The 126890-nt window shown below is 42.7% G+C and overlaps 1 protein-coding gene across 5 annotated transcripts; it reads left to right on the forward strand.

The window, feature by feature from the left end:
• Positions 1-12500: 12500 nt before the first annotated feature.
• On the forward strand, positions 12501-121214 carry LEF1 (lymphoid enhancer binding factor 1). Of its 5 annotated transcripts, XM_016214500.2 has the most exons (11): positions 12501-13833; positions 16283-16349; positions 17801-17934; positions 88205-88337; positions 94181-94271; positions 95983-96066; positions 98082-98204; positions 99186-99348; positions 104339-104446; positions 109094-109142; positions 120016-121214. In XM_016214500.2, the coding sequence occupies exons 1-11, from the start codon at positions 13624-13626 to the stop codon at positions 120093-120095; spliced, it is 1242 nt and encodes a 413-aa protein (XP_016069986.1). In that variant the 5' UTR covers positions 12501-13623; the 3' UTR covers positions 120096-121214. The 5 variants fall into 5 exon arrangements, with proteins under 5 accessions (XP_016069986.1, XP_016069991.1, XP_016069984.1 ...); XM_016214505.2 differs by lacking the exon at positions 95983-96066; XM_016214498.2 differs by lacking the exon at positions 120016-121214 and having other exon boundaries at positions 109094-110862.
• The last annotated feature ends 5676 nt before the right edge of the window (positions 121215-126890 follow it).

The raw sequence follows: 126890 nt of genomic DNA on the forward strand, positions 1-126890 counted from the left end.
CCTTGGTTTCCAAGCAAAGGGGACAGACAAAAGAAAACATTTAGTTATTAAGTAAACTTCCTCCCTTGCTTGTTTTTCACAGATTGTAACTTAACTTTTATTATCACTCTTTGTTTAACTGTCTTTCTCATCAAAATGGATCTTTTTTATTATCTTAATTTTCAGCTCATTTGTTACTTTTTACCTAAAGAGCTGCTGCACAAAGGTGTTTCTTACCTGGGTGCCTCAGGCGACCAATTCACCACCTTGGGCACCAAGTCATCCTTCCTATCAGTTCTTAATTCTCTTCATTTTCAGAGGTCAAACTATGAAATTCTCATAACACACCAGTGGAAACAGTTTATCAAGTGATTTCACACCCCGCATGCTGCAGGGTCCATGAAGAAAGGGAGACAGATGAAAGGCATCGAGGAGCAAGAGAGCGGCTCTGGAGCATTTTGCAGTCCGTCCTTGGAGTAAATCCTGAATGTTGTTCTCACACTATTGTTTTTATTTCCCTCACAACATGTCATGTCTTTTTGGACTACCAGGATGGTAGATCCAAGAGGTTCTGACGCTTAGCTAAGAAATCATCGGACCTGAACCACACTGCAATCCATTCCACAGCCAGTTGGACAATTCTGACTGTTTACTGGTCGGATTGCTCTGGCACGAGCATTTGAACCCATAGTTAAATTCATTAAATTTCCCCCTTCCTGCAAGCCCAGGTTTATTTTCCTGTAGGAGAGAGAGAGAAACTAAGAGAGAAACACTGAGAGACACAGAGAGAGAAGACAAGAATGCCAACTATTTCACAATAAGGGGAAAAAGCATCAGACGACATCCTGTCTGTATTTTTTAACACTTCCCATAAGAGAAATCCAGGAAATTCACCACCACCACCCTTTTTTTTACAATGAGTACAGTTTCGTGCCACAGCCAAGAGACCCTCCTGTGAGCTGTGCTCAACTGCATGTACGCAGTGGACTGGATCAGACAGAGGCGAGCTAAGGCCAGAGGAGTGCTAAGCTCCGGAGGCATGCGCTGGAGGCATGCATAAGCCCCCGGTTTGGTCTCCTGTGTTGCGATACACCCACCAAAGATCCTCACACTCCCAGGCCTCTGGGATGCAGCTGCTTCTGGAAATCACACCATCGCTTCCTTCTCAACTTACCCCCTCACCCCCAATCTCCTCCCCCAAGCATCCATGTCTGGAGCACCCAAGACCTTGTCTTACTGTTGGGACCACAGACATCAAACGATTTGTAATACAACTATTTCACTGAGTTTACTTGGTCGGTGTTTCACTTCAGCATTTCAACAGTCAGCTCTATACTGTGAGTTCCATTTCTGCTCTTTCTATAAAATACTTTATTAGCACATTTTCTGGAAAGGCCTATTTTCATCTGACAAGTTTTTCAGATGGAGAAAATAAATCACAGAGAGTTTGAGGGATATTTCCAAAGCAGAGAGCAAGAAAAGAACAATCTAACAACACACGGCAGTTTACCAAATATGTAGCTTTAAAAAGTTGCTTCAAGATAAGTTCATCCCATGGGAGAATTTCTGGGGTGATTGAAATGTTCTGTATCTTGATTGGAGAGGTGGTTTCATGGGTGTATATATCTATGAAAACGTTGAATTGTAAATTTAAAACCTGTACATTTCACTGTGTTTAAATTTTACCGTAAAAATAAAAAGCCCATCTTTCCCATGGCTACAAAAGGTCAGAGCCCCTTTGCATTAACTTCCGCACGCGCACCAGCTGGCCCTGAAATGGTGTCTGCTGCAGTGCCGTGGCCCCAATACTGCCACTGCTGCCTCATTTATTTTTAAAATTTTTTTATCATATTACATTTTAAAATCTTCTTCCTTTAATAACGTTGGTTCATTGCATAGACGTGTTTTTCAAAGCACAAAGAAGAGAATAAAAACCACCCATGCCCCACTTTTCAGAGAAAATGACCATCAGTATTTGTTGCTCTTCTAGATACATCCGGGAGATATTGACTGAGTACCCACTTTGTGGCAGGAACTGTTCTAGACACCAGGTATACTGTGATCCACAGGCAGTGCCCTTGCTACTGCAGGCTTACATGCTAAAAATAACACGCAGAAAGAGATTTTAGACACTTGTTCTTTTCTAATCTCCTACCACTTGACATATATATATCACTAATATTTTTTCAAGTGAATAAAAATAATTGTATGACATCATTTTCACAGCTTCGTAATGCTCCACTGTGTGGCTAAATTAGAATTTATGTAATAAACCCCCTACTTCAAAAAACTAGACCTTTCAAAGTAATAAACCACACTTCTATGAACATCTCATTCTGAGTCTTTTGCATATATTTTTAGTGATCTTCTTGCTGGTAAAATAATCTCAGGAATCATTGTTAACGTAACTGTTTTCTTTTAAACACCTTTCACTTCAGTGGTTGCATAAGCTTACTCCTTCACTCCCTGTACTGTTGATAAAAGAATCTATAGGTCATTTTCGAAGTCATGGTAAAGGATGCAATGTTCATGCGCTTATGTCCGCATAACGCCCATATCAAGGCCCTGAAAGTAGACGCCTGACCAGGAGATTCTTCACCCATTTCTTCTAAGAAATTACCCGATTTTTTTTTATTGTAACAGGGTTTTAATCTCTGAAATGGGCAGAATAATTTTTGTGACTATATAGCATTTGCCTAAGTACCTTAATAAGGTACCTTGTTTGAAAACTCCAGGCACAGCACAGAAGAAATACGCTATCTGGCCCATGTGTGGCCAAGAAGCAGTCGAGAGCTGATAGCTGAGAATGAAGTCCAGGGTGGGAGTGGGAGTTTTCCGTGCTCTGTATTTCCTGAGAAACCTCTGATCCTAGATGACTTGCAGAGAACTTAGCAGTTTTGCAGGGGAGGAGAAAGTCATTTTAGAAAATATGACACAGGAAATCTTCACCTTATATTTCCTAAAGTTCAGTCGTAAATCTATTATTAAGAATGCATCAAAATACTCAAAAAAACAACTCAGCAACACACTTGAACCACAGCTATCCAGTGAGCCCCTGTTATGAGCAAAGCACGATTATAATGCATTTAAGATGATTATTACAGTCTCAAGCAAGTTCACAAACTTATTTCACCCTCCAATAAAGTTGAAAGTTTATATTTGCCATAAAATATAGTCTATAACAACATAATATTCTTTGATTCATTTTTTAAAAATATATTTTTATTTATTTCAGAGAGGGGAAGAGAGAAAGAGAGAGAGAAACATCAGTGATGAGAGAGAGTCATTGACCGGCTGCCTCCTGCACGCCCCCTACTGGGGATCCAGCCTGCAACCCAGGCATGTGCCCTGACCAGGAATTGAGCCACGATCTCCTGGATCATAGGTCGATGCTCAACTGCTGAGCCACGCCCGCCGGGCTGTTTGATTCATTTTTGATTATCTACTGTTTTAAGAGAATTGTTCAAGGTACTATTGTCGCAAGGGGCCTGCAAAAATGAATCAGACAAAAACCTGTCATTGAAGAGTGGACCCACTACACCTGCACTAACATGGTAGCTTCTAGCCACATGTGCTGCTGAGGGGTGGAAACTTGGCTAGTGTGAACTCAGAGCCCTATAAGTAAATGACACACTAAATCCAAAAACTTAATAAGAAAGAAAAATGTAAAATCTTCTATTAATAAGTTTTTATAATGATTCCATGTTGAAATGGTAATATTTTGGATATTGGGGGTAATTGAAATATACTATTAAAATTAATTTAACCTGTTTCTTTCTAGTTTTTAAATTTAAAATTACATATGTGACTTGCATCCTATTTCTATGGCAATGTTGATCTAGACAATTATAGTTACTACCTAGTCAGTGTTTATACTATGTACCAGGTAATTTTATATCAAATATATGTAATCTTCCACAAGAGATGAATTACAGATAAGGAAACTGAGGGGGCAAAGGCGATATTAATTCATTATTCAACACATATGTCATAAATTTTCTGTGCAGCAAGGGCTTTTGTAGGCAGTAGAGATAAAACAAAAATCCCTACTCTCATGGAACTTATGATCCAGTGGGACAGAAAGGTAATAACTAATAAACAAGTACAAAAATATGTCAGGCAGTGACAGTGAAGAAAGATAAAGCCTATAAACAAATGCAGAATGTCCAGAATTGGAGTGAGGTGGGGGTGAGCTATCTCTTAGATAACAAGGTCTGAGAAGGAATTGTCATCTGAGCAGAAACATGAAGGAGTCCTGCAAATATCTACCTGGCCAGGAGCTTCTGGGCAGTGGCAACAAATAAAGGACTAAGGGTGTGTGTGTGTGTGTGTGTGTGTGTGTGTGTGTGTGTACGTGCACACGCTTTACACACTGGAGGAAAAGCAGGAGAGCCAGTGGTGCTAGAGAGCAGTGAACAAGGAGTAGAAGGAGAGGAAGCCAGAAGCCTGTTCCCCATAGCAACTTGGAAGCGGCCATGACTAGGAAATGTTCAAGGATGACTTTGGCTGCTCTATGAAGCATGGACTGTTGTGGGCATGCATGGAACCCAGCAAGAGTGGAAGCTGGAGACCAGTTAGGAGGCTACTGCAGTAATGCAAGAGAGATTTTACAAGGTTTGTATGACTCAGCCGCTGGAGATTTGCTGTTCCTGCAATACAAAGTAAAATAGTCTAAAAATTATCCAGACAATTGGAACAGCCAGGGTCAAATATCTGGATAATTTAAGCTTCAAAATATATTTGGAAGCCTGTAAAGTTATCTGAACTGGCAGTAAAAAAAAAAAAAAAAAATCACTGTCTAACTTCATAGGATAGTAATTTGTCTCTGTCCCTTGCTTTCTGCCAATTTAACCTAAGGAAAGTGGACTTGAGATCTGTAATTGGCAGAGTGGGATTGCAGGACCTTTAAGTCAAATTCAGATCAGGCAAATTAGCTTCATTTTTGCCAAAAAAAAGTTATTTAGTTGAACCAGATGACAATTTTGTAGCCTAAACTATTTGCATTGGCTGTCTACCTTCTGAATGACCCATAATTGCTAATTCTGTGATTGAGCTTAGTTGTACACCCAAGACACAGTTAAAGAAAGAACTAGAAGCTGTATCTTGCATAAATGTATATGTTAGTAGATAACTCCACTCAATAAGTCTGTTTTGGGGACAGTAAAAAAGAGCATCCTCAAAGTCAAATGTTATGTAGGCCAAGTCCCTCCTCTGAGAGATAAATTAAGGTTTAAAGTAGGTTTCAAATGAAAACAAATACAAAGCAATCACAGTGGCCCCCAAAAGTCTTATCACGATAAAAAGCAGGCTCAATCTTGACCCTTCAGGTAGTTTATTTACTTTGATGGAATTCACTGTAAAACTATTCAACTCCACGTTTCACTGTGCCTGGGCCTTGGATGTAGTTCCTGTCATTCAGGCAGTTTCCCCCAGCACTAAAATGTACAGATTACACACATCAAAGGCCGGCTGCAACTACTGCAGCTGAAATTTACACACAAATCTGTGTGGTGAGTAACTGGATAAACAATGAGACTAATGACCTTGTTCTGCATTAATCTCCATATGGCTCCGTTGGTACAGCTCTTGCCTTCAGGCCAGAAGGTTGTCTTCTTCTAGCCTCAAACCAGGGATTAGGAGCTGACATGGTAGATAGAGCCAAACCAAGGGCCCTGCTCTTATAGCCTAGGAAGCCTGAGAAGACTACAGAGGGCATCCACCTCAAGAGGTGCATTTGCCACCACTCAAGAAACACCTCCATGATCACAGCCAAGACAAAACAGATTTATAAAAATAAGAAAATCCTTTAGCCATGCCTCCCCCTTCAGAGAGCTTATTTTCTTCGACAGAAGGCCCTTGAGTATTTTCAGGGCCTCCACACAGCTCCGCCCCTATCCCTCCAAATAAGACAGAACTCTCAATACCTCCATCCATGTTCCTCTTTCTCCACCAAAAATAAATTTCAAAATGACTGCACCTGTAAGGAGTGTAAGGGGGAATGGAGTGGACCAGGGCACTTGATCAGCATTTACTGCTAATCTGGGATATCTGGGGAAAGAGATGTTTAAAAAAGAAGGTGCCTCTTAAGTGCCCTCCCCCCAAATTGCTACAGAGTCCCCTCAACACTATTTGGAAAGTCTGAGTGTTGCTGCCAAAAGAGATGGAGTACCTCGGGAGGATTCTGCACCTGGGCGGCCTTGGGCCTCGGTAGAAGGAGAACTGAACACTGGAAACCAACCCCTACTCCTGCTTCATCACTTGATACACAGGTCACACAGAAAAGTTTATACAGGGAGGTGAAGCCAAGGCAATGACTCTGTCGGTGGGGTTACCTTAGGTTAGAAAGGATCACACACGAAACACACCGAGCTAAGTGCCCTAAGTGCTACACATGTGATACTCCCGTTACTTCACATCCAGCCCTGGCCATAATCTTTACTGCCTTGTAAACTTGAGATGCCTCAGCCTGAGATGTGTAATCACATTCTATTCTGAAACATAAATTCTGGTGGGATTTATAGTCCCAAGAAATACCTTTTCTACACCTTTCTGCTCACTCCCCTGGTATTCAAATGGTTTCTGTTGTTTCAAATGCTTTTTCCAGGTATACATTACCCCTTTCATAGTCCATCACACTACTATGGCTGTTCTCAGAGTTAGTGTGAGCTTCATCAAATGCCTCACGAAAAAGTATTCTATTTTCAGCATCATTTTTATTCATCCATTTATCAATTCATTCCTTTATGGATTCATCATAAACATGAGGCATAGGTAAGGCACATTCCCTCTCTTCCTGGAATGTTCCTTCTCTATTATCACACTTGCTCTGTGTAACAAATGCTAAGGTGACTTTGTAATACCACTGTTACAGATGTGGAGATGGTCACAGCAGTTGATGTGTGAGCTTGACACCATCCCTACCTGATCCTGTGGCAAAGGTTCCTAGTGTCTCAGAAGTTTTCTGTATTGTAACTTAGAGGGCTCCTCGAGAATCATCTTTGCTTCATGGACTAATAATACCTAACATTTGTACATACTTTCACATGCATTATTTCACTGAATTCTTAGAACAATCTTATCAAGTAGGCAAGTATTATACCCATTCTGCAGAAAGGAAACTGAGTCTAGGAGAGGTTTAAAGCCGTGCCTAAGGTCGCCACAGCATGAGATGGAGTGGCAGAGCCCGCCTCCAACCCAGGACTCCTGATGCTTTGCATTACACTATTTCAAAACTGTCTTTTCCTATTGGTTACTTCTAAAGCAAAAGAGTACTGCTCACGAAGCATTTCAAGAGGAGCCTTACACTTGGACCATCAAGACAGAAACTTTCTAGTTAGTCACTGCCTGGCTGTAGGAAAAGATTTCTGAGCTCTGCCAATAAAAGGATTTCAAATCATAGAGACCGCTGAGATAGGGAGTGCTTTGCTGAAAATAATACTGACATTGGTTCTCCAGGATCTGATTTGTGTAGAAGAAAACTATGCGGTGCACTGTACTGTGTGCAGAAAGAGCAGCATTATGCACAATGAACACGCGCACGCGCGTTGTGTCAACGTTCTCTCCCCAAATGTGGCTGCAGAAGAAAGTGTGAAGCATACTGAAATGAGGCAATATTTATGGCTGAAGAAATTCGGCTTCACATAACGGTAATTATGAACAAGATATTTTCCTTAATAAAATTACTGCAAAACAAAATCTGGAGCGACTAAGTGTTTCCCTATGTCCTATTTCATTCCATGTGCTCAAGAAGGGTTGCGGGAAAGAAAGGGAGAGAGTAAAGGGAGCGGAGGGAGAAAGAGAGGCAGAGCCAGACGGCCTCTGCGGAGGGTTGGTTTTGCTTTAGAAACTGGAATGTGTCCAGGCTTGATTTTTATTTTCAATTCACATTTCAGATCCAGCTCCCCAAACTCTTTGATCTCTCTCCCTGTCTCCTTACCCGGAAGAGAACCCTTGGCCTTCTCAGCTGGGAGCTGGGAGCACACGTGGAAAGACTGGCTCGGATCCATATTCCTGCCAAATTTAGTCACACAAAGGGGCCTGCAAGGGAAAAAAGAAAGGATGAAAGCCGCAGCCGCCGCGACTTCAAAGGGCGCGCCGCCGCGCCGGGCCCTGCGCAGGCGCCGCCCTCCGCCGATATAAGGCGCGACTGGCGCGCGGGCGACCTCTCCGCGCCGCTGCCCACGCGCGTCCCCGGCCGAGGGTGGGTGGAGGGGTGGAGGGGCCCGGCGGCCGAGGGGCGGGATGCCGCGCCCGCGCCGCCCGCCGGCTGCCCGAGGCCGGTCCTCAGCCAAGTTAAGGCGCCTGAGAGAAGTTTTCAGGAAGGAGGGGAAAGAATGTCAAGTCCAGCGCGCTGGGCGAGCCGCGCCGCGGCCCGCCAATTTACTCCGGCTCCCTTAACACTCCATTCTGGGGGGTTCCAGGCGGGGCCCCCACTCCCCTGTGCGGGAGCCCGGGCCCAGCGGGGGCTTCCCGTCGAGGAGCCGCGCAGTGAGGGCGCGTGGCGGGACTCTGCCTGGCCCAGACGGCTCCCCTGAGCCCGAGCCGCGGCGCACCCCCGCATTCCTGTCCGCGACCTCCCAGCTTGACTCCTCTCCCCCTGGGCGGCCCGGGTCCCTGAGCCCTTGCCCCCCCGCCCCCCCGGTTAGCAGGGGGTCTGCTGGCCGAGCCCACAGCTGGTGGGGTGGGACGTGGCCCTCCGGCATCGGCCGTGGGAGGACCCGGCCCCTAGACGGGCGCTCCCGGGGCCCCGACCCCAAGACGAGCACGCAGAGCTCGGTCCGCACCCGCAGCCGCGCGTGGGTAGATGCCACCCGAGGGCTGAAGCGGCGGGCGGGGGACGTGAGCTCCGTGGGCGGACCCCCCCTCCCCCAGGCAGCGCTGGCCCCGCGGAAGCCGGGAGTCCGCAGGCGGCCGGATTTGGGAAGGACATTTTTACGGTCCCACGAGTTCTCTGTTACCCCGGCGGGTGGGGCGTTGAGTTTGTTTGTCTTAGGAGGAGGCAAAGGGAGGCGGAAGAACCCCTGGGACACAAACTGCCATTTCCCCCGCCCTCCCCTCCCTTTCCCCTTAGTCCGTTAAACTGAAGATGCACACAGCTTTTCGTCGCCAGTGAGGCTGGGGTGGAAAATCGAAGGTGCCGCAGTTCCGTCTCTGTAATCACCTTCTTTTTTCTAGTCTTTCACCCTCGCTTCTCTCTTTTCGAGCGTCCTGTTCCGTAGGCCCCCCGCCACCCTCTTCCTCTGGGATCCCACCAAAGTTGTAGCTGGGAGCGAGTCCAGGCCACACAAAGGGGAAGACCCGGAGCTTGGGGGGGGAGGTGAGGACCGAGGGGGCGGAGAGGGCTCAGAAGGGCACCGCGCTTTTTCTCTCCTCCCTGTAATTAAGGACTACTTGAGTGTCTGTAGCTGACTCCACTTGGCAGCAAAATTGCCGGGGGGGGGGGGGGGGCTCCGGTGTGGGTAGGGGTCATTCTCCCAGTTCCCCCGCAGGCACCCGCGGGGGGGCTGTGCCCGGTTTGCTCTGTAGGCTGCGGGGCGCGTCTCCGCTTCCCACTCCTCTGTTCCGGCGCGGGGTGGGCGCCTCGCCCCCCCACGAGCAGCCGCGCCGGCGGCGCCCGACTCAGAAGGAAGTGTTGATATAAAACAAGTCACTGTTCAATCCCAAACTGAACCCCAACCAACCGAAGCCACCAAGAGGGGAAAAACCAACAGCAATCCAGCCAGCCCCTAGCAATTGTTTCACGGTCGGAATTAAATCACATCAAAACGCCCCCTGAAACCCACATCCTGAAGGAGTGAACCTGCAACAGCCAACCTCCAGTCGCTCGCTCGAGTTCACACGAACCACCCGCCTCTACATCCGAGGGAAGGGGGCGGCGGGCGGCGGAGTTTCTCCCGCACCGCACCCAACCACAACCCCGACCGTGCATCCCAAGAGGCGGCTGCTTATGTTAATAGAAGCCCCCACACGAATTAAGAGACCTCCTGGCGACAGAAATGCCTTTGCCTGGATCTTCACCGAACCTGTAGGGAGGAAGGATCATCTCAGAGTTACTTCGCCCCTCTTGCGTCGCCCACTTAACCGTAGAGACAGATTTCACGTGGAAATGTCAACCTCCTTCCCAGACAAAGCTTTAAAAAACCTGGGTGAATGTTTTCTTATAAAGCTCCTTTAAAGAACATTTGCAACAATGCTAAGGACAGTCAACCCAACACTCCGCACGCCACGGGGAGGGAAAACAGTCACGCAAACAGAACCTGGTGTTGGGTGATTTCGTTGGAAACAGTGTTTCCAAAGGAGAGGGTTATGGCCAAGCACTAAAGGCAGACGCCTACCCTTGGCCCTTCTAGTAAATAGTTGCCACTAGTTATTGTTCCAAAAATTCCCATCTTCTCTAGCGCCTAACGTCCAGGACACCTGGAGTTGAGCTCCAAATGACTCAGGGGGTCCAGATAATTAACATGAAGGAGAAAATGGAATTCGAATGAGTTGCAACACTTAAATGGGAGATGTAGGAGTCCTTATTTAATCTTTCTTTGGCTTCCAGAAACTACCTTCTGGCATGCTGTGTGCCCCCTCCCCCTCCTCGAGTTTGATGAAAGGAACTTTTACTCTAGCTGCTTTGGTGAAACTGCATTTTCCAGTTCTTTTTCTGTCGGCAATTTGGCACATTTGTGGGAGGACTTTAGACTTTGTTTCCCTATATTTCTTTTAGAACAGAGGGTATAAATGCAAACATAGCTACATGTTCACATTTCTAGGACATTACACTCCCACTGGTGCATAACCCAAGGGAAGTTGCATATGACCAACAATCAAATAAAATTGGTTTCTTTCCAACCTTTTCAGTATTGCCATATAGCCTGCTGCAGCAGAATATTCTTTATATTTTTCTTCCCTAAGGTATAGCATTGTCAGCTATGTAAATTGGATTTAATGTTTTACTCTTCCTAGCGGTCACCAGCCCCAATCCCCCCAGAAAGAATTTACCTGTGACTACTGGCCATGCTCTGTGTGACCTACTGAACCCTTCAAATGATAGTTTTAAAAATTGCTTCCTAGAAAATTTCCATCTCTAGGAAGTAGTTATCAGTATGTGAGGTTTTAGGTGCTCATTTAGAGCATTATTAAGGTCTTTACTTATCAGTGTCCAGCAGCATGCAATTCCCCCTTAGGAAAAGAGGGATCTTTGCCTCATTGTTCCAGTATCATAGAGCTAAAGTCTGATTCTGTAGTGTTTTCCTTATTTTCAATTTAAGGGAGATGGAGACACATTTCTTCCTGCCCCTTGTTTACTGTTCTGAGGTTTTACAGATGGCTACTGTATTGGGTATAATAATTTTGCCTGGATTTTTTAACTGAAAGGGCTTGAGAGCCAAGGAACTACATGTAATGTGTTTTCAAACTTCAGCTTTGCTTATACTGTAACTTTCACAAAACACCTCCTTAAGTCCTGTCCTTGTATAAAATGCATCAAAGAGATGGTGGAGGCTGGGGAATTTTTGAGGTTGGATTTGGATTTGCATCTTCAAGGGTCCCTTTGAGCCCGCAGTCAGAGGTGCCAAAGACTGCCAGATCCTTTCTCCCTCTCCTGGCCCCGATCTCTTGGGTCCTTTCGCCTTCTCTTCCCCCTCCTTGGGTTTTTGTTTTGTGTTTTTTGTTTTTTGCTTTTGTTTTATTTTGTTTTTTTGCATCCTCTATGAGGTTGCCACACATTGTGGCATGTATCTCCCCAAATCCAGGAAGACCTGGCATACCTGTCTATGTGCATTGCATGGTGAGGCTGTAATAGATCTTGTTTAAAAAGCGATAACTCAGGTCCTCTTCTTATTCTTGGTAAGCCTGGAAATTTTATTTTTGCTAGCATGTGCTCCCTTGTCCCTCCACATATTTAGGAAAGCCACAAGTCTCTTCCTTGCCCTTTCCATTCTCTCTGATTAGTTGAGCAACGCCTGTTATGTTTTCCTCCTCTCGGTCCCCGATTCCCGCCTCGTCCGCCGGGTCAGAGCATCTATCAATGTGGTGTCGATCGCAGCTGCCGCGGCTTCTCTTTCATCTTCCTCCCCTTACCGAAGCTGGGGGTGGGGGTGGAAAGGGAGGCGGAAAGGAGGAGGGGGTGAGGCTGGCAGAGGAAGGTGGGGAGTCGACAAGAGAAGAGATACTTAGATGATGAAGTTAAACCGTTTGGGCAGTTTCTTGTCAATTTCACGCAGGCAAAGCGTGCCTCTCAGTGGGTTACAAGAAGCGCCCGGTCCCTCCTTCCCTCGCCCAATTGCCTGATCCTTCCCTCCAGGAGCGCGCGCGCACACACACCCCAAAACTAGGACTCGTCCTACAGGCTCTGGGAAAAGAAAAAAAAAAAAAGTCTTCAATCACCACCTCCAACTCGCGGTCCCCCTCCTCCCCCCCCCCAGCGGGCAGCCAAGGAGAGCTGGAGGCGGGGGAAGGGAGGGGGAGGAGAAGCGACGCAAATGGGTAGCTTTTCAGCGCCGGCTGGGCGCGGGAGGAGGAGAAGCGGTGGGGAAGCGCGGCGGCTCACCTGCGGGGCAGGGCTCGGAGGAGGGACCCAGGCTGTGGGCGCTCGGGCAGAAGAGCCGGGACGCGTCCGAAGCCCTGCAAACAGCCAAGCTCTGGGCGTCCCCCTCCCCTCGGCCGGGAGAACTCGAGGGCTGAAGCTCTTCGCTTTGACAGAGCGGCCCGGAGGAGGCGTGGAGAGCAGCGAGCGAGACAGCCAGCGAGCCAGGCTGAGAAATTCGAGCCGGGAACAAAGAGGGGTCGGGCTCTGCGACTGTGTGTCGGCTCTAGCTCCGGGCAGAAGCTTTTGGGTTCGAGGCCCCTGCTGTGATTCTCCAAGACCCCGCTGTGCCCTCCACTGCCGACTCCCAGTGCTCCTCGGCACAAACTTTATTCTTGGCAAACTTCTCTTTCTCTTCCCCTCATCCTCCGCCCCCACCTTCTCCTCCTCCTCCTCTGGCAGATTTAACACGCCTGGAGAAGGAAAACCGAAGCGAAAGGAAAGGAAAGAAGCAGCTCGAAAGCGGACATCTCCAACCCGGGTGGCTCTTTATTTTTATTTTTTTTAACCCTCCAGGAAGTGGACCTTTCGTTATCTTCTGAATCTACTTGCACCTTCTCCGCTGGGGCAAACGGAGACTTTTTGCCCAACTCTCCTCTTTTCTCGGAAAACCAACTCCCAACTCGGCATCCGGGGAAGCTAGGGTGGCGAGGCGTGCGTAGAGACGCACCCGACGGACCGTGCTCTGCACTTTGGAGAGTCGCGCCTGCTGCAGAACCGGCGTCCTCAGCGCGCGACTGCTGGGGGCGTGGGGTGGCCGCCCGGGCAGCGGAGCCTCCAGCGCACCGCGCCGCCGCCCCCACAGGCGCCGGCTGCGGCGGCCCTCGCAGCCCGGTGCCCATCGGCCTCCGGCGGGCACCGGCGTCGGTCTTGGCGGGGCTTGGGCGCCGCCGAGGCTGCTCCTACTGCGGGCCACCGGCCCCGCGCTCGCTGGCCCCGCTTCCGCCCGCTGTCTTTACTTCAAGCATCCTTCCAGTTTTCCTTTCCTCCCCCCCTTTTGTTGACCCCCTCTCTTCCTGTTGTCGCTTCGGGTGCTCCCCCAGCCGAGCGGAGATTAAGGAGTGGTCGGGATGCCCCAACTCTCAGGGGCAGGCGGTGGCGGGGGGGACCCGGAACTCTGCGCCACGGACGAGATGATCCCCTTCAAGGACGAGGGCGATCCCCAGAAGGAGAAGATCTTCGCCGAGATCAGTCACCCCGAAGAGGAAGGCGACTTAGCCGACATCAAGTCCTCCTTGGTAAACGAGTCTGAAATAATCCCGGCCAGCAACGGGCACGAGGTGAGTGGGCCGCTGCCCGAGCGCCGAGAGGCGTGGCGGGTCCCGGGATAGAGTGGAGAGCGAGGGAGGCAGGGAAGGCGCCAGGCAGTCCCGGCGACGGTCCCTCAGAGGTCCCTCGTTTGCGGGGGGGGGGGGTGCGCGAGCCCCTGGTCAGTGTTCTTCCTTTGTGTGTGTGTGCGCGCGCGTGTCGGGTGGAAGGTGGAGGGCTGTGCAGGGAAACTTACTCCAAGTGGATCCGTTTGGAGTTCGGTGGCGAAACCGTTGGTTTGCGGGAGAAGCCGGCCTTTACCACGACGTTTGGCCTTCGGACTTTTCATTGGCACGGAGAGGGTGCGATGCTTTAAAGCGAGGATGTCTGAACTGAGAAGTTCTTCTGTGGGACGGAAAACAAAGTGCACCCGCTATCTCGGTAGATATCTCTGCAAGAGTGCGTTAAACCACCAAAGGCTTAGGTAGAGAGGAGCCGAGCCACAGGCGGAGAGGAAGGGGAGGCGGGCGTGGGCCGGGGACAGGAGGGGCCGGCCCAACCGCCGCTGAGCTGGGCTCGCGCGGAGCCGGCGGGCTGAGCGGGCGCAAGCCCGAGCGGCGGGGGCGGTGCGGGGCTGGCCCCTGCGGCAGCCGGGGTCCCGGCGCTGGGCGTGCTGCTCCCAGCCTTAGGCACGCGGAACCCAGCCATCCCTTGCAGTACCTCCCGCAACACCAGTTCTCTCCAACCCCCATCACTGAAAAAGCGCTTATATTTGGGGTTAGCTTGGGCCCGGATCAGGCCTGAAATCTACACAGAAGACGAGCGAGTCGGAGTGGAGATGCGGCGGAAGCCAGGGCACCCACTGGGGAGGGTGGAAAGCGCTTTATCAGATCTCCTACCCCGTAGCGGGCGATAGCTGGTAACTCGAGTAGAGTAAATAGAGACACGTGGGTGCCGGCGGGAGAAAGCCGCGAGCAGAGACCCCCGCGGAAGGGCTATTTCAGGCCGCGCGAGAGCTTCCGAAGGGGGTGGGGGTGGCGGATGGACCCTGATACCCGACACTGCACTGGCCACCCTGGTTCAACAGCTGGGAACCGCTTTGGAGGAAATCCGGTAGAAAAGTTCTGACATTCAGATGATTTCACCAACGATTTTTTCCCTCCAAAGAAACTTGGAGGGTATACCCTTTTTCCTTAAATGGCATCCTTCTGCCCCCAAAAAGAAAGCGTGTGGTTTTGGGGGCGGGGGCATTTTGGGTTTTAAACAACGCGTTTAAGAACACTTCAGAGTTACCTTCTTTATCCCAATGGCAGGGGTGAGTACTCATTTTGGAAGGCTGGGGACCTGGGTTCTAAGGAGGACATTTAAGGTTGTTTTTTATCCTCTGAATCTTTCATGCCATTATGCCAATTTGAGGGGGACATGGTGGTGGGAGGTAGGGTGCACCCAACCCCATTTAAATGGTTTGTGACTGTGTGTGTATTGAGGGTGAGGAGGTGAGGAAGTCATTGCGGGGATGCATGTCCAAAGAACCACCAAAAAACACTCAGGCTAAACTCTCATATTGTAGAGGAGCCTCTGTTTCTTCCTACCCATTTTTGGCTCTCCTTTATTCCATGAGTAAATTTGCCACCATTTCACATTTTCTGCATGTTTCTGCTCTGGGGAGAAGGGTGCTGCATTTGAAGCCCAGAATCCAGGTATTAGGGCTCTGTCAGTGTTTGTGTTGGTGGTAAATGGGCATGGGGCAGCCCCAAGGAAGATGGTGAAGGGGGTAATACCACTGATTTGCACGTGGTTGAGCCTGGGTGGATGGTGGTTACCAGAACTGATATTAGCTGGGCTACCTTTTAGATGTCTATAACCCGACTCTCAAATTTTCCTTTCTTTAACCACAGAGTAGTTCACTTTTCTCTTGTAAGCTTGCGCTCAGCCAGCCAACTTATGGTACGTTATAAGGAGTGGAGCTCTCTTGCTGGGTCTGGCTTGGGACAATGGCATTAAGCCCCCATCTGTGAGTGGTTGCCTTATTTTTTATTTAAAATGTCATTTTCAGTTGCAAAGTGATATTTCAGCACGGTTTTAATCAGCTCTGATTGAAGTGAACAGTGGTTGAAGAAGCTATGGAAACAATCAACCCCATTAACTCAAACTCCAATCATACTAGGCATCCACGCAGCCTTAATGCATTTTAGCAAACAGCAGTCAGAACAGCAAATTTACTATATTGTTAATTGTTTTTCCTCTTATTATTTATACTTTTCTCCTCTTGGGCAGATAATAATGATTCAGAAATACATGTTGAAAAGAAAAAGATTTCCCAGTACTCAACCCCTAGCCTCCACCTCTTAGGTTAATAAAACAGGTGATTGAGATGCACCTAAACTACCTCTTTTGAGTTACCAGTGGACACACAATCAGTATTGTCACAAACTCTAAGGTGATTTTCTTTCTTTTGGGGGTGGGGATTCATGCTGGTAGGTGGCCAGACAAGCACAAACCTCGCAGGAGTCCTACCATGACAAGGCCAGAGAACACCCTGATGACGGTAAGACTTAATTCTACTTCTCCTAACTTTATCATTTAACAAGTGCAATTTGTGAATGTAGGTACATTTTGCTATTTTGAGTTCAAAAAAGCCTAGGATCAGATGTGACAAGATTGTGCCCATTATTTTAACAAAATGGTAAAGAAAACCCAGGAAACTTAATGCTTACCTCTAATGTATATTTATGTAATTTTAAAACTTGTCTTTGAATGAGTTAGGGAGCTTTGGATTTCATTTGGCTTCCAGATTCTTTGTGGAAGAGGAAATAATGAGTTTCCCTCTTTTCTTCATTTTACCTAAAGTTCTAATCGGTTTAGATCTTTAGCATTTTTCCTACATTGTTATAAAGAGTGACACAGTCTAAACCAATTTATTTTCCAACAGGAATAGTTTCAGATGGATTTTCGTTTGTTAAATTAATGTTTCCCTTTACAGTGAGAAGGCAGGCAGAGAATGCTCATACTAAATATGGCTCAATAAAGCAGAATCTAACTTGTAAAAATATAAAACTTTATTTGTAAAATTAGGAACTATGCATATGAAACATGATAGATTTCCTCCCCACTTCTGATTGTTGCTCAAAACTGTAAAAATTGTATATATATTTTTAGATTTAAGGAGAATTCTGTGTGACTTTAAAAGAATCAAGGAATCTGTAGGGTTTCCTTGTTGGACAGTCAGCTTTTCTGTTCTCCTTTAATTATTTACAATTGGCTTGACCAGAACGAAGTGTTTGTACGTACAATATGTCAGCCTAGAGAAGAAGGGAAGAAAACTATAATATCAGGCTTCGTTCTGAGCTACAAGGTAGTTACACAGATTAAAGAGAAGAAATGTATATACTGAACGCAGGCAAATTACTTTGGCAAAACGATGTAAGTGTAGCACATAAAATTAAGTCTCCTGGAGTTAATCCTTCATAAATTTGGGTTGTTGCCCATATACTAGTTACAGCTCTCTCCCTCAGTAAAACCTTGACATTTTCTAAAAATCTGGAAGCACAGGTAGAATTTTTGAGTTTGCCTGTAAGGTGGAGTGTAACTTTTAGTGTATAAATATATATGTGTGTGAATGGCTAGATGGCCTAATATATTTAAATTGCAGCTTTAGGTTTGTGTGTGTTCTTTCACGTGTCTCTATTTCTTAGTCCAGTTTGTTAGTGTTAGAACAAATTAAGTTAGATGGATAACACTTATTTTTGTGAAAACACCAGTCAGTAGTGGAAGTAAATTGAACCACATGTTTTTAAAGCATGGTTCACTGCTAATTTAATTTAAGAGAATAAATACTGTCAATCTAAAATAGAGCATAATAATTCAGTTACGATATTTTGTAAACAACTCTTTTTATGTAAAGTCTGATTTGTCATAGAACTAGTTGATTTTCAGATAAAACCCGGTTATATAAAAAGGAAGCCAATGCATCATCAGTTGTTCTTTGGATTCTCTCAGGCAAGCATCCAGACGGAGGCCTCTACAACAAGGGACCCTCCTACTCGAGTTATTCCGGGTACATAATGATGCCAAATATGAATAATGACCCATACATGTCAAATGGATCTCTCTCTCCACCCATTCCGAGAACAGTGAGTAACATGCCGATGTTGCAAATTATTTTCAGAAGAGCAAATTAATTTGTATTTTGGCAAAATATTTTTTTTTACATTGGAAACACTTTAATTATATATGACCTGTCATTGCTACATAAGTCCTGTTGTGAGGAATGGCTGCCTTAAAAGAGTGCTAACTTTGATGTCTTGCATTTGGAATTTTAGCTTTTGGCTTATTGGTTAAGATTAATAAATAACAGATCACCAATTGTCATGAAATCAAGTGAAGATAAGTCTACGAACTTACAATCTGATGAGTATTGTGTTTTTTGTGCTGATGAGAGGAAAAAATTGATTTACTCTTTCAGTTAGCTAAGTACTGTATAGCTTTCACTACCCTTAAAGCTATGTAGACTCAGTGCTACTTTGGCTCATTTGGAGCTCAACGTTGGGAATGTTACTTCAGCTTTTAAAACAGTGTCCTCCTCTTATTGTATTAGCTAATGTTTCTTTAAAAGCAGTTGGGATGAGCTATTTTTACTTTATTATCAATTGCTGAGAAAATTTCACTTGAAAATAACCCTGTGAAAATTGCTCTTTTTATCTCGTGGTTCCGTTAACTTGCAGTGTTCTAAAAATGCAGTGACATTATAACTGCATGATGTAAAGGTATGGCACTATGAAGAATTGACAGTATTTCGGTTTTGCTGGGAAGTGGAAACCTCATTTATATTGAGAGAGCATCTGAAGGGTAACTGTGTGGTAACTTGTGTAGTGTGTGAGCATGCGGAGTGCTGGTGATGGGGTGCTCCCTGAGAACTGGCCCTGTGGCGGTGGGATTAATATTTACTGCTCCGTCAATATATTTACCTTCCTTCGGTCTCACTCTCCCTCTACCACCCAAAAGTCAATGGGAAGCATATATGTCTGGGTCTTGGGGATTTAGAGTTTCAGTCTACCTGGCCCTCCTCAGAGTCAGATTCCGATCATAAAAAGCAACCTATGATTTTTGCCTTACTAGCCCAGTCCTTCCACTAAGTGAAAAAAAATCAATCACAGAATCTGGGGAAAGTACTGTCATTAATCCCTCAGTGGAGAGAATCTGGGATTGAGAAGATTCACCAAAATAGCAGAGAGGAATGGCTCTTACTTGCAAGAGTATTTGCGTTTATCTTGATTATCCACAGTACTCAAGTGTTGAAATGATAGGTACGTGAAATAGAACTATTTTATGTGGGCACTGTGATTTAGAAGTTATTGTAATTTTTTCCCCACAGATTTCAAAAAGATACTTGACCTTTCAAGTAGGGAATAAGAGTTTTCTAATTTTTATCTCGCTGCTAAAATGGCGACCTGGGAGATCTTATGATGGTTGTTATAGGAAATAGCAATTTGGCATTTTAAAGGGCTTTTAAAATGTTTAATGATGGAGATGCCTGTGTAGTAAATATGAATCTCCTACCTAAAAAGTGAATGAATGAACAAAAACAAATATAGTTTAATATTTAGCGACCATCCCCAAATAAATGCTTCTCTGAGTTTTAAAATTTGTAGGAGACTTCATATTTGTTGAGCTGAACATAAAAACATATCAGATATTTCTTTTATAGTTGGGATATTTTGTTTGTTGGGTTTTTATGAAGAGGGGTGGAGAATATGTTTAGATAAGGAATAATTGAAGATTTCTGTTGAAAGGCTCTTTAGAACAACAGATAATCTTTCTGATAAATCCAGAGTATAGTTTCTGGCTTGTTAAACAATAGAAAATAGCCACTAAAATAATCTTATACTTTTCAGCCGTGCACACAGTTAATGCTTAATATGTATTTGTGGGATTTATTCCATAGTTCAGCTACTTCTCCTTTCAAAACAAATTTTAAAGTCACTATAGTAAAAATCTAGTGGTATTTATAAAGGATCCATACTAATATTGAAAATTAAGCTTCTCTTCCTCTTTCAACCAGTATTTTCTGCCTTCAGCATTTCTCTCCAGCTTTTGCCCCCCCCATATTAATCATTTTGAAATTTTGATAGAGAATGGAAGGTATTTATTGTTAGTGTATGTATTAAAATTTTGAGGTCAGTGAATTGAACAGCCATTCATTGCTTAGGAAAGATTTGTGGCCAGATAAATGTTAGTGGGTGAAGAGTGGAGGAGAGGGGTGTGGTCAGGAAACAGTTACTTTACCCTGTTATCTGCTGCTTTGCTTTATGCTGTTACATTTTTGGACATATTTATTTTAGGTACATTTTCTTGCAGATATTCTGCAGTTTGCACAATTCCAGAAGCTTATCCGTTTTAACCACAAGGCTATATCCAATTTTTTTGTTTAAGGTTCCACTGAAGTGAGTTGCAGGCTTTGGTTTTTAATACCTAACAGCTGTTTTTAACGTGTGTGAGACCCAAAACACTTTAACCGGAAGGCAGCCTCTCTCTTTCACCCCTAACCACACTTCTGCCTTCTTGCTCTCTAACTTGGTCTGCTACCGAGGCTTTGTATAACTGACATCCAGATAGTTTTTTATCGAGGGTGTCAGGGAGTAGGGTGACTATTTGTGTTTGGGTTTAAGGTGAGAGAAGCCCTGAGGCATCCCAGTTCCTGGAATTTGCATTACAAACAACTACTTGTTTACGGCATCTGCTGCCTGCAGGTGTTAGAACTAGAAAAACATCTGGGGGTGGGGGAAGGCCCTGACTGCCCCTTCTCCACACAGAATCTTCCATTTGTAGTAACTGCAGGTAATCCTGAGAACACCAGCTAGGGCACAGATAAGTTTCTGCTAGTAGCTCATTCTAGCAATTCTATAAACTTTTCCTCTTTTTTAGACAAAATGACATACATGTGATCGCACAGCTTTTACTTATGACCTGAGTACAGCATTACCTACTCAGTAGAACCACCTTCTCCAATCCAGCTTTTTTCCCTTCAGAAGGGAAAGTTTAATGAGCTGATTACATTCTTCCAGCACTGGAATTCTTAGAGGTGTGTCTATACCACAAATTTTACAAATGGGCATCTCACAGAATTTTAAGTAAGGATTCTTACCTCAGGCAAAATGGGCCTAATGAGAAAGTACCTATAATAGTAGCACATTTGGTGTCAGTGTGAGTTCTTGAAACAGTAAACCTTGGCTTGTCTCCCATAGAGAGCGAGAAGATGCAGAAGCCTGTTAAATATGTCAGAGCAGAGACCCTGCCTTTCTTTCTCTGAGTCTTATTTATGAAAATCCCTGTAGGCCAATGGTAGAGGTTAACATTAAAAGCAAAAAATAGTTGCCTCCTCTGTGGGGTCCGGGCACTTGTGTGCCTGAATACCGTGTGAGCCATGAGCTTGGGGGGCTTTAACACAGTGGAAGTTCCCTTTGGCCTGGCGCACTGCGGTTATTTATCTTAGGTGTCAGGCTTCCATTTGTCCCTCACACAGCCCAAATGTTTAACACCTTTGAAGAGAAACATCTCATTTCTCTTCAGCCGCTCAGGGGAGGGAAAAGCAGCCAGCTTCGTGCAGGAAACGACAAGCGTTGCAGCTGGGTCCTACCAACCACAGCAGCACCTGGCTAGCGTAGCTGCCGACTGCATGTTTGTTTCCTTGTGAACTTTCTGAGGATGGACTTTTAGGCGGGACAGGAAGATGTTTGTTTGCAATTTTTTTTCTTATTTTTATTAGACGTATGGTTTTTACCTGAAGGGAATCAACATTTGGATTTCTGATGAACAGAATTATACCTATATCTTGGTCTTAACATCCCCCCATGTTTGTATTTGCTTACAAACAGCTAAAATTTGATTTTTCCATTGCTCACTTCTGGAATTAAGGAACTAAGGTAGATATGTCTAGTCAGTGAGCTTACACACTTAAGTCACTGTACATCACATTGCTGTGTAGCTCTGAGAATAATCACGGAAGTAATAATTAATTGAAGGGCAGAGGAGACTCTGGCTTGTATTTTGAGCAAGATGTTTAAGGCAGTGTGTCTTTTTACTGCAAGGAGCTACTTAATTTGACTTAATGGTAAATTATTTTTAATTTTCTAATCTAAATTGTACGCTTTTTGAAGCTAAGTGTATTAAGTTTTCTTCTTTACCTCAAGTGCAGAAGTTAAGTTTTAGAAAGTATGTTCTCTCTCAGATTTGAATGCGGATGTCAGAAGAAAGCATGGGGAGATTCCTTAGAGCCCTAGACTCTTCTGTTGGGTTCATTCTTAATTGTACTGCTACAAAGTTGGGAAAGGATCACAACAAGAATAATCGGGTGCTGTTGCCATCCCCCCTTCAGATAGCGTAGATAGCTTATGGCCAATAGTTTGCTTATTCCAGTGTCCCAGGGAGCCACACTGAAGGGCCCCACAGGAGATGGTGTCCCATCTGCATGACTGGTACCACGAGAGTATGATCCTCATTCAGATATGTCTTTTTGATATGACCCTAGAAATGTCTTGTTTATTCATAAAAACATGAGAAAACCCCAATTTCACTAAAGCAAGGCAATTGAGCCAACCTGCAGAAAATCTTGCTCTTTGAAGGAACCCTCTCCCTGCACCCCCTTAATACAGGTCCTGGACTTGTTCTCATCAAACCCATTATTTTGATCTAGTCTCTCTTGTGGTCAAAGACTCATGTGTGATTTAACAGGATTTAGGCCTCCCAAATGCATCTATCTGGACTTGAATTTGTAGCCTCACAAGTGTTCTTCCATAATATCAACTGAGAAAATTTTGCAGCTTTTTTTTTTTTAAACTAATCCTGTTAGTTCTTTAGACAGAACCATTTTTGGTTTATGTGACTTTTTTTTTTTTTAAAGCAGTTGGATCATTTCATTCCTCTCTGATTCCTTTTGTTTCTCATTTAGATATTATAGACATGATTAGAATTTTATAAATCTCGTATCCCTTTGATTTCAAGATAAACTTGGAATTTAAAGACAAAATATGCCAGGATTGTCTGTGGGCCAGCAGAAAAGCACATCTGTTTTATTTCTGGGCCGAGTAGATATCAGTGTTATATAGGTGCTGCTGTCATGGGACTAAGGTTTTTGAAAAGAGGATACTCATTTAACCCTTGCGTCTTTAAAGTTACTACTTAAGTGGTTATGCCAAACTGAGCCAGTGTGTGGAAAGCTAATACTGTAGCAATGAAGAGACTTAGTTCCGCTTTGTACTGTCCTGATAGGTCCTTACTCATTTGGAAAAGGCAACCATTGGATCTTATTTAAATAATTTGAAAAATCTGTTTTAGATTCATGATCACTTTTTAAGTATTAATAGTGACCTTATGAAGTCACAGTCCAGGAACTGTAGACTCTGCTATAAGCTCTTAAGTCATTTTAGGCAAATAAATGATTCAGTCTCTAAGATTCAGAGGCATAAAGCCGGAAAATGACCTAAAGACCAACAACAAAGACTGGGGGGTGGGGTTTGAAATGCACCAAAGGGGAGAGTTGAGAGTTGAATATAGACAGTGAACAGTGAATGCTAACTCCAGAGATTTTGATAATGTAGTCAATCTAGCCAGAGCTATTTATAGGCTAATAACAGAGGCTGTTCAGAGGATTATAGTCTCTGTAAAGTAGTATATTTGTACACAATACCCAACATATCTAAATTTAAAAACCTTCTCAAGTTATCTGCTTGCTATATGTAGACCACTTGCTGAGCTCACTGAAGAATGGTTCCCACCTGCCTTCAGTTTGTAGTGGGAAATTTGCAAGGGCATTACAGAGCCAGCAAGAGTTTTGGTTCCCTGTCTCCTTTCTCCCACCTGACTGAGAAAGATAACTGGCAGAGATGTTGCATCACAGAAGGTCTAGAAACATATTTTATTTTTTGCAGCTAATGAGGGACAAGTAAACTCTAAAAAACATCTGATTATCGACCATCGACCATCGTTTCTAACTATGTCCACAAGTAATCTGTCATAGTAATGTATTGTTGATGTTATGTTCACTTTAAAAAAGAGACCTATTGCTACTTTACTCAACATAGAGAAAGGCTGAATGAGGGCTGGGTGGAAGGGAGGCTCTATAATAAAAAAAGAGGAGTGGCTCCAGTGTAGCTTTAATGTTCTTTAATTATTGTCAGCTTCTGAATGAAACAGTTACCAAAACAAAAATGTAAAAGCTGAGGTACTAAGGTATTTTTACAAGTCCTTGTATTTTTATTTTGCAATGAGACCTGTCAGTCAACTACTGATGATAGTTGACTATCAGATCAGTTGATCTGAGGCTACTGATGAATTATGAGAGTTACATTCAGCCTAGTACAGAATAGGCATTTCAGTAGATTTGCTGAATAAAGAATAATGTACTAGGAAATTTTCATGTAGGCTTTTTGGATATCTCCAAAAGATTTTTCTTTAACCAAATGCTATGTGAAAAGCAAAATCTGAATGTGTCTGCTACATAATTCTTAGCATTTTATTATTTTACTTTTTCTCTGATTTGTTGCGTCAATGAAAAGAGCATTAAACCAGTGTCTTCTGTGAGGAAGTCAAAGTCTCTCCTTACAGAATGTTAAGTTTCCAAGTAAGAGCTGAAAGCAGTCAGCCTATGAGTAAGAAGAATGGGGGTGGACCCTCCTACCAGAACTGGTCGTAAGCAGTACTTATCTCTTACTTAGGTCCAGAAACCTCACTGAAGAAGGGGACATGAAAAATGCTTTTTTCAGAGGGGTGCTTGAGATAGAAATAGAATAAAAGCAAACCATCTTCAATTGTGTTTTAGTAGCACATGGTTAATGCTCTTCACTTCATTTTTATTCTTCCCCAGAGAGAAAGGACTTTTCTCTTTTTCAGTCACACTTGAATACTCTGATATTAAAAAATTCTTTGTGTTCTTTCTAAATGCATGTTGGCAGCATCAGTGCTCACTCCTAGGTCAGCGTGTGTGGTAAATTGATTCTATCCTTCTGCAGTGGGGAAAGCAACAGTTTTGAGTCTTTATTAGGTGAAGGCTGAACCTGGTCCAAAGCCTATTACTCTTCCCCGAGAGCCTTGAGAAGTTATTTAACCTTTACCAGCCTTTATTTCCTCATTTACAAATGACATATTAATATCTGACTTGCCCACCTAATATGGTTGGTGTGAAATTCAGATAAAGCCTGCGAAAGCAGTTCGTTTTGTACTAAGGGAACCAAGCTCCAGTCCCAGATGGTGTAAGCCAGTGACCCGCTGGGAATTCTGCAGCCAAAGAGGTCTCGGCTGTACCCAGAAAGCAACTGAGAAAGGGAAGAAACTTTTGGTCCTTACTATACCACATGCTGACCTGGAATTTGAATACTGAGTGAAGGCCCTACATTAACCTTTAAAAATATTTGCATAAATAAAAGTTTTGGGACTTGTCATTATGTCCCTTTCAAAGGTGGCTCTCCTCTCTTGGGCTTCTTTTTCTCCCCTAATTGTTAAGAGAGCACCTGCTTTTCCTCTTCAGCCCCATAGTTTTCTAGTAAGGGAATGAGGTGCGTGAGGGATCAGATTTCTAAATTTTATATTTGTTAATAACCGCATGTCCTTCTAATATTTGATATGGAATTGCCAGTTAACTCTTAACTCCTTGGATGGGAGTAAGAATATATTTTTGGTTAGGCTACTTTTTCTCCCTTTAATCCTTTAGGAGCTGGGTTTCTTCTCCCCCACAGCAAAAATTATAGAGAGAGGAGATCTCTGTAATTGTAAATGTAGAGGACAACGGACAAGTTATTTTTCCCCTCTTTGAATTTTCTTTTAACTGAAATCTTTCTAGCTTTCCTGGCACCTAAAGGATCAGGTCCAAGGGGATATGTTGGCTCGGCAGCAAAGAGAAATCAATACTTTTCTAGTCTCATAGAAAATTCCAGCCTCTATCCTTTCAAGGCTTTTCTTTTTCTCTCAGTAAAACCCAATGAATGTTAAATATATTTTGATGTGGAGCCAGCTTTCTTGGTACATAATTCTCCCATCTTAAACACTATATATTATGCCTTATAATAATTGTGGTCACACATATCATCTTGGTGTGCTAGTGTGGATGACAGGTAAAGGGAAAAGGTACTATTATCTTCTCTCCGGTGTGTTAGGCTTTGTCTTGACTCCTAACACTTACATATTTTTAAAGTCTGAAATAAACCCAAAAGTATGGAAGTAAAAATATGTTTACTGTTTACTATGGTTGAGTTAACCAGTTAGCTAGCCATCAAGGTTAGGAAAAGAATTAATTAAGTCTCCCAAATATTGCTTGAACTGTTTTTTGTTCATATTTTTTTGTACACATTAAAAGATTTAAGTTAAAACTGAAGTTTGTGGGGGTTTTTTTGAGAGAGAAATCAATTACCTTTTTTATCTTTTTAAACTTCTGCTTTGTGGCAAGATACTGTGCTAGGCAGTTTACATGGTTATCTTATTTAATTTCATCTGAAAACTGTGGGTGGATGTTATAATCTCCACATTAAGATAAGGGCCCATCCTCAGAGACAGCAGTAACGTGCCTCAATTTAAGTTGTAGAGTCAGTGCCCTTCCTTAAGGTCTAAAAACTTGTTTATATATTTTCATTAAAAATAACCATATTTGCCTTTCAGAACATAAAACACTTATTAACATACCATAATTAAAATGTAAAACAGGAAAGCAATGATTATTTTGATGATTTTGTTGGAAATTTCAGTAATGCTTAACTATTTTTTAATGAAAATAAAAAGAAATAATTCATTAAAAATCAATTCATGTTCACTAGAAAAATTAGAAAGCTCAAATGAGCAATAGAAATAGTGATTATTAAATTCCCAGGTTCCCGCTGTCAGAGCTGATCACTCTTAAAAACTTGCTGTGGCCTTTAGAGCTGTTCTTGTGCACATGTAGAAATATACATTAACATACATAATATATGTTAGACGTTCATGGCAGTGGGAGCATAATACACCATTTTGTAACTTGTTTTTCCCCCACCAGTATAATATAGTGGATATCTTTTTTACTCTTTTGTGATGTGATTTGTAATGATTGCCTAATCAGTCTTTGGGCTGATATTCAGATGGTATTACCTTTCTCCTCTATCTTAGGCAACACTGAAGTGAAATACATATTTTCTAACTGAATCTTTGCACAAATTTTATTTCTTTGTAATCAATTGCTAGAAATAGAGGTGTAGAATCAAAGGCAATGCACCTTTTTAAGTCATGTGAACCCAGCATTGCAAGTTAGCCTTAGACCCGTTTGCTGGAGGTCAGTATTTAAAAGTGTGTAGCTGATGATGTTCAGGTTTGGTTAGGGCTGGGTTTTGAGGCTTTATGCCTTCCTCCAGTATCAACTTACAAATTAATAAGGCTGGATTGGAGAATATGGCTTGAACCATGACATGGATTTGGACTTCCTTTGACTTCCCTAAATTGAACACGCCCTGCCTCAGCAGTTCACCTGCCACAGAATTGAAAATGAGAACAAACCTGTGCTTGGGCAAGTTAGCCCCAAAAGAGAAGACCGTGAGTCAGTCTGTCCACTGCCCAGAGAGCAGAAATTCCTCCTTTATTGGCCAGGCTACAGAGATGGGGGAGGAGAGGGTGGTTATCTCCTTAGTCCTAATCATTGATCAGATTGAGCAGACTAGGCCAAGGGCAGTGATGGAAACACACCTACCCACATATATTAGGAACTGCAGCGAGCACTGCAGTTGGAGACAGATCTAGATCCCAGTGCTCTGTTTCTGACTAGCTGTGTGTTCTTCAGCCAGTTACTCTCTCTCTGAACCTTGGTTTCTTCACCTGTAACATAGATTGCCACCTTTTCTACTTGTAAAAGTACACAGTACTGTGTGGGACCAACTGCAACGAAATTACTGGTGCTCTCGTTTAAAAGGCAGAAACCTGGGCCCCTGTGAAAATGTCCTGAACCAGAAACTGCGGGCAGGTCACGTGTATACACTTTTAACAAGTTACTTTATTGATTCTTACCTAAAGTAACTGAAGAAACACTGGCCCAGTAGATGCTCAAAATTTCACGGAGGTTCAGAAAACCTAAGTAACTTACACGAGGTCTCACACTAAGAAAGCAGTGAAACTTGGACTCAAAGTCAGGTGCTTCAGCCTCACCCTGAGCTCACTTTCTTTCAACTCAGCTCTGTCAAGCCCTGTCCCTCATCGAGACTACTGGCCCTCTGTTCACTTCCAGTCAGACCTCAGGAGGCTTCCTCCCCGAGGGTTCTCCGCCACTGACCACAGAATAAAACTCATTCCCCCCCCCCATTGTTTTTCAGAGAGAGTGGAAGGGAGAGAGAGAGAAACATCAGTGTGAGAGAGACACATCAATTGGTTGCCTCCTGCACATGCCCCAACTGAGGCCCAGGCCAAGCCCTCAACCAAGGTACAGGCCCTTGGTCAGAACCGAACCCAGGACTCTTCAGTCCAGGGGCGGTGCTCTAACCACTGAACAAAACTGGCTAGGGCAAAAACCCACGTTCTTTAGCATTTTCAAAGCTTTCCGCAGTCTGGACCATGTATGTTTCAAAACCTACCGCCTCACTGCCCTACCCTGCAGCTTACGATTCAGCTGCATTGCCAGATCTGCACCTTAGCCCTTCCCCAAGCCTCTGGCCCCCTCAGACGCCTTGCCAGCACCTCATTCATCCTTGAAGGTCTGGGCTGAGTGGTACGTCCTCTTGGAAGCTCCTCACGGTTCCTCCGCCAGTTAAGCCTAAGTGTTCTCTCCTGGGGGTTCCCACAGGACCTTCGCAACTCTGTTCCCATGTTTTATATAATAGGTGGCTGTCTCTGTGTCTGTATTTCTCACCAGCTGTTAGTTCCTTTAGGACGGAGAACATGCCCAGAACCCATTATATTACCCTGCATAGAGCAGGTTACTCTCCAGATGTTTATGGAATAAATATAGCAGAAATTTTAAAACTTCACTAATGCAGGACAAGAACACCAGATACTAATCCATGTTTAAATAAAGACTTAATAGTTTGTAAACCCATACAAGATCACAAAGCTGACATTGAGCTTAGAAATTATCTGAGCATTAAATATAGAGTCCATTAGACATTAGCTATGAGTTCTGAGTACTTGGTTCATGCCAAGACCTGCTCTAAACACTTTATATGTATTAGCTCATTTAATCCCCACAGTAACCTGATCATATCCCCAATACCCCTGTTGTACAAACGAGGGGACTGAGGCGTAAAGGGTTGAGAAACTGAGGCATAGGGGCATAAAATGAGAACAGACTAAGAAATGGAAGGTGAGTCTGGCTGGGTGGCTGGGTGTGGCTCAGCGGTTGAGTGTCGACCCAGGATCCAGGCGATTGGGGCTCAATTCCTGGCCAGGGCACATGCCCGGGTTGCGGGCTGCAGCCGATCAATGACTCTCTCATCATTGATGTTTCTAGCTCTCTCTCTCCCTCTCCTTTCCTCTCTCTGAAATCAATAAAGATATATTTAAAAAAAGAAAAAAAAAGAAATGGAAGGTGAGATGAAGTAGGTAATTTGCTCAGATCACACCCCTTGTAGGCCAGGCCTTGGCTCCTACTGCAGGGTGCCTTCTGCAGCCTCAGTTTCTATGGCCATCACTGCCGCTGGCACATGAAGGCGCTAGATGATTGTCGAATCAAGGAATTTCTCATCAGTAAGATGTAATTGATTCTTAACATACAGGTGTTATGCGAGTATAAAATGAGATAATACATGCAATTATAAATTACACTAACATAACTTTTGGTAGTAATATCTGTTGTGCTGGTGGAGAACAGGGGGGCCAAAGGCACCAATGAGATGCAGGGGAAGGGAAATTTATAAAAGACAGTGAAAGTCCTGGCCTGATGATGAGGGGGCAGCGTTATTGGAAATAATGACTCTAGAAAGGGGGTCGCATTTTAGGACAGCCATTTGTGAGTTTGGCTTAAGGATTATCCTGTGTTTTCTTTTTTGTGGTAAGAAAACAAAAAATTAACCAATATCTGGAACCAAACATTTTATATTATGAACATCTTTTTGGTCCATGATTTATTTAAGTGCCTCACAAAGTTACCTAACTTACCTCTGAAGTCTTGACCAGAGCCTCTGTATGATTGTGGGAACTAGAACTGCATATTGCCCAGAGGTGAGGAGACTAATAGTATTAATAATATAGTAGAATATAATATTTAATGAATGCACTTTAATGCATTTTTCTTATTAAATACTTATATAACAATATGAAGTCTTTCCAGTACTCACTGTAACACTACTCATGTTTCTGTGCTTCCAGTAAGGAAACTGAGGCACAAAAGATTATTTGATTGCTATAGACCTGGAGTTTAACAAGTGGTAGAATTTGGATTCAAAGCCAGGTATCCCTGTTTCATGAGCTAGCTTCTCCTTGAAAGGGTGTTGAGAAGAATCCGTTAATCAATGTCGATAACCTACTGTAAGGATTATAAAAGCATCTGTTATGTTTCTGTCTTATTAAATGATGTAAACATTCAACTTTAGTGGTGGCTTACTAACAGGTTCTAAGAATACTTGAAGATTGTCTTCTGGTTAATTCAACACACAGCCATGTAATTGTTCAATGCGTTCATGAAAATTCCTAGAAAATATTTATTCCTTAAGTGTATGTTGATAAATGTCTCATTTTTATGGGAATTTCATTGCTTATTTTTATAGGCCCAGTATCCCCACGTCTAACCAAATAGAGTATAGCCAAATAGCTGTGTGGTCAAAGGTTTTGTGATTCTTGAATTCTCTTTGGTAAATAATATAGCCTCCTTATTTCATGAGAACTGAGCATTAACAGGCAAAAATCTACTATCTGTGAGTGTTCTTTGCACAATAAGCAATTAAAATGTGGTGTAGGCTTCATTTTTTAGAGCTGTTAGCAGTGATTTTTGTGGTATCATGATGTTACATTAAGCATAAAAGAAATTAGTTTAGAATTAACTGGAATTGTCATTTCTGAGAAGTGACAACAGTAGGTTTCTTTCAAAAAGTGAAGAAACTTCTTGTTAAGGAGATCTGATTAGGAACAATGTTTTCTTCTTTCTCAAAAGGAAATGTCTATTTTTTTTGGTTGGTTCATTTTAAAAAAATAATAAAGAACAGAAAAAGAAAAGTACCTGTATTTTTATTATTCAGATATAATGGTTTCATTTATACATACACACACACACACTTTCAGATGTTCTTTCTATATCTATACTTCCAATACAACCATTTTTATAAATGGGTTCATTAGATTAATGGCTTATTGTAATATTTTCATTAAAATATATTGTGTGTTCATCTTTTCTTTATGAGTAACTATAGGTCTGTATCATCAGTTGTAATGGCTGGCTATTATCCAGTTATAAGAATATTTCAGTTTATTGATTTTATCCTCAATTATGGATATTAAAGTTCTTTGTTGTTTTTGTTTTAAGCAATGCTAACATGAAACCCTGTTAAAATACATATTTATGTATAGTCTTTTTTATAGGCTATATAGATTTTTATAGAAATCATCTAATTTCTAATAGATTTCAATAAATTATAAATATGTATTTTTACATATTTATGTTTGTGTTTTACATATTTATGTTTATGTGAAGTGCTTGTTCATCTCTTTCTTGATTTATGAGAACTCTGTATATGTAAAGCATATTAACCATTTTGATCAACTACTCTTGAAATAATAATGGTTTAAAACTATTCACTTACATTATGATCATTTTTCTCTTTTTTTTTACAACACAGTTGAGATCTACCTGCTGGTTATTGTGTAAACAGCTAGCTACTTGTTACAAGAACATGCTTTTCAGCATTATCTTGGCTCATTCCTTATATTTTATTTCAGGAGAGAAGATGCTAGTACAGCCTTTGGACCATTGTAGGATGGTGCAGGAACCAGAAAGGACATTTTATTCCATTTCAGCAATCAGAAGTTTTCCGTTATAACCATCTCTGAGCTAACCCTAAAGTTTAGGGTTAAACAGGTTTCTTGGTAGAATGAAGACTAACACCAGAGAATGTTTATTTCAGGAATGATTTCATCACTAAGCCCACAAATATTCATTGAACGTATTTTGTTTTGAAAGTCATTGTGCTGAGCGCCACTGTGGATGTATGACAGTGAAGACAGGGTCACCACTCTCAGGGAGCTCACAGTTTAGGAAGGGAGAGACCCTGTGCAGACCCCCGCAGCTCAACACGAGTGAGCGGGAGCCACACCACTAGCACAGACCGGGTCCAGGTGGGCAGAGGCCAGCCAGGTCTTCCTGGAGGGGTGCAGCCTGTTACTGTACTTCCACGGGCTGTCTTTACAATGTGCCATTCTTTCTTTACCTGCTTTCCGTTCAATGTGGCCCATTGGAAGTACGGCAGAGAGTATTTGGTTTACTTGTTTCAAAATGGATGTGGAGATAGCTCTGTTTGGTTAGGCCAAGAAAATTGCTAAATAAACACTTTTTAAATTAAAAGGTCATGCATATTAAACAACCTAAAACTACTGAAGAAAAGAACTCAGAACTACTTATAGAGCATGTTATTTTACTTATTTATTTTAAAAATAAAGTTTGTTAACATCCATCATAAAACATTTTAAATGAATAAATATACAAATATCGGTGCCAAGTGAACTGGCAATTTGTTGGTAAGAATGAAGGCTGGGAGTTGGACCCTCCTGTTTTATGCTGTTGGTCCTGCGTCACTGTTTTGTTAACACAACCACCAGAAACCTTGACTTGTAAGAGACATTTGCTCTCTGTGTACTCTGCAGCCACACTTTAAATAGCTGTCAGACTTGACTACCGTTAGAATTAGGAAAACAGAATCTCATGAAGGTAAATAAGTTTCCATTTATGTATGTGGTACAGTGGCTGAGAACGCATGCCCTGGGTCTTGACTGCCTGAGCCCAAATCCAGGATCAGCCACTTGCTAGGTGTCTAATGGAAAAATTACTTATACGTTTCTGTTTTTTTACTCACAAACAGTTTGAAAATTTTCATGATAGTTGGAAACACAGCAGGAAATGACTGCTTCGAAAATCACATGGCTTAGTTACCATGTATAGGAAATATTTGGTCAATATCCATGGCAGGGGATCACTGCCTTCGAGGAATAAGGTGCCAAGATACAGATCAGTGAGTTGCAGGAACAAGGTGCCAAGATACAGATCTGTGAGTTGCAGGAATAAGGTGCCAAGGTACAGATCTGTGAGTTGCAGGAACAAGGTGCCAAGATATAGATCTGTGAGTTGCAGGAATAAGGAGCCAGGATATAGATCAATGAGTTGCAGGAATAAGGTGCCAGGATGGATCAGTGAGTTGCAGGAATAAGGTGCCAAGATACAGATCAGTGAGTTGTAGGAATAAGGTGCCAACATAGATCTGTGAATTGCAGGCCCGAGGATGTTTGCTTTTGCGTCTTACATGCCATTTATCAAATAATTCTCAGCTAAAAGCAAAGTTAAATGGAGCAAGATCATATTAACTCAATTTTATGAGGATTTCTTATGTAGCTAATTGGGGACATTAGTCAGAGATTAAATTTTTCAAAAAGAAATGTTTCGTCCCAAGATGGCTGGTTATCAGGAAAGAACAGAAGTCTCTGTGTAGTTGCAAGAGAAATGTGACATTTAATCTACAAATGAGAATTATGAGCAAATAGTTCATAACCTACAAATGAGAAAACAGTTCATAATTCAGGGTCATCGCAGATGTTTATTTTTTTTTAATCATTTTAATAGTTTTTGTGTGAATTCAATAATGTGTGTATGCTATGTGAAGTTTGAAGATACTTGGCCATCTGAAGAAAAACACATATAAAAGGGTTTCTTATTTTTATATTTTAAGTTCTGTTGTTGCTAATTTAATGGTGGTGGGGGAAATACTGGCATGGAATTAGGCAAGTCATTCACTAGCCATGTGTCTTTGAACAAGTCCCTAACTTCTTCAGCCTCAGTTTTCTCATCTAGAATCTGGTAATAACAAATGGCTGTTGTGTGAATGAACTAACGGGGGAACTGTCACAGTAGCGTGCTTATTTAAAAGCCCCTGGGCTTCTTGGAGCCAGGACTCTGAGCTGGACCAGAGAGGGAAACATTCGCACTTCTCCCAGTGCTGCAAGCATCCCAGTTGACCTTAGTGCTTTGGCAAAGGAGGCTTTTCTACCCTAGGACTAAACAAGGTAGAAAACGGACCCTCTACTCCTCTTGCCTGTTCTGGGAGGGCATCTTGTGCACTAGTAACCTTCTGGAGGCACCAGAAGTACAGACTTACACCAAGAAAGGTTTGGCCAGCTGGCTGGAATAGCTCCCCTTGCCATGAAGGCCTGCCCATCCCTGTTTCCTCTTCTCTCTTCTCGCACCCCAGTCTAGTCCTAGAATTCCTTGTCCAGCATACTCATCCAGGTGCTGCCTTTTCATGAGTAAACTGAAGTTAGAAGGTAGCTCCCCGCACAAGGATTAGTACACATAGTAGTATACTCAGGGACATCACCTCTAGGACAGTTCCCTCTGACTTTTTTTTTTTTTTTTTTTACTTGGTTGAGGAGGAATTCATTCATATATTCACTCAGCAGACATTCATTGATTACTTATTTTTTAAATAACTTAATTGAGATATAATTCACATACCATACAGTTCACCCATTTAAAATATACAGTTTAATGGTTTTTAGTATTTTCACAGATGTGCGCAACCATCATCAGTCAATTTTAGAACATTGTCATCCCCTTGGAAAGTAACCTCCCAAGTTCTAGATATCATCTCCTTTATGCCTCCCAGTTCCTTCATCCCCATCCCAGGTCTAAGAAACAACTAATCTAATTTTTGTCTCAATAGCTCTCTCTTTGGGACATTTTATAAGAATGGAATTAAGATATGTGGTAATTTGTGACAGCCCCTCTCCCTTAGCATGTTTTCAAGTTTCACTCTTGTATCAGTACTTCATTCTTCCCCTCCGGTTTTCCATAGCTGTTTCTGGCCTCCCAAAGGTTACATAATTTTCCTGATGCAGATGTGAGCATTAGTACAGTGAGAAAAGGAGTTGGTTTAGTCTGTTTTGGGAGGAAGGAAAGTCAAAATCAGTTGATGACTTCAGATACATAAATCAGTAGTGAGGATTTTTTTTTTATTTCAGGTCCCTATCAGTTCAAAATTTTGACCATTGTATAATTATTTATGAATTATATGCCTGAATTACATAATTATCTAGTAACTCAGATCACAGTATACGCTTGGCAATGTTTACGGTCATTGATGGAAGCTGCAAGTTCTTATTTCAACTAAAATTGATAATTTCTAATTATTTTGGTCAGCTCCTTGTCAGATCTCATTATAGATTTTAGTTCTGATGCAAGAGTTGGTATTAGAAGGAGAATTTAGCTTTGCCATTTTCCTGATGTTTGCCTATGCTTGCATTATTAGCATTTTCTCCAACCCACGTGGTCTTCTTGCCCCTCTGACGTAAAGAGCAAGCTGGGGCGAAAGTGATGATGTATAGTAAGTATTCTTGTGTTTTCTTGCTGCACCCCAGTGGATGACTCTGGATACTTTTTGTGTAGTACGTTATAACCCACTGCTGCAGATTGATGGGGAAAGGAAAGGGGCCTATATTCCTGTCTGTTCAGTGAAATGCTTCTGACAGTCTGGCTGCTACATGTTTCATGCGAAGGGTTTTTACGAGACCAGCAGATTGCGCAGCACTCGTGAAAATACTTCTCTTTGACTGGTTGTGCCTGCTCTTTGCTATGTGGGTTACTTGCAGATTGCTGGGAATCACCTGGGTTTGCTGCACACCAGGCTGTGGGCTGAATGTGTGTGTGACCCTGGAGTGGCCCAGCTAAATTACATCATTTGAGGTTGTGCTTCGCACTGACCTTGTGGTTTCTCTCGCTCACCCTTCTGTGGCCCTGCCCTGCAGCAGCTGTGCGGGAATCTTGCTGCCTCCCCTCCCCGAGATTAGAGTGTCTGTATGAGGGTGTTGGCTATTTTAAACCCAAAAGGTCGTCCTGGGTGTGCAAGTGACGAAATCGCCTGGAAAGAAAGCCCTGTGCTATCTGAGACAGTTCCCGTCTCTCCTGAGCATGTTGAAAATTGGGCACTGTCCAAATCTTGACAGCTTCTTGTGGCTCTTGGTGGCAGAACTCTCTGCTAGCCTTCAGTGGGACCTGCCTGATGAGAAACTGGTCATTTGACTTGGAGGCCAGTTTGAAGTCACCTCTAAGTGTAAGACTGGTTCTTTCACGCGAGTTTGTGACCAGCTTTGGTCTTCACTGAAGACAGGTCCAAAGGAAATGAGCTTCAATTCTTGAAAGAATTTAGGTTGGAAGAATTATTTCCAAGGGGGGGATTAATAAGCACTGGAATGGTTTATCAGAGGAAAGCATGGAATCTGGTTATTTAAAGGTTTTGAGAATAAATGTATTTGTATGAAGCGATTTAAATGCCTCACCTGGAGGGATCCCAGACCTTGGGCTGCGCCTGTTTGTTAGTCCAGTGCCTCTCCCGCTCTCCACCTCTGAGGCAGTTTGATTTTCTTTCCAGTAAGCAGCACACAGACCCTCCAGGTCCTCCAAGAGATTTTATTCCTTCCTGAAGGGGAAAATAAATAGGCCAGCATACAGATTATGCTACATAACGAGTCTCCTGTGTATTATCACAGTGTTGTCACCTCAGTTCTCAACGATGGTAGTTTTTGCTGAGGGGCATTCTTAGGAGTGTGTGGAGCGCAAGGCTGGGGAGGCTGCTGGGAATCCGTGAGCTTCAGCATGTCCCTGCTCAGCCATGTCTCTGCTCAGCCGCTGGTGTCTCTCTCAGGATTGGTGGCTGAGCACACCTCATGTGCTGTTCAGGTGACTAAAATTCCAGATTCCAGTTTCTCTGAGGAGAGCCTTGAGGAACGCTGGACTTGCTGGAAAGAGTCTAGGAAAAGTCTGACGCGCGTTTGTGAGCAGGGGGCCTGGGTTCAGTTAGCCTGTGTCGACTTCTCGGGTATGAATGAGAAGCCTGGGATGCTTCTAGGAGCTATTTTGCTTGTTACCTTGCTGGAGAAGGCCAGTGATAGAATCATAAAAGAAATGGTTTTTGCCTGATAATCTGAATAAATTGGGGGCTTGGGATATAGAAAATGTGATAAGCTTACTAGGAATGGAACCTAGAGAAAAATAATTTGATAACTAACTTATTTCTGGCATTTTCTGAAAAATGGTAAAATTAGGGAAAGAGCATTTTTTCAAAAGGAAAAGGTCTTAACTTTGAAATCTTATAATTCATATTTTCTTGCAGACATTTGCTATTGCAATTCTGAATTCATGAAGTTTGCACACTTTCCTCCAAAACAAACAAAAAACGAACTCCAAATATCACTAACATCAAAACTAAAACCCAGTAAACTGAGGTAGACAGACTGTAAAAAGAAAGAGTTTTCTGGTTCAGCAGTTTCAGACAAATTTTTCAAAGAAAATTTATAGTTGGGTCCCTTACAACCAGGCCTGTTGATTCAAAATCCTATCAAACAAAGGCAACTTTTGTTCACCAATTACTTGGTGTTTCAGAACTAAGAGATTTTGTTCAGAATGAAAAGAGGCAAGTTATTTTATAGTCATTTCTTTAATGTCAATAAGTTTCAGAACTTCGTAGACTTGGAAAAGTAAAAAACTAATGGTTCATTGACTAATACCTACATAAAAATATTAAATCTTTGCAAAAAAAGGGCTTTACTAAATGAGATGCATTCAATTTTGTAAATTCTTTAAAAATTTTTCTGCTTTCCTACTCTCTCCTAAAGGCTTACCATTTATTACATTTGGAGATTCTGTATAAAGCTATATATTAATTGGTGTAGACCTTTTCAAAAATAGCAGTTTAAATATTGGAATATCAGAGGGTTTTCTGATAGCTAGGGAGTGGAGATTACTGGACATATATAGAACTATATGTAACCCTAAAGATGTAGTGTAATAATTTATGGTTGACCTGCTTGTTTTCTATGTTGATTTTAAATGCAGTAATGGATTATTTGCACAATGTGCTTAATAACAGTGACCAAGATGCGTTAATTTTTTAAAAAATCTGAAATACCTTCACTCTTATTTGCTATTTTAAAAAATAGTAGAACATTAGCATTGATTTGATTATTGTATCCATTAAATTTTTCTGCCTTGTTTGGTGGCTTCAGGTTTTGAGTCAGGTGTCAAATTATAGTAAGCACAGCACATGGATTTGTGCCTGTGCATCTGGAGCCAGAATGGAAAACCTCCTTTGACTTTTCTGTTCTTTTTCTCTGGTTAATAAGGAATTGTGCATTTATAGTTTCCCAAATAACCTGTGATTTGTTACAAATGCAAATTTTAGCTTGGGTGAAAAGGGAGCAGGTGAGGGGGTAGGGCTGTTCTTGAGCAGCTGTGCTGGTTCACCTTGCGTCAGGTGTCGGCAGAGTCTTCAGATCGGATGAAGGCATGGTAGAGCCCCTTTCCCAATTGGAATCAGTTACCCCATCATTTTCATTTTACCCTGTAGGCTTGAAAAAGTGTGTATTTAGCCATCAGTTCATTTTGTGTGGTCTGAGTTATAAAGATGCCCCTGCCGGTTTTTCCATAAGAAAAACATGTTTTTCATTTGTGGAAACTTATATAATTTTTTTTTTTTTTTTGCTGGTTTTCTTTTGTGCTGCTTTAAATTAAAAGCAAATGTACTTCCCTCCCCTTCATTCTTGCTTCCCCACCCCCATCTTTGCATGTTCCAATTACAGAGTTGTGAAAATAAGTCATCTTTCGGCTTTTGTTACTTTAAAACAGCTATCGGTGATGTCAGAGTCAATACTAAAAGCATTAAGAATGCTGGCAGAATGTAATGCAGCTGCAATCCAACATGATGCTGGAAATGGGGTTGAGAGCATAAAGGCTTTCCATATTCCCAGGGCGCACAACTGCTTGCGGCCTTGGCTTTGATCTCTTCAAAGGCTGCTGCCTCCTCCTAGATGGAGAGACTTGGCTGCCACTCGCTTGCATTGAAAAAAGGCAGAGGTCTCTATTCAGGCAGAAATCAATCACTGTGCAGAAACAATTATGTGTAATTCAACCATCATGAAAACAGGACAAGATTACGGGTTTGTTACCTGAGTGACTGTGTGGAGATGGGGAGCAGAGAACACTGGAGTCCTGCTGACATGCCACATCTCGATGACAATTATAGACATATGAATGATGTGGCGGGCGGGGGAGTCACGATGACAAATGCTGGTCATGCTGTCCAGCAGAGCAGAAAATGAGGTTACAATTGGGAGATAATGTTTGAATATGTAACCATATTTCAGCAAGCTGAATAACTTCAGGGAACAGACCCTCAAAAACTCTTATAGGTATTTGTGTGTATGTGCACTAGCATATGATTGTGATATTAGCTGAATTAAGGCACAAATAGACCTAATAATTTTATAATTATCCTGGAAGAGGGAAAGACTTTGAAGTTCGGGTTATTACATTTGCTAATTTGTCGTGTGTACTCCTGACATCAAACTCTGAAAACACAACTAAGTTTCTAACCAATATATGTGAGTCTGTCTTCAAACAACTTCTGCTTCAAGAGTAACATTTTTGTTTTGAATTTGTTAGTCACTCTCAAGAAAGCATTATGTTTTTTCATCTTTATTTGGGCCCTTTGGGGAAATGGTTTTGTTGTCACTGGTACCATCTTCCCTTGTTTTCAAATGTTATTTTTCTAAAGCAACCTGAAATGCATTGAAGTTTCCTTTCATTGTGACTAAAAGCAGGACCTTTTTTCTAGGTAGGAAATAACTCTGCTTTAAGTAGAAATATATTTAATCTCAGATCCTTGGCATGCAAAGCTGTCGAGGCATTTATTTTTATTTTAACTTGCTCTTGTCACCTAACAAAGGCGTAGGAGTAACCTCACACTTTGCCAGCTAGCCCCGTAAGGGCTGGGGGTGGGGGAAGGCAAAATAAGATGAAAACCTCGATGGCTGATTATAAAATGGTATTGCTGCCGCTCAGCTTGCTACCCAGGCCCGGGTTTACCTTTTATGCCGCTCCAGCTTAGACATCAGAGGCGTGAGAGCTGCTTTGAGTTACAGATCTTCAAACAATAAGTCAAAACAAAAAATCAATCCCCTCTGGTCCCTGGGTGCAGTTATCGAAAGATAAAAGAGAAAAATAAAGTTATGCTAAAGCAGATAGAGGAAAGGAGCCGATATGCCAAGGAAACTCGGAGGACAAGTGCAGAGTTGAAGTGGGCCTCGTGTGAGCCAACATCAATGAATTTTTATCTTATCAAAAAGTTTTAGGGTTGCCAGTTCTTTTCAAACTGGATCCAGTCTGCTCTAGGGCTGCCTGGAGCATTGGCTTCAATAAAGTCGTCCCCATCCCCCCTCCTTTAAACATAACCACATAGGAATTAGATTGCATTTCACTCAAGGTATAAAACTTGCCACAGACTTCAACACAAATTAGGGGTTTCAATAATCCCTTGATATTTTGAATATAAATTGAGGGGAGTTTTTTATGTTTATTGAAAGCTGTAGATTTACATGAAAAGTAAGGCAAATCTCTATAGTGTGTGTGCTTTCTTCAAGCCAAATTGCTAAGGAGAGCTGGAAAGCCCCATGAATTCTTTTTGAGGTAAGAAATCTGTGTTTTTCCTCTGTTTCGTGTGGGTAATGTCAGATATTTTTGGAGATTAACTCTAAGTATCTATCTGAAGCATTTTGGCCAGCATTTTGATATATGAGCCAGTATGTATTTTTGTGAATCCAAGTTACAGTAAAAAAAAAAAAAAGCTTATATTTTTAGATGTTCTTACAGAATAGTGAACCTGTTGCTCACTAATTTTATAGCCGTAAACATTTCTGAGATTATCCTAGATAGAGCTCCTTCCCTAGCTTTCCTAACGGTCTTTCGTCAAATGGCAACACACATTCCACTCCCTCCCTCCCTTTGGTCTCTCTTCAGTTTCCTCACTTGATATGATAGAGTTATTGTACCTCAACCTCGGTTTGGAGCCAGCTCTGCGTCCGTCTCCCCGGCCACTGGGGAGCCCAGTCTGCCCCTTGCTGGTAATCAGCTTCCAGATTTTAAAGGAGAAAGGGATGGTTTGCTTAGACAGTTAGAACTGGATGCCCTTCTATTTAAAGAAACATGTTCTATATATAAACTATAGTTAGTCATTTGAGTAAAACCATCATAGCTTTCATTTGCATAGTTCAGATGACTCACTGTTTTGAAAATTAAATAAACTCAAATGGAAAACAACCACACACTGCGGGTTGCAACTTTTATTTCCTAGTCTAGAGTTAATGAGCAGAAAAATGGCCGAGCCCTTTCCAAACACCTAAGGCATAAATGCTTTTTCTGAGCTATTAATGAATACACTTTATTATAAACATTGAAGCTTAGAGTATGTGCTGTAGGCCCCGGAGAAGAAGTGGAATGCAGATTCTTTCTAGTTTCTTATCATTAAGCTTCGGTAGAGAATCACAGTCTGTATTTTTAGGCCTTTGTCCTCTGACTCTCCTTCAGGCTGGGTTCAGCTAACATTCTCACTCCAGCCTCTCTCTACCATTTCCTATCCTTAATCCCATCTTGTCATCCTTCCAGGCTACTTAGAGGATGTTGTTGTGAGTGGTTTCAAGTTCGCATGCAAGGAAGGAAAAGAGGCCGAGGAGGAAAACGGGGCAAGGTGGTGTATGCCGCCCATAGGAACATGCCCCAGCCAGCTCTGCTCCGGCCCAGGTGGAAGAACCTGTGAATTCCTGACATCCCAGCCCTAAATCCTGAGCTCTTTCACTCTCAGTGCAGGCATTGGCAGCTCCAAGGGGTTAGTTGGGAAGGGGGTGGGGTGGGTGGGCACTAGCTTCCATAATCCCTGGCAATATCCTTCAGCCCCAAATAAACTTCTGTGCTAAGTAAAAACATTCTTCAACATAGAACCTCTGATCCCTTCTTCCAACCAGATTGCTGTTCCTAAGTGCCTGCTATATAGAAATGTCTATGCTGGGTAAATCACCCGTGTGTGTGTGCATGTGTGTACGTGTGTGTACATGTAATGCAGTGTTTAAAGCTCACGAATGAGATTGCTTGTACATGAATCTGAGCTCCACCACTTAATGGCTGTTCAACCTTAAGCAAGTTACTTAAGTATTTTAATCCTCTATTTCCTTATCTGTATAATGGGAGTGATTGTAGTAGCCATTCATGGGCTTTGTGTAAAGGCAGCCTAAATGCAAAGTATGCTTGACATTTAGGTGCTAATAAATATTAGCTATAAACGTTAGCTATAAACATTACTTGGATTTTCTTACTAACTTTTTGAGATGTATTATCTTCTCTATTTATGCATTTTTGTTATTTGAGTTTCTTCATGACCTGTTCACAGAGTAGAGCCCAGACTGTGGAGGGAAGTGTTGAGTCCAGCCTGTCTTAGCTAAGCCTAAATTTCTGTCGAAGGTGCAAAAAATAGGAGGCTTTGTTGTGGTCCTAAAGATAGTATAATCATGGGAGAAAATATATGGTTAACAATTTCTTAAACTCTTAGGGTTCAGTAATTTGGAATTTAGGGAAAAACCACATTTCACCTTTTTTTCTAGCTTTTTTAATATTCTACAGGAAATAGCTTATCTCTTTCACAGGAAAAATAAACTTTGATTACATGAATGTTATATTTAGGCATTTTATATGCAATTGGATATATTCCATAGGGCAATATTAAGTGCTTATTACAGAGTACATGCATATGTAATTCACTAGTATTTGGAATGGTTAAAAGGAAAGCCATATTTCTAGTATTTTGAGTCAAAGAAAATATGAGTTATGAATCTAAAATTTATAATTAGGGATATGGTGGATAAGACAAGCAAGATTCAGGTTACAGGATTATTATAGTCCTTCAGGATAAAGGCAGACTCTGGGGCAGCACAGTCACTGGTGTCTGTCCCCCCTGCGCCCCTTCAGACCTCCCCCTGGGCCCTCAGCACTCCCTGCCTCCGATCCTTCTCTCCTTGGGGCCTCGAGGGCAGTGTTCTCTTATACAAATTCCAAATTGAAATCTAAGTTGCAGTGTGAAGATAATTTTGTGATGCTTAAAATATTACCTGGACTTTCTGTTTTAAAAGGAAATCTCTACCTTTGATGATTCTGTTTTTGTAAAAAAAAAAATTTGAAAATAACTTATTTAACAGTTTTGTTCCTTTTAGCTTCAAAATTCTGTAATTTGAAGAATATTTATTCATGGAGGGGCTCTAAAATATATTTTAATTAATGTTAATTAACCTCAGTTTTAAAGTAGTTAAAATAAAAACACTGACTTTATGACAAGCCAAAAGAAACGTATTCTGAGTTAAATAGCTTTATCCTTAGCAGAAATGACCAGACAACCTCTTAAATTTCCCCCCAGCCATATTGAGGTATAATTGACAAATAAAAATTGTATGTATTTAAGGTGTACAATGTGATGTTTTGGTCAACACTTAAAGCTCTTATTTGTAACTGTAATTTCCACTGACTACATACCTATATGATATTTTCATAAAAAATTTTGGACAGTATCTCCCATTCAACTCTTGGCTATTTGGAATTAGAACATTATTTCAAAATCTTACAAGTGTAGCAGGATAAATAATCACAAACATTTATGCTTTTGAAAGAAATTACAAATCTTATTGGAGGGCACATGACCCTAACTGATTTAGTTTGACTCTTCAAGTACTCTAAGAATTTACTGTCATGCCAAATAGGACGTGTCAGTCATGCCTAGCTCTGCAGCTGTAAGAGTCCTAACAGGCAACTTTTGGGCATTTGGTCCTAAGTATTGCTGAGCTTTCCGGATTTGAGTAGGGTTCCCAAACCTGGAATGTTAGTATGTGGCATAACTATCTAAAGTTAAAAAAAAAAAAAAGGAAATTTAAGATGTGCATTATCTCATTAGAAGTACAATGGCACCTCGGTTTTTGAGTGTACTCCATTCTGGGAGCCTGTTCGGTTCTGAAACATTTGAAAACCGAGGGATCATCAACCAACAGCTGGGCCTCAGGATCTTGCCCTCAGCAGAAGCTGTGTGGCGTGTTCGACTTCCGAGGCGTGTTTGAAAACCGAAGCATTGACTTCCCGGTTTACAGCGTTCGTAAACTGAAATGTTCGCCAGCAGAGACGTTAGAAAACCAAGATGCCACTGTATTTGAACTGGCAGTTTAGCATACACGTGTTTCTATAAATGTTAACCCTTTGATTTTTGAATGTTTGGTTGAATAGCCAGTACAAGTATTGAAGATTTGGGGGAATATTTATAGTAGAAAGACAAAGTAGAAATGGTAGAAAGATGTTAATTTTATAAAATTCTAAACCAACACCACATGGACATTTGAAAGGTGATAAGAGTTCTTTGTAGAACTTGTAGTGTACTTGTGCATCTTAGGAAAGATGAACTGTGTTTTATAATTTTCAAGGTTTTAACATGATAATCTTCTGGAAGTTATTTCGCATTTAAGTTCAGAGGGTTTTTTTCCTTGTCTCTCATGTTTTGTTTTGTTTTTCTACCTGAATTTTAACTCCACATCATCACCTTCCTATGAGAGGCTACACTGCTTCCAGGTAAAATGAGACCAGTTTTTGTTCAGTTGGCCTGTTTGTCCAATAATTTTGTGACCTTTTTCTTTATGGATGGGCAAGGAAGAAGTCAACCTAAGGAATTTTAAAAGGATGTATTTAATCACACAAACTGTTCGATGTACATTTGGTCACAGTGGGGGGAGGGGTAGATATGTGATGAAGCCAAAAAAAGATTCCTTGGAGCCTCGGCCAATGGAGTGAGTGGGAGGAGGGGAGAAGGAATTGCAGGCTCCAGTGGGTTAGCCTCTGAAGGATTCAGAGTGGATAATTACCTACCCTGTAGGGCTTGAGGAGGGCTGCATGTCTCCGCTTGCCTAAAACTCTCTCCCCTGCTGGCAGTCCATTGAAATATCACTCAGCCAGCCTACTTGCTCCCAATTCCCACTGTTAGAGGTTCTCTAGGGACAAAGCTATTGTTGCCTACAGGCCCCTGTTCAATGCCTGGGGGAAAAAACCTATGAAAGGGGAGGGACCTTAGAGGTGGGCTGGCCAAACATCTGGCTGGTAGACACAGCACTGGTCTCCCCAGGTGAGTCCCAACCCTCTGCAGGAGTAACTCCCTCACCTCTCACTCTCCCACCATCCCCGAGGAGGGACACCCGCATTTCAGGGCTGTCAGTCACAAGAAATGGAATCACTCGTCCATATGTATATGAGACTGCTGTCATTTGCTTTCCTCCCATCCCTTTTCACTCTTCCAGACCAGAGAGACATTCTTAGTTCTCCCAAGCCTCTGGTTTTGGAACTTTTGCTGTTCTGTACCCTTCCTCATTACCTGCTTTGTTTTAGTTCAGTGAAGGTTTGGATTACTTAGTACTTCAGATTGTGTGTGACCACTGCCGCTTTGGGCTGGTCTGAGGCATCCCTCATTCTGGGCATCAGAGGTTTATTAGTGTAGCCAGAGGATTTAGTTTTAACCACCTCCTGATACCTGGGCTCAAACTTAATTTTATGCAACTGAAATTTCTGTCTTCCTCCAACATGTTGGTGTATGGACCCACCAACTTGTAAAATTTTACACAAATCCAGATTAAATTTCCCCTTCTCAGTGTCACTTGGTCATTTTTAGCCACTTTGGTTCATTTGGATCCAGTGATACAGTATTTTTTATTCTTCCCATTTTCTTGTCCTGTTGGATTTTGAAAGGCAGGCATATTCTTCCTCTTTAAAGTCATTGATTAAAATGTGTGTAGAAGTGGGGCTAAGAACAGACCCACTCAGCCACTCATCAGTAGCCTCTGGGGTATATTGGAAGGATCCTGCATAGACTGGGACCAGATAAGAATCCTGGTTTTGCCTTTGGCTCACTGCGTGACTTTAAGCAGTTAACTTCTCAAGGTGTTACTTTTCTCATATAAGAAATGATGACACCCTCCTGCTTCACAGAGCAGTTACAAGAATTGGAGATCACGTGGGTAAATCATCAAACACAGTGCCTGGCACATAGTAGTGGTCAACAAGGATTAGTTCTCTTTTTTCTGTGTTTTAGAGTCAAAGAGAAAGTTTCATTCTTCACCCAAGTCTTGGATTAATTAAATCATGAGTCTCTTCTAAGATTCCTAGTGCCACTTCTTTTGAATGGCTCCTCCTGTGCTCTTACATTACTAAACATTTGAACTTTAAATAATGAAATAAGGCTGCTTTGGATGAGTAGCTTACCTTTTTCCTAGTCTTCTTTCATTATACCGGGTTACTTTACCAGTTGGTAATTTAGAGAATGGTGACTAGTAGGAAGAGGCATAGCAGGTGAGGGGAGGCGTGTGATAGCTGTCTTCAGGTAGTTGAAGGACTGCTGTGTGGGAGAGGAAGCAGCTGCCCTTGTGGAATCACAGAGGACATCATCATACAGGTCTATAGTCCTTTACTCATAAATTTGGAATTGAAAAATACCTGAAAATTGAGGATTTTTGGTAAATTTGGTGACAAAATCTGATCCTAATTAATGTGAAGTTGTTTTATGGTCTTTATTTCACTAAGTGTGAATATATGCCTCATTGCAAAACTAGAAATGTGTTTGATTTTAGACTACTGCCTGGATCTGACTGAGGGCAATGCATAATATACAGTATGTGTGCCAAAATATTCCTTTTTTCCCCCCAAAAAAATATTTTCTAAAATCTGAAAAATCATTTGATAAAACATATGGTCCCAAGGCTTTAGCTAAGAGATTGTGGGCCTATACCAATGGGTAAGTAGAAGTCTTGGAAAGACAAATACCAGCCTAGTTTAAGGAAGACTTTCACATACTTCACAATAAAGTGGGATTATTTTCCAATGTAATGACATCTCAAACACGGAGATCACTCCTGGTGCAGGTGGGGAGGTGCTGTACAACCATCTCTTAAGGACATTGTTGGAAGAGTTCACTGAGTAGGAGATGGGACCTCTCGAGTCTCTTCTAACCCCACGTTTGTTAACTTACAAGACACAGTTTGTTTAGTCTTAGATGGATGAGCTCCAGTGGAAGTTTCTGTGGGAGAATGAGCCTCAGCCCATTCTAAGAATTAATTAGGACGTAAACTAAACATGGGGTGCCATGCCAGAGAGAGTGGGGCCTTGCGATAGAGGATCCTGTAATTGCTTTACATTGACTGCTTATGTCTCATGATCACATAGAATGCTAGCGTCATTGTAAAGTTCAAATTCTAGATAAAGGTTGTATGATAAACTTTTGTTTCATGAGGTTGATTGGGTTCTCAGAGTGTGGTCTCTGGATCAGTAACAGCATCACCTGGGAACTTCTTAGAAATTCAGATTTCTACTCCCATCCCAAGTCTACTGAGAACTCTGTAGGTGAGGTTCAGAAACTTGTTTTTTATTAAGCCTTGCAGGTGATTCTGATGCATGTGTATTCAGTAACCATTACTGAGTACTTTCCATCAAGAAAAAACCTGGAGGGAAGGGTCCACGATGCCTGCCCTTTAGGCCTCCAAGTGTAGTTGTAAGAGGGGCCCTGGTTGATCTCTTCCAAGGTGCAATTTTGAAAAGGCTATAAATTAAACTCAAAATGCAGAAGGAGAATTGGGAGGAGTAAAAAGATTCTAACTGGGACCATGAGAAAGGCTCATTGGGAAGTGTGTGCTTTAAGGCATGGTTAAGACTTTGGGATACAGAATGGGATAGCATGCCTCGCTCAGGGGAAAGGACAGTTAACCTCTCCATTGGCGACTCAATTGTCTCTAGAATGTCAATGCCCGATAGCCCTAACAAGGGAGAATTAAGACGGCACTACCAGCCAGTAATATTCCACATACTTTGGATATGAGATCAATTCTTTTTAGACCCAAGTGCCTTACCTTATTTCATCTTGCTTGAGTAGGCATATCAGTCAAGTCTTGTACTGTTTTGGATTCCTGAATCTGTTACCCCATTGCCTAATTAGATCCTCACTCAAGTCATCAAAAGAACTTTGAACTTGCATTTGAAATTTCCCTAAATCCAAACCTCGGTTCAGTGTACTTGCTGAACAGTGTACTTGCTAGAAAGAAAGAATCCTGATTTTTGTGTGTGGTTTGTAAAAACAGTGTCATTGTTCTATTATTATACCCTATTCAACACACCCCTTATTTTTTTTTTTTTACTGGGAATTTTTCACCTTTTAGGCTTTTTATTCAAGATATGATTTATACTACATGGCAAGCTGCACAAGAGCAGGGTTTTGTCTGATTTCCAGCCTGCCAGATATTTAAAATTTTTGTTTATGTTCGCAAAGGGCCTATGCCTCACGGAAGCATAACTGTCACTAGTAGCATATAGTGGCTTGTGCCAGAACACCACCAAAAACAAAGGCTCATGGGTTGGCCCTTGGGACCGCTTTAGACCGCTTAGGTCAGTTATGGAGATTGATTTTGATGCTGTTGCTAGAGAGTTCACATTGTTTCCATATGTCTTTCTTTGGACTAAAATTATGTCTAATGATACATGGAAGTGTGTTGTTTTTTTGGTTAATCCTCACCCAAGGGTATTTTTTCCAGTGATTTTAGAGAGAGTGGAAGGAAGGGAGGGAGGGACAGAGAGAGAGGGAAAAAGAAACATCGATGTGAGAGAGACACATCAATCGGTTGCCTCCTGCCCCTGCCCCGACTGGGGATCAAATCTGCTACCCAGGTATGTAGCCTTGACTGAGAATCAAACCCTCGACTGTTCAGTGTGCTGGCCAATGCTCTAACCACTGAGGCACACACCGACCAGGAGGGAAGTGTGTTTTTGTAATGTCCTCTTGCATAATTTGTAGGCATTGCCTTGGGTACTTTTGAGTGGTTTAAATGAGAGAAAACTATTTTTATATAGCACCACCAGTACCATGTAATAGTTTAATATTGTTTAAGACCAAAAAAAAAGTATACCTTACCAATTTTCTTTTTTCGTTGGTTAGGGACAAGCCTAAGTTCCAGGAAGCAATTTGGAGGGTAAGGAAGGCAGCATGTTATTTTTACTTTATAGCAAATTAACTGGAGGGCCTTTTAATGAACAGTGAACAGTTAATAATCATAGGCTGATACACAGCATTATAGGATTGTGTGTTCTGGTGCCTTTAAGGATCTCATCAACATGCAGGTAGATATCTGCCAAGCTCTTAATTACTTCATTTAAAGAAAATCATATAAGCAGTCTTAGTAATTGGTTCTGGTCACCTGTGTGACAGGCTGTTCTTTCTCTTTTTTTAAACCTAAATTCCAGCTGCTGCTCTAAAAGTCCTTGTATAAAGGGAGAAATTTGAAAGACTATTTTAACTCACCCTTAAACTCAAAGGGAAGTATATGAAATACAATTCTTCCGTAAGTGATCATTGGGGCTGATGATGATAATGGAGGAAAAGAAATGAAAATGGATCACTATTGAACACCTTGGTAACTATTCACTCTGTAAGTAGCATTGCTGCCTGTACAGGCTTAAGAGGACCATGTTTCTTTCCTAAATAGGTGCTGTTTATTATTGGCACTGCAGACAGGCTAAGAAAATTGTTCAAAGAATGCACTGGTGATTCCTAGGCTTACACCCTAGTAGGGTACCCACCCAATACTCATACCACATTTTTGTGCCTAGGGATTTCATAACATAAAATAAAGTATATTTCTAACTTTATTAAACAATTAGAATGCCAAGATGTGACCTGAATTAATTGGGGATACTTTGTTGTTGGATAGACTTACAAAGAATGACGAGAACAACCATCAGCAGAGAACAGAATCATTTGTTTTTTAAGTGGAACGCCCAGAGCAGGGTTTTCGTCCTGTGTCTGGAATTTTCTCAGGATCCAGAAAAGCGTTCTTTTACTTTGATTGTTATCTCTCCTTCTGCTTCTCCACTATTCATGAAGGGCCATGTTTTTGGGAGCAAAGGATTCAAAGTTCATAAAATCCATACATGGTTTGAGCTTCTAACTACCCCTTACAAAAAAAGTTATGACTCTGAAGCTTAGAGAAACTAAGACTCATAGATATTTTTCTCCTAAAGTTATAATTTTCTTTGGAATTCTAGTGCTCTTAGAATATTAGAGACAAAGAGAGCATTCCAATTGACCACTGGTTTGGGGGGAAAAGTTTGTATTTTTCTGTCTTTTTCTAGTGAGTTGGTTGACTAAACCATTTGGAGCTGAGCAGAATTCTGTATAATGAGAAAGACTTTGAAATGTCCAGAATCCTGCAAAGGTGTTAAGGAAACTTGGTTTTCTATATTCCTTTCTTCTTCCCTTGGGAGCAGTGGGCTTGGTGATGTCAGGAGTTGGAGAAAGAATGAACACAGAAGAAGGTGTAGCCTGTGACTTAATAGCTTGGGAAGTGCTTATTGGTTTTATCTGTGATAGTATTTATTTGATTGCTACAAATAACCATTTCTGATAGGCATTTTTATGGGTTCTTTTCCTTTTTTTTACTTTAAATCTGTATTAAAGCCAACAACAAAGGAAATGAGCTAATTCATACACAGCCTCACCACTGTAATAAATAACTTTTCATTATTCATGATATTTTCTAGTCCTTGCCTGTGTGCATGTGTTTTTTATATTTTTATAATCCTATCTGTTTAGATATTTATAGCCTTCCAATAAGTATGGTGCTATATCTTAACTATGTATTTATTTTCTATTAAAATGAACATATTTCACAATTTAGAAGAGGAGTCCTTTAGAGTTAGCTTTGAAATAAGTAATGTCTTTCCAAATGGCAAAAGAAAAACCTCTTTAATTCTTTACTTTGAGTCAGCAATTTATCCTTCAAAAAAAAAAAAAACACAACACCATTATTTTTTCCCTTGAGAATTTTAATCCCACCTTGGTTTTCATGACAACTAAATGATTTAGCTTATATTGTAGATGTTGACATTTAGGAGCTCTTGTTCCAGTTCTGTTTTTCTTGAACCTCTCATTTGTCTTTGGGGGGCAAGACTGAAGGTCCTGACTGCTGGGCTGTTCCTCCCTTAGTAAAAGTTCTTGTGGGAACTCCACTACCAGCAAATACTCTCACTTTTATAGTAGGGATTGCATGTGTGTTTAGTTTTAAGAGTTCTCCCTCCTGAGAACAATACACAGTTTATTTGCTGTTTCCCCCCCCCAGCAATTATATATTATGAGAACATATCCTGCATGTGTTGCATTAGCAAACCTCCAATAGCTGTACAGTTGAAAGAAACAGGGTCTGCGAGATTAAAATGAAGATTAAGGGCCATGATGGAAAGAAAGCTCCAGAAAAAGGGCCATAAGGCCAGACACACCCAGTCCTTGCCTAGTTCTCTTTGCCTGGCCCCGAACACTTGAAACCTTAACTTCCTGTTTCCCACAGTCCGTCGCTGCCTGTCGCACATGTTACACCCCGCATCCCTAAGCTCTCCGTGACTCCCATTTCCCCCCGTTTAGATTCCTAGAGCCCCTGGCTCCTGCGGCGGCGGGGGTGCGCAGCCCGCCTTTTGCTTGGCTGAGCTGTGGCTGCATGTGCTCGGCCCGGGCAGTGAGCTGCGCTGTCCGACCGGTGCCAGGCCGGGCCTGGAGCTCATCGGGGTAGACGGATGGGTGGCTTTCAAATACGTGACGAGAAGGAGAAAGAACCTTACTTATGGCAGCGCAGTAGTAATTGCAGTAACCTTTCCTCGTCCCTGAGCCCCTGGGCTGGCTCCGTCCGGCCGCCGGGCGCCCGGCCCTCTCCGGCCCCTGGAGGCTCAGCCTCGGATGCACGCAGCAGCCCCAGGGGTCAGCGTTCTGCCCGGGGCCCACAGCTTCTTCCACGAAATCAGGCACTTTTAGATATCTTTCATTTCTTTCATAGTGCCCCTAACTTAGAGAGCTTTGAAATCCCATAAGGAGTCCTTTGGAAGGATAAACCAAGAACTGGCTACTCAGACAAGAAGTCCCCAGCGCGGGCTCCAGCCTCCCCCTGGTGTCAGCCGCGGCCCCGGCCCCTGTTCTTTCTGCCAAAATGCCGGGCTGACTTCTACTCAGCCACTGACCCGGCTCAGGCCATCTTTCCTGGGAAGCTTTCCTTGAGCCCTTAGGGGGACTTATTACTCCTATAGTATTTTATTCATGCCTCACTTAGAGCATTTTTCACATTGTACTGAAAGTGAGTAATTTACGTCTCATCCCCCTCATGAGACGGTGTGCAGATTCTTCAGGACAGGAGCCACCTTTATATTATTAGCCCCTAGAACAGAGCCGCATATACACAAATTAACAAATAATGGAGTAAAACGAGCAACACTTTCACCTCATTTTTTTTTTTAAAGGATAAAAAATCAGGAGGTGAGTATGCTGAGAAACTATTAAATTACAGTCACGATTAATTCTAATTGTGATTAATGCTAACTCTGATCCTTTTACCCACTTTTCCTTTGTCCCTTCACACCTCTGTGTACATACTGAAAGACACAGGAAGATCAAATTCAAACTAATAAGTTTAAGTCCTGGTAAGGGACTTAGATGAAAAATTTTGATTGGGGAAGTTGACATAATTGACTAAAATAACTACTGAACACTTACTAAAAATACCCACGATATCTCTTTCATTGTAAAAAATCTAGAATTGGCTTTCTATATGCATGTTTATATAAAATTTATTTATAATTGGAGCTTTAAGTCCTTGGTGGAAAATGAGGGTTTTAGAACATAATTAAAATCACTGGACTGTAATAGGACCATTTCCTGAAACAAATAACAAAAAACTACCCCAATCTATTAAAGTGGTCTCATGCCCATTGAAGAACTTAAATGTTTAAAATTGGCAGATTATTATTGGGTAGTTTCTTTGGGCTTTGGTAGTAAATAATATGATCAGTGTTCATTGTTATGAGTTTTGCTAAAGTAATCTTCATGTATCTAATTAAGGGATGCTATCCTAGACCCTGGGGCATTACATATTATGTAGTATGTATCCTGTATTCCTTTTCATACATGCGAACATTCTGTAAACTGGAAAACATTTGGCCCCACTGGTTTCATTCATATAACATGTAAGTTGTAGACTAGAACCTCAGTTACTTCATGTAAATTAGAGTAACAATACTACATGTACTGTTTTGCTAAGAGAAAAGTTTTTGATGTCGCACAAATCTGGGTTTGAATCTGCCTTTGCCTGTTACTATGAGACAGGGGACAGACAGATTTTTATTCAAAGGATAAATCTTAGTTTGTAGGGTTATTTGTTTTTAAAGTTTCTAAAACACAGCATTTGATAGGTGATAAGTCAAGATACTCCCTAAATTGTAGTTTTGATTATTAATTTTAGATTTAAAACTGATACTAGGCATCTTATAATTGATGTGATCTTCTAATTCTGGCATCATGTATGATGAAATATTCTAACCAGCCCTTCTGCTGAAATAAGCTAAAATTACAGAGATACATATTATGGATATGTACACATTCATAATACTGGGTGGGGCAAAAGTAGGTTTATAGTTTGTATGGAAAATAGTGCAATAATTAATAAAAAATAATATAAGAATAAACTCTGCGCTCCACATACTCAAAACTGTAAACCCAGTTTTGGCCCACCCCGTATATACACATAAACATGCACACACATATCTAATCTGTAAAAATCCCCCCCCCAATATTTTGAATGCATCTATGAGCTGACTAGAAAGTATGAGATAGTTAGAGCCAGTCAGCAAGTAAAAGTGGGAACCCAGTGATGTAAATGGCCCATGGCAGCTGGCTTTTGTTGAATGCAGTGAATCAAGCTTCAGTTTACATCTTGCAGGGTGCATGGGACTAAGAGTAGAGTCTAATAGGAGAAAAACCCCAACCCCAGCAGGAAGCTAGATCTCAACGGCTGAAGAATCTTCAATGTAAAGGTGAACTAGAAGTATACTCACCTTTCCAGGAAAGTATTGGCACTGACTAGAAGAGGAAAAACACTCCCCTGAGAATTGAAACCACAGCTTACTTTCACTCAGGTTTGCATCCTCAGTCCACACCATCCAGGTGGCCCGAAGACCTCAAACCGAGGGTTTTCTTTAAGGGAGTCCTATCCTAGTTAGGCAGTGCTTCTCAGCATATGGCAGAAGCAAAGCAGATCCCCTCTGGAAGCACTTACTTTCAATAGAGACCTCAAAGAATTCCCATAGGTAAACTTACAAGAGATGGGTGCTCATAATAAAGCAAAAAAGGAAGAAAGAAATTACACGCACTCAAGGAAACATGGTCCCATGAGCCATAGTCAGCAGATTCGGTAGAGTCAGACACCTGAGTCTTGTCATTTGTATTATCCAACATACTACCTGCATGTGGCTCTTGAGCACTTCCCTAGTGCAACTGAGAAACTGAATTTTTAATTTAAATTTTAGTAGCCATATAGCCAGTGACTATTGTATTGGATGGTACAGTTTTAGAAAATAGAATTATTACACACTTAATTTACTGTTTAAGAAATAGAAAAGGGAACTGAAAAATATGAGTAAACATAAAGAGCCTATATAAAAATGATGACGCACATCAAGGAATTCTGTAGTATTAAATATTGTGTGGTATTTAAATAAGTGAGTCTGCTGTTGGGGGTGCAGAAATCTCATTAAAGCTTTTCATTGGAATGGTAAAAAAAATAATGATGAGACAGTTTTGAAAAAGAATCAAACATTTTCTAGAAAGAATAAATAGAATATTTCAATAGAAAAACTAAGGTGATGGGCTTAACAGCAGATTGGAGTTAACTGAAGGGGTATTAATGAAATGGAAGAAAGATCTGAAGAAACTTTCCTGAATATATATGGAGAGACCAAAATAAAGGAAAAATTGTGAAAGTTAAGATAAGAAAAAGATACTATATGCAAAGATTAACTCAGAATAAGCTGATGGAACTATGATAATATCAGACAAAGGAAAATATAATTCTAAACTGTTATGCTTATAATAATGTTGCTGCAAAATCTATAAAGGAAAAATTGAAAGAACCACAGCAAATATAGACAAATCTACCTTCTAGTAACAGACTCCAACATATTCCAGTATTTGATAAAGCACTAGATACTCCTCTCACCTAAAAATAACTAAGCTATAAAGTATTTGAACAACACAAATTAACAAGCTTGATCAAATGGATTATGTGGGTGGTTGTTTCCAGCAACTCCAGGATAGAAAATACTGGGCCATAAATCAAGTATTACCAAACTTCAGTGGATTTAGTTATTATATGCCTGTTCTCTGTTAACAAAGCCATTAATTTAGAAGAAGACAGTTATCTCTCATCAGTAAGAAAAACTTTTCTAAATGCCTCAAAGGTCAAAGAAAATATTTGGGACTGATTGGTAATAAAAAGTTTACATGCCAAAACCAGTCATTTGCAGCCAAAAGGATACTTAGAGGGAGATTTATAGCCTTAAATGCTAACAATAGCAAACAAGACAGGTTAAAGGTGCAGTAAATATGTGGTGGATCAAGGGAAATGATTGAGGCATGAGAAATGATTATAGCGCTGTGTAGGCAAGGGGCTACCCTCCTTTGCTGCCAGTAGTCATCAGGTCCTGTATTTTTTATTTTATTTTTTGATGTTTACTTGAATGAGGAAAGACTTTCAGATTTATTTTAAATAGCTTACAAAGAATAGTAGTTACATTTAGAGAACATATGAACCTGTCAAAATTTACTTTCAGAACACCAGCAAAAGGTTCTTCATTAAACATGCTTAACAGCAGAGGAAAGTTTACCTGAGATACAAGAAACTATAATCATGGGGTTTAATAACTGCAATCAATACTTGTTGTTTTGCCTTTTTTTCCCTTTTATTTTGTGTGTGTGCAACCAGCTTTTAAGTGTATTCAGACGAGTTCAATTTAACTTATCTTAAAAAAAAACACAACTTGAATTCTCTGGGCTCCTGTATTTTGAAGGAGCATTCATCACTTTATTAGAAGTCAGCCTTTCAGGATCTTGACCAGAAAATGTTATCTAGGTTATTGGGAACAACTGGTTCGGAGGAAAAGGGAAGCGGTTACTCTGTAATGCCCAAATACTAGAGCATGCTTGGATTGTGCTTTCATATCTCTGTTCTGCACCCAGAGCAAAACTAAGCCAGCTCCTTTTAGTTGAGTGGATCAGTATCAGCAGGTTTGGTTTAGTAGATAGGTTCTCAAAGTATAATTTTGGAACCCCTAGGTCCTTGAGATACTTTTCGGAGGGTCCATGAGATCAAAACTGTTTTAATGATAATATTAAGTAATTGGGGGGAGTGGGGTTGTGGGTTGTTGTTTTTTGCCATTTTCACCGTGTTGACATTTGCCTTGGTGATATGAAAGCAGTGGTGAGTAACAGCACAGAACAAGGCAGTGGCTCCAACAGTACTAGTAGTCATTATATTCTTTATTGCTGTGCGTTGGGTTAAAAAGATGCTAGTTACTTGATAAAATTTTTTATAACTTTATAACAATAAAATTATTAATTTTATTAAACCTAGGCCCTTGAGCACAAGTCTTTTTTCTGGTGGTGAAATTAGAAGAGGTACTTTGCTGTGCAGTGCAGTTCTGTGTCTGTCTCAAGGAAAACACTTGTATGATTGAATTTTTACTTTACAGAATGATTGACAGATCAAATGTGGCTATTCAGAGTTAGTTATTTGGTAGACCTTTTCTCAAAACTGCAAAGTGAGCCTGTCACTTTCAGTAAAATAATTATATTTGTCACCAGTGATAAAACTCAGACTTGCATGCGAAAATTAGAATTTTGGAAATCTTGTATCCTTCACCATAAGCTTGAGCTTGAATCCTTAAAGACTCTAATGAGGAGATCTTTGGTGATACTGACAAATGTGATTTTGATTTTGCATAATGTGATGTGTGAATATTTGGAAGATCTGCATAACTCTGTAAACCAACATTCTCCAAATGACCACAACTTGTTACAAAATCATACATAGGTGAAAGGTTTGTTCAGGGTGCAAGGTTGACTAATGGGTTTTAATGTAACAGCAGAGGAAAAGTTCACTGGTATGGTTTCAAATTCCATATTGCAGCTAATCTTTAAGAAGCCATCATTTGTCCAGTGCAATATTAAAGGAGAACATTCACAGTTATCTAAAAAGGCTATTAAAATAATTGTTTTCCAACTACATATCTGTGTGAGGCTAGATTTTCTACATCAACTTCAACCAAAACAACAGATCACCACGGATTTTATACAGAAGCAGATAGGAGAATGCAGCTGGTTTCTATTAAGCCAGAGGTTAAAGGGATTTTTCAAAAATGTAAAACAGTGCCACTTATTTTCAAAAAAAATATGTTAGTTATGTTCACATGTAATTAATTTACTATTGTTTTTATAAACAAAATAACATTACTAAATGTTCTCAGTTTTAATTTCTAATACAGTAAATACTTGCATAGTTTTGTATTTATAATGAAGGCTACTGGTGATGAACCACACAATTCAACATAATCCCAAATAGGCCACGTTGGCAAGGACATTAAGTCCTTTTATTGAGCATTTGAACCTTTTTAAAATTTTTTTGCATTACAGGGGAATTTTTTTTAAGTGTGAGTAATTCTCACTGTCATTTTGAACATGACTGTAATATTCTTAAATGACATATTGTGCACCATAAATCTGAACCCTATCATATATTTAAAGAAGACTCAAATTTCCAGAGTGAAAATAGATAAGAATCAGTCATGGTCCTTAGCTCTTAATTAAAACAAAACTTCAGTATGTGCATTCAAAGGAGACTGAGAATAGAAATAAAATCTATTCTAAATGAAAGGAAAGAAAATTTCCCCCTTTTAACAGAAACAAAGACAAATGATTTAGAAACCCAGAGACTTGCTTTTCTCCTCAGTATGTGATTTTCGGTAACATAGTGTTTGAGCTTTCATCTAAATGTGGGAGTTTGCCTTCACCTCCGCAGACAGGTTGTGATCACAGCCTTTCCCCTTGGCCTTTAGACCTCAAAATTCCACAAGCACAATTATGAGAGATGGGAGCAGGAAAGAGAAAAATCATCATGCCATGTATCCATACAATATTCCAGAAAGCTGGGAAAAAAGAAACCGTAAGACTGGGAAATGCACCTTTCTACATAATTTCATCTACAATCTACATAGTTGACCTACTGAGAAGGCAGAAAAATTGAATAATAAAATCTCCTTTTTCAATTTTTTTTTTTTTCCCCTTTGGTGTAACTTACTTGGATGCATTTGATTCAAACCACATGATGTGAAGTAGGGCTTTTTCACAGTGAGGCACAGCTGTCATATACACAAACAATACGTGTTTGGAAAAAACAACAGACAGTTTTTGCTTCAATCAAAAAGAAGCTCAAGAACAGATTAGACTGAAACAACAAATGTATGTAAAACAAAACCCAGAAAACAGGTCGGTGGATGTTGTTACACTGTCTCATTAAAGAAAATGAGTCAAGATTGATCTAATTATCTTGCACGGATTCAGCACATTTACCCACTAAACCCCCGGCAGTGGCCATCTCCTGCCACAGCTGTTTAAATTACTTACATGAGTCATTCTGAGAAGAGACTCTGCCTTTAAGAAAATAAGTAAACAAACTATTTGAAAAAATTGTCTTCTACCTGATAATCATCTAAGAGAAGCATTGTAATTATGTACTTGGGAGAGTCCTTGGCCTGAGGCCTTTCCAAACCTGAAGTGGCCTCCCAGAGAAATATAGAAGAAACGTCTTCTCATCTGTCATTCATTGGAGGCCCAGTGTTTTATCAAGCCTGTCACCTTCCTGCTAGTTCACCTACAGTACGGCATTGTGGGCGACTGTACACACTTAGCCTAAACTTTACACTCAGGCTGTTATCAAAACCATGCTCATGCTAAATATGTGGAGGCTGGCTACCAGTAAATTTTAGTATTTTTATGTCACTGTTCAGCAAATGCAGAAATGCAGATTTGTAACAAGATGACTAGAGAGAAGAAAGTATGAATTCTTTGCCACCTTCTAAATTAGCAGTGAGCACTAAAAAGCTCATGTTTAAAAACCAATGTGATAGAAATAAAAATAATTATGCATTTTTATAATATTCTTGGAAGAAGCTTAGTTCCATGTCAGAGAGATCTGGATTTGACTCCTGCCTCTACCTTACTCGCTGTGGTAGCTTGGGCAACTCAGCCTTTCTCAGTCTCGTCCTAAACTGGGGATAATTACAGCAATCTCACAGGCTTGTTGCTGGGATCAAACATTGGTTAAGCACAGTAGATGGTGCACAGTAAATGTTCCAACTGGTAGCAGTAGTAATTGTGACTGTTATCGTTGCTGATATTAAGTTGTATTTCACAAGTACTAATTAAGCTCTGTTATCTTCCTGAGCCTTAGCTCTCTTACTTCTAAAGTGGGGAGTCGGTAGGTGAGCTCTCACATGCTCCCGGCCGCACATTCTGAGCCGGTCAGGAGGTTGGCCCGCTGCCCAGCGGAGGGTCTTCGCTCGCCCGCTCCCCTCGCCTTCTTTCCCCCTTGCTGCGGCCCTGGCAGTTAGTGCCCGGCGGAGGAGGGTGCCAGGTCCAGGCCCTGGGAAAGAGCAGGCGCTCCTGAGCTGTGGGGCTCAGCTGGCTGCGGCGGCTGCCCCTCCCTCATCTAGAACTGCAGAAGCTCCAGCCCCTAAGCGGATAGGCTTTTCCAGAAACCCCTCTCTGAACACTGGGGCTCAGCTGAACAGGGGAGCAGTTAAGGGAGAACATAGTGTTTGGGGGTCACCGTATCAAAAGCTTTCATTGTAATGCTTTTGTTCTCTTTGGGGATATGTAAAAAGTGAGCATAGGAAGGTGGGGGTCAAGTCTTGTCATAAAGATGCTAACAAGTGGTAAATTATAGTATAGGCAAAGTGCAACCATTAAAAATGGTGTCATAAAACAGTCGACAAGGGAGAATATTCACAGAATATTGAGTGAAAAACTAGAAGACAAAACATCATGGGTTTTTTGTTTTCTTTTTAAATAAATGTATACACTATGTGTAAAACTATAATAGAGAAAAGAGATTGGAAAGAAAATTACCTGTGTTAAAGTTTTCTTCTGGGTGGTAGTATCAGGTAATTTTTGTCTAACTTTTATTTGTATTTTCTAAACATTTGACGTGAGTTAAGGATTCTAATAAGGAAAAACAAATCTTTTTTTTTTTTTAAAGAAGGAAACCAAATTGTCTTTCGAACGAAAAGCTTAACCTTTTCAGAGAAAAGAGGATGTGTGAGTGTGAGTTGTGTGCAGTGGTGCCTCGGAGTGACTGCCCCCGGTGCTCACGTGTTGCCACCTCTCGGGCTGTGGGCTTGAAGCTCTGGGGTGTAACTGGTGCGTTTATTTGTGAAACACAGTGCTCACCTCGTGCCCCGCGCTGTTCTCAGCACTCTAGGTGTATTCACTTCATGAAGAAGACCCTGTTATCCTTACTTTGTGGGAAACTGAGGCACGGGAGGTTGACACAGTTAGTGAGAAGGAACGCTACGACTCAGACCCGAGCCCACACTCCCCCCACCCAGCCCTGGGCTGCCCTGGGCAGACTCCGCAGCCTTCCTGCCGGCCGCGTTCCAGGCGGAGTTCATAGGGCGTCTCGGGAGGGGATGGGGTGCTGTGGGCACACTCAGGTATGAGCGGATGACAGGGCTCCTCGGACCCTTTTCTCCCACTGGATTATTCTCTGTCCTGCCAGCTGAGTGAAGCCCATGTCCCCCTGCCCTCTTTACTGGGTCTCAATCCTAATCCCTCAATAACCTTGGTTATCAGGTTCTACGACTGACTTACTTGAGAGTCAAAATCTTATCTGGGTGTCAATGTAGCAGTGAGTCTGTAGCATCACTCGGAATTGAAACCACCATTTCTTTTCCTTCTGTCATAGTCAGTGGCTCCACTTCTCCCTTCAGAAACGACTTTTCCGTAGCTGCTTCTCAAAAGAGGGAGAAATGCGAGGTAAAGAGGCCAGGCCCCTGGGCGGGGTCCTCAAACTGCAGGTGTACCTGAGCCATCTGTGTGTGATAGGCAGACCTCTTCACCTCCCGGGGCCTCGCTTCCCTCATTGGAAAACAGCAAGGACAGGATTAAATGAATGTCAAGGCCTCTCACTGCTCTGATTCTTTGAAAAGCTTCAGTGCCATCTTTCAACATTTCCTGTTACAGATTTTTTTTCTGTATATTTCTGTCTATTTCAGAAGCAGAGAGAAGTTAGAGTATTGCTATATGTTTGTAAAACAGCCACTAAACTCTTGTTTCGCTTTAACTTCTTCCACTCTGATAAATACCTCAGCTGTGCCCTGTTGTTTTGATAGCAGTTGTCTGAACTCTATGGCATCAGTTACTACTTTACTTTTGGAGAACTCAGGAGTCACCAGTTCCTGGATTAGCAGAATTGCTTCTAGAAAGACCATTATCTCTTCAAAGCAAACCACCTTAAAGTAACATTTAAATAGAAATTTTTCCCAATGTTATAAAGCAGAGGAATGATATGGGCTCACCATAGCCACTGAGAGAGGCGGTGACCTCCCAGTATTAAACCAAGTGACACCTGACTGACTTTTCTTCATCAGGTCTTCTGACTGTTTCCAGACTCCTTTCTTGCCCTCAGGTTGACATGTGTGTTAAGTTGTGCCTGTTGGTCTGATGGATTTGGACAGATAATTTTCAGTGTATAAAGTCGGGCATTTTCATGGCCAGCAGAGACTTTCTGTGTCCAACAGAGGAATATACCATTTACACCATGTGTGCGTATGTGTATCTATGTGTCTGTATAGAGGGGACTTGTAGTTGATGTTTATATTCTAAAACGGATAATAAAGTGCTTTAAATTTAGCCTCTTGGACTTAGGTTGTTCACAACGAGCCAGTGGAACAGAGTTCCAGTGCCATTCTCCCCACCCCTTTCTTCCTAAGCAGGTGACGCCCAGGACTGCTGCCTGCAGCGATGCTGTCCTGGGCAGCCAGCCGAGGGCCAGGGAGCTCCCGCGGTTCTGTTCACGAAGGCGACAGTTCTGTTCAGACTGTGGGTGGCAGTTCTCTCAGACACTGCAGATCTGCTTCAATCTGATGTAACTTGATAGTGACAAGTTATAGGTCACAGGTGAGATGTGCCTCTGACAGTGGTCCCCACTGCCACTCGTGGAAGGTGTTGTCCTTGTCCTTTGGCTGCTGCTCATTCATAGTCAGTGTTTTCTCCATAAACCTTAAATCCCGTATCCTGGAGCTTGTCTGCTCGTAGGAACCAGAATTATCTCTACATTTTCCTGGAGAACCCTTGTTTTCATATCACTTTGGGCTGTTTGCCCACACTGTGTAACTTTTTTTTTTTTGTGCCTTTGCTGTTATCGTCAGCGAGTCCTTCCCCTTAATCACAGGGCCCTAGGGTGCTGGTGGTGATGAAAGCCTTCGTTGTGCCATCACCACTTTCTGGAAGGGCCCCGTTGGTATTTCTTCCCTTCCTACTATATTGGCAGCAGTGGTGATGGTGGTGATGATACCACCTGTGTGGCTCTTTGCATATAAAGTGCTCTCTCCCCTGTCGTTTAGGCAAGCTTGGTAGTTCTCCCTGACTTATTCTTACGCATTCCTTTGTTTGACTCTGACAATATAGTTTAGGTTAGTTTTCTTACTAAATAGGTTAACTATAAAGGAGAGAGAAAAATCTCTGAAGGACAGTTTTTTGGTGCTGCTTTCTTGTTTTGCCTGTTTGTACAGGGTCATGAAGTTTGAATGCTTGAATACTGCGCTGAATAGGCCTACAGTGAAAAACTGGATTTTCAGTAACTTAATAAAAACAGGTGAAAACGTTTGAGTAATTTTTAACTTCCTGAAGTTTCCCTAACATTCTTGCCTTTTATAACAAACAAACAAAAAGAAATCCAGGTTGCGTTAAATTTATTTGTTGCCTTTTATTTTTTTGTCTCTACCTGGTGGTTTTTAATGAGTTTAGTGTCCAAAGCTGAACCTTGTACAGCTGAAAGTAGAATGAACCGACTTTTACCTTGAACCTGTCTTGTCTTTTACCCAGAGTGCTTCCTCTAAGCGGTGGTGACAGTGGGTAGATAGCCACATGGCAGAAATGGCCACATACTGCTCCATCTCCCGGCCCTCACTTCTCTCCCCACATACGCACCTGCAGCTTGCTCGCGACCCCGCCGCCCGCCACAGGTGTATCAGTGTTTTGCAGCTGTCCTCCCTGCCATCTAGAGAGCCAGGGAAATCCTGTTGAACTCTTTGAAGAGCAGATTCGTAGGTGTCTTATGTTTTGGTATTTTGACGGTACTAGGTGCAGCCTTGGGTTCAAGGTGCTTGTGATCTGTGGCAAAAACAGGATGTTTTAGGTGAGCCTGACTGTACAGGCGGTAGGCTTGCGGCAGGGTGGGTGCTCCCTGCTCTGGCCCCCGTTTCTCCGCCACACCCACAACAGTTCGATGTCTTTGTGCGCAGGTTAGTTTTAGGACTGGTCCAGGGACAGTCGTTCAGTAGGTGCTCCCTTCTCCCTTTCACCCAGGTCTCCCACCCAAACCCAAACAGCTCCCTGCGCCCCTCTCCTCTGCACTCGGTCACAGCAGCACCTGGCCCTGCGGCCCTGCTCCACCTGTCTCCTTTCTGCCCTAATCGAAATGTCTTCCGTCCCATGTGTTTCTTTCTGATTTCCAAATTGAAGTCTGGGTTAGTGGACTTACTGGCTGATGTAGTTCTTTCTTGGTGAGTGACATCAGATAAAGAGAATGGTTTCCATTGGCATCATTCATTAAACACACGGTGTATTTTTCACTTCAGTAACATCTCACCCTTGGAGAGCATTCTCCAGTTGACAGCTTGGAGACTCGTGGCAACACCAGGCTCTCATTCCTGGGCTCCTGCCTATCCTAGTGTTCCCATCACAAATGGGTGATTTCTCACAGTTCTTTTTTGACTTGGCCTAACAGTGTTCTTTATGGGCTTGTGTGTGTGTCGGTGGGGGGTGATGTCTTAGGGACAGAGCATTTTACTTTGTGGAGTTAGACCCTGGCTTGATTCTGCCTTTTCTGAGAAGGTTGCTTCTATAAAAGGGTTTAGGTTTAAAATGAGGAGCACAAACTAACCATGCTCATGCTAAGCCATTTGTACTGGGTACAAATGACATTTGGTCACTGTGCAGCAGATGTTGATTTATTTTCACATTTTATCTACTTAACAAACATTATTTCGAGCCAGGAACTCATTTGCACACTTGACTACAATAGCTCACTTACCCCTTAACAACCTAATGAACTAGGTACTATTATCTTCATCCTTATTTTCAGATGAGGCACAGAAAAAACAGGTAACTTGCCCAAGGTCATATAGTGAGCAGCAGGGTCGAGAGTCAGCCCTTGGCCGTCGGGCTGTAGACGCCACCTGCTTCACCACCACCGCATGGCTGTGTGCCTGCATGTGGTGGGGCAGCCAAACTCAGTCCTGGGTACCATTTCAAGAGACACATTCTCTTGTGTTAGAAACCAGGATCAGAATTCTCTATACAGAGGACGGGGGCGCATAGTGAAAAACCTGACCCTCTGGCCTAGGAACTCTTTGTTCTGGCCTCTTCTGACGGAGGCAGATATCTCAGGTTCTTATCTGACCACACCAAAACCATCCTAGGCTCACAGAACGGGGTTCCAGAGACGGGGGTTTGGAAAGCTCCAGCGGCCGTACGATGTGCACCAGTTCCCGACATGTCAACGTGGCCCAGGGTGGCTGGTGCCGCCAATCCCACATTCCAGCACCTTTGAACCCCTCATAGGTTATTCATTTACCACTGTTTCCTGTTGTGTCTGAACAACCCAGCTCTTTGCCTACTCTTGACAACTGGCTGCTGACCTGAGGGGGCAGTTAGGGCAGGGCTGAGGTCCTGGGCCAGTAGTCCACCTAAGCACGGAGCCTAAATCCATCTGCCACTTTTTTGTTCACCAACAGCTTTCTTCCTCATCTTGCCTTCCTCTACCTCACCCTTCCTCCACTCTTCCTCTTATTAAATAAGGTGATGGGGATAAAGGACAGAGTCAGGGCTGAGAGGGTATATGGTGGCTGCAGAGGGAAAGAATCTCTTCTTGTGCCCAGTCGGCATGGCTCAGCGGTTGAGCATCAACCTAGGATCCAGGAGATCGAGGTTCGATTCTTGGTCAGGGCACATGCCGGGGTTTCAGGCTTGATCCCTGGTTGGGGGCGTGCAGGAGGCAGCCGATCAATGACAACTCTCTCATCATTGATGTTTCTGAAAGAAAAAAAAAGAATCTCTTCTTGTAGCCATCTCTTGTTTTTCTCTTTTTTCTCCCTTCAAGCAGGAGTGTGGGATTCTGCAGCACGGCCTGGTTGCTGAAAGGTGACTTAGCCGATAGTGCCGATTATTGGCTGAGTCCTCGAGGTACACTCAGATAGTGCTTTCAAAATTAGCTCTAGGCCAATGTGCTGGGAATCAAGATAAAAATACAGCCTTTGTGAAGTCATCAAAGCTTTAGGTACATTCAGGGAAAAAGGAAATGGAAGGAAAGTAGAGAGTCAAGTCCGCATGGGTACACCTCACAGGTGGGTGTCCTTCATTGATCTTCACAGGGGTTCTATTCAGATCGGCATCATGAATAATCTTTTCTTCTTCCTTTTTGTCACATGTGTTCTTTGGTATGTTTTATGGAAATACCAGGGAAGGAGGAGGTGTCCATTAGTCCTGTATCCTGCTTTAGAAGAACTTAGAGGAAATAATTTGCCCAACTGCTAGGAATTTCAGCATATAGAAAGATCTTTCTCCCAATTTAATAAATGCTCAGTCTGGGCAGATTTCAGAGACCTTAAAGTTATAGGACCATCCAGGGTTTGAAATAATATGAATTATTGCCATGTACTTATTGAGCAACTACTAAGTGCTGTTAATTCTACATATTTTTTCCTTACTCCTTATCAGAACATTGTATGGTGGATATTAACATTCCCATTTTACAGTGGAGGAAACAAAGCAGTTAAGTAACTAGACAAAGATTATGAGGGCTGTAGAGTCACAATTTAAACCCAGATCTGTCAGTCTTGCACCACTCCAGGAGCCTGCACAGAGTGCCTAAGCCTGGGCAAAGGCATGGATTAGCTGGGCCAATTTCCTGGGAGAATTGGAGAGAGGAGCATTCTTAGAAGGATGAAAAAATAAAGAACGTTGATATGTCTGTCACTTTATTGGAAAGCAACCTCCTTTGTTTTTTTGTGTGTGTGCTTTTTTTTTTATTATTAAATGCCAGTAGCAGAAGTTCAGTCTCAAAGACAATTATAATCATCCTATTAGCAACCTTCTAGGCAACAGACAAATGGTTGTATCACCAGGGACAGATTGAAGCTATTAAGTTGTAGAGATTGGAAATGCCCATACTGTGTGATGCTTGTGAGAAATTCTGACTTCAGAGAAATGAGAATAAAATAATGAAAAGTGTTAATTTTAGAACGTGAAAACATGCCCCATAAGGAAATGATTATAATACTTAGTGACCCCTGTTGCTGTACTCAGAATAGCAGACAGAAAAATTTGACAATTAAGCCTTGTTTGGAGGATGTTAATTTTCTGCCTGGAAACCTGTTTAGCCAACATTGCCACCTGCCTTTCTCCCCCATCTCCCCTCCCCACTGGAGCTGCCTCACCCTTGCTGCACATACACAATGGAAAGGAAAGGCTGTTCTGATACAAATCCTCATTACTTTCCCTTTCACACCCCTCCCCCAGTAGATTTTAAAAGTGATAATTGCTTGAAATACTGGGAGAAAGTAATTTGTATTGGTAAAGCTCTGATGAACTTCAAACAAATCTGTGTGTGGTAATGGTGACTTCTTTTAATCATGGGACTGGGCAGATAGATGGGTGTTTCTGTGACCTGCCGTATATGACACCCCCCCACACACACACCTTTACTCTAAGAGCTTGAGACCTGATGTTGGAAAATCACTTGTCTGTATTTTTAAAAATTTGCGTACAGCAGGAGGTCATAGTTTAGAACCTCAGGGAATGTCTTAGTATTCAGATTCAGGACCCTGAATGTTTTGGCTTCTGTTTTCTAGATTAAATTTTACATTAGACAGAAGTAATATCTGATGCTTATTGGTCACTGGTCTAAGCCCTGCACATCCATTGATTTTTGTTTAACACTTATATAGTACTTACCATATGCCAGGCACTGTTCTGAGTGGTTTGCAAATATTGATACAGGTACTCCTCATATTAGCGTTTCAGGGGTACTTCTGTGCTTGTTCCCATTTTCCAAATGAGGAAACTGGGGCACATGGAGATGGAGGGACTTGCCAGAGTCACCCAGCTGGTAAGTGGCAGAAGTGATATTCAAACCCAGGCAACCCAGGCAGCCTGGCTCTGGAGTTAATGCCTAATTGCCTTACTACACTGGAAGACACTTTGTCTCCTCTTCATTTTCAGGGGCGGTTCACAGCCTTCGGCAAGTGAGCAGCATTTAGCTTTCGTCTGTTAATCATTGAAACAAATTGAGCACCGAGAAAGTGCTCAGGCTAAAACACTAAGGAGGATTGTTGCTGGCCTTACAAAGGAGTGGATTTCTCTTCTTTCCTCCAATTTAATTAGTTCTTCCACACAGGTGCTAACTCAAACATGCCTGAAGATTGCATGCCTCCAGCAGATAAGTAGCTTCTAGCAAGCCGATTCAATAAATTATCCTTTGTCTGCCAAGCTCCTTTGTTATCAAAACTACATCCCTAGGTAGAAACGTAAGTTCTTACACATCAAAGTTTGCCTGCTAAACTGGGGACACTTGGTCTGGATCCAATCCCGTATTCCTGGCTGTAGACAGAAAATGAAAAACACACATAAGTCAACTCTAATTATTAGTAAGATCTTCACTTCAGATCCCTTTGGTGTAATTAAGAGGGTTAATAGGGGCAGGAGTGCTAGGGAGGAGAGAAACTTGCAGCTCAACAGGAAGGGCTTGTTTGCTTGTTTTCTGTTCATTTTTAAACCTAATATTTAACTGTTAATCCTAACCCCTTGTGAGTATGCGTTATAAATAAGGAAACTGAGAAGGTAGTGGTTTGTGTGGGTGTCCTGGGTGATCCTGTCCGCCGCTCAGGAAAGATCTGGTCAGATGATGTGGAACACTGATATTCCTCTTGGCCACGTGGCTGCTCTCGTTTTGATGGAAGTGTCTCCAGTTCCAAGGCCACGAGGCGTCTCCTATGTTTTAATATGATTTATTATACACATTCAGAAGGAAAATTCCAATTTTCCTGCATGTCATTGCTTTAATTTGGATGGGAAAAACCAAGGCCAGTAGAACATTAGCGCAGCCCCTCTGAGCCAGGTCGGGTTGCAAGGAGAAAGGGTGAGTGAGTCAAACCCAGAAAGAGCCGAAAGTAAGAGAGGTGCTATGACAAACTGATCGCAGATAAGATGATGATAAACTGGGACCTTTTTATTACCAGCACACTATATGGTTCGTTACAAAACTGTCGTCTCTTGCACAGCCCCTGAAGGTTGATGTGGAAAATCTGAGCCATTTGGAGAGGAAACCTCAAAGAGAAGCACACTGTGATGAAGCCACATGTCAGGGTCGTCGTCCCCTCAGCCACGTACTTTCCAGAATGAGTGAATACAGGTGGCCAGGCCTCCTTGACACTTCCATCTCTCTCTTGAATTCAAGTGAAGAGGAGTTTCAACTTCATGACTTTCTTTGTCTTACCTGTCCCTGTCCAGGCGACCTGCCGCTTTGTGGCCAGCTCCGCTGTGTGAGTGTCTGGCTCTGACTCGTCAGAGTTGTGCTTTCTGAGGATATCCCAGCTCCCATTAGAAGACCTTCATGTGGTAATTGCCCCCATGAGTTCTGTGTTTCAGTAACAGGAGAACTGGCAGTTGAGAGGCTGCAGAGTGGGAGAGGGTGAGGAGCGAGAGTGGGAAAGTGGACTGCTGCACTCCACGATAGTCAGAGGACGTAACACACAACTTGTTTTCCTTTGATGAACAAAAAATGTTTCGTGTGTGTGGCTGTGTGTGAAGGTACTCAGTTACTTGACCCAAACATGGGGGAAATTTTGTGAAAAACCTAAAAATTTACACGTGAGGCTGACTGCAGTGTCTACCCAAAAGAAAATTCATAGTATATGGTTTCTTTTATACAAGAAAGCTCAAGTAGCACCAACGTTTCCCTTTTTAAAAAAATAAAAACTTTCTTTCTTTAATCATAATGCTAATGCATAATATTCTTGGTAGAAATTTTGGAATGTACAGAAAAAAGCACAAGAGACAAAAATCGCCTCTAGTCTCACATGGTAATATTGTGGTTAACATTTCAGCGCATATACCTCTAGCCTTTTGCTGTTTGTGTACATGATACGAAATTTCATTTTTCCTAGAACTAAAGCTGTTAAATCTGTGTGATCTTTTTTTCAAAAGAACTTTTCCCTCCCTGTGCCCATGAATTCCATCACGTGTGCCCTCAGAGCCCTTCTTCCCGGTGTCAGTGTGTGTCTTTGTGCAGAATAAAAATGATAGGGGACAGAGAGTGGCCTGTTTAAAGGCCCAGTCAGCCTTTCCACTAAGACCAGTGCACGTTTTTATCAAGAGGCATGTGAGGTGTGGGTTTGGGTTTTGTTTTTTAATGTTTTTTAGTCAGGCTCAATGTTTTCTACCAGCCCACTGTCGGACTCTGGGTGACACACAGTTTGTGTGGCCTGCTGTCTGATTTCTACTTGTGACTCTGTCATTACCCATTTTCAGCCTGTCTGCTCCCTCACTCGGATGGGTTTCTTCTCTCTGGGCATTCACAAAAGACAAAAGGGAATATAAATATGTGTATACCGCCCTTCATTGTCAAGTGTTTTTTTTGATGATCATGTGATGTCACATTTTCTTACATATTTTGAACAGTTTCTATTTATGTAACTAATCTTTGAAACTCATTCACCATAGAGCTAATAATATAGAGCTTAGGATGGCCGGGGACCAGAAGTCAGGCCTTGGGGTCTGGTGTTGGTTCTACCAACTTTCTAGCCCAGTGACCTCACGCAAGTCACTTTGTTAATTTTGTCGCATGAGATGACAAGAGTACCCTCATTGGTACATGAATGTATGGCATTATTGCTGCTGGTTTTCTTCCGGTAAACACCAGAGACAGAGCCCTTTATCATTTCTCAGTCACCTCCCTTCCCCATCTCATCCGCAGCCTTACCGTCTCCGAGGTTTCTAGTTTGGAAGCCTGGAAGCCTCTTTCTCCTGGCCCTTCTCCTCTGTCACCACAGCCACTCTGTCACTACATGGGGCTTCTTTGCCTCTTCCACAGCACTCAGGTTGTGGCCTTACCTCTGTCACTGCCATCCCTCCAGCTTGTTACCTCCTGCAGGACTTGCTCCTCTCCCAGCTGGCCTAGTTTTGCTTTGGACACTCCATGTTACAGTTACTTGCATACATGTCATACCTCCTTGAGAAGATAGTGAGTTTCTGATGCAATGAGATGAGATGTTATTTATCTTTGTCCCCTCTGTCCTGCTTCCTTGTCTGGCCCTGCTCCTTAATGTGGTAGACCTCAGTTTAAAGATGATTGATTGGATTATTTGCTCTCTCTATGCCAGGTCTGGGCTGACCTTTGAGCATTCTGGCTGATCTGGTAGTAGTGTGGTGTCCTAGGGGGAGCACTCGATTTGGAGTGGGAGGTATAGAGCCTGACTGCAGACATCCAGCCACTGACTTCCCTGGACATCACTTTCCTCATTGGCCGACTGAGGGTAGTAAGGCTCATGAGCCCTCAGGCCCATTTCAGCTCTCGAATTTCATTTTAATAAACTGCTTTGCACTTGATCACTTTGAAGTGGCAGTTTTCCTTCTCTCGGATGAGATAAAATGAATATTTCATCTGAAGCCCAGGAGCCATTTTGCACATGCCTATGAGAGGAGGCTAATGAAAGCCCTGATAGAGACTTGACATTGGAAGAGGGGGGATCATTCCCATCGCTCTATCGAAAGATTTGTCCAGATCCTCTATAGATAAATGAGATAGAAGACTTAAAATTTTCATTCATAACAGTAAAATCATGACTTGGAGCATTATTGAAGTTAATTTTAAAATCATTTATGGAAATGGAAGTATTTGAGTGAAAACAATTTTTTAAATTCTAAGAGAGTGGCCATTAAGGTTTTTGGAGTGGATATTACATTGAAGTTTCTAAGTTTAAAAAAAATTGCTTCATTTTTAAATATAGGAGAAATAAAACCATAGTACTTAGAGCACCCCAGGTTAAAATGTTTAGTTTCTAGGTTATTGATGATTATAAGCCTGACTTGGCGGCTGGGTCAGCAGAATGCCCTTGGAGCCCTTCAGCGCCTGCCTTGATTCAGTCTGCAGGATATGCTCCCTCAGCTCCTGTGGCACATACCCAGCTGTCCGCCTGGCAGCTGAGCACAGGGCAAGAAGGCAGTACAGCTCCCAGGAGGTCTGCACACACCCTAATTGTCCTCTGGCAGGCTGGAGAATACCTGAAAAGACACACCTCCTGTTCCCAACTGTCAGTTCCCCGGAAGTGCCACCAGGGAGTCAGACTGATGCCATTTATGGCCCAACTCCAGAGAGAGGTCCTGGAAGGGGAGGGGCTAAGGGCTAATAACAGCCTTAGTGCCATCCCTGTGAGACAGGCCCAGAATTGTGTCTGTGTGGGAAGGGGGGAGGCTGGCTCCTAGACATGTCCTTAATATGATAATGTAGTGTCATCCATGTCCGTAGCCATGTACAGTACGTCATATTTTTGCTGTGGACAGTGCTTTGATTATCTAGAACTCCAAGTTTAGCCTTCTGAGATTCCCTTATCACTGATGTAGAACTACAAGGTTCAGAGACACAATAGACACAAGTAAAATTTTACTTCAATTTGCCTTATATATAAAGTAAAATTAGCCTTTATTCAGTTCAAATCAGTTCTTGTGCCTTTTGTTTATTTTAAAAAATTGAAATGTAATTCACATAACATAAAATTTACTATTTAAATTGTACAATTTAGTGGTTTTTAATATTCACTATGTTGTGGAACTGTCACGACTATCTAATTCCTGAGCATTTTCACCACTCCAAAGAGAAACCTTTTACCTACTAGCAGTCATTCCCAATGTTCCCCTCCCCTCAGCCCCTGGCAACCACTCATCTAAGTTTGCTCTATGAATTTGCCTATTCTGAACATGTCATAGAAATGGAATCACACAGTACGTGATCTTTTGTTTATTTCTGGTTTATTTCACTTAGCATAGCTTTTAAGGTTAATCCACGCTCTAGCATATATCAGAACTTCATCTTCTTATGGCTGAATAATATTCCATTGTGTGGATGGATATACAGGCATACCTCGGAGATATTGTTAGTTCCAGAGCATGGCACTAAAACGAGTATTGCAATAGAGTGAATCAATCTTTTTGCTTATGGAGGGTCTTGCCTTCAATCTGTAAAAAATGTAACATCTGTAGAGTGCAATAAAGCAAAGTGCAATAAAATGAGGTATGCCTTACCACAATTTGTTTATCCATTCATCAGTTGCTGAACATTTGATTTGTTTCCACTTTTTGGCTATTATGAATAATGCTGCCATGAACATTTGTGTGTAAGTATTTATGTGAACATACGCTTTCAGTTCTCTTGGGTATATACCTGAAAGTGGAATTTGTAGGTCATATGGTAATTCTATGTTTAACCTTTTGAGGAACTGAAAAACGATTTTTCTATCTATTTCTTTTAAATATTTTTAAATCCCTAAATATCACCTAATTAAAAAATTTTAAAGGACGGTAGGGGTTCACACAAGTCAACATACTTGGTTAGAGAAAACACAACTAAACAATAAGTTGAGGAGGAAAATTTCATGCTATGCTAAACAAAAGAAAATGTATTATTTACAACAATTTATGTTATCTCCTCTTTTATACATTAAAACTGGCTTAAATAGGGTCAGTGGAGAAGATGAATTCCCATAGATTTTTAATAGATATAATGAAACTCTGGTAAATGAAGTTTATATTCAAGAATTATCAGTAACAGTCAAGGTTGGGAAGATATCCTGAGCATTGCTAATTAGCTGGAAGAGTTGACAGCCTGAAAAAAATGACTGTTATTAACATAAACTGGAAAATTAAAGGAAAGGTGAAAAACAGACATAGATTCCTTAAAAGGATTATTCTTTGTTCAATGGACAAGAATTTTCTTTATAGAATGATAGCTTATGTTCTTTTTTAATATTAAATTATTCAACTTAGCTTGGGAATCACAGGCTTGTGAGTAATTTATTGAGCGATTATGCTGTCCTCTAGCATGCTATTAAGATGATATTGCGTAACCATTTCTAAAATGTAAAGGTCATGATAATAGCAGTGATCCCTTGTTGAGAGGAAGGGAAGGCTCTGTGATTTCTTGTTTGGTTACACATTTATAGCTTGACATCAATCACACCTGCCTCCGAGGCATCTGCGGCCATCCCAGGCCAACCTTTGAGACCAACCTAGTGAGAGAAGGGGCTGCTGGCCCCTGGGTATGCAGAAAATGGGCTACATCATGGTTTGGTGAAATAAAACATGATTAAGTCCAGCTTCTTTGACTTACTGTGTGATGTTGGCCTTTTCTGAGCATTTTTTTCCTTATTTAAAACATGGGGATATTAATAATCCTTTCCTTACAAGGTGAGGGTGAGATCCAAGTGAGATAAGGGACGTGAAAACACTTTGTAAACTAATGTCAATTTGGTCGTTTTTGTTATAGTTCAGGCCCTCCCCTTGGTCGTTTTTGTTATAGTTCAGCACCCCCCCCCCCCCCCCCGCAAGACGTCAGCCCTTCCTTGGAGTGACTTATTCATAGCTAGACCCTCATGCTCTTTGGAGAGAATTTAGGTTGTGTTTCTTGACTGAATGAGCTGCAAAGACAACAGCCTCTCGTCTCCCTCTTTTTAAATCTCCAGCTCAGGGCCAGGGCCTGTGCAGCTGGCTGGGAAATTGCACTGATATACTGCCCTCCTGTCAGAAGCCGCATTCTTTAATGCACAGGTGACGGTCTCAATTATTAGCTTTTTGTTATGGATAACTTTAAAAAATTACATTAAGCATTTTATACTTTTTTTTAATCCTCACCCGAGGATATGTTTATTGATTTTTTTTTTTTAAGAGAAAGGGGAAGAGAGACAGAGAGAGAGAAACATTGATTGGTTGCCTCCTGTTTGCTCCCCGACCTGGGATCAGAACCCCAACCTGGGTATGTGCCCTGACCGGGAATCAAACCCACGACCTTTCGATGTATGGGATGACACTCCAACCAACTGAGCCACACCAGGTAGGGCAAGCATTTTACACTTTTAAATAAACTACGTTAACTCTTTCCTTGAAATGAAAGAAGAAAATGCTCTCTCCTCATTGCTATGCAGTGGCACGCCTCCTCTTCAGTGATTCAAACGCAAGGTGCTTAGATCCAGAGACAAGGAACCTGGCAGAGTAATTAATGACTGATGGCCATACATTCCTCCAGTGTTAGTGGGACCTGGGGCATAGATCAGGTCATGCTAGATCATGTGAAATGATGATCTTTGAAATTTCTTATTCTGGAATGGTTTCAGACAAAAATCAAGATGATGTTCCTGTTGCTTGTCAAAGAGAAGTAAGGAAAGAAAACTTGTCCCACCTAATAATTTAGGAAGGGATTTAGTGTTTGCCAAGTGGTGTGCTGGTATGTGTTTAACAACCAGCGTGGGGGAAAGTGGCACTGACTTTTCACATTTGCCCATTTCTATGGTGTAAATAGTCTGACCATGGCCAATTTCAAGCTACAGACATAATAACAGTCTCTCAAAATTCTTGAAAAATTTTTAATCAGCTTTGGAGAGCTGGTACAAGCTGGTTCCAGCACACTGCTGGAAATCAAAGGCAACCTAGGTTGTTTTGGAGAAAGATTTATAGGTCCGGAATTCATTATCTACCTTGATTTCATTGGCATGTTCCCACCAAAAAGATGCAAAATAAAATTCAGGAAAATAATTTTCCATTCACAATAAATGTACAAAAGGGAATTGATCCTTGATTTTATGTTCACTGCAGTATCCTTTTTCACTAGCACAGTATAGCACAGCTGTTATCTTTGCTACCGTAATTTTCTGACTGGCTATATCACTTTTTTTTTTTATAGTCTATACATAGAATTAAGTCTTTCAAAAGGTCTTTACATTTTGCCTCCTTTTTATACCATTGAAACAAATGTTTTTAAGGAAACTTTTCTATTCTAGTTTGACTTATTTGAGGGCTTTAAAAAGGTGAATCAAAATGTGTGAAATTACGCTGTGGCCGGTGTGGTTCAGTGGTTAGAGCGTCGGCCTGCATATGGGAGGGTCTCGGGTTCAATTCCCGGTCAAGGGCACGTACCTGGGTTGCAGGTTAGATCCCCACCCTTGGTTGGGGCATGTGTGGGGGGCAACCAATCCATGTGTCCCTCTCACATCAATGTTTTTTTCTTTCTCTCCCCTTAGCCACTCCCTTCTACTCTCTCTAAAAATCAATGGAAAAAATATCCTCACTCCTTGGGTGAGGGTTAAAAAAAAAAGTGCAAAATTATATAAAACACCATTTTTATAATCTTTTTTTGTTTGTCATTTAAGTTTTCTGCTTTGATTTTCAGCTCATTTCAGGATTTTGCTTTTAAATCTGAAACAAAAGGTTCTTTTTCCTTGACTCATATAAGCATATCCTATGAACAGTGATGTCTACAGCATCATTTTCACTTAAGATAAGCTCTGGGGGTTTTTCAGGCAATATGTTCTGATGTGAGATGGAAAAGATGGTTACCCATCAAAGAATGAGTTAATCATTAGTTTTTAATGAATCTGAAAATGTGTATTAGGTGTTTTTGAAAGTAATCTGGGCTGACTAACTTGTTGAAGTTACATAAACCACTGTGGAACAAGCCATTTATTAAGAAAGCTCACTGAAACCTATAAAAGATAGATAGCATTTAGTAATTTTTTTCTTTTTTCTTTTTAAAAAAATACATTTTCATTGATTTCAGAGAGAGGAAGGGAGAGGAAGAGAGAGATAGAAACATCAATGATAAGAGAGTCGTCATTGATCGGCTGCCTCCTGCAGCCCCCCTCCTGGTGATCGATCCCGCAATCTGGGCATGCGGCCTGACCAGGAATCGAACAGGTGACCTTTCAGTGCATGGGACGACACTCAACCACACTGACCAGGGCACCAAGGTGTTATTTCAACATGTAATCAATATTAAATATCACTGAGGTGTTTTGCATTCTCTTTTTCACATTAAGTGTTTGAAATCAGTGTATATTTTACACTTAAAGTGCGTCTCTACTTGGAGGAGCCACATTTCAAACCTGAAAGTGAGTGACTAACAGCTGCCATGTTGGGCAGTGCAGCTCTATAGAAGAGGTTTAATGCTTATCTGACATGTAAATATTATATTTATACATTCATAGAAAATGATTTGAATTTCCTTATAAACTTTAGCTCTCAACTAAAGTTTTAGTCTTAGTAGCTGAATCCAAAATCATTTATTTGTTGCATCTTTTTCTTTTGATTTCTGACTCTTCAGTAAATTTTATAGAAAAATAAGGATCCCCACAGATGTAAATGTTGCTCTTTTCACTTTTTAAAACACCCAGTTTTAAACAAATAATTTTGTACACATATGGCACTTACTAAAATCATGGCCGGCTTGGTGGGACAAAATTGGTACATAAGCCTTCTTATTCAACTGTTTTGTAAATACTTCACACCTGATCTTAAAACAAAAATCAATTTTATTTAAAATGAGGCAGATGTTTTTCATAGTTACTTTATGTGTGACAGGTCCCCTTTCAATATGAAATTGTTAGGTTTAAGTCTGCTGTCTTTGTCCCTGTGAAATTTTGCCCATGAATTTATAGCCTGAACATGTAAATGACTCCTCCACCTGGGTAGCTATTGTACTTCCCTCACCTTGACCCCCATGAAGGCGGCTCTGGCCCCCCCCAATCCAACCCTCCCCCTGCCCCCTACCTGCTGCCCACCCAAGGAGACCTAGAGTCATCCAGCTTCTTCGGGCCCCTGTCTTCCAACTAGACATCCTGAGTGCCCTGCGGAGAAGACCTTCCAACTCTCTGGAACTGGGTGGCAGAGAGGTGCTGCTGTGGTGGTGGAGAAAGACCTCCCTTCCCTTCGAAGACGCCACCCCAGGGCGGTGCTAGAGAGGGCCTTTCTAACCAGCCTGCGCCCAGACCGTCAGAAAGCCCAGCTGCGCCTGTTCAGGCCTGAGGGCTGACGAGGCTGAGGGCGAGCTGGAGTTCGCTCCCCCGCAGCAGCCCCCTCCCTCCGGCTCTGGGGAGCATCTCCTTCTGCCCAGCCCGTCGCCTGTTGCTATTCTGCAGCCCTGCCGCGGGGCCCTGCCGCCTCTGCACCGAGCTCTCTGGCAGACAAGGCAGGCTCTGCACCGAGCTCTCTGGCAGACAAGGCAGGCTCTCGCTCTCACCTCCGCTGCCTCCTTTACCTTCTTTCCCAGTGACCTACACACATAGCACTTTTGAGAAGCTGACTGAGATCCCGCTTATTAATAATGACAGATTATGCAGTGATTGCCAAGCACTTTTCTCTTGGAACAGGGCAGCAATTTTTAATCTGTTGTCCCCTATGAACACTGCAAGCCCCACCCCAATCCACTGATGTGTGACTGTATTTGTGTATAAAAACATGTGTACACAGCGTTCATCAGATCACAGTGCCTGCAATCCTGAAAATGTTAGGAAACGCTGGAATCGTGTTCTGCCCATGTCCTTCCACTGTACAGGTTTACAAACACAGCACCCCCTAGAACCCCGTGCTCTGCAGCCGGGGGGCCAGCGGGCTCCTCGTCCTCCCTGCCTCCTTAGAGCCTAGCCGCCCTGCTTTCTCCAGTGCTCTGTCCCTTCACCCGACTTCTGGACTGGGACTATTTTACCACTAGCATTTGTTTTGTGCTTTGGTTTGTTTATCTGGAATGACTCCAGTTCTTTTTTTTAACTTTTGAAGGACAATCTTAACACAGACATAAGACAATCTTTAACATGAAAAATAAACCAGTGCCCAGAGGATTAGGGGTGTGCGATAAAAGTGCTGTGAAATCAATTAAATAATAGGGCGTTGTATTGTTACATAATTAGAAGTCATTCTCCTTTTACTCAGATCTCTCAGCTTCAGCCTTAACCACAGTCCCTCTATTTATAGACTCCAGTTACTGGAAAGTGGGAGGAGGGTCCCTTTTGGCTCCCAGAATGAGCTATTCCCCTTTGTAGCCATTCTTTTCAGCGCTTCATAGTGAAAAGTTACCTGGGATAAAACATCTGTATTTAATCTGAGGTCAGCCATTTATAGGCTCACCTGTGTGACCTGGGACAAAACATAACCTTTCTAAGTCTTTGTTTCCTCATTTGAAAAATGGGGGAATAAATTTGATTACAAGTATAAAAGCATTATTCATACTTCCTAGAATATAATAAATATTCAGGGGATTGTCCCTTCTCTCATCTTTCTCACTCAAGCATCTGGGTCTTAGCTATTGCAGCCTGCACTTCCTCGCTTTTCAATTAATTGCCTCTCTTTGATTTAATCTCCTTCTACCATGTTTTCTTCCTACAGCATTAGTGCATTATTAATGATTAATGAATATTGGGACAGTTATGAGACTCTTTAGTCACCTTAAAGGATCAGATAAAGTAAAACTTGAGGTTAGACATAACCTCATCATATGTGTTGCACTTAAATATAATGATTTTTCTCAAAATTGTCTTAAAAAGCAAATATGATTGGCCAAAATCTGACACGTTGGTTGGTAATGTTGGAGAGAAAGCCAAAGCTTTTTAAAGGTTTTTCCTCAAAATAAGTTTATTTGGACCCTGAACTGTGTTTAGAGACCTCCCTTTCCATTTCTTCAGCCATGACCCTCAGTTAACTCTCGGAGCTGTCCCTGCTCATGAGCTCTCCCTGAGGTCCCTGAGGTCCCTGAGGTTGGGGAGGGAGGGGAAAGCGTGCTAATCCTAACTCTTCCCTTCCCCTTTGAACCCCAGCTAACTCCTGTCAGCTCCCATATGTGAGACACACTCTTGACTTTGTAGCCCCTGGATAAAGGGAAGAAAAAAAAGAGAAACCGAAAACTGACTTCAGAACTTTATAGTTTTATCAGAATAACTCTAACACCAAATACTAATGTTTGTAAACGGCACTTCATTTTTATCTGTTGAAGATAAATGGGTGATAATATTTTGTAAATGATTAAAAAAAAAAGTACAAGAAAGTTAAGTGGGTTATCTTTGTTCTAACAGACGGTATCAGGCCTTGCAGCATCCAGAGCTTATCACAGCTGCCCCCTCCCTCCTCCGCTCTTACACTCTCGCTGCTGACTTTGGGAAGGGAGATTATGGGGTAGGCCTGACATAGTCACATGAGCCCTTAAAAAGCAGAGAAGTTTCTCCACTGGTCATAGAAGAGGAAGTCAGAGATTCAAAACAAGCATTCAAAACAAGCACCACTGCTGGCTTTAAGGTGGAGGGGGCTGCTTGTCGGGAAATGTGAGTGGCTCCCACCTGCGAGGAAATGGGGACAAATCACCAGGGACTGAATTCTCCTAACAGCCAGAGTGAGCCCCAGAACCCCCAGACAGGAACTCGGCTGGCCAGTGCCTGTGGCAGCCTGAGCAGAGGCCCCGTCACACTGTGCTGGAATCCTGCTCACAAATCTGAGACAATAAACTGTGATGTATTAAGCTGCTAATAAATTTGTGGTCATTTTTTATGCAGCAGTAGAAAATACAAGGATTAATCCCTGTTTTTCTTATAAGGGTATGAATTCTTTCCTAAAAGGAATTGACTTCTTAGTGTTGAAAGCCTCATTCAGACAGTCAGTCATAAGAAATAGATATTGAGTATCTCCGTTTTGCCCAGACCTGTCCTAGATGCTGGGGATAGTTACCAAGGCATGACTTCTGTCTAGTGCGAGAAAACAGAGGCACAAACAGGTAGGAACGGTACCGTGTGGTCAGGGCATAAGGAGTCATGTCCCAGGGGCTGTAAATACAGAGCAGATGGTGAGTGGACAGGAGGGCGTGACACAGGCTTCTTAGCACTGAGGGTGCAGATCCACCTTCCTGGCTATTGTATGTCAAGAATCCTTTTCAAGAAAATAACTCAAAATGTAATAAAAGAACACAGGTGCAGGGTGCTATACTGAGTTAAAGGAGTTTCAAAATTTTTAAATATCATTTAAAGGATGAGCTCTGTATTTTTGTTTGCTTTTCATATTTCTCCTGATTTGCGCATTTAGAATACTGGGAAATAAGAAGGGGGAAATGATAGCTAGTACATCATGGGACCATTTCATCTTTGTAACCAGTAAATCAATTTCTCTCTAAATTCAACATAACCCAAATACTTCTTTTCACTTTATTAGCTTGGATCATCCACAATCAACAACTATTTCTGTCCTATTACTTTACTATAGGCATCGGTTCTTGACAGTATGGTCTGTGGGCCCCTGGGACCCCCTGAAGTAGGTTCTCACCGTAACACTAATAGTTATTTGCTGTGGTGACATTTGCATTGATGGTGCAAAGTAGTGATGGGTAAAAGTGCCGGTGCCTTGGCACCAAATGGTGCTAGTAGTCATTGAATTTGTGCACCACAGCAGCCGCCGAGGAAAAAGAACATGCCAGTGTCACTTCAGAATATCCTTGATGAAGCATTAAAGATCATTAATATTATTGAATCTTGACCTTTGAATGCATAACTGACAGACAAACTACGGTGTCTTCCGACTTTGGTATTTGGCAAATATTTTCTCACAAATGTGCAGAGGCTCTCTCTTCAATGAAAACAATTGACAGTATTTGTTGCCAGTGATAAAATTTGAACTTTCAAGCAAAAATTAGAATTTTAGAAATTTGTGTCCACTGATGTGGGCTTGATAGCTTCTGAAATTCTTAAAGCTTTTCTGACGAGGTCAGCGATGATATGAATAAATGTGATTTCTATAATGTATAATGAAATATGTCAACTCATTGAGCCAGTATTTCCAGATGACTAATGCATAATGTTACAAATGATACCTGGGTAAATTCATAGTGCAAAATAGATCAGTGGACGTTAATGTAAGAGTAGGAAAAGTATATTGATATGGTTTTTGATTCTACATTGCAACTTTAAAAACCTACCACTTGTCTTATTTCAGTATAGTATCAAAAAAGAGGATCCATAATTCTCTGAAAAAAAATTATTAAAATAATTCTTTCCTTACCAACAACATATCAGTGCGAGGTCAAATTTTCTTCATATACTTCAACCAAAATAACATCAAGACAGAGATTTGTCAACAACAAATAAAAATTTAAAAAATATATCTGAGTTCTAAAAAAACAGACTTGAATTCATGTGAAAGCAGATAAGAGAACTCAGTTTTCATTAAACCAGGTGCTAGAAGGATTCACAAAAACTGTAAAACTAAATGCCTCTATTCTCATTTAATGCTTTTGTTTCAAAATGGTCTCTTTTCATAGAAATATTTTTATGTTAACATGTAAGGGGTTTGTAATTTTTAAATGAATTAATAAATATTTTTAAATTTCTTATTTAAATTTCTAGTATGAATATTTATAAATAAACCAACACAAAAGATCATTGGGATCCTCAATAATTTTTAAGTATTAAGGTGCTATGAGAACAAAAAAGTTTCAGAACTGCTGCAAGAGATTTTTTTTAATGAATAAACATAGATTATCTATTAAATTATAATCTACTAGACGAAATAAAGCAAGCACATAGAAAACCTATGTGTATATGAATCCATAGCAAGTTCTAAGCCAGAATGTTATGTATGGTTTAAGGTTTCAAGCGTAGGGTGCCAATTATAATGAATCTTGAAGGGTGGGAGGGATTTCACAAGCAGTGATGAGAGGGAAGGTGTTGAGATCACAGATGCTTTAGACTAAAAGTTTGTTGGCAGAATAGGGAAGGGGGAGTTTGGTGGGGAATTCACCTGAAAGAAAGCATAGTTCTAAATTCTAAAACTTAGTCTTAGAGATGAGTAATTTGAATGTTGGGGAGCAGAGTAATTTATTTATTGGCTCTTTTTTTCCCCCTCTTTCCTTTATCCATTCCACAAATATTTTATTGGGCATATATTATGAGCTGGGACCTGAGTTAAAGGTTTTATTTGCTTTGCTCATTAATCCTCACCTTAATCCTGTGAGGTAATATTTCGCCCATTTTATGTATAAGGAAACTGAGATTCTGAAAATTACGTGAATTACCTAAGCATAGAAATGAAATGGCATTTAAATGTTTGGGATTTGAACTCTGCCTCCAGTGCTCATGTACTTGAATATTAAACTATATTATTACTCATCTCTCCCACTTGGCAATCAGAGGATGTCAGGACTGTCTGTTTTTAATTCTGTAGGGGTACAAGCTATAGACTTCAGCGTCACTGACTTGAGTCAAATCCTGTGTCTGCTACTTAACATCTGTGTGATCTTGTATAAATTACTTACGCCTCAGAACCTTGGTTTTCTTCCCTATAAAACAGAAATCTTAACACCTAACTTAGGGGTGGTTTCAGGATTGAATGAGGTAATGTATGGAAATCATCACTTTATAGAGAACTGGGTAAATTGTGGTGGTACACACCTTTTCTTTTCAGCAGCTCTTCCAGCATCTGTTTGTAGTCCTGCTAGTGACATCAGTCTTCCCTGAGCGGTCAGTTGTTCTGTCCAGATGCTTCATGGCAGGCCACACTCACCTGGCTTGCAACAGAGGTGCTTTGGAACAGAAGTGGAGGGAGGAGCTGAGTGGTGAGCTGTGTGGGGTGGGAAGAGCAGGGACTTGGTATCAGACAATGCCAGCACAAGTCCTCTCACTCGTTATTACCGAGCTCTGTGTCCAAAAGGACTCAGCCCTCTCATCTATAAACACAGTGCCATTGCCCACTTCTGTGGATGACTGCCAGAGACCACAAAGGCACAGCCATAAGGACAGGCACTTAGATGTACATCCACATTCCTTCCTTTCCCTGTGACATGTTCCTTCCCTTCTTAAGAGAACATCCCAGGAGTCCAATGCTGGGACTCCTTGTCTCCAGAGTTGGACTCATGGGATATTTGTCCTTTGCAAACCTTGCGACATGACCAGTTCCTGCTCAGGAAGGCCTCAGAGCCCGGGGCCTCATCGTTGTCTGAAAAGAGCTCCTGCATCACAAGCAGTGGTGGTCTCCCATTTGAAAGCCACATGAGACCTGAATCAGGTGTTGAACTTTGGTGAGGCTTAGGAAACGTTTCCAGGACTAAATGTTACTTTGGAGGTCTCATTAGCACAAGGGCCATTATGTCCTTTCGGAGTGAATCAGACCTGCTCCTCTGTGTGGGAAGCTCAGATTCTCACAGGAGGAGGGCAGGCACGACGTGAAATCACACGGCTTCTACCTCACGAGTACCAGACTTCCTGAGAGTGTAATAAAAAGTTAAATGCCCCCGTAACGGCTGAGGCCAGGTGAGAGTCCTCGTCTCATTAAGTTGGTAGAGTGTTAAAATTCCCCTGGCTTCAGTGATTGCCAGGACTGCTGATAAAATCCACAGCCAGCTGAAAAGGAACTCAGGACCTTCATGCACAGACGGAGCCTGTGCTGTGGGGTTAGTTGAAATCTGGAGATGTGCAAAATGGGGACCAGCTACCAGGCCAGCAGGTTTCTCCCCCAATTACTCCACTTACCAGCAGACCCACACCTTAGCCAGAAGGGAGCTGAACCACTCTTTAGTCCTTCCAAGAAAGAACCACATCCTCAGAGGCTGACAGATTTCATGACAGCTTGAGTTACGGCTGGAGGAGTGGGTCTTTTCTGGGAACACTGCTTTGAGGGCAACTCTCAGGATCCCCAAGTGGCACCCACTTCATGTCCGCAGAAGGTGTGGCCTTTTTTGACTGTGATGCCAAAGAGGTCCATACTTGCAGGGAGTAGCCTGGGTGGCAGCCATGCTAGCTTCCAGGAATGCTCTCCAGCCGCGGAGAGAAGGGCCGCGGTGGAATCTGCAGGTCTCACCGCTCTACTGAGGTGCCTCTTTGAAGGGATTGCTGCGCCTGGGACAGAGGCCACACAGTCATTTCATGGATGCACAGCCTGTTACGTATGGCCCAGGTGGGCAACTCAATGTCCAAGATTTTATGAACTTGGCTCTCCAGGCAGGCTGCGTGGTGTACTGGCAATGAATGTGGCCTCTGGAACCAGACTTTATGTCTTTGAGTCCTGGTTTTTGCCACTTACTTGCTCTGTGTCCTTGGGAAAGTTGCTTAACTTCTCCATGCCTGTTTACCTGTCTCAAAGGTACTCTAAAGTACGTGGTGTTAGTTGCTATAATACGATGTGCTTTGTGGGTAGGATGGCCTGATGGAGGTTCTTCAAGTTTAGGAAAGGATTTTCGGCTTCCTACTGAATGTGTGGGTGCCTAGTGCAGGTGGGAGAGCTGTCTTCTAGAGTCTGTCCTTGGTGTTTCATACCCCTTTCCCAGTACCCACCCTTTCCATCTTTGTTATTTTCCCTTTGCACACCTGACTGATCACCTGCCTGAGATGAAAGACTAGTATAACTGGAATGAAAAGTTCAGGGTCTGTAGCCTGATTGAGCCACTTACTGCCATGGGAGCTTAGACCTGAGTTCCTGCACCTTTTTGAGCAGCAGTGGAATTTGGGGGATGACCAAGGCTCCTGGCGATCTCATAAAGGTGGAGTGGTTGTGCCTGCTGTCACCCTGGCAAAATGAAACAAAGGGCAAACATTGGGAATTCCTGGTGCTTCTCCACTGGAAGCTAAAATGTACCTGACTGTCCCTGTGAATGAAAAAGAATCAGAGACTTTTCTCTTTCCCTCTCCCTTATTGGGAAGCTGGGGGCTGTGTAATGGGAAAAGCACCAGGATGGGAGTCAGGCGACTGGGATTCTGGCAGGTGAGGTCCTAGGTGCGTAGAGCAGGAGCTGAAAGGATGGAGTTTCTGTACTACCTGACCCCACTGTATTGAGTGACTCAGGGGCTTCCACTCGCATTGTATTCACAGCGACCCTGTGTTCCTGGAGCTGTGTACTGAGCAGCCCCGTGTTGTTGAAGTGCTGAAAGCAGTCATGGCTTGATTACCCATTCCCTGTGACCTCTGTTTCCTGTTTTAGAAATTAAGGGTCTATTTTGTTTTAAACTGTTGGTTTCTTATAGCATTAACATGATGCGAAGGCATGTAATTAGCTATACGCTCCCATCTCCAGGCTTCTTTTATTCATAGTATTCAATGTCATCTTCTCAGATTTTGCTTGTAGTCTTGTTTACATATCTGTTCGTTGCCTCCAGTGCCCGCACCCCCATTGGCAGGCCCCTGAAATGAAGCAGCATGAGAGTCCTTGTCTGTGCTGGCCATCAGTGCTAACAGAGTGCTTGGCACAGTTTAGCTGCTTAAATATACACACAGGCCCACGTACACATGTGTAACCACACATTATAATGTAGTTACACACATTCGTAAAGACTAGGTAGTCACTCGATTACTCCTTCCCCCTCCCTCCGCCCCACCCAAGATGCGCCACATTGTTATTTGGAGATCTGAGGACTAGAATTAAGAATGGTAATGTTGTCTGTGTTAAAACTCACTCAGAGTGGCAGTGCCTGGATTCCTGCCTTGTGCGCGCACATAGTGTCAAAGGACAGTCCCTGTGCTCCCAGGGGGAGCCCATGTTTAGGACCGAGGACACTTGTCCATGACAGCGACGTGTAGCATAGGCTGGTTCTGTTTATATGCAAAGTGCAGGTGGCTGGCAGGAGCCAAATATAAACTTCAGAATTGTGTTCACACACATTATTGAGATTTCATATTGCTTTTATTATTTGGCCACAAAAATGGACGTAATCCTTGTTGGCTCTAGCACACTACGAGTACGCTCTCCGTCTTGCAAAATATAAGACAAGGCCAGAGCTTAAATTAAAATCCTTGGCTTCTTATCTCCTTCCCACAGGAAAGCAAATCTGTGTTGAAAACCGTAAAATTAAGAGGAGAGCAAGGATAGCATAATTTAGTAAAAATTCATGGCACCAGATTCGGAGCTGTATGGCTGGAGGGATAGGTCAGACGTTATGGAGATGCCGCCTGCTAATGCCAGTTCCTTAAGATGGTGTCTCTGGAAATAGGAGAGGCATGCAAAATATATGTATGTCCTCAGAAGACTTCTGCGATGCTTATTCTTTCTAACCACCCTCAGAAAATACCTTTGTAGATTGTTTGGCAACTATTCTTCTTATGAGACGTTTGAAATGAAAATCAAAACTGTTATTCTAAAGTATGGTTGAAATATATTCATTTTAGCATTTGGGTGTTGGGATTTTTGTTTCCATTTGAAAAGGGGTTTATAACAATACCCTCCCATCCCCGCACCCACCCTCCTACCACCCCCTGCCTCCTCTCAGTTCCTTGTATTTAAGAAGCTCGTCGGTGTATTTGGCAGACTGCATCATTAACACTTGAAAAGCATTGGAACATTTTTTTTAACCTTTTACACATTTATATGCATAGATGTCTGTGTTGAGGTATATAGAGAAGAGGCATGTGGCTTTGATAATGGTGCTCTATTTCATAAGTGCCAGCGGCTATATGTGCAACGCAAGTTCTGCCATTAGAGAGGAGTGATAATTATAAAACAGGGAAAATCTAGTATGGAAATTATATCATTGCTAAAAACGGGTGATTTTTTCCCCCTTGCTTTTTTTTCTTCTTAAGTTTCTGTTGGGAGGAGGTTGTAATGATAGGGTACAGAGAATTACTATTACTGGCTGTGTAAAGAGAATTAAGTGTTACTGGGATAATTATTCCTAATTTTCCTGAGGGTAGACCTTCTTGTTGGAGGCACTTACTTTTTATACCTAATTTGTAAAAAGCATGAAATACAAAATGATATATGTCATAGTGCCGCCACCATACACAGGTGTGTTACAGTGCCCGCAACCAGTCAGGTACCTACATTATAGGCAGTTTTTACTGTTCAGGGCAGTTTTCAGGCATTTTCTCAGATTTTTTAATAGAGATATTTGCTTTGGAGAAACAGATTTCACATGCATTTTAGTCTGTAGTACAGTAAAAATCTCATTAAATCAAACTAAGTATGGTGAAGGCATGCCTACAGTAGTGAATTAGTGAATATTCAGAATTCATCATATCCTATTGCTCCTAAACTCACAAGGTACTCATTACTATAATGTTTGCAAATAGAGATAGCTCTTCATGGCACTGATTAACTAGAATATGTGTTTAAAATCAGAAACACTTTGTATGTATATAAATGTGTTGAGTGTACTTTCTTTTTTGGAGGAGGAGGTGTGGAGTTTCTGTAAAATCTTTCTCTTAATTAAGTTAAACTGTCTGAGTCTTGTTTATATTACTGATTTGCTTAGTAAGCACTTTTGGGGAGAGGGATAGAATTCAATTTTAACCAAACAAAAAGATCCCAGATTTGAAATCAGTGAAGTCCAAATGAATAACCTGTACCTTTAAAAAGTGTTGTTATGTAGCTTTGGACTTCTGATTTAAATAAATTTATTTTTAAACAAATATAAGATAAAGTATGTTAAAAGTATATAAGATGTTAACAATTTAAAGTGTTTTTACAAGCTATATTTCATATTATGCAGTTAAACTCAAGATTGGAAATTCCTTTTGTCAATTAAGATTTCTAGAAACTAGAGAACATGAAGATGAACTGAGTAGGGCTAAAGTATAATGGATGGTCAGGTTTGATTGACAAAGCTATAAAATATTAAAAGTGGTATAACATGAATCTTAGAGATGTACAATTATAGAGTTATGAATTCTATAAACTAAGGGAATATCAGTACAGCACATTATATTTATTGGGTTGTTTCAAAATTTGCCCTTCAAATTGGCAATATTTATTTATTTGTTCATTGAATGATACTTTATTGAGTGCCTTTTTATTGCCAGACATATGTAATGAATAAAGAGCTTATAAAGCATTCATAAGTTTTGTTCCAATAACTCTTTGTTGGACTCAACCTGAAGAAATAATTTAAAAGGGAATGTAAATATATATGTACAGAGATTCATATCATATGGAATATTAGTAATCAACCCAAATCTCCAAAGGGGAGCTGGTTAAATAACTGACAGTCTCCTGAAGGGCTAGTCATACATTTGAGGGATATTTAACATGGACAGATTCTGAAGAGCTACAGGAGCACAGCAGATGATTTCAGCTATCCAGTCTGCAGAGGGCTCTTGGGTTATGCTGATGCCCAGTTCCTGCTATTGTGTGGCTCTTTCTTCGGGAGAAGAGACAGGAGCTGTGCATCCATGATTAACTGTTGACCTTGTGGTTACTTTGCAGTCGAATAAAGTGCCCGTGGTGCAGCCATCCCATGCGGTTCATCCTCTTACCCCCCTCATCACTTACAGCGACGAGCACTTTTCTCCAGGATCCCACCCGTCACACATCCCATCAGATGTCAACTCTAAACAAGGTGAGAGCCCTGCCTTCCCAGGTCTTTTTCAGTGAGGAAGGAGCTGTGTCTCATCTGGGTGACCTTACAGGTGCCTTTGCTCCATGCTACTTGGTGGATCAAAATACATTTATAGGAGACGAATAATTTATTTGATAGCAATTTTTTATAAACCTGTAAGAATTTGTTTTAGCTTCTTTAATTTTTCAGGGTAAAAAAAAAAGAGAGACGAAAAATCTACAAGGATTATTTTCAAAGTGACAGCGCTGAAAATCAAGGACCCACAATATAAACCAATATGTTATATACTAAAAATTCAATCCTTGGTGCCCCCTGCAGTTACTCATTTGTTTCAGCATGTACTAGATGTTGATGGTAGTGTTAAAAGAAAAGTTAGAAAAGGGAAAAAGTAGGAGATATTTATTTACAAATGTTATCTTTGTGAGCCTTTAGTGATGTCTTTTGGTCTCATCTATATCCCTGTTAAGCTTTACCCTCTTTTTGTTATTTACCAGCACCAACTTAGATATAAGTAATAGAGAGCAGAATCATAACATGAATCTTACTTGCCTCTCTACATGACTACCAGTTCCCCTTCTGTGTCACTTACAGAAAAGCACACTGCACAGAGGTCTGAGAAATTGAAACGCCCGATGGGGGTGGGGTGGTTAGCTGCAGGACACAGAGTTCACGCTCTCCCAGCCTGCTGGTGCCATTGGCTGAGAGCAAACTTTGAGGATAAATTTGTTCCCGGGTGGCCTGTGCTCTTCCCATGTACGTACGCACTTGGACCTCAATGGAATCTTTAGGAGTTCAAATAAGAGATCCCATATACCTGAAACTAATACAGTGTTGAATGTTAACTGTAATTGAAAAGAGAGAGAGAGATTCTGGCCTGTGTGGCTCAGTTGGTTAAGTGTAGTCCCATGCACCGTGTGCCATGCCCCATGCACCAGGAGGTCACCAGTTTGATTCCCAGTCAGGACACATGCCAGGTTGTGGGCTCCAGCCCCTGTAGGGGGCATGCAGGAGGCAGCTGATCTATGTTTCTCTCTCACATCGATGTTTCTATCTATCTCTCCCTCTTCCTTCCTCTCTCTGAAATCAATAAAAACATATTTTAAAAATAAAAAAGAGAGCAAGAGAAGTAAAGATCCTGTAAGACCAAGTGAACACAGAGAACAGACAGGTATAAAATTTGCCATCTTCAGCACCTCACCCTTTGTCCAGCCCTATCTTTGACCTGTGGTGGAAACAAAATTTATTAAGTTTGTGAAAAAGAGTGGAGTTCAGAGACTGGGTGTTTTTTTCCACCACCACTGTGAGCATGTCTAGGTTAAATACTAACACCTTCATTTCCCTCCCTGGTTAAAATAGGCAACTTATTTAGGGACTTAGTTATTATTGGACTTTGACTTGAGGGGAGCCCAAGTACCTTTACTTAGAGGTGAGAATCATCTTTGCAGAGGTTTCCAGACTTTAGTCCTCATGTCCAGTCCTTTCTCTACTTCCTTTTACCAAGGACCTCCAAAGAATATGAAACACCAAGGACAGGTCTGGGGATTTATGGTGAGAACAGGAACTAAGGCATTTTAGGAAGATGGCCAAGTTTGAGAGGGAAGATCACGAATATGACCTTGGTTATGGCAAGTTTGAGTTATCTGTAGGGAGACACACTCGAGGTAGGCAGTTTAAACATCCCAGTTCCAGAGCAAGGCCTGAGCTAGAGACACACCTGGGAACCACAAACCTGTAGGTGACAGTTAAACGTAGTTGTAAAAACTCAAACAAGCTATTAACAAAAAGAACCCAACAGTGTGTTTTATTAAGTTTTTAACTATTTCTTCATTTAACAGTTACATGGTGCTTCCTGTGTCCTAGGCCCTGTTCTCAGCGCTTCGAATTAACTTATTTAAAAGAATAAGGATGTATTGGTTTAGTAGTTTTTCTCTTAATTCTAGGGCAGTTCACTTTTTTAAAAAGGCAAGTTTATTATCAGCTACCAATTACATTTCTGCTGTATCTTCTGTTTCTATCACTTACCGCTACCCTGCCTTGTTTTGCCTTACTAATTGTGATTATATCATTGCTTCTCACACTTTTTTCTTTTTAACAAACTCTCCAGAACTAGAGAAGGCCTAGTGGGCATGACCAAAAATTGTCTGCTTGCAGTATCTTTGAAGTCTTTATTTCATCCTAAAAATTTGTGTTATTTTTGCATTCTACTCCATACACTCTTTGTGTTGCTTTTAATGTAAAGATTCTCTTTTTAATCTCTTTTTGTCCTGGACTTCATAGATCTCATCACCATGTATCTCAGGGGATATGTAAACTTTGGTTTGAAAAGAACAAATTTACATGATTTTGAATTTATATTATTCCATCTGAGTACACTCATCACCAAAAAAGTAAGTAAAAAAGCTCACTAGGTTTTCCGCCTTTTCTGTCCTACTGTCTGACAATCTTTTGGCTTTATGATGTAGCGCAGCTAGTTAGAACATGATGCTGAGGCCAGAGTTGTTGATTTCAAAGTTCCCAGGAGGCTAGTTAGCTTTATTAAAAACAAACAAACAAAAAATGTCATGTGGATACTCTAACACTAGATATAACCATCCAATAAGCATAAACTGTTTGTCATCAGAACCTGTTCTCATTTATAAGGAAATAACTTTAAGTTAATTTCCCACTAGGAATCATATTAGTTTTTACCTTCCTGTCAGTGTGTTGGGGTGTGTGTGGAGGGTATATGTGTAGAAATGGGAAAGGAAGATAATGCCAATCATTTTGTTCTACTGATTATGTCTGGGAAAAATGTTAAAAGGAAAGAGCTTTTAGGAAATGCCGGGTTTATATACCTACTTATATCTTTGTATTCTTCATTGTATCCTGATAAATAACAACAAAGACATATCACTTATACTGTGTACCAAGCACTTTTCTGTATTACATATATTAATGCAGTTATTTTTCACAACAACCCTTATTCCATTTTTATTCTGATTTTACAGAATAATAACTTCCTCAAAGATATGCAGTTGAGTAGCAAAATTAATATATCCATACAGTCTGACTTCAAAATCATTTTTATCTAATTTATAAAAGTTACTTGTAAAAGCTTAAAAACCTTTAAGGCCATGCTGTGTAGAGCTTGCAGCACATACTAAGTGTTCAGTAAATACCAATTAAATGAATGATGTGAAAGGTATCTTCGGTAGACAGCAGTTGGTAGAGGATCACACACTTCTAGAAATCTTTGGAAACAGGATCTTAAAACAGTAAGCTAGTTAGAAAACACAAATCCACTTTCTGCTCACGTAATGACTTCAGTCCTATCATGTACTGTGTATGTACCTGCAAAATGGTTGATAATGTTGACCCAGCATGGGGAATGGGTTTGTTTAAACACTTTTTTTTCCACTTGTTCATTTGTTCAGTCACTCAAAAGTATTTATTGAGAGCCTCCTGTGGAGACAACCATGGTTTGATACATTGATTGGTAAAACATGGTTTCTTTTTTCCAAGCTCTATTTAAACTCATGCAGGAAATCATTTGCACAAACTAACTATAAAACAAAATGAAGACCATCTTTAGTACCACGTAAAAAGTACAAATAAAATCTTGTAGATTCAAAGAAGAAAGATTTCTCAGAGCTGTAAAAGTTGGAGAGTATTCCATGGGAAAGGGGTATTTGAAGTATGAGTGGAATTTTAATAGAAACAGTCAAATTGAATGACTAGCATGGGAAGTAGCATGTAGCGGGTGCTATGTAAATGTTAGCTTTTTCCTTCCTCCTTCCGAGCAGTAAAACCAAATCCAGCTAGTTTGTATATTGTTCTGCGGAATCACCCTACACAGAGTCAGCGATGTGTTCTAAGCACATTCGGGACTAGCATGGGCAGCAAAGTTTTAAGCTTGTTTGCTGAGGGACGTGATTGTAAGCAAGTTACTTCTCTGTGTCCCAGTGAGAAGAGCCCAGGACAAGCCATTATTTTGAGGGGACTCAGTCACCTCACCTCTCTGACAAAGGGGTTAAAGTAGACAATTCAGGTAGTCTCTCACCTCTGACCATGATTTTCAAGTTCATATTTTTACAAAGTTTCCAAAGTCCTTCTCAGTTGGTCTGGGGGGTCTGTGTGTTTTTTTCCAAAACTGAGCAGTCCCTCTGCAGACTCGGAGGTTTGGGGAGGGTTTATGACTCTCAGGTGAGAGTGGTGGCCAGCAGAGAAACTGCCCAGTGATTCTGATGTCACATATCACAACTGTAGGCTCCCGTAGGGTCACCCCTGCTGTTCAAACCTCCCCAGACCCAAGAATAATATCCAAGGTATGAAATTTAGGGTCTCCTGTAACCAAAAGAAGCAGTACATGTAGGCACAAAAAGGAGATTTTTAAAACATTCTTTCAAAAATGGCAAAACATGAGATGATTATGTAAAAACAGGCAAGGTCTCTGTTGAGGGAGAGATTAAAGCCCCTACTCTGTCCCACCTACTTCCTGCAAAAATTGAGAAATAGTTTGTCCTAACTTCAAAGTCAAATTAATATCAACTTCGGCCTGGCCGGGCGTGGCTCAGTGGCTGAGCATCGACCTAGGAGCCAGGAGATCGAGGTTCGATTCCCGGTCAGGGCACATGCCCGGGTTGCGGGTTTGATCTCCAGTCGGGGGCGTGCAGGACGCAGCCAATCAATGACTCATCACTGAAGTTTCTGTCTCTCTCTTCCCTTCCTCTCTCTGAAATCAATAATGATGTATTTTTAAAAATTAATATAAACTTTGAAGGCAGCCTTCTTAAATTATTCCCGTATGCTTAAGGCCTTCAGTATCTTAAGATTCAAATGGAACTCAATCAATTTAAACAGTAAAAAAAGCAGAATACATAAAGAGCATCTTCCAGGTGCTCACTCAATTCCACATACTGCATCTTCTAAGTCTTCAACTTGGGAATATGTGTTTATATATGGAAATGACCTTATAAAGTCAGATTAGCTGTATAAAGAAATCATTGTGGCTTTTTTCTATTCAGAAATCACTCACTTTCCCCCAAATACATTGAATCTAAGTTTTAATATTTTGCATTTTTATGCATGTCTCACTCCTTATCTGTACCCAAGGTATGATATAAACAGAGATGTCATTTGGGACTAGGATTAGGTATAATCTTTAGGTGGTTTTTACAATTATAGGACAGTGTACTCTAGGGAGTGTGGGCTCAGGAAACAATTTGGTGGCACTCTCATTTTCTATGGAATACAACTAATCCAGAACAGCTTGACCTTGGAGCCCAGAGGACTCAACTTGAAGAGCTTAGTTGGAGCTGAAGTGGCAGAGACCAAATGAATCATATCAAGTGTGACCATTATGGGGCTAAAGATGATTCCTAATTAATCTTTGATTCTCTGAGGTATCACATTTCCCAAATCTGTGTGTCCATAAGGGAGCCAATAAAAATATGAAAGTGGCAATTTACCTAATCCTTGAGCACCACGGCAGGCCATCTACTTACGAAGGGCTCTCATTTTCCATTCTACACAAAAACAATTGTCTACCATTTTCTTAACCCAAGTGAAACAATGTGGGCAAACTAAATCATTTAAAAGTCTTATTTTGATGACTTTTATTAGCAGTATATTTACTCTTTCAGGAATTCCTCAAGATGGACTATTTTAAAACCTGTTTTCTCAGATGTTGAAATCTTGAGAAGAGATACCAAACTGACTTCTGTTAAATGGATCTGACAAATAAATGCTGTTTCAGTCTAGACCTTAAGAAGTAATGGCATAAAGCATTTTATTTCCTTTCTATTGCCGTAAGATTCAAATGTGCTATGAATCTGAACATTCTGCCTCTCCGTTCTTTTTAATAGGCATGTCCAGACATCCTCCCGCTCCTGAGATCCCTACCTTTTACCCACTGTCTCCGGGTGGAGTTGGACAGATTACCCCACCTCTTGGCTGGTAAGATCCTTCCTGCAAACGTCAGCCAGGCATTCAAACAATGTTCTCCTACTTGCCATCCTTGGCAGTTAGCTTTATGAATGATAACCCTTGTGGAGCTGAGGGAATTGTACAACAACAAACAAGGTGCTAACTTTATTTCCTTTTAATTTAAAAGATTAAAAAACATACAGACTTTGAAATGGATTGAATCCATTTGCTTATATGTGTAGAAAATGACTGTAGCGTTTGCTTTGAAGCTTCTAGTTTTATGGATTCAATTTGTGGCTTTGGGCATGAGCTGTGCCTGTACAAAGTGCTCAGTGTGGTTTTCTTTTCTGGGTTTTTATGAAAACATATATTTGAAGGAAACTTAGACACACTGAATATCTATATACTATCTTTGCTTATAAATGGCAAGTGAGGTAAATGACAAATAGAAATTTAAAAACACAAAAAGGCATCTTTTGAATTTTAATAAAGTAAGTTCCAGCTTGAGTACAGAGAAGTAAAAAACTAACATTTGGGCTTTTTTCTTTTCCAGAATCTAATTGCTCTTTGTTATTTCTAAAAAAATTCTTAACTGTTGCCTTCAAAGTTTTCTAAACTGTAAAGGTAAAGGAAAGGAAATACCTCTTAGGAAGAAAGAATCATTTCATAGAGTGTAACCTGTTTTCATCATTTTATTGTGAGCACGCCCCTTTCCCTGCTCCGGCTCCTGCGCCTTCGCCGCCCCTCCCCTCCCCTCCCCTCCCCTCCCCTCCCCTCCCCTCCCCTCCCCTCCCCTCCCCTCCCCTCCCCTCCCCTCCCCTCCCCTCCCCACAGCACCCCAGGGAAACAGTGCTCCAACTTTGGCAAAAGCTTTCTTTCCTTTCTTCAGCTGTCTCTCTGTCCCTCAGGCCCCAGGTCATTGCCCCCATCTCCCTACCTTGACATCCTCACATTATCTTTTCTTCAGCAAGAAAGGGTCATCCTGCCATGGAAATGTCAACTCACCCGCTATAGTATTAGATCTCTTAGGCAATAACTGTTTGAATGTACCTGATTGTGCATCCATGCTGAATCCACATCAGCCATTCTGTCTGAACTTAGCTACTGAGGGGCAAGGATGCTGCGCTGTGCTGTGCCAGCTGTTGCTGGAAATCAGGACTAGGTGAAGATGTGAGATGTGGGAAAACAGGGAGAGGTGGACTTTTCAGTGAGAGAATAACTCGAACGAATTGATCCCTTATTTTTTGTCTCTAACATGGGCACATGGGGAGGGAATGCAGTGTTTTTTTAAAAAGTATTTGTTCATTTCTATATAAATATGAAGTTTTATTTCCTTCCTTCTATTTCCTGAAATTGTCAAAGATTCTGATAAAGAATCCACTCACCTTCTTTGAAAGGCATATTTCACCATTCTCAGGGTTCAGTTACAATTAATAAACATTTGTTACATGCCTACTTTGTTCAAAGCATTAATGGGGCTGGAAGAGGGGAAGGGATATAACGGGCGATTCATGGACGGGTTTGTTTTTAAAGTTGCGGGCGGGCGATTTTCTTCGGTGCAAACGACACTTTGATTGGGCAGAGGGTAAGGAAGGGGTGCGACTGGGTAACTGAAGAAACGCTGTGGTCTGTAATGAAAATGCTATTTGAATACCTCCCTCTTCTGCCCTTGTCAAACTCTTACTGCTGGTCGGTTGCTCGTGTTTTGTCATTGATGGGTTCCTTTCTTCTGTGACCTCAGGCAAGGTCAGCCTGTATATCCCATCACGGGAGGATTCAGGCAACCCTACCCATCCTCACTGTCAGTCGACACTTCCATGTCCAGGTAGGTAGAGGTGGAAACTGGGCACCCAGGACGAGTTGCTCCTCCTGCGCTTGCATCTCGTGCGCCTCTGCTTGCCTCTTGGTCGGCTAGGAGGGTGCACAGCTCAGCCACGCGTCTGTCTGTGCAGTGTGCCTGGCTCCCACGCTAGGTGTCCTAGAGATTCCTGGGTGGGAGCCGCACTCTGCCCCCCAACTGCGAGCACCCGCCACACCCGCCAGGGGGATGGACTCAGCCACGCGGGAAACTGTGCCTCCAGAGGACCAGGCTGCAGGATGTGAAAGTCCCAAAGGTGGACAGCATAAGAGCTTGTTTTACTCAAAATATACGGGGGGTGTGGTAAGGGGGAAGATAAAGACTGGCTTGGTCCGAGTTCCATCATTTTCTTTCTCTAAGGAGAGTTGTATCAGTTCAGTGTGACAGTATTTGAAAATGCCCAGGTAGTCTAGAGCCTTCCTGGACCAAGGCTGTCAGAAGAAAAAGAACAGTGCTGACAGGCCCTCAGGCCTTGTTTGGGGGGGGGGGTTGGTTCCTAGTGTGTGAATCAGGCCCTGTTGGGGACACAGTGCCCGCGAAGCTCTGGGAGGTCTGCGGCCACCCTGCTCTGTGTGACGCTTGCTTCTGGAGAGGATGGCTTCTGTGCCTGTGCTTGATGTACACACATTGTGGTGTAGCATCTGTGTTCCATGTCGCTTTCCCAGGGGCAGCATTGTGCCGGAAGCCAAGCTTTTGGGTTAGTAACTGGTTGTGAATCTTTACTTTTTATGTAGGTATGAAATTCGCAGTTCCTGTGGTGAATTTCAGCTTTTTAAAAAAACATTATTTGTTCGGCAAATTGTAAATCAAGCAAACTGGGAGGGTATGAAATTAATATCCTTCCCCCCAAATATGTTTTTACACTTTTTAACAGTGTAAGAGCCATGTGATGACAGGAGTTTCTTGCAGGCATCATGTATTTTTGCAAATGGTGCATTTAGCAAAACATTATTACTTGATCAAATATTTGTGTTTTTACCATGCCACCTTAATTTTTAAAAATTTGTTCCTGAAATATTACATATCCAAGCAGAGTTCCTTCTTTCCTTCCCAGATGAAGGAATAAATTGTACAGGCTGTGATGAAAGACCTGAGAATGTTGTTCTTGTTGAATTGTTTACTTTAAAATAGTTTGAAAAGCAAAGATTTCTAAAGCAGACCCAAATTTATCCAAAGCGCTTGTTGAAAGTGGCCTTTATTTATTTTATTTGTCTTGCATGGCAGTTTCCCTCCTTTGTGTTGGATGGTGGTGGATATTTTAAGATGTTTTTTATGCCCTGCAAGCGTTCTCGGGGAAAAAGCCTTTGTTTAGCCTGTGTACTTCTTACCTTGATGTGGAACTGAATGTATTCTTCCCTTTGATTAAACCCTTTCCTTAATTTTGTTATCAGTTTTCCATAAGGCTAGATCTCTCAAACATTCTCTCTGTGTAGAAAATTACTCTGGATGAAGCTGAGAGCAACCTTATTAAATTGGGGACTGAAAAATACCTTCCTGTCCCTTATTTTCTCAATTATTCTAGTATCAGGAAAGAAGCCAACAACATGAGAAGACTCTCATTGTGATGGTTTGATTGGGAGTAAAGGCAGAGGTTTTTAAATGTGATTTCTTTAGCTTTTATTTAAAAATCTTTGAAAAGCTAAATCTTAAGTGTTATATTTCCAATGTTATTGTTCTTACTGAAATTGTTTGAAAACTGCTTTACAAAAAAAATGACTCAATATTTTTTTTAATCCTATGGCCTAGAGCCATCCCAGGACAAATGCTAGGTTCTACTATCAGTTTGGGAGGAAAAAGTTGTTATACAGGGAATAATTATAAATATTTTCCACCTGAATACAGAAAGGAAAGAAATTATCAGCCTACTCTAATTTATGGTTCATACTCCTATGTATAACTGTTAGTGGGTTTTTCAAAATTCCATCTAGCTTTTGCTACAGTAGCCACTAGTACATATTGTTTTTTCTCTTTCCTTTTTTTAGGTTTTCCCATCACATGATTCCTGGTCCACCTGGTCCCCACACAACTGGCATCCCTCATCCAGCTATTGTGACACCTCAGGTCAAGCAGGAGCACCCCCACACTGACGGTGACCTGATGCACGTGTAAGTATGCACGAGGTCTCACCTGTGAGTGGCAGGAGACACTGAGGATGTAAACACAGTTTCTTCCTCACTGCTGCTGGACCTTCGCCTCTCGTTTACTATGGACATCAGGTGTAGGTCTGCTTCCTGGGGGCTTTTAATGGCCTGATTCTCATTGCCAGCTGATTTTGATTCTAAGATTGCAAAAGAGCACAGACCTCTAAAGATCAAGGGAACCTCACCCAAATGGAGCAATCTTCAGAGCACAGGCACTGAGTAATCTTGAGCTATGTAGCCACTTACTGCCTGATTTCAGTTGGATCTGATTGTCAGGCACCAGTCCCTGGTGGTACCTGAAATGGTCTGAGAGTTTGGTGCCCACCCAGGACGCAGTTTCTCTGTTTTGAGGCTTTGAAAGCACACAAGTCCAGGGAAAGGGGTGAACAATGCCCAGGATTGTCTCAGGCTGTTACTGTGGGCTAAATACCTTGAAGAGATTAGGAACTGAGTTTCTTAACATAGGTTTGCAGACTGGGACAAGAGGATGGGGTGGCCAGAAGCATGAGACAGTCCATAAAACCCCTGCAAATGTGGGCAAAGCCAGCATGCATTTGTTTGGGGGAGAAAGTCTGAAGTTTTATTAGCTTCTCAAAGTGGCTCTTGACCCCACAAAAGTTAAGAACCTCACTTCTGAAAGAAGAATGACCACTTACACTGTAGGCTCCGCTTTTCCTGAGGAGCTCAGCCGCAGGGCCCTAAGTGAAGCAGCTGTGCACCCCCATTTCCACTTCGTGTTGACACTTCTTTAGCTCCCCGTGAACATTCTCAAACCAGGTGATACTCACAAAGAGCTGCTCTTCTAAGTTGTTGGTGCCTGGGGGCTGAGCCTAGGGCTGTCCCAGCCCAAGTTTGACTAGTGATATAAACAGATGCTCTGCTGCTCTCCTCCCGTCTCTTCCTCCTCCTCCCCCCCTCCCCCACACCGCCCGGTCCACCTTTCAGGAAGCCTCAGCATGAACAGAGAAAGGAGCAGGAGCCCAAAAGACCTCACATTAAGAAGCCTCTGAATGCTTTTATGTTATACATGAAAGAAATGAGAGCAAATGTCGTGGCCGAGTGTACGCTGAAAGAAAGTGCAGCCATCAACCAGATCCTAGGCAGAAGGGTAAGTAGTGAGATGGTCACTACGTTTGTGGGAACTGCAACTGCTTCATTGAAACTGCCCAGTGTGCTTGCGTATCAGGCGGCCATGGGATGCGTTTGGGTCATCAGCAGCCACTTTGGGGAGTAACGGGGACCGGGATACGGGGGTAACCCTTTTGGAGGATTAAGTGCTGTGACGCCCTGTAAGCAACCTAGAGCGTACCTGGCGCGTAGGACACTTGCTGTAAGTGAGAACCGCTTTCCCCGTTAGCGCTCTTCGAACAAGTATTTACTGTCTTTTATGTGCTGGGCACCGGCAGTGAGATGATAATTGCCAAACAAAATAGATAATGCTTCTTGTCTTCATGGAGTTTAAAGTTTTTGTGACAGGATACAGATATTAGGCAAATAATTACCTGATAAATATATAATTAAAACTGTGACAGTTACTGTGACTATAAAGAATAATAGTCCACGAGGAAGAATAACAGGGCTAGGGAAGGGCCCCTCTGAGAAAACAGTATTTAAACTGAGACCTGAGGGATGAGTAGGGGTTAACCAAGTGTTAGGGGGAGAGGTGGAGGGCTCCGCAGGAGAGCCGCGTGCATGTGTGTGTGTGTGTGTGCGTGCGTGTGGACTCATGTCTGAAGCAGGGAAGCTCTGAGCCCACATGGGGAGTGACAGAAAGGCCTTGAACAGATAGCCGTGCTTCTGCGTGAACCTGGTGAATGGGGGCCCCTCTTTCCAAGACAGAAGCGGATCTGTGCCAGTCAGAAGCTTTGAGTGGAAGAATTTATACGGGCCAGAGAAATCTTTATTCTAGAAAAATCACTCTGACTCTTGAAGAGTACAGGAGCCAGGTTTCTGGGTTGCCCCTTTCCTTATATCCCTCTGCCACCCATGCGAAGATACTTTTCTGAGCGCACATTATGCACCAGGCATTAGGCTGCAACTAGGACAGACACTAAGACTTTTTTAATCCAGCCACCAGCCAAAAGGCTAGTCGGTCTTTCCAGGTATTTTTCTCAGGATTGAAATGGTTATAGTTAGGTATCAGAAGAGTGGTGGGAAAAAATTGAATTTTTTAATTCAAATCACATTTCTCCATAATTACATTATAATTTGAGAAGTGCTTCATCATCCTTGTTGACACTCGTTATAAATGTGTGGTAGCTGCTTAACTATGCCTGCGTGTATTTGTTTTCACAGCCTCCCAAATTCCTATTTTGCAAATGAACATTCGATGATGGGGGTCTGACAACCTTTGTGAAACCTAGAGGACCATGCTTTAGCTGTTATTGATGATCATTTTTACCGTGTTTGCTACAAACCTAATACCTTTCAGCACTCAGGAGATTTCGGGCAGAGGAGGGCAGGCTTTCTTGCATTAGCGATTCCTGTTGGGTGGCAAAAAATGCAGCTATTTCCAATGTGCAGGACGCCAGGGTTCCAGGGTCAGGGTGCCGTGACAGATTATAGCTTTTTGGTGCCCTGCGGACAATACTGTGTGTCCCTGTGGGTTCTTAAACACTTAATAACAGTAATTACAATGATTTTCCAAGCCGATGAGTGATTCCCGTCATCTTTGAAGAACTACGCCTTAAAAGCTTAGACTGATGACCATTTCCCCTGACCCTTTAAAAGAAGAAATCAGAGGAAAGGAAGAGTTGTTTTTATTTCAGCTTCCATAAAACTCTTAGCTTTTTTTTTTTTCTCTTTCTTTTTTTGAGTTAAAGGTCCCCTGTCCCTCCAGCAGGAATTCTTTACCTGCTTGAGAGAGTAGTAGGGATACGACGTGGAGGTATGCTTCCTATTCTTAATGCACGTTTCCCACAGTTGCTACTTTCTCAGCTCCCTTAACAATCCCCAGATCAGAGCATGTGTCCTTAGGGATGGTTCTCATTTGGGGTCTTTCTCTGTCTTTGATTTGGACACCTGTTTCTATTTATAGGTCTCTGAGATCTTTGATTAAGATCAGGTTTTCTCTCCTTTCATAACCCCTCTGGCAGAGTAGTCCTTGCTAATTCTTTAAAGTTCCTTGCTTTAAAATCATGACGTTTTACACTGGGGTAATTATAATTCTTAGAAGTAGAACTTAAATCCATCCCCTGAGCATTTCATCTTTGGGTTTTTATGCATCTTTACTGTATCTTTAAAACAAAAATGTTTATTCATAGGAATTAATAAGTTTTCTTTTTCGTATTATAAATAATAACACAAAATCTAGCTTCAAGATAAGTTTTTCTTTTTTTTTTAGGCCTTCCAGGCTATTAAAGGAAGTCTATTTATTGCAAATGTATTGTCAAGTTTTTTAAATCTTCGAACTGTATAAATTTCTTCAAGTTAAGTGGATATTTTCTCAACAACTTGGTAAATCTTGACAATGAAATTTAATTTTTAAAAAAAATTAACTCAATTTTTCAGTATAGAAAAGCATTTTTTAGTCAGGTTTATTTCAGAAATTCCTATAAAGAAAGACCATCTTTCTAGTTTGTACTAGACTTTATTTTTGTTTCACTGCAAAACTTGAATACCATTGTTTGACCTACTGTTTTACTTTGGTAAATGATCTCTTTTACTGTGACCAGATTCTGAACATTAGAAATACCGGGAAACTAAAAGCAATTGAAAACGCAAGTAAATAGTGTAGTTTGTGCCCTGCTTTTTCTCTGTGCAGGTTGCTCAGTTATGTTAGCTCAGGTCTTTTTGCCAACCCAAGTTAGTTCTACTTTCACTGAAAAATACCTGATTGTTTGGGTAAAGAGCCAGCTTCCCAAATTTGGGCAGATATGTTTTATAAAACTCATTTCAGGTTTTCTCAGCAAGTTATAAAGCTTCCATAAATTATGTAAGATTATATTGATATACTGAGATAGCATAAGAGAGAGATTACTTGTCAAATGAATAAACAAATTTATAAAGTATGACTTCTTTTGTAACTTTACTTCCTTTCTGTCTCCTGTTTTGTTCCTTTTTGGCAACACTCTGCCTCCTTCCAGTCACATTTACTTAATACCAGAACTGTGTGAATATTAATGATTAGTCTTTTCCCAAAACAAAACAACAGCAACAAAACAGTCAAGGCAGCTCTCTTCCTGTGCTGTTTGTGAGGGTCTCTAGCCCCAGGCCAGTGTCTCAGACTTAGGAAAGCTGTCCTGACTTTTCTTGCCTAGTTTAAACTGCCACAGCTGACCCAGACATGCCTCTTCCTAGGCTCCGTTTGACTCAGTGTGTTTACTCTACTAGTACAAAGAACTGGGTCTCCAGTAACTTTTTCAGGTGTTTGTTTTTTTCTTCTGCTCCCTCCCTGCCCCCTCCCCCAATTCTCTTTTAAGAAAAGCGTATTACCTGATTTAGGTTCAGGCCAGGTCCTGCTGTGTGTCCTGTTTCTTAACTTTAGACTCTGCACTCCTACAGCAGGTAAAAAATAAATCATCTACCCTGTCCGACACAGACGCCCCGGCTTTAAGGGGCTTTCAAAGGAAATGGACTTAGTTGACCTGCTGGAGGCTGGAGAGGTGGGTGGGCTGTGGCAGAAGGGGCTCTAGAGATCGGCTTCTCTGGACAGACCAGAGCAGTGGGTGTTTGTTCTCCTAGGAAAGCTTCCTGGCCATCCTTCAGGGCCCAGGCCATGTGCCGAGGACTGAGACATCGCCTCCTGCCGCAGAGCTTTCTCATCAGTCTCTCCCCTGCTTCTCCTTCCTTGCCCCAATCCAGCCACGCCTTTCTCTTCTTTTCTCTTGTTCTATCATTTTTAAAAACAAGAACTGGGAAATTAAAATCAGTATTCAGGGTGGACATAAATGAGAAAGACTCGCCTAGCCTTGAATGGGAGGAGTGGAATGGGAAGCTCCCCAGCCCAGAGCTGGGGAGAGCAGGAGGCGGGGGCCGGGCTGATGGAGAGCGAGGCCCGCGTGAGTGTGCGTGCGCGTGGATGTACGCGTGCATGGTTCGGGCTCGGGCCTGCTCCTGCAGCTGCCGCCTCTAGAGGTCCCATCGCCTCTGGTTAGTGGGTCCCCCAGAGCTCAGCCAGGTCTCCTGGAAGTTTCTGCGACAGATCCGGGCACTGAGGAAGTAGGAAAAAATATCTGGAACAGCCTACTGGGGGCCTGGGGTAAGCTGTGTGCAAACATATGCAAAGCAGTGTGCAAATATAAGCTGCTTAAAATCCCAAATGGGTGCCTTGCCTACATAAGCAGTTGGGTTATGTATGCATATATCAGTGATGTAAAGGGTAAATGGAAAGTTAGCAGGGTGCCCATCAGGCACTGTATTCTCCAAAGCAGGTGCTACCGCCTGAGATGCCAGATGGCAAAACAAACTTAGATAATGCTCCTTGCTTTCCATCAGAAGGAGGCGGAAAACCGGCCCCATAAGGTGTGCATGTGTGGTTGTACAATGTTATCAGTGTTCTCCCTGTAGACAATTAGTGTTTATGTAAGTGTGAGGAGAGGGTGAGGAGGCCCAGACAGACAGACTGACTTTTGATGTCTTGCTTTATGGACAGGATCAATACGAGGAAGGTTTCAGACTTTTCATATGACAGAGTGGGAGAGTGTCCATGCGAAGCAAGGATGTATCTGTGGAAAAGACATCTGGAAATTATCACATTTTGCATAAATAAGTGGTACTTAGGCTCAGATATCTCAATATGCTACAAACTATGAAAGGGGCTAAATTGGGCGTTGAGGTTCAACAGTGAAAATTCTTTTTAATTTGTGTTGGAGAAGAGAAAGGGTGGGTGACAGATCATTTTACTTTGGATACATTGATGGACTTTGATGTGTTTCATGTGATATCAGAGAACAGAACAGAGAAACCGAGGTTTGAGTTTCTCTCCAGCCATCAGACTCCAGCTCATTGTCTGCAGCACTTGGTCTTCTGCCATTTAAAAATAAATTAGTGTTGAAATGCTTAATATTTTCATTCTTCAGTATTGAAAACACGAAATGTATATTACTGTTTCTACTTTGCTTACTTGTATTTGTTTTTCCCCTCCCGTTTTGTTTTAGTGGCATGCCCTCTCCCGGGAAGAACAGGCTAAGTATTATGAATTAGCGCGGAAGGAAAGACAGCTACATATGCAGCTTTATCCTGGCTGGTCCGCAAGAGACAATTATGTAAGGCCCTCTGCACACCAGCGGCTCTCTGCTCTCGTTCTTTCTTTCTGTGACTTGCATGAATCTAATGCTGGTACTATGTCCTAGCTTTGGAAGTTAATGGACTTTATAATAAAGATTTCATGGATATATCACATTTTGAAAGCTTTGAGCTGTCACAGTTATTTTTTGCTATAAGTATTAGTAAATTTTTTAAGTGAAACTTTTTAAATAAGAAGAACACCTTATGTTTTCTTTCATAAACAAAACAAAGCAAATACCTTATCATTCAAATGTTGGTGAGCCCGGCCAGGTGTGGCTCAGTAGCTGAGCGTCTACCCTAGGATTCAGGAGATCGGGGTTCGATTCCCGGTCAGGGCACATGCCCGGGTTGCGGGCTCCATCCCAAGTCGGGGGCGTGCAGGAGGCAGCTGATCAATGACTCTCTCATCATTGATGTTTCTCTCTCTCTCCCTCTCCTTTCCCCTCTCTATAATCAATAAAGATATATTTAAAATAAATAAAAATAAAATGTTGGTGAAAAATACATTTTTAAGCCCTTAAACTCATCATGTAAGGGCAACATTAGTAGTAACTGGTTACATTACCTTCAGAATCTCTTCTGTGCATACATTTTCATTTTTTACTTGGCTATAAGTGTGTGTGTGTGTGTGTGTGTGTACATATACTCGTGTCATGCTTCTTGCTCTTATATAGAAGTATTTTTTCGTTATGCCATAGTGTTTCTATATATCAGTCTTAATGGCTATACAGTATTTCATTGAGTGTCACAGGTAACCATTTTCACTGCTTTCAGATATTTAAATTGCTTTCTATTTTTTTACAATTGGGAATAATCCTACAAGGAGCATACCTGGACATAACAGTTTTCTGTATTTAGGATTATTATTTCTGTAGGATAAAGTTATAGTAGTTGAATTGTTGAGTTAAAGTATATAAATATTTTAAAGGTTCTTGATACATATTGTCAAATTGCTTTCTAAAAGAATTATATTACTTTATAATTCTTACAAACAGTGTATTTAAGTGACTGTTTTTCCACATACTAATCAGTACTGGGGGTAACATTTTTTTTCATATTAAAGTACTCTGATGTTTATTATGTATTTTATTCAGAGTAGATATTATCCTATTTTTAAAGTTGTATTAATTTTATTGGCAAAAATGCCTTATTTATATTGCCAATTATGTTACTACTTTAGAGTTTGAACATCTTACTTATGTAGTCTTAATACAGCAAAATATTTCTACAAAAGTATTTTATAAATGATATGTGATACCGGGGAACAACTATGGCTACTTAAGCTCTTAATTTAAAAATTTGAAGAACATTTTCATTTCCCATGTGAAACTAGCATTCAAAATGAAATGCCAGCTAAGACAGTCTTACATGAAATTGCCCCTTTTAAAAAAGACGAGGTGACACCATTAATCAATGTGTAGTATAACATGGGGGTCATTGTTGTAGGTGTCTCCATGGGCTGCATGTCTGAGGTCATGTGTCCCATATAATGAGACACCAAGACTTTTGGAACACATTGTTTCCAGTGACATGCTCCGAAGAATAATTCACTACTGGTCAGGATTTGGAGCTTAAACACTGGATACAACCATGATACAGGAAGTAAGAGTCCTACTGTGTGTTTCTTACGAGCAGCAGCTCAGCAGCTCTCCTGAGTTGTTGTTTTAATAACTACCATATTGTCAATAGTCAAGAACTGTTTAAATGCCCTTCTGTGTTATTTTCTAATCCTTATAATAATCCTGTGGCATAAATAGCATTACTGCATTTTACAGATGAGGGAAACTGTATGGCTTAGCTGCAAGTTACACCTGGGTCTCCCTGACTTCAGCATCTCCTGAGCAGACTAGTTAGTCTTCCAGGGCCTTCTTAAGAAGTCTACTTTAGTTGAAGAGTTTTCTACCCTGAACTGGGCTTCTCTTCTTGGGCCAGTAATTAGTATCTTCTGGGTAGATGCTTTGTCATGCCCTTTAAGTGGGAATCAGTTTCAGAAGTGTCCTCTTGTAACCCTGTCCTGGATGTCTTCGGTATATGGTTTGCCTGAAAGGGGAGAGCTGACCTTTTCTCTCTGACCCAGGGAAGAGCTTTGCTGTGCTATGAGTCTGTACAGATGTAATGAGCATTGCTTTTTGAATGTCTTTGAGTGAAGTTTCTGGTTCTGATCCTTAAGTAAAGAAGTGAGTTTTTACTCTTAAAAAGAGATAAAAGAAACATTCCCTCCCTCTCTCTCTTCTTCTCTTCCATGTGGAGAGTTCAGAAGTTTTAAAGTCATGTGAATTTACCTTGAAAGATTTTCTTCTGCACAGTTTTTTTTTTTAATTTTTAATATGTTTTTATTGATTTCAGGGTGGGAGGAGAGAGAGATAGGAACATCAGTGATGAGAGTTATTGATCTGCATAATTTCTAAAAAAAAATTATTTTGCATAATTTGATTTTAGCTTTGTGACATACAATTTTTACAATAAATCAAAATAAGCCTACTAATTACTTAGGCAAACAGAAGTCAATCAAGTGATAGCACTTTAGCTAAAGGTATTTTTAAAATAATAGAATAAGAAAAGTCTACACAAAGACCCTCCTTATTGTATCTTAGCATTTAGTGTTAGAATGCTCTCCTGATCCTCCCTGAGAGCATCATAAATGTAGCTCAGTGATTTACTATTAAAATGCCCTATTCTATGGCATCATAGATTTTATAACCGGTTTTTTTATAATTTTTATAACTGAAGTTTCCATAAATCAACAGCAGTGCACCTGTTTTCTTAGGTGAGATCAGCCAAATATTTATTAGAGCTTTTAAATTTAGTGCTTAATAACTTTAGTATTAGATATAATTTTATGAAAAATATTTTTATGTTTACCACCCATGAATTTTGTTTTCTCGTATAGGTTGCTATTAATACATCCAAACTACTTGGCTCTTTTTGCTTACTGTAAATGTAGGTTCTCTTGACACACCTGATTGCCCCTGGGGTGCAGTCTAGGTTATTTCACCGAGGCCGCAGCCTCGCGTTCTCAGCGCGCGCCGGGTGGCAGCGGCCTGCTGACTCTGGCTGCGTGTGCGGGACTCGGGGACACGGCCCAGCACAGCACCCGTGAGGAGTTAGGTGATGGCAGCGAGCTCTGTGTGAGGGTGGGTGGGGGAGACAGGTGTTCCTGGAAAAGAGGACACTTGTGGTGTGTTAAAGGCCACATGGGAGGTATGAGGAGAAGGTGAGGAGGCGGGTCCAGACATGAAGCAGCCTCGCAGCGCCGTGTGAAAGCCGCAGCGATTGCCTTTGGAAGGGGATGGCAGGTGCCCTCCCTGCCTGCTCCCCTCCCAGAGCACCCTCAGTAACCTCGGATTTTCCCAGGGTCACTGGTGCCTGCTGGCTGCCTCGGTGTTTGTGAGGATAGTTTCAGGCAACTTCCCAAAGATCCACGGCTTCAGCGGTCAGGTCATGTGACATGAAGAAACGCTGCCCTGAGTGTCTGTAAACATGCCTTCATGTAGTCACACAGTGTATTCAATATGACCTTATCGTTTTATTTTTTGTTGTTAATGTGATTTTATTTCTTTTATATTTTTGTTCATCCTCAACTGACGATATGTTTCTTTTTAGAGGGGAGGGGGAGAGAAAAACATCGATTGGTTGCCTCCCGCACACGCCCCGACTGGAGATTGACCCTGCGGCCTTTTGGTGTAGGGGACCACGCTCCAGCTACCTGAGCCACCCGGCCAGGGGGTGTCAATGTGACTATTGCAGCAGACATAAGATAGAGATGTGGGATGTGATATGGGTTCTGTTACAGTTATTTGAAAATGCCACCCTCATCCAGGTTGGTCATTTAGTATTCATATAAATTAAATATGTACTGGCTGTGCCCTATGACAATCATTTTTTGAGGGGAACATAAGTATAGAAAATTAGACCACTATAAATGGGACCTAAAATTTTTAATTTGTGATTAAGTTGATTTTGAAATGTATTTAAAATTGCATGCATATCCATGTTATTGTGTCTGTTTTAGGAAGCAAGGTCTTTAATTGCCAGAAATACACCTTTGAAATTACGTTTAGTTTTCTCAAGTTCGATCTTACCCTTTTACCACTAGCCTCAGTCATGTCATTGCCTGTTCCACGGGGCTGAGGGTCCTCAGTTAGCATCCTGAACTTGTCAGTGTGTGGTGGAATTCACAGTGAGGAAATTTATCATGAACACTAGCAGAAGTGGGTTCTAAGTGTGGTGGTTAGAAACGAAAATTCTGCCTCCTTAAGCAGGTTTTCCTTAATCGGTTCTGTGGCCACAGCCCTAGGACATGGTATTTCCTGAGTATGTGTGAGACACCCCTCCAGTGTCAGTACTGATGATATTCATATGAAGTGATAGAGACAAAGGTCACAAAGAAACAAGAATTTATTTTCTTTTTCTCTTGCTTTCTGACAGTTTCCAGGTACAGATCGGGGGTGGGAGGAAGGCAAAGGGAGAAGCGGGGAGACGGGAAGAGAGGGAAGGGGAGGGGGGGAGAGACTGTGAGGCATCTTTGTCTCTTTGTTGACTGCCCTCCTGTATTTTTGTACCCCCTTCACCCATGTGTTCACAGTATACAGTTAGTAACATGAAACATGCCTGTCCTTTTCCAGGGTAAGAAAAAGAAGAGGAAGAGAGAGAAGCTGCAGGAATCCACGTCAGGTAGGCACCGTGTGACTTTTCAGTCCATTCTCAGGCCTCTGACAAACACCTTTGAAGTAGTTTGCATCTTTCTACACACACTGCTTTATTCTGCAGCTGTATCTTGTGATACTTCAACTCTGCTTTTCCTCCTGAAATTCTTTAAAGATGTTTCGGAGACCTTCTTTTCAGTGTGACTTTGTGGAGGCACATCTGAGGACTCCTTTCCCCACCCGTCACCCAGAGCTCTGGCCAGCTGTGGTGGTTTGTTCTGTTTGGGTTTTGCTTCCATTGTCTATGTTCTCTTTGCTTTATTAACACGTCTGCTCTTCTATTTGCATAACTCCTTACAGTAAAATTGTTATGATGATTCTATAATATGCTCCCTTATATCCCCTTGAGAATCTTTTCTGTGGTTCAGGTTATTTAAAAATATAAAACATGATGATAGGGTTTATCTTTCCTGTACATTAATTCAAGGTGTCACTCAGTGAGGTCCGATTTATTTCCCCTTTTTCTTTCATGAAAAGTAAGGCCACTTGTACTTCACAAATAAAACGGCTGGTATAAGAACCATAAAAAGTAAAGCAAACAGTCCACATGATGTTGTAGCTACTACGTATTTGGAATGTTCAAAACCTCTTCAGTAAAAATTTGTTAAAGACACAATTTTCTGCAGGTACAGGTCCAAGAATGACAGCTGCCTACATCTGAAACATGGTAAGAACGACTCTCTGGTCCTACTGCTGACACTAGTTATGAACAGAGGCACTTGCTTATGAATCTCCTTGCTCACTCAGCATTGCTCCTTTAAAGAGGAAACTCCACCAAAATCAAATTAGCGCTTTAAAAACTGATGGTTTTTATACCGGCTATGAATTTGCAATATGGTATGCGTTTATCTCTCCCCTTCTTCCCACTTTGCCCTTTAATCTTTCTCTGTTCCCATATCCTTCACTGTCTTCTCAGCCATTCCTTACTCCAATGAGTGGCAAATCTGCCTGTTTAACAAACAAACAACACCACAGACCAGCAAGCAAAACCAGGTCTTCCTCAGCAAACCCAGGGCCGGGTGCGAGGAGCCAGGCCATTCTATCTCAGGACTTGGCACTTTTTGCTCGTTAGAGACTTCTTTTCAATTAAGACAACATATAGGCACTTAAAAGTAATTTATTTGTTTCTAGACAGAAAGAAAGATGTGCTTTATTTATTTTTAATATTTTAAAAATATGGCATGGGGACTGCTTAACTGTATTCTGCTATCAAGTTTTTTCTTTATTGGTAACCATTGCTAGAGCTCTTTCTACTATTTACAAGTAATATTTATTTCATCCCCTTTTGCTCTAATTTTACTTTTAACCACATAACCAGCAGTCCAGGGAACCTGGCTTTGTAATTGATTTGGTCTCTGCTAAGCTTTAAATCCACAGTGTGTCTGCATTTTCTTCCGGTGACAATTGTTTTCAAAGGAGCCACCTTGGATTCTGTTCTCTCTCACACAACCACATCCAGGTGCTGTCCGTTCTGTCTCTTGGGTCTGTCTGGCTTTCCTCTCGAACTCCTCACTGCCATGGCCCAGCTCAGGAGCACAGACTTGCCATTGGGTTGTTGCAATAGCTTTTGGGTCATTTTCCTGCCTCCAGGCTTGCTTTCGGCCAGCTCCCAGAGGAATCTGCTCAAACCCAAACTGATTGTGTCACTTCCTGACTAAAAACAGTCAGTGCTTTTCACCGTCTGAAGGGTGAAGTGCAAACCACTTAGTGCCGCCCTGCCGCTGCCCTCCCCTCGGCATCCTGCCTCCAGCCCCTCTGCTCTCCGCCTCCTGACCTCCTGCCTGTCCTTCCGAGTCCTGTGCTCAGTCCAGGCAGAGTTATTAGCAGTTCCCAGGCAGGTGGAGGCCGCTGCGCACTCTGCCCTGTGCTTGGAGAGCCTGTGTCCCTGCCTGAGGAAGGAAGGGATCCGTCTACAGTGACTGAGGGGAGCACCGGCCTGCAGGTCACTTGGTTCCTGGCTGGAACCAGGTGGCTCCTACTTAATCTTTAGACCTGAATTTTGGTGCTGAAATGTCAGTGGTCTTTCCCAAAGGAGCCAGCAGAGATTTGAGTACCAAATAGATCTGTTTGCCTGGGCAGTCTACTTCAGCTTTTTTTTTCAATCCTCACCCTAAGATGTTTTTATTGATTTTAGAGAGGATGAGAGAGAGAAAGAGAGAGAGAAACATTGATCGGTTGCCTCCCGTACCCACCCTGACCGGGGCTTGAACCTGTGACCTAGGCTTTTGCCCTGACCGGGAATCAAACCCAAAACCTGTTGCTGTACGGAACAGTGCTCCAGCCAGCTGAGCCACCGGGCCAGGGCTCTACTTCAGCTTGTAATCTTCATTTTCCTCATCTATGAAGCGGGAATCATAACACCTACACCTGCCGTTGTGTTTGTGCCACGCGCCTGCATCCCTCCGCCACCCGCACTGAGACCTGGCCCACGTGCCCTTGCCTCTATGCAGCTTCCCGATCTTACTGCCACTCCTGGTTCTTCAGAACCCACCCCTGCGGTTCTGTGACATCAGATTTCTTCTGGCCCTGGCTGGGTAGCTCAGCTGGGTAGAGCGCGGTCCCCATATACCAAGGTTGTGGGCTTGGTCCCGGGTCAGGGCACATAAAAGAATCAACCAGTGAGTGTGTGAATACGTGGCACAACTAATCGATCAATCTCAAGATCAATTTTTTAAACACAACTCTTCTAAACTAATGCGGAGTGGCAGGCTTTTCTCTGAGTGAGAAGAGGATCCATCATTCCTTCATCTAGGTGGCCAAACAAGGTATCCAAGAAATACCACCGATGCCCGCCTTTTCATTCACCCTAACAGCTATTATTTAAGGACCTACTCTGAGCAGGCCTCCCTGCTTGGTTGGTAGGAGCAGAAAGATGACTCAGTCACAGGTCCTGCCCCCAGAAGCTCATGGCATCATAATGGAAGTAATTCTAGTGACAATCACACACACACAGGACTTTGTGGGGGGTTTTGCTTTTTTTCTGAAAGGACGTTGTATTAATTCCTGATCCAGGTATGGACAGCAGCCCTCCTTCCGTTCTCTTCCTCCAAATGCAGGACCCTCCCACGCGCAGTGTGCTGAGGACCCACATTCACTCACTCGCATCAACATCTTTAATGCTAGTTCCATTACAAATCATGAAACACTGTGTTTCCATATTCCAGAGTTAGTTACTTGATTTTGTGTCCTTACTGATTAACATTACGTAGTATTTTACATTAGAGGATTAAGCAGAGTATATTTTTGTCCTAGAATGTATCCCAAACATCTTTTTTAAAAAATAAGTCGCAGTTGCCCAGCTGGCATGGCTCAGTGGTTGAGGGTTGATCCATGAACCTGGAGGTCACTGTTCGATTCCCGGTCAGGGCACATGCCCGGGTTGTGGGCTCCATCCCCAGCGGGGGGTGTGCAGGAGGCAGCCCATCGATGACTCTCATCATTGATGTTTCTCTCTCTCCCCCTCCCTTCCTCTCTCTGAAATCAATGAAAATATATTTTTTACAGAAGGTAAAATAAGTCACAGCTGTCATTGTGCTTTCTTGTCACTTATTTCTTTCTAAAGTTAAGGTGTCCTCTCTAATCTGTCCCAGAAAAACAAAATCAAGTGCCCCCTACCCTCCTCCAGCAAAAATTCCCACCAGCTGCCAGGTGAGGGTCCAGACGGTGGGGCTTTATGTCTTCAGACCCTCTAGTGAAACTCTGCCCTGGCTGCTGGGTTGGCCTTTAGCATCTGAAGTCACTCTCCCCGCACCGCCCTGCTTTGGAGAGCAGCACTGGCAGTCACTTGATGAGAATTACTGAGCAGAGAGGAGCTAAGATTTGTATTCATAGAGATTTCGGTAAATTACGAATGATAATATTCCTCCCCTTCCCTCCTTTCTCTTCTTTTTAGGAATCAGAAACTTCGATATGTATAGTAGTTGACTTGCTTTGTCATTATTCAGCATTTAGTGAGCACCTAATAAATGCCGGGTTGTGCGGTAAGACCTGGAAATAGTGTTGAATGAGGCACAGGGGCTCCCTGCTCTCAGGGTGCTTACACTGCTGTGTGGGTGGTGGTGAAAAATGAACAGGAAAGTGTATGTACTGTAATCAAAATAAAACGGGGATTGGGCTTGGCGGTCTGCTCTAGGTGGCCGGTCGGGAAGGACCCTTCTGAGGTGACACTTGGTGATACCCAGTTGTTACCCCTGAAAAATGGAGGGTGTTGTGTGTGTGGTTCTGGAACAGAGCAGCGGCAGAGAAATGGAGAAAGAAAGGAGAGGCTCGTGTTGTAGAAAGAGCTCAGACTAGGAGTGAGGCCCTGGCCCCTCACATTAGCCCCTGTGTAAGCCAGGTGGCCTGGGGCAGGTCATTAAAAGCCAGTGGACCCCTGGTTCCTCGGGTGGCGGGACTGAAAGGGCTGGTCCCGTGGCTCCTATAAAAATACAAAGTCTGAAGCAGCTAGAAAAATCTGAAGTCTTGCCAAAAGTCTCAGAGCCAAAAAATATATATCAAGGTTTTGATCATTAGAAGGTGAAAAAATGACCTTCTGTTTTCCATTCTTCTTTTTGTCACACACTCAGGCACTGAGTGTCAAGCACCGAGGAAGCCCAGGCCCACAGTTGTCATTCAGCAGGCAGGAGACACACAGGCGTTCCGGGCTCTTGGAAAGGGGGACCCAGGGGTGACACAGCAGCCCTGGCAGGGGTGCTGTGTGTTCTCCATGGGCCCCAGTCAGCATGTTCTGGGAAACCATGTGCACCTGCTCTGCCTGCCTGTTCCTTCCAGTGGAGGCCTTGCCCAGGGGCACCTCTGCCTGCCATTTCCCCAGCGGTTGGGTCCTGATAGCACGTCGCTCATCTTGTCAGGATCGATGGTTTACTCTGCCCAGGAAATGGAGGTCTCGGTGGCCAGGAGAGGCTCACACTCAGCCCCTTCCCTTGGCTTGTTCTTGTCTGAGATGGTGGCCGAATGTGTCTTCCCTCCTCCTATGTTTGTCCACAAATTCCTACTAAACTTGTTGCAGATGACACTTGACTACAGTGTTCCCTCGTAGAGACTTCATAGTGAGAACATTCAATGAGGAAAAGTGACATCTGCAGGTAAGGGCAGGCTTGGTCACACTGTCGTCCTAAGTTGAGATGTCTGCTTAAGGATACTGTGTGGCTAGACTATAGTGTATGTGGCTGCAGGGGTTCGAATTCTGCCCTCCTGCAGGCTGCCCATGCGCAGCTGTGGCGGGAGCCTTTCGGTCACAAGGAGCAGGAACAACGCGTGCTGGCACAGCAGAGTAGGAAGCCTGTTCTAAGGACACAGGGGCATCTAGTGGAAGCCGGACAGTTGGGCCAAGGAGAGCACTAGAGGGTGGCCTGGGAAAGCTGTCCAAATGCTGTTCCTGCCTCTTACGTCGGCCCCTCGCTGAAAATGGCTTCATTCTCGCCCCCGCAGATTGACTCCCTGGGTTCTTTGATCCACAGGCCCGAACTCCCAGGCTTATGTGCTGTTACACTCTCAGTCTCCCAGAGAGATGGTGATGCTTTCAGATTCCAGAGAAGGGACTCTGGTTGGCCCAGGTGGTCAGACTTCTACGCCGTCCATCATCAGCTGTGGCCAGAGGAGATGGTCACACTACAGGTGGCGGTCAGGGCTCACAGCCCTAACCTTGGGTGTGAGCAGTGGGGACGGGAGGGCCGCTAGGCAGCAGGTGTAGGTGTGCACTACAGCGCCGCAGCCGGCGATGGCCGGCCTGTCACATGAGCAGACCGGGCGGCTCCGTCTAGACAGCGTGTTAGTGGAGAAGTCGGAGGGGGATCGCACACGTAAAGAAAGCTTTTGAAACCTCTGCTGCGCAGCAGTATTCTTGCCGCCAATTCCTCTTCCTTCTTTCATGCTGAGAAGAGCTAGAACTGTGTGAGTTGCCTTGGGTAACAGAGACAGGGAACCGGACCCTTGGCTATCACAGTTGAGCATGTGCCATTAAAATACAGGAGAGGGACGGAAGTCTGAGGCTCGTTAAAACTCTCTTGAGACACGTAATATTCAGTATTGTTCATGAAAGCCCATGAAATTGAATTAAGATCAATGCACAGGACTAATTGATAGGAAAAGGTATTTTGGACAAATTTTGTTTAATAGAATGTTTTTGTCACTGAGCCATCTGGAACTACCCCTTCAGAGGAAATCAGCCCTTCTGAATAAGGGGGTTTCCCAGAGAACTCTAGATTTGCCTCTTAAGTTAACAAAACATATAATGTTTAACTCTTTTGGGTATAACTCTGTCTTTAGCAGAATACATGGAAGTGAAACGTTTCCTAATACCTCCTGTCATTATTCCACAGTGTGCCTAATGTGACATCGTACGTGCTGATGAGGAATTGGTGTTGGTGGCCACTATTCTTAATGACCCCAGTCATGTTGGATTTTTTTAAAATCTGTTCTTGCCTTGGCCAGGTGGCTCAGTTGGTTGGGGTGTCATCCTGAGCACTGGAAGGTGGTGGGTTCGAGTCTCGGTTAAGGCTCATAGCCAGGTTTCGAGTTTGATCCCCGGCCAGGGCACAGATGGGAGGCAACTAGCCCTTGTTTCTCACTCACATCTCTCTCTCTCCCTCTCTCTCTCTCTCTCTCTCTCTCTCTCTCCCCCCCTCCGTCTCCCCCCCCCCTCGTCTTCCTCTCCCTTCCTCCCTCCCTCCCTCCTTCTCTCTCTAAAAATCAATTTAAAAACAAACATATCCTTGGGTGAGGAGTAAAAATAACTTTTTTAAATCTACTCCTTATATTTTTGCCTTCCGTCTCTGAGACTGCGCCTCCCATGCAGCAGTATGTTCCTTTGACAGTACGTGGCTTTGGGAGTGAGAAAACAAAGCTTACGTGGATAATACATAAACCTGAAGGACGCGGGCCCAGCTGGCACGTGGGGGCTGCTGCCCTGAGGAGGGGCAGGGCGTGCCGCCTCCGCTCGAGGCTCTGCCCCGTCTTCTCCTCTAGAGCCCACGCTGCCAGGCTGCCAGGCCGACTGCCAGCCAGGCGAGCGCTGGTTCTGCCAGAGCCGCCCGTGCGCCTCATGCAGCCGCCGTGGTCTTTCCGACAGAGTGAGCAGGAAGGTGCGGTGGAGAGAACATGGGCTTCGGGCGCGAAAGCTAATCCTGCCGCCCGGGCGTGGGGTGGCCTCGGGCTCACCGTCTGACCTCTCACAGCCCTGATGGCCTTCCCTGTAAACGGGAGGCAATTCGCCGCGCTGTGCACGTAAAGTATTTGCCCGTGCCCGGCACACCCCTCCTCGGCCGGCACTGCTTCCCCTCCCCCTCGCAGCTTCCTGCAGACGCGGCCACCTCGGAATCAGCAAGGCTGGGAACCACAGGGTACCCTTGGGGGTCACCTGGGACCAGTCCCTCTAAAACGACAGCGTCTTACATATCTGGCGTTGCGCAAGGCAGGAGTTCGTGCCCTGCAATAACAGGCTTTTGTCGGTTTGCCCTGCGGCAAGGCTGAAACTAGACAGTTGGCGTGAGGTGTGCAGGGTGCTGCTGCAAGGCAATCTTTGCAATTAAAATCTGCCTCTCCTCAAATGTCATGTCATAACTTTAGAACATTTAAAGTTCCTGCTCCTTGCTAGTAACATTTGGCGGGGGGATGAAGGAAAGATCTTTTATTCCAATCTACCTTTTTGGGTTGCTCGTCATTTCTGAACAAGGATGTGATATTACATGACACCAAGGGGGGCAGGGGCTTCACATATTTCTACAGACCAATTCTGAGTGACTCTGGGCTTCACCAGTCGGAGGACACCCCTGGGAAGGGGCCTGGGCTGCGGAACCCCCTGGGTGCAGGCTGGCAGAGTATCAGCTCCTGGTAGAATCTCATGTTGGAGGTGATGGAGCAGGAATTCCACTTCCTTTTCTTTCCTTCCTTCGAGTCAAACCTAGAAAACTCTAACCCCCAGCATCAGTGCTGTTTCTCTCCCCAAACAGGTCCATCCATGTTGAAACCTTTGGGTTTTCCTCTGGGCTCCTAATAAATGATTCTGCCCATTTGGGTGTCTGGTTCCATTTGGTTAGTGAGATATTTTTTTAAGACTGGAGTTTGGTCCAGGAGAGAGAGCATCGTGGGTTTCAGCTGGGGAAGGGGCTCATCTTGTGCCTCCTGCGAATCCATTCTACAAATGGCCCACTGGCGGCAGTGACTCCTGGTAGAGGGAGCCTGAGCTTTAACGTACTTGAGATGGGCTCATGCCTCCCTTTGAAGCGGAGCAATAATTGTGGCTTTGATTGCACCGACCTCACTGGTGGGCTGGGCTGTGATGGGGCTCGCCTGGCCTGTCCCAGCCTCGCCACAGCCCCCCAGTGTAGTCTTAGATGTGGGAAGTCTCCAGTCTCCTAGCGTCATGCCTGTGGTTTCTTGAAAAGACTCTTGATTTGGCCAGTTTTCTATCTGTGAAGCAACAGTCAGGCCCCCATTTGTCCCACTTGGCAGTAAGACCTGGTCTGCCCTGACAACCCTGTATTTAGAGGAGCAGCCAGGTCCAACCGCCATACCAGATAGCAAGACAGTTTCTTTGCCAATGCATTTAAATATTCGTCTCACTATTGGGGAAGCACCCCGGTGGGGGCGAGTTGCCTTTGGTTGACAGTTGTACAGAGGAGTTCTGAAGCCAGCTTTTCCGGAGAATTTGTGAGAGGACACAAATAATGAAACAACCGTGGGGAAGTGTGACTACCTGGGAGAGAAGTGGCTTTATTAGATGTGGAGGTTCTGTCTGGACGTGCCTGTTATCTCTCTGGTGAATGGCCTCTTGACAGCCAAGCTTGCTCTCACACTTAGGTTAGTGTGAGGCGGGGAGGAGGCTCTTTGGGGTAAGGCTGGAGGGGAAGGGAAGCCTCGATGAGTACAGACAGGTGCTGCAGACAGGCAGGTGTCAAGCCCTGCTCAAGAAGCAGGGCCGCAGCAGGGCCTGGAGGTCTTGACCTCATGACCTCAGAGTCAGGCTGCAGCTGGATTAGGGAGGAATCCCAACAGAGGGACAGTTTGCCTCCTTCAGCCTGCAGACATCCTGAGTCCCAGCACTTGACTCCCGCTGTGTGAGTCCTGGCCCAGGGCTGCAGGCTGTCCCACGTCAGGAAGAGCAACTTGGAGCAAACCTACGAAAACCTGTGCTTCAGGACTGCAGTGCAGAGAGGAACTGTGGTGCCCTCATCTCTGTCTGCTCTGCTCCTTTCTCCTGCACAGGGGAGGGTCCTTGGGGACTGATCTGTGTGAAGGATCAGTACCCTGCTTACAATCAGAAAACCACAGCGCTGCAGTGTATGTTTTCCTGTTAAACAGGGAAAGGGTAATATCGCAGGAGAGTTGGAATTGAAGTTGTCATTGAAGACCTTCTCAGTTGACAACGCTGTGGTTGATTTCCTTCTGTTTTTCTTGTTTTATTTTTTTCAGTAACTACCCAGATATACAGATAGTTTCTTCACAGTTTCGATGAGTCATTTTGAGGGCCAGCATTGCAGTCATTATAGTAACAGCTAACACATTCACGGGCTCACTGTGCACCTTTACGCACCTTGTGGGTGTCAGCCTCTCTTCCTCTCACGGTTCCCACCCCATGGAGCGCTCTCCTTCTGTGAACAGCACTTTGCAGACTGGAACTCTCCCCCATCCAAAGTTTAGTTTTTGTTATTAAACTATTTCAAAGCTTCCTTCTATTTCCCCTCTCTTTCCACTCATTTAAAAAGCATAAAGAAATTCACTATTAGGCCAGTGTGGCTCTGGTTGAGCATTGACCCATGAACCAAGACGTCACTGGATTGATTCCTGGTCAGGACACATCCCCAGCAGGGGGCATGGAGTGTGCAGGAGGCAGCCAATCGAGGTTTCTCTCATAGATGTTTCTCTCTCTCTCTCTCTCAAATAAATCAATAAAAAATATTTTTAAAAAGAAATTCACTATTAGAATTAATTTCTTAAAGAAAACTTATGCTAGTAACAAGGACAGCACAAACACGAATATTGGAACTCATCTGAGGTTGTCAGGGATTCAGGTAGAGTCTGACCGAGGAGGCCACCCCAGGTTCAAAGCAGGGAAGGCAGGTGCTCTCCCAGTGAAGGAACCAGACTTTGGGATGCTTTCACTTTCTTTTGTCTTTGTCTCATGCGGTTATAATGTTATATTTCATTTTTAATTGCTTTTTAAAATCTCAGCTCATTTTGGGATTTGAGGACTTTCCTTTGTGAAAGTCATTTATCATCAGCAGTATCAAACAAGAGCTACTTGAATACTTGTCAGGTGTACACTCCAAGGCTAACATTAGAGATCTTCATTATTAGGGAGGAAAAAAATCTTGAGGATTGTAAAATCTTAAGCAAAATTGGAGAGGCCTGTGCACCATGGACTATGGTGGATGGAGCACACCCTGGTCGCAGGAGCTGGCCGTGGGTGTGCACCTGCGCGGCTGCCTGGAGTACGGGTTAGTCCTGTGTAGTAGAATCACACAGCAGCTCCCCACAGTGGACCAAAAACCCAAACACTTTTAGAGGACAGCTCCTTCCCTGATGTGGCCATGCCCACCATTACAGTTCATGCTTGGCCATGATCCAGAGTAGTAAATGTATTTCCAAAAATAAATGTATTTCACATCATAACCTATACATGTACATGGAACCAAAATACATATTTCAATAAAATACACTTCTCATGTAGTCTGGGGTTTGGGCTACCGTGGGGCAGTTTGTTTTAGCCGTCACCAAATCAACAAAGTGGATTCGTTCCATGCAGAGGTCTTAAGTCCTGCACTGTATTCAGTAGAGGTTGAAATCTTGTAAAGGCCTGTGGCAAATTCACATTAACAGCATTTCGTGTGTTCCTTCCTGAGGTGGAAAACGAAGCTCATTCCCAACGTGCAAAGCCAAGGCGGCGGCCCCGGGACCTCTCCTGGAGATGGAAGCTTGTTGAACCCCAGACTGTCTCCACGGCCTGCCCAGTTGACCCCAAAGGAGATTGACACCAACTTCACCCTGAGGTCACTGCTAGAGACACTGATCCATAAAGACAATCACTGCCAAACCCCCTTTCATCTACTGCAAGAGCCAAGTTCCAAAATAAAGCATAAAGGGTTTTTTAAAAGAAAATTAAGAAGCACATGAGAATGCCGGCAGGCCCTGGGTCAGCCGAGCGGCTTCCTCCCCTCCCGTCCGCCGCGCACTTCCCAGCGCATCTCGCATCCGTACCCGTAACCTCTTGGCAAGGACGGTAACTTGGCTGCCCTTGCGGCCACGGGCACCAGAGCTGGCAGCCAGCACGTCCATCCGCGTCCTGGCGGGAATTTGTGGCCGAGTTCCCTCTGTTCCTGTCTTCACTTTCCTTTCTCTTCCTTTGTCCCGAAGCTTTTATTTAATAGTGCAAAAGGATCAATCTCACGTTTGCTTCTTTTTTTTTTTAAACTTGAATCTTTTTTTAAATTTACACTTTTTAGTTTTAATTTTCTTGTATATTTTGCTAGCTATGAGCTTTTAAGTAAAATTCAAAGATCTGGAAAAATTTGAAATAAAAATGTACTCAGAAGCAGCCACCTTTTTTTTGAGGAACATCTTGTCCAGCAAGTGGCTTCTCTGTGAATGACCCATAACAGAGCGGCCTCTCCGTCCCCTAAGGCGTTGGACAGAGCTAAACGCGTGTAACAGCCAAGTCCACGCTGTTGACAGCAGTTGGCAGTACTGTTTCATTTTGTTTTTCTATCTTTTTTTTTAAAAAATGGTAAACCTTAACAGATATTTCAGTAGACCAGTTTGCAGTGAATTTTCATTTCTTTCCTTCTCACCCCTTCTTGTAAAAAGCCCAGCACTTGAATTGTTATTACTTTAAGTGTTCTGTATTTGTACCTGTTTTTGTTAGCCAATTAGTGGGATTTTATGCCAGTTGTTAAAATCATTGTACCCTTTTTTTTTTTTTTTAAATAGTAAGGCACAGCCTTTGCCCAAAACTGTCATCTAACGTTTGTCATTCCAGTTTGCGTTAACGTGCTGAGCATTTTTTAAAAGAAGCTTTGTAATAAAACATTTTTTTAAAGTGTAATTTTTTTAAAGAGTGAAGTTCCTGATCGGCTGGAGTTGGTGATGGGGACCTAACTCCATGGGCCGGGCCAGAGCTGGTCTGTCCACATCTGAGGGGCGCTGCTGGTGCAGCTTTCTCTGGGGACAGGCCCACACCTGCCTTAAAGGTGCTTCCTCCAAGGAACTTGTGTGGCGTGGGTCCCGCCACCTCCTCCCCAGGTGTAGCCGGAAATCGGGGCCAAAGGGAAGAAGAGCATCCCCAGGATTCAGGTGGGACTGACCCCCTTCCCGGGCCCTCGGACACCCCCGCGGGCTCCAGCCGCCAGCTTGCTGCCCTGTCTGCAGGTGCGCCGTGCTGTCCGCTTCACAGCTCACTGGTTCTCAAACTGGGTCCCCAAGTCAAGGTGTCCCTGTGCTGAAGGAAGGTTTTAACTCCTATTTGTCTCCTCAGAGTTGACATTCCCTTGATATTTTGTTTTCTAGAATTCTCTCTTAAGTTTTAAATGTTTTTATTGATTTCAGGGAGAGGGAGAGAGAGAGAGAGAAACATCAGTGATGAGAGAGTCACTGATCGGCAGCCTCCTACACGCCCCCCACTGGGGATCGAGCCCAACACTCAGGCATGTGCCCTGACCAGGAATCGAACCATGACCTCCTGATTCATAGGTCAGTGCTCAACCACTGCGCCATGCCAGCTGGGCCCTTAAGTCTTTTTTTATACTACTAGTATACAGGTTGGTATATCAGTTAAAAACATCAATATTTCATGATTTTCCACAGTGGTTTCCCATCTACTGAGCTAGCATGAGGACCATTCATACCACTGGTCTAACTTAAATCTCTCGCTGAAATTCTATCTCCTTTTTTCAGCCTCCACTACAGCTGGGGAACAGCTGGCTACCATACTTGTAATAACCCTCCACATACTGTACTTGAAGATTGCCATTAAATCACCCCTCAAATTTCTCTTCTCCAGGCTAAGTAATCCCAACTCCTTGAACCTTTCATCATCAGTCCTTTAATCATTTTTATTACTATCCTCTGGAACCTCTCCAATTCCTCTTCATTTAGTCCTAACTTGAACCAGGAGAAGTCTATTTTATGTTCAGGGGACCTACTTGTTATAAAGGTTTCACATTCATTTGAAAATTATCTCTGAGGTTTTTTAATGTACATGAACCAAGTAGTTAGAACTGAAGTCCCCACCATGCTCTTTTCAGGAGTTGACTAGGAAATCCAACAAAATGATGTAAAGAGGGGACATTTAAGTGTTACTTTTTTTGAGGGCGGTGGCATTGTAGCAACATACTGATTGGCTCCTCTGGACCTTAGAAATAAACCCATGAATAATAAAAGTCTGTTCACCAAGTAGACAGCAAGGATACAGAGCCTTGCCCAAAGCCCACCACAGTCCTCTCCCTTGGTTCCCCCTCCTCCACACTTTTGACACAAAGAATAAACGATGCTGAAAGAAATGGGTTGTTTGCATCCACTCTGAGCCAGAGGCTCCTTTCCCAAACTTGGTCCCCTCCTCGTTTTTTATACAGCTTTCAGAGTAACTTCCCGGAGAAATTCAATGTCACGGTACAGGGCCCAAGCCTGGCCCATCATGCTCAAACCCTGCTTTCTGCCAACAGCGGTGCTGGGGAAGGAGAGTCAGGAGCCCTGTGGAGGAACAGACCCAGGGGAGCTATCCTGGGCACCTGTGGGCAGAGGGGCTCCTCCAGCCACTGCTTCTCTGGTCTTGGGAGTGACGTGGCTTTCTTTCCTGCAGCAGGCTCCGAGCTGGATCGTGTGCCAGCCACGAGGTGGACGACGGGCCTGCCTTTTTCTGGGAGCCAGCCTTTCTCTGAGGTCACAGTTGGCACGCTGGGCCTTAGAAGGGGTGTTTTCTCCTGGTTTTAGTTTGGTTGCTAGGATTGCTGGCAACTACCTGTTTAGATGGAAGGAGCCTTTAAACAGTTTTGTGACTACAGATGTCCCAAGTGCGATAATTTTTTCCTCTACAGTTTGGTCTAAGGCTGCAACAATATGGAAACGTCTAATTGGCCCGTGAGCAATAACGAGATGTCTGTGTGGCTTTCCTTTGAAAGGGGAAAAGTCACGAGGGAGTAGCACATGGTTCTGACAGAAAAGGGAAACAAATTCCACGTGATGGGGTCGTTGCACAAATTACATTTACTACGTTTGCCACAGGATGTTCTCTTTCATACACAGAACTTCAGGAGCTGCCCTCGCTCCCGGGGACACATACAGACATACACACAAAATTTTGAACTGCTTTTTAATAGAAACGGAATAGTTTGCAATTAAGCATCTTAAGACTGATAGAAGGATGTGCTTCTAAATGCTGCTTGTATAACTGTATTATGGGGAAAAATAAGATCATTGATTTTGTTGGCTCTCACTTAGTGGGCACCATTCTGGAAGTTGCTAGCCTTCTGCATGTCTCTAATGGGAAAACCTAACGCTCCCCTCTGCAGCTAGGAGCGCTCGTTGAGGGAGGCCAGAAGGGCATACAAGAGCAGCTATTTAAAATAAACATTACTCACACGAGTCAACCTACGTTAGAACTTTACATGTATTAGGTAATACAGAATAAATAATTTATGGGAAAACTTGAACTCAAGTGAAAACTGTTTACTTAATTGCCCTTGTTTGAGGAAAAAATGCTAGTGTTGTTTATCATGGGCAGTGTTGTGGGCCACAGTAACTGAAGAAATAAAAGAAATGACCAGTGCCCTCAGTCGGTACATTTCACCGAGTACCTGCCAGCAGGCTGTGCTGAAATAATGGTACACCAGAAAAAATGTTCTGTGTGTATGCTTATTTGCCATCTGCATGTTATACCAAACAAGCATCCTTTTCCTGAATAATAATTTGGGCTTTAAAAACCAGGTTCTCTGTTAGGAAGTAGGCAGCACAGCAGGGAGAGCCTAGTTTGGAGGTATGGAGCTGGCAACACCCACTTCCACCACTGCTGGGTGCTGGGCACCCACCCTTCTGAGCATTCCTCCTCTGAGCTAAGTGACCTCTTGCCTCCGCAAAGGGATGGTGAGTGGTCCATGAGAGAGATACCTGCCACGTAGGAAATAACTAATAAATGAATTTCCCCTTGAATCGTTTTGTAATTTGTTATTAAACATACTTTTTTTGCCCAGTGTAAAAATTTGTTTTTGTATTACCTATGATTGTAGAACACATGAGCATATTTCTTCTGTCCACGAAAGCAATTGGTAACCAGGCCTAACCAATCTGTTCTGGATCAAAGATCAAGGAAATACTTAGAGAAAATGGTCAGGGTTTGGATTGTATTGGGTCATTTACACTGATGTAATTATTAAGTATTTTTCTTAATCTGTAATAGCTCGAGATGTTACCAGCTAAATTAATTTTTTAAATCTCCATTAAATATATGGGGGAAATTGGTAGGAAACGTATTATCTGTCAGATAGAAAGAACATTGCTTAACTGAGAACAGAGAGCTCGCATCCATAGACAATCACACAACTCTTTCTCTTTGTAGTTCAGTGGAATTAGTAGATTAGTCATTTTGTCTCTTCCATCTCTAACTTGACTGTCTCACTGACTGACGTTCCACACTGGAACGATATTTTCTCCCATAGGGAGAAGGTATGAGCCCCCAAAGTAGAATGGAGCCCCACCAATCGGCCTATTTGTTGTTACAGGTCCTACCAAAGTCAGGGCAGACACCTGCTGCTCGACTGCAGAAAGAGGTTGACCGTGGTCTTAAGGTCCAGCGTGCCCTCCATCCCAGCCCAAGGCCCCCTCAGCTCTCACAGAGCAAGGCCTGCGTGGTGCTCACAGGGGCTGCCTGCTGCAGTCTCCCCTGTTGCATGCTGTGCCCACCCCAGTCCTAAGGTTCCAATTAACTGGAGCTGTTCTTTCCTTGGTGCCCCGAGAACTCGCACCCATCCAGGCCGCTCTTACAAAACCTGTCCTGTTTTCAAGAGCTTTCAGTGCCAATGCAACTCTCTTCATATTGTGGCCACTCCAACTTTTACGTGGAAGCTTTAGGATGACTCTGTTCTCCCCTTCATTCCACCCCACCCCCTCCAGAACAGCAGGGATGGGGAATTTCAAGCAGTGATCAGAAACCCGGAGTGCAGAGTCCCAAGAAGGCTGTGGGCCCTGGAGGGACGGGCTGCAAACTGCAGGCCCTTGAACGGGATGTGCTGTCCCTCACTGACCACCCAGCATTTGACACAGCTGTGGTTTTATTAAAAGGATCCTATAAACTAGTTCTCTCTCCTAGCAAGAGGACCCCCGACACCCAGGAGACTTAACAGGAAAGGCAAGACAACAGAGAGAAATGAAGACGTAAGCATTAATAACTACCATAGGCCTGTGCCCAAGGAACATCGTGCCAGCTATTGGCGGAATCCACAGGAGGCCGAGAGCTGAAGGGGCGGCGGGTCTTGGACCACGTGTGCGCGGATAACCGCGAGTTCGGACCAGCTGTGCAGACTCAGCTCTTGCCCACGTCCCTCCCCCGTGCTTCGCCTTTGCACCTGACACCAGTTAAGCAAGAGCTGCTCACGTGGGAGTTGCCCACATGGGAGCAGTCTGGGGGCAGTCACCTCTCCCTTGGGACTTGAACCAGGGCGCTGACCCAGCAGGGCTACAGCAGTGGTCCCACCACCCCCTCCACAGATGGATGTGGGGATACCGTCACCCGCCCTAAATGTGAGCATTGAGGCTCAAAAGCTCTGGTACCTACCTTCCCAGGCACATATGCCAAAACCTCCACTTGGCCCCAGAGGGAGGTGCTTAGGGCTCAGTCCTTCAAACGGCCCCAAACAGAAACTTCAGTTCAAACGCGTCTTCCTCCAGCACTGGTTTTGGAGGCTTCTCAGTTCCCCGTCTTCTAAACCCGGTGGAGTCCGTGGCTGCTTATGAGGCAGCAGGAGCCAGAGCTCATTCCAGGTTTTCCCTTCCGACACGTTGCCTAGACGCTATGTTTTTCTGGTGGGCTCGCCCAGTAAGGAGGCTGAGGTGTCTCCTGAGGCTTGGAGACCCACGTGCAGACCCCGCAGCGTCTCCAGTCAGAGGCCTGCATGGTCCCTCCGCCACGCAAGGGGGCTCTGCCCTGACAAACGACTTTATGGCAGGATGCAAGTTCAATTTTCCTTCTGTTCATATTCCACCACCATGTCCCTCTCCTATACACTTGATTTTTTTCTGGGGTCTTAAATCATTCAGTCTACCATCCGTACACAAAACGTAACTTACCGGAGCAACGGCCACCTCTAGCTCACTGGGATGTTCTCCCGCGTGCTCCTCCCTCCCGAGCAGCCTTGACCAGCACCTGCCGAGAGCTTGGGACGACCTCCCAGAGCAGCTGGGGGCGGGGGGGGGGGGGGGGGTGGAGCTCCAGCTCTTACCTTTTTACCCAGGTGGCCCGCAGCTTAAGACTCTTTTACGAGACTCATGGGCCTGTTCCCAGTCTTCAGCTCCCTCCAAGTGTGAAATGGTCAGGCTCTCCGTGAGCCTGCGGGCTGTGAGCTGTGGCTTCCCTCCGAATTGGGCAGAGGAGGGAGGTGGTCACAACTAGCCTACCATGCAACGCTACGCTCGGCACGTGACATCCATCATGTTTGGTCTTCAACAGCCCTACGGAGTAGGGTCCACCGTTCTGCCCACTGTACCAGATACACCCAGAAGACAGACCCCGAGG

The sequence above is a fragment of the Miniopterus natalensis genome, chromosome 1, assembly GCF_054644295.1.
Source record: "Miniopterus natalensis isolate mMinNat1 chromosome 1, mMinNat1.hap1, whole genome shotgun sequence".
In the NCBI taxonomy this organism is placed as follows: domain Eukaryota; kingdom Metazoa; phylum Chordata; class Mammalia; order Chiroptera; family Miniopteridae; genus Miniopterus; species Miniopterus natalensis.

Excerpts from the sequence above, each read along its gene's own strand:
- LEF1 (XM_016214498.2), top strand. The coding sequence starts at position 13,624 with ATGCCCCAACTCTCAGGGGCAGGCGGTGGCGGGGGGGACCCGGAACTC. Across the intron at positions 16,350-17,800 it reads CAGAGAACACCCTGATGACG|GCAAGCATCCAGACGGAGGC; the intron begins GTAAGACTTAAT and ends GGATTCTCTCAG. Across the intron at positions 94,272-95,982 it reads ATTACCCCACCTCTTGGCTG|GCAAGGTCAGCCTGTATATC; the intron begins GTAAGATCCTTC and ends CTGTGACCTCAG.